Source organism: Podarcis muralis, chromosome 4 (genome assembly GCF_964188315.1).
Source record: "Podarcis muralis chromosome 4, rPodMur119.hap1.1, whole genome shotgun sequence".
NCBI lineage: Eukaryota > Metazoa > Chordata > Lepidosauria > Squamata > Lacertidae > Podarcis > Podarcis muralis.
Genome location: NC_135658.1, coordinates 42,069,425 through 42,213,603, shown reverse-complemented (window position 1 = coordinate 42,213,603; position 144,179 = coordinate 42,069,425). Strand labels below are relative to the sequence as shown.

General features: G+C 43.0%; 2 protein-coding genes across 3 annotated transcripts; both read right to left on the bottom strand.

The window, feature by feature from the left end:
* Window positions 1-28,075: 28,075 nt before the first annotated feature.
* CD101 (CD101 molecule) lies at window positions 28,076-46,421 on the bottom strand. The gene is made up of 9 exons (XM_077927250.1): window positions 46,278-46,421; window positions 44,255-44,632; window positions 43,076-43,492; window positions 40,008-40,397; window positions 37,112-37,492; window positions 35,876-36,292; window positions 32,660-33,073; window positions 29,950-30,345; window positions 28,076-28,647 (listed from the first exon to the last, which is right to left on the bottom strand). Exons 1-9 carry the CDS (start codon window positions 46,336-46,338, stop codon window positions 28,370-28,372), a joined length of 3,132 nt encoding a protein of 1,043 aa, XP_077783376.1. The 5' UTR covers window positions 46,339-46,421; the 3' UTR covers window positions 28,076-28,369.
* A 17,274-nt stretch (window positions 46,422-63,695) lies between these two features.
* On the bottom strand, window positions 63,696-141,430 carry PTGFRN (prostaglandin F2 receptor inhibitor). 2 transcript variants are annotated; one of them, XM_028726868.2, is made up of 9 exons: window positions 141,068-141,429; window positions 113,784-114,161; window positions 112,752-113,171; window positions 111,054-111,437; window positions 106,420-106,845; window positions 84,903-85,322; window positions 73,710-73,817; window positions 67,510-67,815; window positions 63,696-66,742 (listed from the first exon to the last, which is right to left on the bottom strand). In XM_028726868.2, exons 1-9 carry the CDS (start codon window positions 141,120-141,122, stop codon window positions 66,576-66,578), a joined length of 2,664 nt encoding a protein of 887 aa, XP_028582701.2. In that variant the 5' UTR covers window positions 141,123-141,429; the 3' UTR covers window positions 63,696-66,575. The 2 variants fall into 2 exon arrangements, with proteins under 2 accessions (XP_028582701.2, XP_028582702.2); XM_028726869.2 differs by lacking the exon at window positions 84,903-85,322 and having other exon boundaries at window positions 141,068-141,430.
* Between the last annotated feature and the right edge of the window lie 2,749 nt (window positions 141,431-144,179).

Sequence of the window (144,179 nt, the reverse complement as noted above, 5' to 3'; positions counted from 1 at the left end):
CCCCATTTTATACGGCTTTGTTTTTATGTGTGTTATTATGAGATTGTGATAGTTTTATTGAACTACGCTACTCTGAGTAATGCAAACACACCTTTAACAGTTCTGCAGAGCAGGGAACTTCAACGGCATGTTTTACTGCTGCTTTATTGTTTTAGTGCTGCGACTTTGGGAAATGGTTTATACCGGTTTGTATTCTAATTTACTGTTGGGTTCGGGCTTCGTATACGCATATATATATATATATATATATATATATATGCAGGTTTTGGTGTCCTCGGGTGTCTTCCCGTGTAAAAGTTGGGGTGTCTAGGCGACGTTTCGACGAGGTCTCACTCGTCATCTTCAGGCTGGTGCTTTCGGCTTCTTGTTACTGGAACAGAGCAGGATCTCAGTGTTTGAGTTCCTATAAATACTGTTGAGGAGGTGTGTTGTATAGCCTCCAATGTTCTGGGCAGAGAGGAAGTTCCCAGGCTAGTGTGCCTTTTCTTCTTTTGTTCCTTAATTGCTTGAGGGATATCTTGAGTGATTTCTTGAGTGATATCCTGAGTACCACTTAGGTGGGTCATTAGGTGTGGATTAGTTGCTAAAGCCTTTGTGTCTTGACCTCTTGAACTTTGTGAAGAGTTTTTCTGAGAAGATGGCTGTACTGCATTTAGTTGTGCTCTGGCTTGGCTTCGTGTATAGGGGCGAGCTGTGGTTTTGTGGCCTGTGCCAGCCAGATCTGTGTAGGGATTGCAGGGGGGTGCAGCATCCGGAGGTGCCACCATGGTTTGGCTACTGGATGGTGTCTGTAATTTATCTGTGGAGAGGGTCTGGGTTTGGGTCTGGTGTGGTTGATTGGTGATGGCGTTCTGTGTGCCTCTGGATCTGGTGTCAGTTTTTGTGGGGAGGGCTAATTTCCAGATGTCTGGCAAGCGGGATGTGTCGTCACGCTTGTTCATGTTGTGAGGGTGTTTCTCTATCTCGATGGCTTCCATGATTATTCTCTTGTGGTGATGTTCCATGTTAGAGAGCAATTTGGAATCTGCAAAATTAATTTCGTGTCCTGTTTCTTTCATGTGTTGGAAAAGAGAGGAAGTTTTTTCTTCTTTTTTGACGGCATTCTTGTGTTCTGCGATACGTGCATTTATTCGTCTGTTTGTTTGTCCAATGTACGTGGCTGGGCAGACTTTGCAGGGTATTTCATAGACCCCTTGGTTTTCCAACTGGATTTTATCCTTGGGGTTTCTGAGGATATTGGCTATTTTTTGGTTGGCGCAAAAGGCTGTTTTGATATTGTGTTTATGGAGGATTTTGCTAATTTTATCTGTAGTGCCCTTGATATAAGGAAGGAGGGCCATGCCATTGTTTTCTTCTGTGTCTTGGTTTTTGGGGGGTGTTTCTTTTTGGATTAGCTTCGTAACCCTGTTTTGCTGGTATCCATTGGCAATTAACACATTTGAGAGATTCTGTAACTCAGTTGTCAAGTGGTCTTTGTCAGCCAGGCGTTTGGTTCTGGAGATGAGAGTCTTGGCTACGGAGTTTATTTGTGCAGGGTGGTGGTGTGATTGTGCATGTAAGTAGCGGTTGGTGTGTGTTTTTTTCCGGTAGATAGTGTGTCCTAGGGAGCCATCAGGTTTTTTGTAGATTAGGACGTCAAGGAAGGGAAGTTGGTTGTTGGCTTCTATTTCCATAGTGAATTGTATTTTGGGGTGTAGGCTGTTGAGATGTGTGAGGAAGCTGTCCAGTTTTTCCTTCCCGTGTGGCCAAATTACAAAGGTGTCGTCAACATATCTGAGCCAAAGTTTAGGTTTGTGTTCTGACTTGTCTAAAGCATTGGTTTCAAAGTGTTCCATGTACAGGTTTGCGATGACCGGTGAGAGGAGTGATCCCATAGGTGCTCCTTCTATCTGTTTGTATCTTTGTCCATTGTGGATGAAGTACGTGTTGGTTAGGCAGTGGTTGGTCAGGTCCAAGATGTATTCGGGGGGATTGTATTTGTTTTGAATGGCTGTCAAGGCTTCATTAATGGGCACTTGTGTGAAGAGAGATACAACATCGAAGCTCACAAGTAGGTCATTGGGATGTAGGTTTTGCTTCTTTATTGTTTCTATGAACTGGAAGGAGTTTGGAACGTGTGAAGAGATGGATTCTGCATAGGGCTGAAGTTGTTTGGCGAGAAATTTAGCGAGATTTTGTAGAGGTGAGCCTATGGAGCTGACTATTGGTCTGAGTGGTGTTCCTTCTTTGTGTAGCTTGGGGAGGCCGTAGAGTTTGGGGCATCTGGATGATTTTTCTCTGGGGATGATTCTTAGCTGGATTTCTTCACTGATAGGAGAGGCTTTTATTTTGGATTTGGTGGTTTTTTCCAGATAGGTGGTGGGATCTGTTTTTATAGGTTGGTAGGTAGGGTCTTGGAGTAGATTTGATAGTTTTGCTTGGTAGTCCGATGTGTTCATCACAACAGTGGCATTACCTTTGTCTGCTGGGAGAATGATTATGTTGTTGTCTTTCCTCAGGTTGGTGAGTGCTTTCTGTTCTTCTTTGTGTAAATTGCTTCTGGGTGGTTTGCTGGAGCAGAGGATGTTGGTGACTTCAAGTCTGATTTTATTGGCTTCATCTGGGTTGATTTTGGTTAGGCTAGCTTCGACTCCGCATATGATGTTTTCCGTGGGGATGCGTCTCGGGGCGACTGCAAAGTTGAAACCTTTGGAGAGTACTTTGGTTTTTATAGGAACTCAAACACTGAGATCCTGCTCTGTTCCAGTAACAAGAAGCCGAAAGCACCAGCCTGAAGATGACGAGTGAGACCTCGTCGAAACGTCGCCTAGACACCCCAACTTTTACACGGGAAGACACCCGAGGACACCAAAACCTGCATTCCTGTACCCGTGAAAATCTACGAAAGCAAATATATATATATATATATATATATATGCAGGAAGATGGCTGTAGTTGTGCTCTGGCTTGGCTTCGTGTATAGGGGCGAGCTGTGGTTTTGTGGCCTGTGCCAGCCAGATCTGTGTAGGGATTGCAGGGGGGTGCAGCATCCGGAGGTGCCATCATGGTTTGGCTACTGGATGGTGTCTGTAATTTATCTGTGGAGAGGGTCTGGGTTTGGGTCTGGTGTGGTTGATTGGTGATGGCGTTCTGTGTGCCTCTGGATCTGGTGTCAGTTTTTGTGGGAAGCAATTTACACAAAGAAGAACAGAAAGCACTCACCAACCTGAGGAAAGACAACAACATAATCATTCTCCCAGCAGACAAAGGTAATGCCACTGTTGTGATGAACACATCGGACTACCAAGCAAAACTATCAAATCTACTCCAAGACCCTACCTACCAACCTATAAAAACAGATCCCACCACCTATCTGGAAAAAACCACCAAATCCAAAATAAAAGCCTCTCCTATCAGTGAAGAAATCCAGCTAAGAATCATCCCCAGAGAAAAATCATCCAGATGCCCCAAACTCTACGGCCTCCCCAAAATACACAAAGAGGGAACACCACTCAGACCAATAGTCAGCTCCATAGGCTCACCTCTACAAAATCTCGCTAAATTTCTCGCCAAGCAACTTCAGCCCTATGCAGAATCCATCTCTTCACACGTTCCAAACTCCTTCCAGTTCATAGAAACAATAAAGAAGCAAAACCTACATCCCAATGACCTACTTGTGAGCTTCGATGTTGTATCTCTCTTCACACGTGCCCATTAATGAAGCCTTGACAGCCATTCAAAACAAATACAATCCCCCCGAATACATCTTGGACCTGACCAACCACTGCCTAACCAACACGTACTTCATCCACAATGGACAAAGATACAAACAGATAGAAGGAGCACCTATGGGATCACCCCTCTCACCGGTCATCGCAAACCTGTACATGGAACACTTTGAAACCAATGCTTTAGACAAGTCAGAACACAAACCCAAACTTTGGCTCAGATATGTTGACGACACCTTTGTAATTTGGCCACACGGGAAGGAAAAACTGGACAGCTTCCTCACACATCTCAACAGCCTACACCCCAAAATACAATTCACTATGGAAATAGAAGCCAACAACCAACTTCCCTTCCTTGACGTCCTAATCTACAAAAAACCTGATGGCTCCCTAGGACACACTATCTACCGGAAAAAAACACACACCAACCGCTACTTACATGCACAATCACACCACCACCCTGCACAAATAAACTCCGTAGCCAAGACTCTCATCTCCAGAACCAAACGCCTGGCTGACAAAGACCACTTGACAACTGAGTTACAGAATCTCTCAAATGTGTTAATTGCCAATGGATACCAGCAAAACAGGGTTACGAAGCTAATCCAAAAAGAAACACCCCCCAAAAACCAAGACACAGAAGAAAACAATGGCATGGCCCTCCTTCCTTATATCAAGGGCACTACAGATAAAATTAGCAAAATCCTCCATAAACACAATATCAAAACAGCCTTTTGCGCCAACCAAAAAATAGCCAATATCCTCAGAAACCCCAAGGATAAAATCCAGTTGGAAAACCAAGGGGTCTATGAAATACCCTGCAAAGTCTGCCCAGCCACGTACATTGGACAAACAAACAGACGAATAAATGCACGTATCGCAGAACACAAGAATGCCGTCAAAAAAGAAGAAAAAACTTCCTCTCTTTTCCAACACATGAAAGAAACAGGACACGAAATTAATTTTGCAGATTCCAAATTGCTCTCTAACATGGAACATCACCACAAGAGAATAATCATGGAAGCCATCGAGATAGAGAAACACCCTCACAACATGAACAAGCGTGACGACACATCCCGCTTGCCAGACATCTGGAAATTAGCCCTCCCCACAAAAACTGACACCAGATCCAGAGGCACACAGAACGCCATCACCAATCAACCACACCAGACCCAAACCCAGACCCTCTCCACAGATAAATTACAGACACCATCCAGTAGCCAAACCATGATGGCACCTCCGGATGCTGCACCCCCCTGCAATCCCTACACAGATCTGGCTGGCACAGGCCACAAAACCACAGCTCGCCCCTATACACGAAGCCAAGCCAGAGCACAACTACAGCCATCTTCTCAGAAAAACTCTTCACAAAGTTCAAGAGGTCAAGACACAAAGGCTTTAGCAACTAATCCACACCTAATGACCCACCTAAGTGGTACTCAGGATATCACTCAAGAAATCACTCAAGATATCCCTCAAGCAACTAAGGAACAAAAGAAGAAAAGGCACACTAGCCTGGGAACTTCCTCTCGGCCCAGAACATTGGAGGCTATACACCACACCCCTCAACAGTATTTATAGGAACTCAAACACTGAGATCCTGCTCTGTTCCAGTAACAAGAAGCCGAAAGCACCAGCCTGAAGATGACGAGTGAGACCTCGTCGAAACGTCGCCTAGACACCCCAACTTTTACACGGGAAGACACCCGAGGACACCAAAACCTGCATACCTATACCCGTGAAAATCTACGAAAGCAAATATATATATATATATATAGAAATTTTTATTAGGGTGTGTAGTGTTCTGCTTTCTAGTTCTGCTGCCGTTCACTGAGATGCCATGGCAGATTTGGACCAGAACGGTGGGCTTGCTCCATAAGGGAAGCCCATAGAGCAAATTTCCCAGATGACCTGATAATAGGAGGCGAAATATCCAAAGCAGCAGGGCAAAAGGGAGCATGGGTGGCAGGTGTGTTTACCACTAGGTTTCTGAGATGTATTTTTACATCCGTAACTCTCCCAGCACACAAGACTTTTGCCTCTACCAGGGTTGGAATATCCTCCATTGATTAGTCACAGGCTAGGGAAGTTTTCCCAGTTGCTGGGAGGGGCCTTGTGAAGTCTGACCTACACATCCTTTTCTCTAGTGGGAGATCTAATGAATGCTATCACCCCTGGGATGCCGCCACAAGGACCATAAATTTGCTGCCTTGTAAATATTTAAAACAATTAATCAAAATAATGGCGGGTTTTGCCAGGCACCTCCCATGAAGACAAGCATCATATCCTTAATCATTTTCACCTCCAGCAGCCAAAGCAGCCACCTTTCATTGCACCCTCTCTCCCTCCTCCCTTATTTACCGTCTCCCACAAAATACATTTCAAGAACCTTTGCGATGCTGGAAATGCGGATGCCCTAAATTGAGTCTGTCAATGTAGTCAGCCAAGCGGTCAAATTTCACAAACACACACACACACACACACACACTTGCGCTTAATATGAGACAGGCCACACTTTTTAAAGCACATCTGCGGTAGTTTAACCGAGTCAGCAATGCATGCATTTCCCCAGTAAAACTGCAAGGAAACCTAAGTGCTTTGCTTAATTCGCCCAGGATTTCCCTCTGGCTTCATATAATGTACCAAGAGTTCAGATTCCTAAGTGGTCTTCAGCTAGCAGTCATTTTTGCTCAATATCGCTCTCATTATGGGCCAATTTCAACTTATGAATTAATTTATAAGCCAGTCCATTTGTGCAGGCAGGCAAAGCTGCTGGAGGCACAGCTCTCCATTCTGCCAACCTCCGCCCAATACTAATGAGGAAGACGGGCTGCAGGGTCAGCTGTCTGTTGTTGCCACGAAGAGGTGAGGGAGAAAGCAGCTGGAAGCAGCAGTCACAATGGAGGGGGAGAGCAAAGATCCTAACCAAGGGATGCAGAAGGACTGGCTAATATGGCACCCTTCGGACGCTGTTGGACTACAAATCCCAGCATCCCTGACTAGTTGCCCTGCTGGCTGGCGCAGGTGGGAATTGGAGTTCAGTGACGTTTGGAGGATGTCATGATGGCTACCCTTGGACTATTATTCTGTAACACAGACTCAAGCAAAGCTGTGATTGGATCTCTGGTATTGAAGTGGTTCCCAAATATTTTCAGCTTCCCAGATCTCATCCCCACTGCCTGCTACTTTACCCTATAAAAGCATGATCCAGAACAGCAGTTTCCACAACTCACTCAGGAATATGACAACACCATGAAATTCAAAACAGTATCAATTAATTGCACATTTATTCAAAATCCAATTAAAACCATTTAGCTTGATTGATTGAACGACATGGATGAATTTGATCCAGCGGTATCAACTTTTCAAAGCCTCATAGTCATTTATACTTCCAGTGCCCCCCTGCTGCCCCCTTGCCTCTCAGTGCCCTCCCCCTGCAGGTAATCACAGAATCGTAGAGTTGGAGGGAACCCTGGGGATCATCTAGTCCAACCCCCTGCGATACTGCAATATGCAGCTGTCCCATACGGGGATTGAACCTGCCATCTTGGCGTTATTAGCAGCACACTCTTACCAATTGAGCTACGCTCCCTCTGCCCAGTTTGGGAATCACTGTTGTAGCGCATGCCTTCGCCGTCATGGGAGTGTCAGGTGAAGACATGCCTGCCTCCCGCTCTGCTGTGAGCATCTCTGCGCAAATGTAAGGCAGCAGAAGGACTTCGCCTTGCTGACTTTCAAGTCACTACTGCGAACATGTGCCCTGAGAACTGCAGTAGCATCAGCAAAACACTTCACTATCTCTCTCCAGCCCCACCTTTCAAAATCTTGAATTAATTTTTGTGTGTGTAGATGCTGGCGTGCTCAGTCAAGATGAAAGGATGTGTGTGCCTCCACTACTTAGAACACTTTCCAGACCTATCCAGTTCCTTGCATCCTGTTGTTTCGACGGTAGGGGATCCCTGTCATTTCTGCATGAGTAAAAGCAATCGAACGGCAGGCCGGAGACAACGTGCTGCAAAACATCCACCAGGTGGCGTGGGATTGTCACAGAATCCCCAGTGGTGGCTCAGCAACATGTTTGCAGCCATCAAAATCATGTTTATGCATTACTTCAACACATTTGAAAAACGTATTAAGAACTCCTGGGGTCTCCGCTGCTTCCCTCCCCACCTATCTCCCACGTGGGACCTTTGAAAAAGAGGGCAATTTGTATAAATGTTAGTTCTGTATAAAGCCCCCAGTTGACTTATGGGAGATAATGACAAGAATTTGAAATAATATGATCTGCAGCTTGAATCTCATCCATGCCATATCTCTAAACACTAAACCCTGCCTGCAAAAAATGAAGTAGAGAAAAAAGTACACCTTTAAACTATAATTCAGAGCCCCTTTTGCCTTATTAGCAAAAGCTCTTCTGGCAAGATTAGAGGTGGAAAACACTGCTGAGCTCTCACCTAGGCTGGGAGACGTTGTTCCAAACGTGAAAACAAAAGAGGACAGAGAGGTAAGTACAATGAGGATATAGAATAGATCCAAAATAAAGATTGCCCATGCATTGCCTCGTTTGCAAAGATGCCCTGAAGTAAGGGATAATCCCTTTAAAAATGTCTGGGCTATCTTCATTTTTCATTGGTTTGTTATTATTGTTTATTAAAGTTGCATACCACCCTTCAGCCAAAGATCACAGGGTGGTTCACAACATACATATACAAAATGAGAAGACAATGTACACTGCCATCAGAACAGTAGAGGCTGGTACCCATTGGACTGCTAGGGCGGAAGGCAGGGAGCCCAGAGGCCATGGTAAGTCATTCTGGTTTTGTACCCCTCCTCCTCTCTGCTGAGTTTTACCAGGGCAACACTGGGACTAAGGAAAAGGAAGCTGCCATAGGCAATGCCACCCCCTGGACTGGTTGTAAGTAAGCAGGGAGGCAGATGAGTGTGCCTCCATGACACACAATTGCCTGATTCACACGTTGAGTGTTAAGTGTAACATTTATGGACAAACTTATGCAGATACACCCACCCTGGTTGCTTTACTCCCTGAGCTGAGCTTACCTCATTTAAAGTGCATTTGTACTTTAAGGGACTGGGTGTCCCTGGATAGTCAAAGTGATCCCTGATTTATGAGACAGAAATCAGTTTGGTGACTCCCAGGAAACAAGACAATCAACTTTTCCCAGCCCCTCCATTCCATCATCACACTTCACAGGTCTGGCTCCCTTCTCCCTGTAAGTTGATCCAGATAACCCTGCACCTTAATAGCACCACACAACTTCACAAAAGTCCCAAGTATGGCACAGGAGCACCCTTTCCTATGGGCTACACAACCCTTGCCTGTTGGTTTGACATTTCAGGTTCCAAGTGTCATGTCTGGTGCCAGACTGCATTGCCTTCCCCCAAGCATCCATTCAAGAGCTCCTACCTCCCTGCTCCTCTTGGCTTCCACATTGGATAATGGACGGTGGAGGGGAGGGGGACTTCTTGCTCCCTTTTGGCAACTCTCAGCTGACAAATTGAATCAAGCCCTCGCCCGTCTGGAAGGGGCAGCCTCTCCGTAACGTTGCTTGCAGGCGGCTTGCGCATGCGCACCTGAGCACACTCAATCGACTCACTGGCTTTAATCTGGCAGCAAGCAGACAGTGCTGGCCAGCAGAGACTGGAGAACATGCCAACGGCACCCAGGAGGTGTTAATATCACCTCCCACATGGACTAGACAGGAGACATATGCTGAGATTTGGAGGCATCAGTAAGAGGTCCCAGGACTAACGCCCATATAAAGCTTTCTTCCATAGGAATGCCATCATCATCATCATCATCACCACCGGGCAGAAAAACAAATTCCACTCCAATAAATTCCAGGTTTGAAATTAACTGCTAGAATGTAAAAGCAAGACAAGAGCTAGATACTGTTCTTCTCTCTTTCCTTTCAGAGACACCATTGCTGGGCCTATGAATTATAGCCTTCGCCAGATGGTTTGGACTATATCTCCCACCAGCTGCAGGCAGTTTTGGTAGTTGCAGCCCCAAGACTTCAGGAGGGCCCCAGGTTGGCAGAGGCTATAATAGGGCACCTCATCCATCGAATGCCTTCTGACAACTAGGGACATGTAATGCATTTCTGCAATAAGCAATATATATAGATATAGGCAAATATCTTCCCTGCTATCATGCAATTGATTTTAATGAGCACTGAAACTGCAAAGAAGACTTGAAGCAATTATATTGACCCTACACCTCCTTTCTTATGAGAGTGGCTACTTACAAAGTGTTCTCTTCAGTATCCTCGCCCCTCGTGAGGTTTGGCCCAGTTGTCTCATAATGCTGCCCCAGCTACAAAGGTCAAGAAGGTGCCCTCAGCTGCCTCTCCCCCAAGGTGATAGACTCAGCTCAGCTCTCTCCCAAGGTGCTTCAGCTCAGTGGGACATCATTTCAGCATGATACGATGCAGGTTTTTCTTTCTCACAGCAAGATTTCTGCAGTTCAGCTTCATTTGGGGGACGATGACACCACCAGAGCAAGTAGGAAACCAGCATGAAGAAGACAGCCTCCAGTGAATTGGAAAAGTGGCTCACAAACAAACAGCAGGTTGTCGCAGAAAGTCACATCCTAACTAATTCTGAGATACTCTGGCTTATTAAAAACAACAACAACAGCAACCCCCCACCAGCCAATCTATGGGTCTGAATCTTAGGTTCTCACCATTATGGTGTCCATCCATACTACTTAAAACTGTAAGTGAAAGGACGAGTGTACTACGTGTGTTTTCACAATTGTATCACTTCATGGTCAGGGTGTCAGTGCTCTGTCTCCATGATCAGAGGCTGATCACTGACAGACTTTGAGCTTTCAAATTTCAGTGGCACTCTGTGCAACACCAAAATTTGCCCCCCCTCCCACCTTATGTTCTAAGACATTGTTGTGAGGGCTCCTGCAGCACCCTCTCAGTTCAGTGCCCAGGGTGGGTGAATTGTCTGAACTGTCCTCAGTCCAGCTCTGTCAGAGACAGCAATGCTTCTGAATGCCAGTAGCTGGAAACTGCAAGAAGGGAGTAAGCTCAGTTCTTACTTACAGGCTTCCCACAGGCATCTGACTGGCCACTGTGAGAACAGGACGCTGAACTAGATGGACTATTGGCCTGATCCAGCAGGGCTCATTGTATGTTCTTAATTTCATTCATACCCTATGAATTTCACCTCACCAGGCTTTGAGTTGGTGGAAATGAGAGTTCCCGCACACTGCTGGACTTGCAAATGGGTAAAAAAGTATTGGGAAATGATCCATTATGAACTGAAAAAAATGTTTTAAAGTACTCCCCCCCCAACCCCAACCCCAGAGTCCTTCCTGCTGGGGATCATTCAGACTGAAATTCCCAGGTGTCAAAAAAGGTTATTTATGTATGCCACTACTGCAGCCCATGTTTCATTAGCCCAAATAGGGAAAACGAGCGAGGTCCCAACGAAAGAAAAATGCCAACTGAAGTTGACAGGATATGCACAGCTTGCAGACTTAACATATATAATAAGAGAACAAGAAGAACATACGTTTAGAGAAGATTGGAAAACATTTATTGACTATATGGGAAATAATTGTGTACTGTACAGCTGAAAACGCTGGCAGCATTAAGATAAATTCAACAGTGTAAACAAGTTTTGATGGATGCAATAAGGGAATACTGAATGGTATAGCTTTTTTAAAAAAATATATGCAGGAATTTATGATATGTAAAATCAACCATGAAAGAGAAGAAGGGAAGGATGTAAAAATGAGTACTTTATATTGTACAACAGATACAGAGAGAGAGAGTTCCCACACCCTGCTAATAGCTTTTGTCGGGGCTGGGGGATAATATATATTTTTAACAAGATGGAGAGAGAAGACCTAAACCAGACATGAGGACCACAACTGTAGCCACTCCAGCTCCCATCAACCTTAGTCAGCATCACCCGAGGCAGGATGATGGGAGCTGTAGTCTAGAAGGACCACACATTCCCAAATCCTTGACTTAAGCATGTGGTCCTCTCTGGTAATGATAACACTTGCCGCATCCCACACCCAGTGTAAAGTCCATTTTGTAAAGTCCATTTTGTCAATCGTTTATTTATTTATTTATTTATTTATTTATTTATTTATTTATTTATTTGCATTTTAAAATTTTATTGAATTCCATCATATATACAACAAATCCAAATTTCAACAGTTCTCGTACATTTTGGACTTCCTTCAACGTCGTTGACATTCATTCGTAGTCAGATCTTAAAATCGCATTCCATCTCTTCCTATTGCCCTTCGTACTATTTTTTAAGTTCCTTCGTTTAAACAATACCTGTTAGTTCTTTACAGAGCCTCTTTAAGTCCCACCAGCGTTGTATTAACTGAACATTTATTCTCCAGGTAACCCACAAATTTCCCCCAGTCCTCTATGAATTTTTGATCTTTTAAATATCTTATTTTCCCTGTTAATTTATCCAACTCTGCGTATTCTATCAGTTTTGCTCTCCAGTCCACCACCGTTGGAGTTTCCTCCTGCTTCCACCTCTGAGCTACCACAATTCTGGCTGCCGTAACCGCGTACTGGAAGAGTTTGTGATCCTTTCTCTTAATCTCTTTCCCCACTATACATAGTAAAAAAGCTTCGGGTTTTTTAACGAAGGTATAGCCCAACATCTTTTTCAGTTCGTTATAAATTTCCTCCCAAAAACTTTTAATTTTTTTGCACTCCCACCATAGGTGGTAAAATGTCCCTTCCTTTTGTCTGCACTTCCAGCATTTGTTATCTGTCCCATACATCCTAGCCAGTTTTACAGGGGTCATATACCACCTGTACTGCATCTTCATCACGTTTTCCTTGAGTAATGTACAGGCCGTAAACTTTATATTGACTCTCCAAAGCTTTTCCCAGTCCTCCATCTGGATGTTATACCCGATATCCTTAGCCCATTGTACCATCACTGACTTCACCTCCTCATCCTTCGTGTGCCATTCTAATAATATTTTGTACATTTTAGAGAGGTTTTTATATTCGCTGTCTATTATCTCCTTTTGGAATATTGATTCTTTCCCCTCATAGCCCCTTTCCTTTACCTCTGTTTTGAACATCTCATTGATCTGGAAGTAATGCAGCCAACCCTGTGTATACATTTTGACCTGGTCGTATGGTTTAACTTTCCACTTTCCACCTTCATTGATGACCATTTCCCCGTACTTCCCCCATCTTTCTACCATGTTGACTTTCTTTACACTCATTAACTCCTGCGGAGACAGCCAGTGTGGTGTTTTCGGCTCTAATATGTCTTTATACCTGTCCCAAACCTCTATTAGTGGGCCCCTAAATATATGATTACAGAAGCCCTTATGCACCCTTTTTTTATCCTTCCACAAATACGCATGCCACCCATAGTTATTATTATATCCTTCAAGGTCTAATAGCTCTCTATTTTCCAACTTAACCCATTCTTTTATCCAGCACAGACATGTTGCTTCGTAATATAGTCTCATGTCTGGTAGGGCGAAGCCCCCCCTATCTGTTGCATCTGTTAGTAGCTTGAATTTGATTCTGGGCTTCTTCCCTTCCCAGACATATCTTGAAATTGCTTTCTGCCATTCTTTAAAGTTTTTTGTTCCTTTTAGTATGGGGAGTGTTTGAAACAGATATAGAAACTTGGGTAGCAGCATCATTTTACCATGGAGATCCTTCCCCAGAACGATAGTTTTAATCTGGCCCAGGCCTCCAAATCTTTTTTAATTTTATTCCAAACCGGGACATAGTTGTTTTGGTATAAGTCGATATTTTTGTTGGTAATCCAGATTCCCAAATACTTTATCTTTTTAACCACCTCAATTTCAGTTTGATGTTGCAGTGTAACCACCGCATCCTGATCCATATTTTTAACAATCATTTTTGTCTTACTTTTGTTCATTTTGAAACCGTCAATCGTTTATTTAAAGTAATATGTAGCCTGACCCTGCTGGGAATTTGTTTTCCTTGTTTTTCGGATAAAAACCCTGTTAGTCTTGGGTAATTTCTGGTAATAACCCAAGGATATGAGATTGCTGTTATCACGGGAAGACCATGACAGGTTATAAAATTATGTTAGGAACAGTGGGGATAAAAATCAAGGTTTGAGGTGTGAGAGGGAGCAAGGATTTATTTGGCACTGGGGGCACTGGCCAATTGAAAAGCTTGTTTGCCTTCTCCCAGCTTGAGGGCAAACTGGCTCTGCACATCCACCGCCATACATAGGATAGGATCCAGCTTTTGGCACACCACTGGAAATGCTGTTTGCAACTGGTTGCCAAAACCCACACAAAGCACTGGATGCCTCTTGGGGGCTGCTGTGAGCAGTCTTGTCAGGTGTACCTCCAGGTAAAATATAGTGTGTTTGGGAGCACTTGGAAGTGTCAGTCCCATTCTGCCAGCCAGAGAAGAAGAAGGGTTTGGATTTGATATCCCGCTTTATCACTACCTGAAGGAGTCTCAAAGCGGCTAACATTCTCCTTTCCTTTCCTCCCCCACAGCAAACACTCTGTGAGGTGAGTGGGGCTGAGAGACTTCAAAGAAGTGTGACTAGCCCAGCAGCTGCATGTGGAGGAGCGGGGATGCGAACCCAGTTCCCCAGATTACGAGTCTACCACTCTTAACCACCACACCACACTGGCTCTCAACAGTTTTGATTTAGGAGACAGGAACAGAGAACTGCTGTGCTTTTGACTCGTTCAAGGACTGGTTGCCTCTAGCTGAAGAGAGGTGCAATGAGAGAGAGAGAAAATGGGAGGGAGGGAGAGAGGGAGGAAGAGAGGGAGGAAGAGAGGGAGAGAGATCAAAATCCTGCTTGGAAAGTGTCCATTTTCGGTAATTATTATGTTTATAAATTTCAAAAGCAGACTGCAGAGGAATTTTCAGTGAGCAGCCAAAGCACACAAGATCAATATCCCCAAGTCCCGACTCTCGCATTAACACACTCGATAATCAGCTCGGCTCTCTCTGCTTCTTTGATTATTATTTCAGCATGTAGCAGCTGCCTTACAAGTGTTATGGCCTCTGATGCACTGAGGGACTTGGTTAAATGCAGATTATTGACCTGTGAGAACACAAGACCGTACTTGAATACACTATCATTTTCTCTCACAAATCCATACCAAGGACATTTCTCGTCCCAAGGGAATGCTCCACATTACTTTTGAAGCTTTGAAAGGCCTTCTTTCCTCCCCCCCCCCCCCCGCTCTGTCTGTTTCACCACACACACACTGTTCCATAATGTCCATTTTTAAAATACATTTTATATCAATAAGTCATTCCTGAGTTTTGGATTTTTTATGTTCTGTCACATTTCCCTGGCTATACATAAGATTATGTAAAGGCAAATTCACCATACTTATGCTTCAGCTCTATCTAACATTTATGCTCAGTCCTAATGGGTTTATTACAATTTCAAAAATACATGTAATTTTTTTAAAGCACCCTCTTGCCGTTATTTTGGCTATGGCCCACAGCTTAGATGTTATGTTGCATAAATACGTCCTGCTTTTTAAATGGGACCCAGGACTAAAATATTGGGCTCTTATTCCATTAGCACAATGTTTGTGGAACAGATCTTCCCCCATCTCCCCCACATGCTCCCCACAACCCCTAAATCTGCTCTGAAGGGTTGGGGGAAACCCTAGAACATATTTAGGAGCCACGCAGGGGGAGGACAGGGAAAGTTCTCTTGTACAAGCATAAATACTGGCACTACTGGAATGAGTCACTTAAATCACATCCGCACCAGACATTTAAAGCAGTTTTGTCCCACTTTAATAGCCAAGGCTTCCCCTAGAGAATCCTGGGAACCCTAGTTTACGCCTCACAGAGCTACAATTCCCAGCACCGCGTGTCCATAGAATCATAAAATTGTAGATTTGGAAGGGTTCCTGGTTGCTCTACAGAGCCCTCTGGTGTCACATTTCAAAAAACACATTATGAACATTACAAGCAGAACGTAATGTTTCCCTCTGCATTATGATAACCTTTCCTTAACGTCACAAACCGTGAGTGTAAATCCGCCCTAAGAAATCTCTCTATTTTCATCAGAGGAATGTTGGAGGGTATGCCTGCAGATCTTTATTGGTGGCTTAAGTTTATGTAGATCTCAGAGTGATGAATGGTTTAATGATCAGTTACATGTTGTAAACAAGCCTACCCACTTGTGTGGAATGTCGACAAGTGTTTTAATCTTTTTTTAGCTTATCATTGGTTCTTTAAGTAATTTCGGATGTTATATATGCTTTAAACTGGTTTATTGTTATCCTTATTGTTTTGTTAAACTGAAATAAACAAATAAACTACATGTGGAGGTCAGGAACACAACATCTCTCTCTACCTCCTGCAGTGTTTAGAGAGGGGCAGGTCTCTCTCTCTTCCAAGACAGGAGCTTAAGAATGCAAGTCTATCCTTCCATAACCTCATCAGGAAAAGGTGAATATTCTACATATCATATCCCATATTGCCTATCAGTCAGGAACAGCCTGCCTTCTCCTCCTCCTCTTCTCCTCCTCCTCCTCTCCCTTTTAAATTGCCTGTAAGCAGGACTATCTACCTCCCAGAATTTCATTCCATTTAAGCTGGGATTCCTAGACAATCTGTCCTAGTTCTTCATAGGACAAGCCGTTCTATCTCAGTCAAGTCTGCATTCTTTGCCACACATCTCCTCCCGCCTCCAGCATTTAACAACCCATTTAAATCTTATTCTGTAGTACTTATTTTCTTAGCAACACATTCAGGCAGAAATAGATGTCACACCTCCAGATCATTTGAGGGGGTGGAATATAATTAGAAGGGGGAAATGTCTAAGAAGAAGAAGAGATCAATGAAGTCTGAAGGTGTAAAATCCTCACGCAAATATTGGGTCTTTTGCATCCAGCACAACCAAGGCTTCTTGGTTAACTATGAAATGTCTACGAAATGAAAGATCACTGAAGTGTGTGGGGAGGGTGGGAAATGCACAACCGACTCATCCTTGATTGTTGAAACAAAACCTGATCCCCACCCAAAGGTGAACTGTTGACACAGGGGTCTAGGAAAACTGGCCCTTCCATAGATAGCATTCTTGCATGCATCTCAATCACCAAGTAGTTAGAAAGTCCAGGGAATACCCAGGGTTTGGTTTCCTTGAAATGCAGGTAAATAGAGACTGTGGTGTCCTTAGGATATATGAATACATACACACACACACACACACACACACACACACACACACACACACACACAGAGTGCATGGGATGGAGGTGTTCACAACATTAACACACCCCATTAGGATCCCAGGGAGATGTCCAAGCCGTAGCTTTAGGTCCAGCACAGAGCAAGGTAAACCTCTGTGCCTCCAACTTCCAGCATCAGCCAGAACTCTCTCCCTCTTGCACACAGCTTATTGTTCTCCATCCTGAGATGACTTTGCCTCCAGCCAGTTGAGATAGGAGAAGCCCACCCGTTTGTCTCTACGCCGACAGAGCTCGCTCTTGAAGTGCTAGTGACAGTAATTAGTTGAGTGGATAAAGCCATTGCATTTGCAAAGGATCAGGGGCTTGATAGGTAACTTCTTGTAGATTCTACTGTCACAGATAACCCACGGATATTATCCAGACTGACTCCTTCAAAGCTAGAGAAATATCCATACAGCCTAGCGCAGTGCTGGTTTAAATCAGAGGTAAATCAGACAGAATCCAGAGTCTTCAGGTAAATGTTGCGATAGCTCCTGCTGGACCAGGTCAGTGGTCCATGTAGTCCAGCATCCTGTTCTCACAGTGGCCAACCAGATGCCTGTGGGAAACAGGATCCAAGCACAAGACCACTATCCCCTCCTATGGCTTCCAGCAACTGCTAAACAGAAACCTGCAGTGAAGGCAGAACATCTTCATCAGGATCAGTAGTCATGGTAACACCATGAGGGGTAAACTACAGTAATAATATTAATAATAATAATAATAATAATAATCTAGCTGCCGTGTTCTGGATTAGTTGTAGTTTCCGGGTCACCTTCAAAGGTAGAGCGCATTGCAGTAGTCCAAGCGGGAGATAACCAGAGCATGCACCACTCTGGCGAGACAGTCTGCAGGCAGATAGGGTCTCAGCCTGCGTACCAGATGGAGCTGGTAAACAGCTGCCCTGGACACAGATTTGACCTGTGCCTCCATGGACAGCTGTGAGTCCAAAATGACTCCCAGGCTGCACACCTGGTCCTTCAGGGGCACAGTTACCCCATTCAGGACCAGGGAATCCTCCACACCTGCCCGCCTCCTGTCCCTCAAAAACAGTACTTCTGCCTTGTCAGGATTCAACCTCAATCTGTTAGCCACCATCCATCCTCCAACCACCTTCAGACACTCACAGAGGACCTTCACCACCTTCACTGGTTCTGATTTGAAAGAGAGGTAGAGCTGGGTATCATCCACATATTGATGAACACCCAGCCCAAACCCCCTGATTATCTCTCCCAGCGGCTGCATGTAGATGTTGAAAAGCATGGGGGAGAGGACAGAACCCTGAGGCACCCCACAAGTGAGAGCCTAGGGGTCTGAACACTCATCCCCCCCCCCCCACTTTCTGAACATGGCCCAGGAGGAAGGAGCGGAACCACTGTATGACAGTGCCCCCAGCTCCCAGCCCCTCTAGACGGTCCAGAAGGATGTTATGGTCGATGGTATCAAACGCCACTGAGAGATCCAGCAGAACTAGGAAACAGCTCTCACCTTTGTCCCTAGCTCGCCGGAGATCATCAACCAGTGTGACCAAGGCAGTTTCAGTCCCATGATGAGGCCTGAATCCCAGTTCCCAGCATTCTTTAGGCAAAATCGTTCACTTTAAATGTATAGGAAGAACGTAGCCATTATCTATGGCCTTTGAAAGAAAGAAGGCTTAAAGGCTATCTTGAGGAACGAAGATGATGGGGGAACACAACGCATCATCCTTTCCCTGCCCTCCATTTCCCCCTTCAAGTGGCTCCCCGTCCCCAAGACTGCTTCTAATTATCATTTTTGAAAACCATCAGGCGGAAGCTGCATGCATCAAGGTGCAATGTCAGGTCTGGCTCTCCCTGTTGCTCAGCCAAGAATTTCTCATGTCCTTCCTACTACAGTATGGAAATGAAGTGTGTACTTTCTGACATCAAGACCCAAAGGCAATCCTGCAGGAAGGGATGGATAAATTGATTAAAGAAACCATGCAAAACATTTCTCTCCTCATGAATTTCTTAAGCTTCCTGAAGCTGGCAATCTTGCAGGACCCTTTGGGGGATTAGAAAATAAAAGAGGGGAGGAGGGAGACTCTGGACTTCTGTTGGTGGAGAAGCCATATATATGTGTGTGTGTGTGTGTGTGTGTGTGTGTGTATGCGGCGCATGCACATGCAGGAAGAAGCAGAGAGACATTGTCATGCTGTTGGTAGTAGAAGCCTTCCAAGCTTGAACAAAGGAAAGATGTCTGCACTTAAAGCTTCAAGGACGGTTTTCTTTTGTTGAGCCTAGTACCAGGATGCCTCTCTAGCTACTCAGATTGAGGGTCTCTCCCTCTCTTTGTACCCTGACCAAACTGGATGCAAATGTTTGCTCACCACTTGGATCACAAACACACATATATTTCAAGCATATTTCTAGCTCTTTAATGGCTTCCCAGTTTACTCTTCCCAGAGCTTCAGGACCCTTTAAAAAAGCTAGTTACCAGGAGAATTTGGGGGAAGCAATGCCAACCTAGAGGGATGCGGGTGGCGTTGTGGTCTAAACCACTGAGCCTAGGGCTTGCCGATCAGAAGGTCGGCGGTTCGAATCCCCGCGCCGGGGTGAGCTCCCATTGCTCGGTCCCTGCTCCTGCCAACCTAGCAGTTCGAAAGCACGTCAAGTGCAAGTAGATAAATAGGTACCGCTCCGGCGGGAAGGTAAACACGACCCGGAAGCTGTACACTGGCTCCCTCGGCCAATATAGCGAGATGAGCGCCGCAACCCCAGAATCAGTCACGACTGGACCTAATGGTCAGGGGTCACTTTACCTTTACTTTTTATGTTCTTTAAATATATGGTATGGATGCGACCTTTGTTCTGAACTTTAGGAACTGATTTCCCTTCTTTAAGCTTTCCCATCATACCGCTTTCATAGTTGGTAAGACTGAGGGAAAGGTTCCTTTTTCAGTATTTTTAAAATTGATGTGGGCCTCTTTGGGAGACGTCCTTGTCCGTGAAGCAAATAAGATTGGAGAAGTGCAATTGCCACTTTTGCGATTTTTTTTAGGGTAGGTGTAGCCACTGCATCGTCCTCCACAGGTTATTGGACTCCACCGTCCATCTTCTCTGGCCACTGGCTGGTCTGATGTGAATCATAGTATAAGTGAAACAAGAAGTGATTCCCCATCCTTGGTTTAAAAATGCAAATATAAAATGCAAGGGAGAACAGTAGGGTATCTAGCAGACAATGAAGCTCAGAATAAGGTAGTCGCCATGCCCTCTCAAAACCTCTCTAGAAATCTGACCTGCCAGGATGCAAGCAAACCAAAAAAGGTTTTAACAATGGAAGATGAAAAATATGACCTTATTTATCTCTATGGCCTGGAAGACATCCAGAATGATCAAATGGCAAAGCTCCCAGTGTTTGACAGATGAAAACAGCGGGATGCGCATGTTACACCGAGCGAATGATTCTAGTGCAGCAGTGAGTAAATATGTTCTTTCAGGGGAGTCTAGCAGCATGAGTCAAAATCTTCATTTTAAAGCATGTCACTTCCTCCAGCACACAAGCTGCCTTTTAACACTGAGAGGCCACGAAACATATGATTGCTCAAGGATTTTAGACAGAAGGAGCCCATGCTAGAATTGTGAAGCTCTGCAGTAAGAGATTACAAGCATCGCCCCAGTTTAGAGATCCTGACCTAAAGCCTCATCTGCACTAGACATTTATATCAATTCTATACCACTTTTGATAGTCATGGTTTCCTCGAAGAACCCTGGGATTCTGCAGTTTGTTAAGAGTGCAGTGAATTCTCAGGAGACTCCTATTCCCCCTCACAGAACTACAGTTCCCAGAGTTCTCTGGGAAGAGGGAATGATTGTTAAACCAGCTTAAGTCTGTGGTGTGGATGTGCTCTTAGAGCAGGGGTCAGCAAGGTTTATCTTGCCTGGGCCAGATCAGTCCCACAGAGATCCCTCCATGGGCCGGATCGCATGCGCGCCCACAATTTTCGGCGTCTGCACATGCACAGATGCGATTTTCAGCATCTGCATCTGTGTAGATGCAATTTTCAGCGCTGCAGAAGTGAGTTGCCGCGCTGTGCTGCGCCGGTTTAGTGCAGCATGTAAGCAGGCAGCTCGGTTCGGAGGCAGCTCATGGGCCAGTCAAATGACCTCCGCAGGCCTCTTCTGGCCCATGGGCCTTAGGTTGGTGACTCCTGCCTTAGAGGATCCAAGTACCCAGACTGGGCTATGATTTCGAGAAGAGGAGAAGCCTTGCCTGATGTTTGGCTGTTTTGTAAGCATTACAAAGTACGCACATTTCAGCAGCCAGCATGCCTAGGCAACAGATGCGACACCTGGAACACAGGAGAGATAAAGGAGAAGTTTGGAAGAGGAATAATCTTTAAATAAGATTATGCCGACATGGGGCTTCTTAGGACAACACAATGAATTTGGATAGTTTTCCCACAACCACGTTGCTGACATGGTTATCTCCTATTTATCCTCAGTAAGTTTCAAATTATGATGGCCTAGGGCAGCTTTCTGGGGCGATGGGAGTTCAGGTTCCAAACACCTGGGAAGGCATCAGACTGGCAAAGGCTGGCCTAGAAGGATGGCTGTGGCAGCATGATAAGGAAGGGACAGAGAACCGCTTTTTCCTCAGGGCTGCATGTCAGCTGGTAGCCCTCCTCAATGGGAAAATTTCCCACTTTCCCCCCAAGCTTTTGGGTATCACATGCCAGTGGTGGGCAGAGCCACAGATGGCTAGTAGCCTGAATGGGCAGAGCAACAGGTAAGAATGTTAGGCTGCATACACACCATAAAACACCCCCTTCCCAAGAATTCCAAGTTAATGGTTTGAGTTGTGGTGGGGAGCCACAGGCCCCCATGGGCCAGTTGAAAACTGGAGGGCAAAAGAGCAGCGTGGGACTATTTGAAAGTCCTTTAAGAAATGGCTGGCACTGAATTAGTTGGCACACTGGATGCCAGGCAGAAAAGCCTCATCACATCAATCCTACCTTATCTCCTTTATGTGGGTGTGGAGAGTGGGTCTCTCCTCTCCATTTGTGGTGGGAGTGTAAATATGTTGTCAAATTCTGGTCTAAAGTGTTCTCCACCATGTGGAGTCTTTTCATTCAAGGTTTCCTGAGAGGCACCAGGTTCAAAAAGGAGATCCTGTTTTGCAGGAAGGGGTGGGATCTGGAGTACAGGAATCTCTCATGAAAATTCATCCTAAATCCAATTCGTTAGCAATAATGTGGAGGGTGTGGGGAAAAAATCCCTAGAAATATAGGAGCTCTCTGCCAAGAGTGTGTCTTTCATGTCCAGATCCTGGGTGAATGCATATGATTGCACCAAAGAGCAGCATCTTACTTCAGAAATCCACCCACATGTACAGTTTTTGCTGATGTGATGATTAGAATTTTACCACACACCATTTAGAAAACAGAGCATCTGAGGTCTAGTTCAGGCAAACAGCAGGGGTGAGGTGATAAAACTGTTCCTGGATTGTATCCACTTTTGACTGAAGTGTGTGTGCACACTGTTGAGGATGATCATTGAACACTCTTCCATGTCACATGCTCCTTTTGCTTACCAGGCATCACTGAAAAGAGTTCTAGCATCTCTTACTCCGCAAATGTCAGTTTCACACACACAATGACCCCACTTTCTGGGAATTTTACGCATGTGGCTCCTCCAATGTGGTCTGAAGCGGTATCATTTAGGAACAGTTTTACCACCTTGTCTGCAGTTGCATAAAATTGGACAGTGTGTGCCCTCCATTGCTTGGCCAACATTCAGTTGTATCCATCCAGGGTAGCCACCAAAAGCCATAATAACATCTTCATCCATCATGGATGGCCTGGAGGCCATTGGAGTCTGTCAGGATGCCAGATGTGTTGAATAGGTGCGCTTGCACTTTTCTTCCTAGCACCTTGTGCAGATGCATCCAAGAGTGATCCTTTTGCCTTCTCCCAGCTCTATGATTCTGACATTTTGCTTCATAAGTACAGCTATTTAAAGCAAAATGACTTGACCCTCCAGTCCTGATGCAACAACTCAAAGAGGTAAACAACTCTGGCTCCAACCTAATAATCCATGCAAATATTTCAGCCGAGTAAAAACAGTCCAAGAGAGAATCATAAAAAATAAATAAATCCAACATAAAACAGACATAAGCAGATCTAAGAAAAGCAATTATTTACAGGCGCAGAGACCTAGTAAAAGCAATTAGGAGGCTTGATATTAAGATATTAAGAACTGATTCCATCTTTAAAATGTTGGTGGGCCATAAAGAGATGGAAGCAAGAGGGACCCTTTAGGATGGAACCTTGTCTCCTCTTAACGCTATCAATTCTCCAGTTAATTATCTGATAATCACCACTGCATTCATCTGCAAAATAAATACCCCATGTAAATTTAAATCTGCATGTAAATAGAGTAAGAGTTAATTAACACAACAATAAACTACCCAGCCATCTGAGTATTCCCAGCAACTATACTGGCCATTAATGAGAAGAGTCTATTACCGTTTGGTGCTCTCTGATTGAAATATCCTAGCCTAATGCATTTGTTGCAAAGGAGAAATTACCATCGCCATGATCCAAGGAGCAAGTCGGCCAGTGATCAAGTAATTCAGGCAAATGTAGGTCTTTTTTCTTTTTTAAAAATGAAGTGTGAACCCAAACACTTGGTTAATTTTAAACCTGTGCTTACGTCTGCATTTACTTCAATGAGCTTTATGGACATCATTAAATATGTTGATATGATTTGCTGTGCTAAGGCAAAGAGGGACTCCTCCCCCACCAAAAAAAAATGTTTGACACTCTGTACAGTAGGAAGTTCTAACCTAAGAATTAGAAATTGGAGGCCTCATGGTTGGCCAACCCTGAAAAGCACCAACTGGCCTCCAATTGCCAACCCAAAGACGAAGAAGATCAGTAGACAATCCCCAGCTTCATCAGGTAGAGCTGGGAGAGACTCTTGCCTTCTGCCAATCAGTTTAGACAAGGAATGAGGAACTGAATCTGGTCAGCAGGCTGGATCCTCATCTCTGCCATGGCTCAAGTTGGGAGCTGAGCAGAACCACCTACCTGTCAAGTACCTGAGGTTATAGTCAGCTGGTTTGGGCTTGCAAAACGCCATGCACAGAGCTATGCAACCCCTGACAATCAGCTGATTGTTGGCATTTACATCACTCTGTAGATCACCTGAAAACTGCATAGTGCCACCCAGAGCGCTGAGCAAGCCCCAACAACCAGCTGATTGCACAGCTCTGTATGTCTGTCCTAGATCCCTTAGACTAATGAGCTGCCCTTGTGTGTGATGGCATGTCCTGTCACAGCAGTGGTGAAGTAAGAGTCAGTTGCCAGCCCAGAGCTGTCTTCTTCTTTGCCTCAGGTAGCAAAATGTATTGAACCTGCCCAGCCTGTGCTTTCTAATTCTCACCAGTCAATGTCCTCTAGGGTCCATTTGTACCTCACCTAGGTTTACTTTCAAGTTCTGGAACCCCAGCTTTAAAAAGTCAGAGAATCATTTGCAAGACAGAGCCTCTGTGCCCTGAAAGGGCTGGGGTTCCCACCTCCATTGCAGATTCTCCCCAGTTCCTACTACAAGGTTGGAAATTCCTTCCTGATGCCCATTAGAGCACCCAAGTCGCTTCCTTATCCCAAAAAAGTCTGATATTTGGGGCCGGTGGGTTTGTTTCACAAGAGCTCCAAAGCAGCTTCAATTGCATAGCCTGAATGTGTCAGGATATGATTGAATCCCACCCCCAAATAGTGCCCACTGTCAGGGGCTGAGCATCAGCACATCTACCCCCCCCCGAAGTATCAGTGGGCAGAACTTCTCCTCACCCCAAAAGCATCTCAGGTTGCAGATAAGACTATATACAGTGGTACCTCGGGTTAAGTACTTAATTCGTTCCGGAGGTCCATTCTTAACCTGAAACTGTTCTTAACCTGAAGCACCACTTTAACTAATGGGGCCTCCTCCTGCTGCCGTGCCACCGGAGCATGATTTCTGTTCTCATCCTGAAGCAAAGTTCTTAACCCGAGGTACTATTTCTGTGTTAGTGGAGTCTGTAACCTGAAGCGTATGTAACCCGAGGTACCACTGTACATTGCTCCCCTTCATCTTCACAGGAGATGTTTCTCCCAGTGAACAAGGTGCTTCCAGATGGTTGTAAATTTGGGGTGGGAAATCAGGTTGCCCCAATTCTAGCTGATGGGGTGGGGCGTGTCTTGCACGGCTGCTTCCTCAAAAGATCAGGGTTTTGTTTGTTTGCTTGTTTCTTGTTGTTTGGTAATGAAACTGATGGGGAATTCCCTGGATTATCCAGGCCAGCACTTTCACCCAACCTCACCACAAACAAATTGGGGTGAATGCTCCTTAAACAGTCAATCGTCTTGTCTTCCTGCAATCAAATCAGGGTGACTGTTCAAGAAATAGGTCCTCCGGAAACCACCCTTTCCCTTGCATCCCTGGTCATCACCTTGCAAGCGTGGCCTCCGATAAGAACTACCCTGCCCAGTCCTCGCCTTTGCCTCTGCATCAAAACGCACACCTTATTCCCCAAGTCCTTCCGTAATCCTGCTTCTGAATTCCTGCCTCTCAGAATATTATCTGACTCGAGCGTATGCCCCACTTCATTAAGCCCGTAAGCCACTGGCTGGATGGTATCTTCCTTGTATCCGTTTGCAATTTAAAACAGGCACTCGCTTTAGATCAAAGAAGAGGCAGCAACAGCGGGAAGAGAAATTAGAATCTCGTGGCATTTCCCTTCGATTTCATTGCCACTGTGCCGTCTCACTCATTAGCAAGAGAATGAAATCTGTTACAGTTCAGGCTGTCGCTGCCTTTTATCCTGTGGCCGCCGCATGACACATTATTGCCACATTTAACACCGATTGGTCATGGTCCTTCTCTTCCAAATTGGACAGTGCTCCACACGCTGGTATTAAAGCCCCATCAGAGGGGGAACAAAGCAGCCTCGCTGCGACCCCCACCCCTTTTGGGTGTTTTCCCATCCTTCTCTTGTTATTACCAGTTCGTTTTCATGTGCTATTTTTTTATTAAGTAAAATAAGGGAGTGCTTTCCCCCTGACTGTGAATTTTCATACCGGATTGACAGCCCCAGAGACTAAGGCTCTCTCTGTCTTTCCCTTTCTTCTTTTTATCTGCACAAATGCACAGCAAAGAAACAAAGCAAAACAAAAAACAAAAAACCCAACCCCATACTCCTATCAGTCCCTTTTTGGCTGCTCTGTCTTGCCACTGACCTGGCAGGAATCCCCTTTGATGGGAGGCCATCTGAATCACCCACTCAGTCATCCATTTAGTCCAGGGTTCACCAGAGTCTAGCCAGAGTTTCCCTAGCTTGGGTCTCCAGCTGTTTTTGAAGTACAACTCCCATCATCCCTAGCTAACAGGACTAGTGGTAAGAGATGATGGGAATCGTAGTCCAAAAACAGCTGGAGACCCAAGTTTGGGGAACCCTGGATAGTGCAAAATCTTGGAGGACCCCCTGACAATAGTACTCCTGGTCAGGGTTCCTGCCTGCCACTGATGTTCTCCTCCACGATACAATAACCTGGAAGGAGCATGGCAGGCATCTCTCCCCCCCCCCCTTTCACACACACTCTTTCAGTTTTCTTTTCCATAGCAATGTACAATAAAAATGATTAAAACATCATATAATTACTGAATCATAAAACACAGAACAAATACCAACATAAATCAAATTAATTCTCTAAAAACACTTGTGAAACAAATGGTTTCAGCAGGAGATGAAATATCAGCATTGTAGGTGCATGTAGGATCACTGATCCAAAAGCTTGATGTCACTAGGCTAAAAAGCCTCAGCTCTCATCAAAATCTGCATTCCAAGTACCTTTATATATGCATGTGCGCACATGTGTTTTCTAGGTACTTAATTCCTTGACTGTGTAATGTGCATTGAGGCTTGATCTATAGTTCTTCTGGATTTGCCTGCTCTTGGGGATGCCACTAGGTGTTTAAAAGGGCGCAGGCCTATGACACAGACTTGCATACAATTTGAACGTGGTAATTTATAGAGAGAAGGGAATTTAGGTCTCTGATCAAATTAAGATAATGGGTGCTTGGGGTCTCAGCAACACTGTGCCTTGAAAATGCTCAGCAGTCCTGTAAGCAAAATAAAATAAATATTAAGTTTAAAAAGAAAAGAAAAACAAGGAGAAGGGGCTGGAAACCTGGGGCAACAGATTCTTAGGGTTACCCGGTAACAGTGTCCCCTGCTGTTTTGCAAATTTTTTTGCATGGCATTGATTCGTTGATCACCCTTGGGACTAGTCTCAAGATTGTGTTACCTTCTATATAGTTGGCATTTTTTAAAAAAAAAATATTGCATTTTTATCCCACCTTTTTCTCCAAGGAGCTCAAAGTGGTATACATTGTTCTCCCCCTCCTTCATGTAATTTCCACAACAACCCTGTGAGGTAGGTTAGGCTGAGAAGCAGTCAACTGGCCCAGGTCACCCAGTGAGCTTCATCATGACCAAGTGGGCATCTGAGTCATGGTGTCCCAGGTCCTAGTCCAACTCTCTAACCGCTACAAAATGTTGATAAAGTGTGTATTCTAAATGTTCAGTTCTTCTGGAATATGTCTCAGTGTGTCCATGAAAGAGATTAAGAGGGGATATTTGTGTGTCTGTGCTGTCTTGAGTCTTGTTTAAAAACCCACAGTGAATCACCTTAAATCTGAGCTTCATAAAACTGTGCAGGGTCAGCAGAGAATAGAATTAGAATGGGAGAAAGGCAGCGGGAATTTAAGTGCTAACCGTCTTTAAATTTAATGCTGAAATACATCCATGGCATTATTGCTTTATTATGTCTTTTTATGAAAGGTTAAAAGTGCCTCTCTGCATGGTTAAAAAAGTACCGTGTTGAGTTTGTGCCCCACGAGTAACAATTTCATTTAAAAGAAGCACTGAGCCAGGAATTCATTCCCATGCGCTGCCTGAGAAGGAACAGAGTTCACTTCACACTATCTAGAGCAGTGTTTCCCAACCTTGGGCCTCCAGCTGTTTTTGAACTACAATTCCCATCATCCCTGACCACTGGTCTTGCTAGCTAGGGATGATGGGAGTTGTAGTCCAAAAACAGCTGGAGGCCCAAGGTTGGGAAACACTGATCTAGAGGCAAGTTCTAGATTGTCGAATAAAACTTCCTGCTGCTAAATACTGTACCTGTTTGTGAAGATCTGCAGAGTCAAAAAGTATAGGAAGAAGAAGAAGAAAAGAGGGGAGGGAGCTGTAAGTCAAACCAACAACGAGAATGGAGATAGCCTCCAACATCAGCTGTTGGCATCTGTCTGTCTCGGGAGAACCCAAATTGCCATTTGCTCTGATTGAGTGCTAAAGAGAAGCCTCCCCCAAAGTCATCAGAATTCAATGCAGCACAAAATGCCTCTGTTCACTCTTCAACAAATGGTCAGTCCTCTTCATTACCCTTGAGACGATTGGTTTCTCCCTCCACTATGTCATTGTGGCTTTCGGAACTGAGCTTGGAATGGGATGGTGCCACCATCTCAGCAGCTTCAACAGATGTCTTCTCTTCCCACAGATTCAGTTTGTTCTTCTGAGCACATTTCTTTTTGAAGTGCCAGACGAGGAAGGCAGCCACCAGGATAGCAAACAGGACCAGAGGGTAGAATACGAGGAAACGGAATAGCGGCGGAGAAGAACAGATCTGGGTGGAACTGGTTGACACTGCAGGGAGGGAAACAGGGTGAAAACATAGCTGTTCATTCTTGAATTTCCTGCATCTATGCAGGCTGCAAAAAGGTTGAATACATCTTTTAAAAACCATGCATTTTAATATATGTTGAATACATCTTTAAAAAAATATTTTCAGAATCTTCATTATCACCCATTCTAACAGATATGCAAAAGTGAAACGTCTGTGACTGAGTAGTTATATTTAGATCACGTGCACAATACATGGCATGGATTGTCACCTTTCCATTCTTGGAATGTGTCTGCACTGCCATTTTAGCACTGTTTTAGAATTTGCCCTTAACTGCAGGCAATGTGCTTCTCCCATTTTCATAGGCCAGGTAAAAAACTGCGTGAGATCGCATAAAAGGAGACACAAACCACTAGGATAGCATTTCAGTCTCCTAAGACATTATTGGGCAGAACTTAAAGTTACCATACTGCACTAAAAATCATGAACTGGAATTTATTAGCCAATTTGACACCATGGGACTGTTATAAGAAGACTCAGCAGAGACTGGAAGCGGCTATGGAAAAGTATTGCCTCTCTTTTGGTATTTATTTACACTGTTCATTTTTCTACATCTATTCATTCTCAGTGTATGATAGGGGGAAGTTAGTTGCTCCAACACTCATTGGAGCTTCCACTTATTGATTGCTTGGTCTTTTGGCCCCACTTTATAACAATAGTAGCAAAACAAACCTTCTGTCTCCTTTCTGTGCTCCAAATGTGTAAGCCTTGTCTACCTACTATGTTGATCAATCAAAAGGGGTCACCAAGGGGCACCAGCAGTTACTAAAGTCCCTGCAGAGGCCTTTCCTGACACCCATAGGATCTCTAACCTGCCACTGAAATTCGGCTTAAAAGAAGAGAGTAGTGTTGTGCTCAGATTCTGCTGTCTGGCTTCCCTTAGACACCTGATTGGTCACATTGAGAAAAGGATGCTGGACTAGATGGACCATTGGCCTCATCCAGCAGGTTCTTCTAATGTTCTTACAGAAGAACCCATTACTACTACTCTTCTTCCTATTGCCTTGCCACATCCCAACTCTATAATTAAGCCCTCCTGTTCCTTCTTCATCCCCAGTGTTTGGTGACCCCTTTTTGATTTCACAAGATGGAAAGTGAATGGAATAAATGTGAAGGGGGTGGAGCTAGTGTGCCCAAATGCTTCCTCTTATGTGTTTACTTTCCCCAATCTGAACTGTCTAAAGAGGGTAAGGATCGCCTTTAAACCAGGTATAAGGCTGGAGAGTTCAGCACTGACATGCACCCAGGAGTCAGATCAGCATTACCTGAAGGGAGTACAACTAGCTTGCTGAATCCTGATTCACCCCATTCATGTTTTGCTCCTGCAGCACTGCAGTCGACAGCCTTGAACTCTTCCACCCGGCAGTAGAACAGCCCAGCATCATCCTTCTCCACATTCTGCAGGATCAGAAGAAAATCGCCCACAGAAGGGCAGTGGGGGTGCAGCCTCCTTGCCATTGTGCCATTACCGTAGTCAAGGATGCCATTGCCTTTCATATGCACCAGGGTTTCCGTATTGGACTGTTCTGACACTCTGAACCAACTGATGGAGAAGTGGGAGGTGGGCTGGAATGGCCTCTGCAGGGTACAGTTCAAGGTCACGTCCTCATTTTCGGTGACAGTGATGCTGTGGTTCGTTCTTTCAACGAGTGGCTTATTTTCTGGGGGAGAACCAAAATAAGAAAGAAAAAGAAAATGTTATTTGGCATATTACGTCACACCTCTAATCACTCCGATTGGCACTATGCATTCCCCAATCCTAGGAATTGTCCCGGGACATACCAGAAATAGCTGGTCCAAGCTACACTTTGTGGGCCCCTCCAGACAGCTTTTGGTGTGTGCATACATGATGATTTGCACACATGATGCTCTCGGGGCAGTCTCAGGAGCAGCGGGGCAAAACAAGAAGTGCTATCCTACCCTGCCACTGCCGCCAGACCTGCTGCCACCTGTGCTGCTTCTCTGCCTATGCTGCCGGCTCAGTCGCTGGTGGAGAAGCAGCATCAGCATCAGTGCCAATTATGGGTGAGATATTGTCCAAATTCTACACTGCACAAGTTCTCACATGATTTTGGCCGATACCAACACCACTTCTGCCCAGCTGGCAGGGCAGGCAGGATGCCCGTGGGGCTGGCACCTCAAAAACCTCAGCAACCTCAGTTTGCCCAATTGCTGAGATGGTTCTGGATGGTCTAATGCAATTCCACTTTCAATACTGTTTGCACCTGCAAAGGTTTTGGAGCTTCACTTCCAGTCAGTGGAGATCCTATAGCTTCCTGCTGAAATCCCACAATATTTTTTTTATATTACAAATGTTCTGGTTTGTTTTTATCCTGCTTTTGTTGTGCTATAACCCCTCCAGACAGCAATAATGTGCTAGAATGGGGAAAAACATTGCAGAACAAACCAAAGCAGAATGAATCCACTGCCAATGCACTGGTATTACATCACATAGATGTTGCAGAATACACACACAATCAAACACCAGTCTGGAAGGGGCCCTGTGTGTCTTGCTGGAGTCAGAGATATTGAGGGATAAGTCATCACCTTCTTAAAGGGTTCATAACTCCCCTACAATGTCTAGACAAAGATTTGGATGTACTCATGAGTAAAGGTAAAGGTAAAGGGACCCCTGACCATTAGGTCCAGTCGTGACCAACTCTGGGGTTGTGGTGCTAATCTCGCATTATTGGCTGAGGCGGCCAGTGTACAGCTTCCGGGTCATGTGGCCAGCATGACTAAGCCACTTCTGGCGAACCAGAGCAGCACATGGCAACGCCGTTTACCTTCCCGCCAGAGCGGTACCTATTTATCTACTTGCACTTTGCCGTGCTTTCAAACTGCTAGGTTGGCAGGAGCAGGGACTGAGCAACGGGAGCTCACCCCGTCGCGGGGATTCGAACTGCCGACCTTCTGATCGGCAAGTCCTAGGCTCTGTGGTTTAACCCACAGCGCCATCTGTGCAGTCTGCTCAAATATTGGAGTGGCTGTTTATAACAACAAATTATTAGGCCATATACCTGGGAGATCTATCATTTCAAAAAGCAGGCGGAGACCTACTTGCAAGCAGGCATCTCAGTTTGCTGTTTGTATCTAACAACAACAATGCCTGGGGCATGTAATGTTAATGCAAAAGGTAGAACAAAGGTGAATGCACTAAATTGGGGGAATTAAGAGTATTGACTTTGGGGATCTTTACTGGAGGCAATTGCATACACACAAACACAATTGCATTGGCGATAGTAATGCCCTGCTTATTTGTGGGATTTGAAACAGACCAATGATGAACCAATGTTAGTGTCTCTGCTCCGGAGAGCCAGCATGACTCTTGTGATGGTGATGTTAATTTATAAAAGAATCAAGTTTTAAAGGCAGTAATGTGCCAATATAAGACTCAAAAGCAAGAAAAATGGCTTTGTAGCTCGGGATACCATTACAGAGACAAGCAGAGTTGATTAAATGGTTGAAGCAGGCTTCCTCAACCTCGGCCCTCCAGATGTTTGGAGACTACAATTCCCATCATCCCTGACCACTGGTCCTGCTAGCTAGGGATCATGGGAGTTGTAGGCCCAAAACATCTGGAGGGCCGAGGTTGAGGAAGCCTGGGTTAAAGTAAATATTTAAAGCCAGTTTAAAAATGCATCTGCTGCTTTCATGGGCAGACACTCTCCATTGTGACCTTATTCCCTGTGCCCCCCTCAGAGAGTGGCACTGAGGTCCCCAGCATGCCGCCAAAGAGCTAAGCCAGGAGTAGGCAGAGATAAGCACAGTGATGAGTGGTCTAATCTTCTCAGGCAGCCCAATGTTTTGTGCCAGTCCTCCCATTTCTGCAATGGTGCCCAGCTCAGCTGAACCACCCTGAGGGCGGGGAGAGGGAATGGCAGAATCTCTTGTCATTTCAGTGCCAAAACATCCCAAATGCACCATGTTGGCTACTCTCATCTAAAAGATCCATGAATAAATAAAGTCGGTTACCTGAAAACTTGAAATTTAGTGTGGTTTTTCCAGATTCCATCGTTCCAAGTTTGTACCAGCCCCCATCTGCTAACCAGATCCATTCATCTACTACGCAGTAATATTCGCCATGGGCATCATAACCCCCTGACAGAATAAGCAGCTGGTACAGGTGGCTGGAGACCCTCTTGTTATGAAACCTGGATTTCTGATGCAGAGAACTGAATGCCTCCCCATATTCCAATATGTTAGTGTAATTCGTTCTTACAATCAGCAGTGGAACTGAATTCGTGGGAGAAAATGGGAGAAAATACCAGGCAACTCCTAACCGAGAATTCTCATTGGTCCATGACCTGATTCTGCAATCAATTCTTACATCTTCATTGCTAGTGATTTCCAAAGACTTTATATCCATGTTGAGTCTTAGATTGCTTTCTAGAATAAAAGGCATAGAAATGGTTGTTACTAGCTAATATTGACACCATTATCAAAATGAGGAATAATAACAATATAATAAGTAATCATAGCAACTTTGCTTAATTTTGAATGTAGAATTATGCTGATTTTTTTTGTTCTAAACTACTTAAAATGTATATTGAAATGTGAAACAGTATTTAAATTAACTGAATATATTACAAAAAACAATCTAATCAAATATAAATTTTGTGGAACACAGGCCAAACAATTTTGTTCAAGCTCTTATGAAGACCATGATTCATTCATATCCTTAAAAAAAAAAAAAGAGTGAGTTCCCATCTGGGTTTCAGGATTCCAGCACATTTTAATTTGCTGCACTTCTCTTTACATTTTAGAACCTCTTTTAACACGCATATTTGCTCCATAGAAAGCTTTAGAAATCAGCACTTTATTCAGAGGTACTAGAAAGAAAGTACTGCCCCCCATTCTTAAACCTTTAGCAATGATTATATAATGTGGGCTAGGCTCACCCAAAAAGTCAAATCATAAAAGGAATTATATGCATATCATAAATTGTTGCAAATTCCTGCTGAATGTAACTCTGCCTCCACTTTAGTTTTTGCTCTGTTGAGATTTTAAAACTATCTGTGACATAAATGGGAGAGTTCTGACTGCATAGAAAGGAAGATGTTCAGAGAGATCTGGAAAATAACTGAGCACCATCTTCATTATTATCCATTTTACGATCTTCTCTCATTCAGAGCAGCTGTATGTCCATCTCCTTATTCCTCCTTCCTTACGTGCCCTGCCTTTCATTTTAATCCTAATCTTGCCCGTCACATTCCTGCAAAATGATTTACAGCTGCCTAAGTGAAATGATCAGAGAAGGTATGTTGGGTGCTTCCAAGCCTTATGAGAAGTGCTTGAGGGAGTTGGGTATGTTTAGCCTGGAAAAGAGGAGAGTGAGAGGTGAAATGAGAGCCATCTTCAAATATCTCAAGGGCTTCCACACGGAAGATGATGATTTATTATTTATACCCCGCCCATCTGGCTGGGTTTCCCCAGCCACTCTGGGCGGCTTCCAACAAAAGATTAAAATACAATAATTCATGGAACAAGCTTTCTGCTGCTCCAGAGAGTAGGACCTGAACCAATGGATTCAAACAGCAAGAAACGAGAACCCTATTAAATATTAGGAAGAACTTTTTGACAGTAAGAGCTGATCGATAGTGGAATGGTCTCCCTCAGGAAGTTGTGAACTCTTCTTCCTTGGCTGTTTTTAAGCAGAGATTGAATGGCCATCTGTCATGGATGCTTTAGTTGTGATTCTGGCATTGCAGGGGGTTGGACTAGATGACCCTTGGAGCCCAACTCTACAATTCTATGATTTGGCTTGTTAACCTTTCCAGCAAGTGGAAATAGCATCTTAATGGTTTTCACATTGTGCCTCATCAGCAATGAAGTTGTAGACTATAGCAAAAGGAAAACCCACAAGGGATTGTGGAAAGGACTGCATGGGTTGTTGGCTTCTCTCAAGGAAGTATCACGGATAGCGTCTGAATCGCTTTCAAGAGCACAGAGAAAGGATTCTTGGAAAAGGCTGTAATAAGGGCATCCTATCCTGCTTCCAATATTCTCATTAGATCTCAGAGCTCTGCACTTGATTTTCATCCGAAGATGCCGATTACAAAAACCTGCTACAGTTTTCCCCCCAAAGCAGATCTTGCTAAGGATAGCCAAGCTCTTTCTTTTAAGTTTCTTGTCACCCACAGTGGCCTTGCTAAAGAGAGATGACTTGAAAGGAGAAATCAGAACCCACTTCAATTTAATTAACTGAGCACAATCTCCAAGTTCCTTCTCTTGCTTTGAACCCGGCTGCTGACAGTGCAGTCTCTTCTCTTTGCGGTGGCAAGTGAAGTATGCAAAAGAACCCAGCAGCTGCTTCCCATTATATGAGCAGGCTGTCATCGGGTGCATTTCTGCAAAAAATATTGTCTACCCACTGTGGGTGCAAAACCCCTAGTATGAGTCATTTCAAAACGTCTCCCCTTTCCACAGCATTGGTCAGACGTGTGGTAAGAAGTTATCAGCTTCCTCTAGCATCTTAACTTATTGCCTGTTCTTGCAAACAGAAGAAAGGGGGGGGGGGGTTGCTTTCACAAAAGGGGCTTTATTTTATTTTTGTTTATTTTATTAAATGTATATTCTGTCCTTCTTTCTAAAGGAGCCTATGGCGGCAGAACCATCACTGATACGTGACAATTAAAAATAAATTCAGAACACGTTTAATGCATTTAAAAAGAACTCAAAGTAATCTATAAAAACATTTAAAAACAATAAACACATTTAGCAAATTTGAGAACAGAAGTAACCAAATCACTGAGATGGGAATAGTGGCTTGTATCCAATACTTGTGCTACTCAGAGTGAAAATGAATAAATAAATAAAAATGAAACTTCGGTTCATTAGTTTCAATGGGTCTACACTGAGCTCTTGATACAACCAAGGGTATGTCTTTTATCAGTGCTCCCTTATACATCGTTGGAGGGATTTTAGGGATTATCCATTCATAAAGCTGGTTGGAAATTTAAATAAAATAGAAAAATTTAATACAAATGTCATAAAGTAGGGCAGAGTCTTGGATATGTTTGGGAAAAGACAGTCAACACTATGGGGCAAAATAAAATCTATTGCATTCAACATATTGAACGGTGATCTGAGTCATCCACCAAGACTTATGAGAGACGCTTCCTAGAAGACAGTGGCTAATACTGTTGCAAAAGGAAAAGGTTAGGCTGACAATGGTTTCTAAACACCTACCTGGTTGGGTGACCTTGATCTCCACAGGATTAGAGGATAGCACAGAAGCCGCTATTGCAGACAAATTTCTGGCATCCTGTGAGTTTCTCCAGATTTCAACTTCACACTTATACATCCCTCTCTCTTGCCATGTGACACTGTGGATAAGGAGTTGGGATAAAGAAGAGGATTTTGTAATCTTGGTTTTCTTCTCAAATTGCATAAACGCCAATCCCCATTCGATGGTGCCTCTTGCGGTGGCTTTGACCACTTGCTGATAGCCACTCAGCTTCAAGTGAGGCTGGAATAGCCAGGTGATGGAGACTGGCACATTGTTGGTGATGTCATCATTACCAGCCACCTTGCAGAACAGTACAAGGTCTTCCTGCAGTTTTACATTTGGAACTCTGCTACTCAGTATAGCTTTCAAATTCTGCCCTGTTAAGCCAGAGAAAATTGAGGACATTACATCAACACCAGAGATACCTTGTCAATCTCTCTACCAAATGTCATCAAATTTCTATTTGTAGGAAAGTCTTGCTCACCGGACTATTTTGAACATTACACCTGTAGTAGCCAACATACAGTAGTTGCTATCAGAGTCTCAGTTACTTAAAGAGAGACAATATTTTCCCTAACATCTTGTGCTACAGTGAGTGATCACTACTCACTACTTGTCTAGAAAGTCTCACTGCTGAGGTAAGGACAGATGTCATAAAATATTATATTCTCTATCATATCACACCCATTCTGTTGAATAGATGTTTGCTGACCTGGATTGCTTCCAAGTCAACTGAGTCAAAATCACAAAAGCATTGCCTTGGGCTTAGCAAGAAATAACCCAGCTCAGTTATAGACTGTTCACAGAAGGAGGAATGATGTTCCAGGAGTACTTTATATCTCTGCAACACAGCATTAGGAAGTCAGACCACTGGGTTCATATACCGCCCTTGTCTTGTACTAGGGCTGGGTCAGTTCATCTAATCCAGTCCTGTCCACTCTGAATGGGAGTGGTTCTTTGGGGTCTCGGGCAGAGGCCTGTGATACCACCTGCTACCTGATCCTTTGAAACAGATGCTCTGATTGAACCTGGGACTGTCTGAATTCAAGGCAAGCTTTACCAATGAGCTACGGTCTCTTTCCAAAGACATATATGTGTGCTTAAAGAGCTGTCATGTTGCGTATAACATTTAGCTTGGATAATTAGACAGGATAGCTAGAAGTATGTGAAAGGGAAAGGCTATAGGATGAACTTACCCAGTGGTTCAACTCTTGTTGAGATTTCCTGTGTGTGTTTCCAGCTCCTGCTCCCGAACCACTCTGTCACTTCACAGCGATACAGCCCTGTATCCTTTGTGGCTAAAGTGTTGTAGATGGTCAAGGTAAACGTGGAAGGGTCCCTCTTCTCTAACCTGAGCTCACCATGAGCACTGCGCTCCAAGTAAGAAGCACCTATCTTTAGTCTGCCATTTTGTTCCAGGCTGGCTATGAGCTGTGGAGGATCTCTGTCCCTCTGGATATGCCACCAGTTCACAGACAGTGAATTTGCACCTATACTCACATTACAGCTGAAAACCAAAGTTTCTCCTTCCATTATTTGTTTCTTATTGACCCACACAAACAGCTGCAAGTGGCTTTCTGTGAACAAAACACAACGGGTTATATAGATGGATAAATCTGAATCAAAGGGAAAGAGGGAAGAAGACACAGAATAGGTTTGCATTTTGACACTATCTGTTTCATAGAAGATCATCTTAGTTTTCTACTGAGCATTCTAACTTGTTAATGGGAAAGTTTCATTGACACATGTCCTCTACGTTTCCCGTCTGATACATGTCGTCTTTTCTGTATAGAGATCATCCATATCTTTATCGCCACTGATGGAGACAGTTTTCTTCTAAATGCCAGTTGCTGGGAATCACTAGTGGAGAGTGTGCTGTTGTGCTCAGGTTCTGCTTTAAGGCCTCTCAAAGGTCACTGTGAGAACAGGAGGCTCGACTAGATTGGCCATTGGTGTCAGACAACTCATACTATGTTCTTATATACCATCATGTGTTAAGATCTTCTCACACTGAGCTCATTTCTCCATAGGACGAAATGTAAGGCATGAAGAGACTAAGGGACTCGCCCTCTCTCACTAGGTGGCTTTTTGGTTCCTGACTTGTTGTTTTCCTTAACACCGAGATCACCAAATTCCTTGGTTTTACCAGATCACCATGGCTGAGAACTCTACTGTCTCCTACAATCTATGCCCTTGCTCTTTGGCAGTAATATGGTTACAAAGTGTTGCAGAACTGGTCTTCTCCTCATTTTGAGAAGGAGGTCTGAAACAGATGACTTAAAATGGATGCCAAACATCTCGAGCTCCTCATCCAACATGGCCATAATTCAGCTGTGTCTAAACCTCAAACCTGAGATTCCTTTCAATGAGGACCCAAGAGAAGCTGAACCCTCCAGCACATATCCAGACTGCCAATGATCCTGAGGAATCATCAGCTGGACATTCCTGCTCCCAGTGAGCAACCTGACCACCAAATTCTGCCCCAGCTGAAGTTTCTGCACCGGCTTCAGAGGCAGCCCTATGTATAATGCAATGCACTAATCTAACTTAGGGGTTAAAAGTGCATAGACAACAATAGCTAGACTATCCCTACCCAGGTAGGGGCACAGCTGAAGCTGATGGAGTCGTTGGATTGGTGGAGAGATTAGAGGTCAAATTCCCACTGGGTGACCTTGAGTCATTCTCCACCTAGCTTACTTTACAGGCCTGTTGTGAATAGAAAGGAGGAGGAAATAGAATCATGTATGCTGCCCTGATATTGTTGGAGACATGTGGGATAGCAAAATTAAATAATCAATCAAATAATAGTATTATAGGAACAGTAGGCAGAATTTAATGAGACAAGAATCTAAACATCCCTTGGTATCCATTTTCATTTGTCAAATGCAAATGCTACTCGTCAAAGAAGGAACTTCACAATTTAAAAAATGTTCTTTATCACTGAATTGTAGAGCTATGGAGATGTAGAGTTTTCAGCGATGGGAAGGAAGACTTCATGATCAGACCAGAAGGGTTAGAAAACTAGTATGCTCATGTTGGTTACTCTTTCCCAATTCCTCCATCACAAAACTTTAAAAAAAGGAACAAAAGCATATATGCCCCTGAACACTGAAATAAGCTATCGTATACTACATAAATCTAACTTGAAGGCACGGGTGTTCATGAGATTGAAGGGAATAGGAGCTTTATCCTGAATGAAACTTTCATCTATTCCTGGACCACAGACATTCCTGTATAGTTGCCTCATGCAAATTTTCAACAGCAGTTTGCCAGATTTTTATTTTTTTTCAAGGAGCACACTTGAAGCTGCACAGCTTTGTAAAAAGGCCCACAGAAATAGGACAGGAAATCATGGAACAAAGAGGTACATAGGGAGAAAAATGGGGAAATAGTGAAAGCATTAGAATGGAATCCTTAACTAATGAAGAAAAACTTGAGAGACAGTCTGGAGTGGTGATGATGTCACCAGTCTATTCCCACTTTGCAAACTAAGGCTGGATACAGGCAGCAGTCCCCGCCCCCCCCAAATATGAAATCATTTTTGAAAGTGGGATACTAGTGCACTTGTACATCCAGCTATCCCTGATAAGCAGGAATTTGTAGTGTTTCGAAAAGCTGTCAAATGTGTTTGTCTAAAGGTAATGTCAGGAAATGGCTTACACCACAGAGGAAGAGATACTGCTCTCAAACCACTTCCTATTTTCTATCTGTAGCCCACAATGGAAAGATGGTATATAGAAAAGGACACACTCATTGTTCACCATCTTAAGCCTTAAATTGTTATAGTTGCACAATTCACCTCTCCCATAGGATTTTGGAGACTGGTGTTTGATTGCAAAATTTGGAGTCTCTGGTCAGTTCTGAATGACTTCTTTTAATGTTGGATTGCCCCAGTGCTTTTTTTCTGGGGGTACTCAAGGTTACTGGAGCCTTGTTTTTAGAAGAGAAGCACTGGTCTTCCTTATGCTACAGAATGGTCTAATATACCTGGGAGTTTTGGTTTAGAGTATGCTAGCAAAGGGCATCAGTGAACCCCAGCCCAGGGGCTATTCCCATATTTTGTTTGGAGGAAAAGTGTTTGGCATGACTGACCTCTAGGCTTCACATCTATATCAATGGCCGATGAAGACTTTTGTTGTGCGATAGCAAAGGAGCCAGTGGGAGTCCGCCCAAGTTCAGAAACGAAACAGCTATAGGTGCCTTTGTCCTTCAGTTCCGCCTTGTTGATTCTGAGGATGTACTTATCATTGCTCTGCTTCTTCACTAGGAGGTTTCCCACAGTATACCTTTCCTCATTGTCATTTCGAAAAGACAAGGTGCCATAATGATCGAGACTAGCCATCACCATACCGTGATGGCGCCAAACCACCTGGAACCATCTGTTTTGCGTATTCTGGGCTTTCACAGAGCAGTTGATCTGCAAGGCTTCCCCTTCCAGGAGAGACCTCTTAGCAACAGAGATGTCAACATCAAAATTTTGATCTGTGAAAATATAAAGCAGCAGAGATAGTTAAGTCCAGATTCAATTTTGCCTTTCAGGTGGTATCTTTAGTGCAATAAGCAGGAGTATACCATACTTGATGTGTGACATATTTTCATGGGCATCTTCCTCCAGCAATTAGATTAAGTCTAAATTTATAAAGGATCTGAATGTCTTTATGGGGAATGGTTGAGGGAGTTTGGTATTTTTTGCCTGGCAAAGAAGAGACTGAGAGAAGGGATGATAGCCATCTTCAAATATCTACATAGAGGATGGAGCAAGCTCTTTTCTCCAGCTCCAGAGGGTAGGGCCCAAACCAATGGCTTCAAGTTACGACAAAGGAGATTCTGACTAAACATCAGGAATAACTTTCTGACAGGAAGAGCTGTTTGACTGTAAGAAAGTCTCCCTCGGGAGGTTATGGACTCTCCTTCCTTGAAGGATTTTAAGCAGAGGCTGGATGGCCATCTGTCATGGATGCTTTAGTTGTGGTTCCTGCATTGCAGGGGTCCCTTCCAACTCTACAATTCTATGATTTCCAGCATGAAAGCAAGAGGCTGAAGGGGGCTAAAATGTGATGTGCAAAAATCAGCTTCCCTTGTTTAAGCTACAGCCATGAAACCAGGGCAGTTTTGGCAACTTTCCCACCCTGTACTCTGCCTTCTTCCTAGGAATACTGACATTCAAAGACCATCTTGGCTGCGAGTCCTGGAGGACCTTCTTCCTGAAAATGTGACTCTCCAATGTTCTTGGACTACAACTCCCATTAGCCCCAGTCAGCATGTGTTGGCTGGGGCTGATGAGAATAGTAGTCCAACAACATCTGGGGGCACCAGGTTGGCAAAGGTTGGCGTAGACAATACTGACCAGTGACCTGACTCAGTGCAAGGAAGCTTCTTACATCTCCTGTGCCCCTGTGCTGTGCATTCCCTAATATCAGTGCAGTTTCAGAGCTCTCGCTCCATGCACCCAAAGGCCAAGGCACTGCAGCTAATCATAGCTTGAGCCGCTGGTCTAATTGCTTACTGCGCATAAATTATCCAAGGCATTGAATGCAGGCGCATAAATAATTCAGAGCAGAAATCCCGAACAAACGTTTGCCATTCACAAATATTTACTGAATATCTTATGCCAACAACGTGGCATAACGTGTTTCAGCCTGGAAGTGGGTTAAAAAAGCATCGCTCTTGTTGAGACAGGGTGTGTGCTGCGTGCTCTTCAATTTAGGTTGCAGCTCCCCTGGGGTGAATGAGGATGTGGGAAGGCATCCCATCCCTTTCTCCATGTTCTTGCAGCACTAATCCCACAGCAGAGCTCAACAGATTGTAATTCGACAAATGGGGAGCTGGCAGAGGGGAGGAGGATATAGAATTTCAATAAATGTTACGTGGAAAGAGGCAATTATAGAATCCATTTGCCTAATGCACTGGTGCTAGGTATGTACCAAGGTGCAGGATTTGGTGTTAAATCCTCTGATTAGCACAAGGGGTGAGCAGGTCTCTATTCCAGCACTCGAACTTTGTCCTGTTCCCTGTTACATCAATACTTCCCTCCCCAATCCCTACAATACACAGCCGTGCTGCAGAAGAGACCACAATCTGCCTTGGCAGTGGCTGGACTAGGAAGCGAGCTGGGTCTCCTGCCGCCCTCTTGCTTGAAACGCTACATGATTTTCGTGATCCACAGAAGCTGTTGGTGCTGAGACAAAGAAGAACTAGCCGAAAGTGAAAAGAAGCAGAACAGAATCAGCCAGCTAGCTTTCAATTCCCTAGTGTAGGAGGATCACATTTCAGCAGCAGCACAGCTGTAGCAACTGAAAGAGTGAAAAAAAAAATAAACCTAAACTACCACTTTATCATCATCATCAGTAGTATTTGCGTTAAGCACCATGTATTATTTAGCCAGTCTCATGGTTTATGTCTGCATGATGTATGGTCCTTGATTCCTCCCCACACTCCAGGATGTTAATAGGATGAGCCACACCTGGATCTGACAGAGCAGACAGTCTCTTTTCTCTTTGCATAGATGGAGTGCTTTTCTCTTTCATTCTTCCGTAGCTTTATTACAGTAGCTTAGAACAGCAAAATGTTAACTTTAAAAAACAACAACAGCAATCCAGAATGGCTGATTATATAAAGAAGCACTGACAAACTGGTAAATGAAAAAGCCAGAGTTGTTTATACATAATGCTACTTTTTGATGCTCCAGCTGGCTCCAAGGAGATCATCAGCTGCAAATTAAATTTTATTTTATTGTGCCCTTCCCAGGAAGGTCTTTAGAGTAAAATATACAGCCTTCCTTCTCACAGATAACACCATCTCACATAACTGAATTAGTTACAAAGTTTGCATTCCAAGCAATAAAGATTCCTAAGCAACTTTTACAAATTGGTGAAGGAGTACTGTTCTAAACTTGTTTACATTTTCAATAATAAAAAATGGCCTCTCTTGCATTTTTGAATTTCTTTCCCCTCTTGTTGTATGGAATCAAATATTTGTTTTTGGGATGCGAAGCCTGTCAGAGCTGTATAGAAGGCTTGGAGTAAAATGGCGAATCAAGTTAATTGTGTGCATTTGCTGGAAAAATACATAGACAATTACTCTCCCACGGGCTCTCAAGTAGCTCATAGCCTCTTTCAGGAATGGCAGGATATATGACGGGTAGAAAATACAACTCTTACCCAGGCTTCTGATGGTCAGTGATGTTTTGTCTGTCTGTTTCCGGGCAATATCTTTCCAAGTTTCATCGGGATCTTGAATCCACTCCACTGCCTCACAGTACACTTCCCCCTGGTCTGAGGGTTGTACGCTGACAATGGAGAGCTTATATTCTCTGCCCCCAATTTTGTCTAGCCTGATATCTCCTGAGGAAAACCTCTGATTGTAAGAGGATCCTGGTAGTAAGACAAAATCTCTGGACAGGGAAAGGATCCTCTGGGCTTGTCCATTGCCTCCTTCTGGAAGAAGGTACCAGCCAACTGAGAGGTGGGTGTGTTGGACTGTAGCTGTTGACACTTCGCAAATGAGTTCTAATGAATCCCCTTGATCTCGAGTGAGAGCCTGTGGCCTCATGGTGGCAGCAAGCAGGTCTGGAATTACTAAAATGAAATGAAGAAATACAAGAAAACACAGATGGAAGGATGTTCACAGATGAATACAGAGCCACACACTTCTTTTAGAAGAGGTTGGACTAGAAGCGACTGACCAGCATCCACTGAGCCCCCTGAAGTGATTATTTTTTAGGAGGAACTAATCAGTGGTTCTAAGGAATGTTTATACCTTACCAGTGCTGGACTTGGAGCAGGGAGAGCCCCACCCAAGCATGAAGTGTACTAGGTGATCTTGGATTAGGTCCCTCTCAAGACTAAACTGCCTCAACACACAATTGTTGTGAGTCATTAGGAGTTCATGTATGCCACCCTGGCTCCTTGAAGGAAGAACAAGATTTTATAAATAAAGATTCCCTAACTCTTGGTCACACCTTCCAAGGAGCCTCAGAAGTCATAGGCAGAACAGTTCAGCAAAGCACATGCGCTGTCTCGCCTCTCCATTCCAGTGCCTCTTACTTAGCAGCTGTTGCAGAGTGGAGCTCATTCTCCAGCTGAATTCGAAAACATCCACATTTGCTGTCTAACACAAGCCTGAACAAACTTTCGATCTCCAATTGGAGCTGAGCCAAGCAGCCATGTATGGCAGCCCTTTTGAACAGCTTCTGTTTTTGCTGCCTCCGTGGAATGGCAAAATCCAGCCGTGCAGTTAAACACCTGACAAGCTATAAGAACTGTCTGGTGGGCTGCGCAATCAGTTTTGTGGGCCAAAGATTGTTGAAGGTAACTGCTAAGTAAATAGTCATATCATACCGAAAAGGTTAGTTTTGGCACCATAATTCCCAAGGTAACCAGCATCTGTGCTGGGTGTGTAACACTCATACTCGCCGGTATCCATGTCTTTGAGCTCTGTGATGTGCAGCAGAACAGAATCTCCTCGGATCCTTTCTATGTAGATCTCCCTACTTCTAACGCGCTGAGAGTAGACAGCATAAGGAAAGGAGGCATCATTTGTACTGATAATTTGCAGCTTTCTATTTGGCTCCGATGGACGATGAATGGACCATTCGAAATTCTGCTCCATTGGTCCCTGGTAACCACTGACATTACACCAGATGGTGATGTGGTAGCCTCTTGCTCGATATAGAAGTCCTTTCTGAATGGATACCATCCTTTCTCCTGCACAGAGATCTGCAAGCAAACCATAACATGGCAGCAGAGATTGTTTATCAAAATATAATCAAGTAAAGCTGGCATTCTGAACAAAACACAATAAGACAAAAGTAATGGTGAAATGCAAAATGGCAAAACTCTGATGTTCAGTAGCCTTACATCAGAATTCACAAATACTACAGGCTTGAGCAAAAGTGAAATGAAAAATAATGCAGTGTTTTTATTTCTTCATTTCCCCCTTTTTCTTTTTAAAAAGGTGCTCTACATATATATTCTATATACACACACGCATCTATATTCAAAGTTTCAAATTTTCTTGCCCAACCAATTAAACTGATTCTATAACATTTGATGTTAGCTACAAGCAACCAGCTGTAGGATTACTAAAATATTTTTTTTTCTAAATCTAAAATTAGCTTACTTAAAAATTGCTACTTTTGTTTGTATATAATTATTATGAGAGCTGATAACTTTAGATCAGGGCTGTTAAAGTTTTTGATACATAAAATGGAGAAAGTGAATACAGTGGTACCTCAGGTTAAGAATTTAATTCGTTCTGGAGGTCTGTTCTTAACCTGAAACTGTTCTTAACCTGAGGTACCACTTTAGCTAATGGGGCCTCCCACCGCTGCCAAGCAGTGGCGTAGCGTGGGTTGTCAGCACCCGGGGCAAGGCAAGTAATTTGCGCCCCCTAACCCGTGGATTTGCGCCCCCCTAACCCGTGGATTTGTGCCCCCTAACCTGTGGATTTGCCCTAACCCCAGATGTTGCGCCCGGTGCGGCCGGCCCCCCCTGCACCCCCCACGCTACGCCACTGCTGCCAAGCGATTTCTGTTCTCGTCCTGAAGCAAAGTTCTTAACCCGAGGTACTATTTCTGGGTTAGTGGAGTCTGTAACCTGAAGCGTCTGTAACCCGAGGTACCATTGTAGAGAAAAGTCCCCGTCCCCCCCATAATACTAGAAATTGTGGACATCCACTGAAGCTGAACTTTGGAAGATTCAGGACAGATAAAAGAAAATACTTCATGCAATATATTGTTAAACTATAGAGCTTGCTCCCCCAGGAGGCAGCGATGGCCACCCACTTGGATGGCTTGAAAAGAGGATTATCCAAATTCAAGGAGGACAAGGCTCTTTGTTCCCATGATGGCTATGCTCTGCCCCTACGGTTGGAGACACTAATTATTCTGAACACCAGCTTCTGGAAACCCCAGGAGGGGAACAGTGCTCTTGTGCTCAGGCCCTGCTTATGGGTTTTCTGCAGGCATCTGCAGGCATAGCCATCATGGCAACAAATACAGGCATCTGGTTGGCCACTGTGAAAACACAACGCTAGACTAGATGAGCCACTGGCTTGATCCACCAGGTCCTTCTTCTGTTCCATGAAGGAACATCACATTCATGCCCTACTTTGTAAGCATCCAAAACTTCAGTAGCCAACCAGAACACCACAGGAGGTCAACATAGTTGTAATACAGCAAGGCATTTCTTGTATTCCAATGGTAGGGAGCTTGTGGCATTCCAGATATCGTTGGACTCCAACTCCCAACAGCCCTAGCCAGCATGATCAATGTGCATGGATGATGAGGCTTGGAGTCCAATGCATCCTTTCCCTGTCTCTGTTATATTCCCATGAAGGCTAAACACATTACATGAAACTCACCAGACAGGAGGAGGAGCACAGCTGCCAAGCACCGGATAGGTCCTGTTAGTAGAAAGAACATACTTTCTTCCTCTTCGGGGATTAGAATTCTCTTCTCTAGTTGAGCTCCAGCAACTAACCTTGCCTCAGTAACGGTGGGGAAGTTGTCTGTCACAATGCTGTTGTGGCTTCCTGTCTTTTCACAGAAGACAGACTGAAGACGCAATGTTTCTCAGAAACACAGAGAAGAAGCCACATACGTTAACTTAGAGCAGGGAGGAGGAACTGGTTACCTTGCAGGGACAACAACTCTCACCATTCCTGACCACTAGGCATCCTGTCTGGGGATGGTAAAAGTTATTTTTAAAGAAAATGTGTGATCTATCTGTGTCTACTCAGAAATAAAACCTACTGAGTTCAACAGGACCTGCTCACAGGTAAGTGAGTATAGGATTGCATCATTAGACAACCAAACTCTCTCAACTGTTAGGGAGTGTTTATTCAGGCTATTTTACTGTAACTCCTTCCCCCCATATTTATTTATTGATTGTGGTTTTACTGTGCTCTTCAATAATAATGATGATGAAAACCTCTCAGAATGAGTCACAGGTCAATTAAAAAAAAAGACTTTCAGATTGTGAAAAAGATATGGCACAAAGGAGAAAAGGGATGGGGAGAGGAGAAAACAAGCAAAACGGGCACCGATTCTTAAAACTGCATACTTACATACTAAGGCCTATGGACCAGTGAATTTAATTTGCTCTTTTTGTAATTGGTGACCTTCTTCCTTGTTATTGCTTGCATTTTCAACTTCATATGAAAATAGAAATTCATCCAAAGTTTTGCTTGTATCAGTGGTTAGCTAAATGCCTCTGGAAGCTTCCAAGTTGGGGGTGAATGTGATGTCCATTGCCTATTGTATGTCTCTGGCATCTGATTATTGGGGTACCAGTGAGACTCACCATTGAAAGATTCAGTGCATTCTCAGTCCCCAGGAAAAGTGTTCCTGTCCCAGGCTCCAGCTAGCCTGGGAGTGTCGTGACCTCATTGTCCAGCAACAACTTGGACAATGAGTCTCACCAGTTGAATGGTCCAGGGAACACACCAGACAGGAAGTCGTGGAACACAGGAGACATACCTGCCTTCAGTCCAGTGGGGTGGCATTTTAAGAGATTTCAATTCTCCGAAAGTGGGTGGCATCTCGCAGAGGTAGACTAGATGCAGAGGTTTGAAAGGCCTCAATTCATTTCCAACTTTCCTTTGGAGCAAGTTGCTCACTAGGAGCTCTCCATGGTCCTGCCTTCCCTGGTCAACTGCTCCAGAACAGACAAGGAGACTTACAGGACTGTTTGGAGCTTGTGGGGGAGTGGGGAGTCTCAAGAAAAAAGGGAAAGGGTACCTCTCCACACACACAACTTTCTCTATTATGTTATCCAGTACTTGATGGCTTCCAGTCCCCAACCTAAGCATTTTATAGCTATGGGGCATGCTTGGGTGACTAGCGTGTAACTTCAAGGCATACACCTCCCCTAAACATATTCCCCCCTTTTCAGGATATTCGTTATCCTGCCCCTCCTCTTATTTGGAGGCTGGGTCTGCCTAGCAAAAGTATAAATAAAACAGCCATACAATATTTTAAAAATCACAAATTCATTGTAATAAGAACAGCAGCATTAACACCTAGAAAATAAAACAGCAACAATATTAGTACAATAATAACAACAATAATAAATAAAAACTTCCAACATTCCTGTTCCTATGACAAGGAAGTTCAAGGACTGTGACCAATTTATTTTTGAGTCTAGACATGCTACCACACCACAGCTAATCTGGACACCACCTTAGCAGTTGCAAATAATTCTAAAAGGACTCCAGGTGGGAGAGGCATACTTCTTGCAATGATAATTATATAAATGAATCTAATTTCCCCCAGTGCAGCCCTATGTACTTCGCATTTGAAGACTGCTCTCATTTCAACACAAAAATGCATACAGACCACCTTGGTGTTTACACACTGGTTGAATGCAGAGCCACTTTCATGACATACCACAACCATCTGGTTTTGGTCTTGGCACAGGCTGGCTTCTAGGGGCCAATGAGAGATTTTTAGGAAGCTGCCCATTTTCTTTCTCTGCCTCTTGTATAGAAAACAACCCTTCTTTCCCCCCTATAGATTCCTTTAACACAAGGAGTCTTAATGGAAGGATTGAGAGCCTGCCCTGCAGTATCTATTACCTCATTAGAGTCTGTGCTCCAGAAATAGGATTTTGATTCAATTAACTTTTATGGCTGTGCCTTATAAACTCCTCAACTGGTTTCTCACTTGATAAGCTTTTAGGATTCCTTTGCTGAAGGAACAGGAGCACTGCAGTGTAGAACCAGAAAGCTCCCCGGCACTAGTTCGTACTAACCCATATATATGAAGAAAGCTAGACCCACAGGCAAAATTGAGTTCCAACTCCCCATGTTCACAAGAGGTTTGTAGGCAAGGATGGTAGGTTGTGATGGATATAGCGACAACTGAATTTTTAAGCTGTCGTTGCAGGGTTGGAATGGCAATTATGGATTCCCTGGGAGTCTAACACTACATTCTCATTAGTTTAATAGGCAAATACAGAATACTTCAGTCTCCGCCTCTCTTTCTCAGTTTCCTGTCCCTCTTAATTACTTCTCCTGGTCACACTTCTTAGCTCATACTGAAAGCAATGAATGGCACAGGACAGAATGTTTGGATTTGGGGACTATTACACCTCCCTCTCTAGCCTAACCCACCCACTGATTAAAGTGCACTAGCTTTTGTTTGAATTTATGAAAGAAGCATTGTGTTAGAGTAAGGTGATCGCCCCATGAAAGGCTGGTTTCCTTTGCCTGGATAATTCCACACAGGGTTTCAAAACTACCACTTGAAATCAGTACTTATTTAAATAACTCTCTTGCATCTGTGTCATTTAAGTAACTTGAAACTGGAATACAGATTGTAAACCAATCCACGTTCTCTGGATTTCACTTCAAGTCAAAAAGAAAGAAAAAATGATTCACTTAAAGAAATAAGACAGATACTAGCTACTTTTTAAAAAATGGTAGTTTACCTGAAATCTGAAATGCAGATTGGGTGGAAGAGACTGCTGTTTGCACGTTTGTTGATCTGTGACATTTCTATCCCACCCTTCCTCCATGAGGCTCAGAGTAACATGCTTGGTCCTCTCCTCAGACAGCCTCGGCCCTGTATGCCTGAAGGAGCATCTCCACTCCAATCGCTCAGCCCAGACACTGAGGTCCAGCTCCGAGGGCCTTCTGGTGGTTTTCTCACTGGAAGAAGTGAAGCTACAGGGAACCAGGCAGAGGGCCTGCTTGGCAATGGCACTCTGCCTGTGGAACACCCTCCCATCAAATGTCAAGATCTTTGCATTTGAAGGAGAAAGCCCACAATATTGTACACCAAGCATGAGGAACCTGTAGCCCTCCAGTTGTGACTGGACTTCAATTCCCAATAGCCATTGGCTATGCTGGTGAGGGTTGATGGGACTGTGGGCTGCAAGTTATCCTATCCTGTCCTGTCCAGTACAATGCATGTGCAAACAATACTCTGGTTTCACAGCAAAGTTTTTTTTGGAAAGATATATTTGATTAATATCTTCTTCTTCTTCTTTACCATAAATATCCATGTGTATTCACAAGGAGGCCCATTAACCTAATAAACTCTTACCTGCTCTAGCTAGCCTGTGGTATATATCTCTTGGGTGATTTTCCAACTTCCTTATTCACAGTGGTTTTTTTCTTTAAAAATGTTTAGGGATACTCTCATTTTGACTCAAGAAAATCACCATTTTATAGTTCAAATCGGGGGACATAAATACAGTAAATGGACAAAAGTACAAAGATTCACAAAATGTTTAGGGGTATGAGTACCCCTGTGTCCCCACAGAAAAAGCACTGCTTATGCATAAAAATGGGGTCTACGATATGCAGGTAGTAACAAACATACCATCCACCCCAATTTTATATCCTGGCTGCACTCTGACACTCCTTAGCTACTCCACGACAAAAGCAGAAGCAAATTAGGATGTAACTCTGCCCCACAGCTAAAACATCTTTAGCAGTTAACACTTCCAGCCCTAGTGATGGATTTTTGACCCACTGTCTGTCAGATAATATTAACAAATGGCTTTGCTTTGGATCTTTAACTGTAGGGATGCAGAATGGAATTCTGCATTGGCCGTGGGTGGGGGACCCTAGAACTAATAATCTTGCATGACAGAATCACAAATTTGTTTGGTGCTTTAGGGACATCCACAAATGATGGTTTACTTTGCTGATGATTCTAGAAATCCAGCATCATATTATTTACATCCCCTGGTTTCCTGGAATGCTATTATGAGTTTCACGATGTTCACAGTCATTTTTAAAGCTTCATTGTCAGGCATTCCAAATTTCTGCCATCACTTTATTTTCTGTGCTCTTTTCTGGGACTGCTCTGACCACTGTGAGAACAGTTTGCTGGAATTAGATAGACCATTGGCCTGATCCAGCAGCCTCTTTGTATGCTCTTCTTATCTACTGTGGGGTTAAAAAAATACTTTCCACCTTTGTGCTGAATTCAGTTTTAAGTCCTCCAGATTAATAATAAATTTCAAGCAGGAATGGGACAGAGTTAGGGTTAAGGTTAAGTGCAGCGATAGACTTTCTAAAAAAATCTCTTTGACCATGACACAAATCTTTCCTCCCCCTAATTCTTATATTACTCCTTAATCCTTATGCGTTTGTTTCCTGCTAAAAATACTGCATATTATATACACACTTCAGATTTCCTAAAGTAGCCAGCCCATAAACAGATGCATGCAAATATTCAGCAGCGCTTGCAAGACCAAGCAGCTGAACAGAAGAGAATCTTATTCTTTACAAAACCCTATATTGCATATTTACATCAGTATCCCCAAGATAACAGGACAGGGGAAACTGGGAGATCCGATGAAGAAAAGGACAGGGCACCTGTACCTTTTGGTTACATAAAGGAATCCTGGAAGGTGCTGCTTGTCTTGAAGGAGTAAGAAGAAGCTGCTGAATTTCTCCTTCCAAAACACTATTAAAGCAAACAGGAGCCGTGTTGTTGTGTGTGTGTGTGTGTGTGTGTGTGTGTGTTTGCATCTGGGTACACTAGCAGGAAATAAGAGAACAAATAAGACGTATAGAATAGAAATTAAGCAGTCCTAGAAAGAGTACGGCACAAAATTACATAGGCTCCCAAGGCTATTATTTGATGTGTGCCAATATTGATTATTTGAGCTCTTGTTTCCCAAGTTTCTGCCCCCAGCGTGACTAGCGATAGATTTCAAGCATTACTTTAGCGCCCTCTAGGGGTACAATAGCTAACTGTGTGTTTCTCGAGGGCAGCTCCCATTCATTAGCGTTACATTTTTGAACAAGGAACACTTCGAAGTCTGGTATAGTCTTCTTAATGCAAGACTGTTTATATAAAGAGTTGTTCCCTACAAACTTCCAGTAAAAACAACTGGCTCGTCTGTGTGAAAATTCTGTATGACTGTATGAAAAGATTGCTCAGTCGTGTCCTGGTGGGTTCTCTAAAAGCCGCTTGCACCAGAGGAGCAGGATCCTGCTCCCAGATTTCCTGAGCAGTGCATCAGTTTAAAATTATCTCAGATCATTTACAAGCTCATTTGGGGGCTCTTTACATGGGTCACTCGCAGTTAGTCCTTTAAAACCAATCCCACATTTGTTCAGTGTTAGGCAACGGTGGCCTTTGAGACCAGTAGGGCAGAAAGCTAGGAGCTCAACAGTAGGGGGCGCCAGAGCCAATGACAAGCAGAACCAACTAATTCTTGTTTGTCTCCATCTTCCTCCCTGCCAAGTTTTACAAAGGCAACACTGAGACTGAAGAGGAGGAATTTGACAGGCAGTGCCTGGTGTTGAGCAGGCAGACAGGTGCGGGCAGCTGAGGTTTGTGGGGAACTGCTTCATGCACCTTAATGGATCGGTCCTCACTGGAGTTAGATTTAAGAAAGACTGTGATGTTCTGCCCTTTTATAATATTTCCCACCCCACCTTTTCAAGGCTTAGGGGTGTGTGTGTATGTGGGTGTGTTAGATGGCCCACTTCAGGAAATGGCTTTTTTGCCATGAGGGAGGGAGCGAGCCAATTGTGTGGCAAAGACTCACACACATGGCTCAGCGCATGCAGTTATAGACCTTTAACATGCCTTCTGAGCATCTGACTTAATGGTTATCGTGGTCCAATTACTATCTTTGAACCTCCTCATCCATTGGTCCCAGGGCCCTTCCCATATGATCTGCCCAGAGCTTTTTTCTATAAAAAAATGTTTAGGGGTACTCTCATTTTCCTACTCATATTGAAATACTGCCTCTCAATGAGGTCAAACTTAGATTCACAAAATGTTCAGGGGTATGTGTCCCCCTGCATCCCCGAGAAAAAAAGCACTGGTCCTGCCTTAGAGCATTTGGAAAGCCTCTGCATCTGGTCTGCCCTTAGGGCCAGCCTGAGGGATTTTGGCACCTGAGGTGAATTAGAAAATTGTGCCCCAGAACACACACACGGAAGATTCATGCCAATTTCTTATAGCAAAGGCCACAGCATAAACTGCATGGCTGTTGTATAGGGTGCTTCTCTCATTCAATATAAAGTTCAGGAAGGGGAAAGGAGGTGATGCTGACCACAGTCACCCTCCCAACCTTAGTTTTCTGTGCTTAAGACAGCAGTGGCAGCTTGCACAGAGATGGCTTTCCCCTCCCTGTGCAAAACACCCAAAACTATGGTTTTCTTTGGGGGTGGGGGGACAGCCAGCACCAGCTACTGGCACATGGAGCTGTGAACACTCCACATCTGGGTGAGAAACACATGTTGCACTTGAAGGTAACTCCACCGAAATGCAGGAGGTTTGTTTACAAGTGAAGGGGACTCATGAGCCGGGCAGAAGGAGGAAGCAGAAGACCAATGCAAGGCAGTAAATGAAAATGAAGGTTGCAGTCACACTTCCCTGTATGTAAGTATCATTGTTTAAACCCACAAAGGAATGAAATGGATAAATGCTAATTGCATTTGGGGATTGCAAAACCAGGAAGCAATGCTGGTCAGGAATGTCTCTCTTTCCCTGGGATGGGTTTTTAGCAAAAGGGAGGCATTTGCAAGACTTTGCTCCCTGGTCTCTCTCTCTGTCTGCCTTGGGGGCAGTCGTAAGTGGCGGCAACTGGAAGAGAAGCTGTGGCTGCTGTCACGGGTGCTGGATCTGCTGCCCCCTGTGGATCCTGCTGCTGGAAGTGGTGACTTCACCTCACCTCATGTGTAGGCTGGGTCTGTCTGGCCCTAGAGGTGGGAACAGGGAAAAGATAGAGCAGCTTCTATGCTATGGAACTCCTTCATTAGGGAAGATCCAATCGACTTCCTCCTTGATGGCATTTCAACACTAAGCTAAAATGCTCTTGACTTTATTGCTGACCATTTAGTCTTATTATTGGTTGATTTTTTTAAAAGCAACAACATTGCATACAGTGGTACCTCTGGTTGCGAACAGGATCTGTTCCGGAGCCCCGTTCGCAACATGAGCAGAACGCAACCTGCGTCTGCGCGTGCATGGGTCGCGATTCACCACTTCTGTGCATGTGCGTGGTCATTTTGAGCAACTGCGCATGCGCAAGCGACGAAACCCGGAAGTAACCCTTTCCGGTACTTCCGGGTCATCACGGGACGCAACCTGAAAAGATTTAACCTGAAGCAAATGTAACAAGTGGTATGACTGTACGGTTATTGTAGGTTTGCTTCTCACTTACAAGTTTCCGCAGTATGCTCCTGCATTTCACTTACTCCATGTTTATGCCGCTGCCATGAGATGTGGAGGTGGGATCTGTCTAGTCCCAGCCTTGAAACACTGCTGCTTACTCACGTGTTGTTTCTTTCCATAGCATGAAAATGGCTAAGGCACTGTTTGTTTGTCTGTGTTGATATATAATCTATTCCAAGCACTCAGAAAAACCCTTCAAGGCCTTTTTAAAAAAAATTTACCTCTCTAACATGGGTCTGACCATAGGCTCAGCTCAGCTAAGCTAAGCTGAGGAAGCCTGTGTTCATCTTGCATCAACAACCGAAGCTATAAATCAGTTTGGGACATTTATTAAACAAAGCAATCAATGATGCTGTAGAACGTACCTTTGGTGCTCCTATTTGCTGACCTTCCTTCTGTGAATGGAAGTGAAAATAAAAGTACTTCAGCAGAAATAAAAGTACAAAAAACTCTCTCAGTGTTAACAATACTTTATTGCTGAACAATCCCAAGAAATTTTGCTGCCATAGGTAAAGGACAATGTGGTGCCCCCCCCCCCAAATTCCTCATACAGAAGTTGTCAATTCAGTCTTACTTTGGTGAAGGACTGAAGCTCAGAGATGGCGCATCCACTTTGCATGCACAAGGTCCCAGGTTCAGTCTCAGACATCTCTGGGTAGGATTGGAAGAGACCCCTGCCTGGAATCCTAGATAGCTCCAGCCTGTGGGCCCAACATGGCCTGCCAAGGGTTCAAATTTGGCCTGCAAGGCCACTCCCCCAAAATCATGCCTATATGTGGCATCAGGTGAACTGCAGGCAGAGACACAGCTGCGAGCTCACAATTGGGAGCCTTAAAGTACACTCCCAATCGTGCATTTGAAAGGGAAAGCAGGCCCAGCACCTGTTTGCTGTATTGCAGTGATCCAGCTGTGGTTCTTAAGTGTCTGACAGCCAGGTGGCTATCAAGCGGGAACAGCTATGCAAAGTGCTTTGCCAGCCCTATGCTTGGCACTTCCCAAAGAGCCGGCAAAGCCCCAAGTGCTTGAGAGCTGCTGATAAAGAGATTTGGACAGGTGGGTGGGACAAACCACTCGCCAATCATCTGATGTCATAACTGACAGGTGGGTTGACCCAGCCACCTGCCTACATTGGCCTGTGGAGATAGGGCCAGGTAAAGATCTGGCCGGTGGAGCCAAATTGGTTCTCCATCCCTGTTCTAGAAGTATAAAGTGGTCGTTCTTTATGGGAGGGGTATTTCTAGGACAATGGTGAAACTCCCTTGTTATTTTTGCTATTGAACGTTGCGTGTTGTTTAAGTGTTGTTATATTTATAGAATGTGGTTTTTTTGTATGTTGTTATATTTGCTATTGTTTTGCTATGATATGATGAAGTTGTTCTCGTAGAGTTTGAAAATTATTCCTGTTTCTTTTGTTGTAAGTCGCTTTGAGCATGACTTTTTGTATGGAAAAATGGCATACAAATAAAATGAATGAATGAGTGAATTCTTGAACAAAGCAACTTTCAACAGGGCAGCAGCAACATGAAACAGCAATTCAAGAAGGGATTCCATTCTATCACCTGTGGCTTGAATAGGGATCAAAGGTTCCTTAAAAATAATAATCATACTACAAGCGTTAATTTGCTTACCAATGCCAGGATGCCTAAGTTAACAAAAACTGTTTGATAATTATGGTATTAATAGAAACCATTCATAATTTCTCCTTTCTGTAATTAATTTTCCCCTGACCTCACTATTTAACAATCTCTCCTACTTCTAACCATGTGTATACGTATACCTAACTCAGGATTACACACCTTATGTCTGATGAAGCAGCCTGTGACCCACAACAATTTATTTTGGCATAAGCTTTTAAGGTGCCATAAGACTCTGTTTTTGCTGTAACATATGAACACAACTACCACTCTGGAAATTGATATTCCTGTCATCCTTGAATGGGTCTTGTTGCTAGTAAGAGATAAATAGGTGAGGATAAATACATTATAAGGATAGATGCATAAACTATGTGAGGCACTTGGATACTAAGGGAATGGACAGTTTCAGGTTTAAGTGCCATTACAAAAGTGTGCACAATATACAACTACAAGGACCAACTCTTGTCTTTCTGAAGAGAAACATGTTCCTCTTTCTTGTCCAGTGCCTTTGATGACTGCAGAGAGGAAATTTGTAAGCTGATAGCTTCCCAGAAGGTCTTGCTGTCATCAAGGAAAGTGGCATGGCAGACTTGGTAATGCGGCAGGCCAGGCTCTCAATCTTCATGTTCCTCATCCACAAGAGGTCCAGGTGGTGGCAACATGAGAAAGGGCCTTTTCTGTGGTGGCTCCCTGTTTGTGGAAGGGTTTTTCTTTTATTATGTATTTTTAAGTTCTCAGTTTTGATTTTTTTGTTGCGAGCCACCTTATGATCTTTGGATGAAGAGCGGCATATGAACTTAATAAATAAACAACAACATAAAATCAGTACACTTGTAACATGCAAGGTAACTCTCTCAAGTCTCTGCAAAAGAAAATATGTCTGATGTCATGGACACTTCCCCCTCCCCCTCAAATAATTTTGTTTCCAGTTAAGAACTTATCTTAATCTGTCTTTTACTTTCAGCCAAACATGCATCAGCTCTTCTATGCCTTTAGCGAAAGACCCTCTCCCAACTCGGAACCTCTCCAGACATCCTTGTTATTGCACATTCATGATTACTTGTGAGCATGATGCTATTCGGGGCAGTCACACACGATCCTGCTGTCAGTAATGATTGTGCCCGCAAAAGATTTTGTGGTGGTTACATTGCTTCATTTCCAGTAACTGCTTATCATGTCACTTCCTGCTGAAGTCCATTAGGGTTTTTTCTTAACACCACAAGTGTTCTGGTTTATTTTTGTCCCGTTTTCGTTACGCTTTACCTTCTCCAGCAAGCTGAAGCAGAATAAATCCAGCCCTACTGCACTAATACTGTGCAAAGAACACTTTGCAGAATACACCAGCGATAAAAGACCATTCTGGAAGGGGCTCTTCAGCGACACCCTGTCTACTCCATGCCTGCAACTGGCTGATATTTAGCAAGTGTACGTAAGGGTCTGAAAACCCATGCTTCTCTGGGTCTTGCTTGATTTCAGAGTCATTAGAACACATTTTCTTTCTTGTCGAATATATCACAACTGTAGATGACAAAACTGTGTTGTTTTAAAAGGAAAACGGAGCATCTTCTGGCCACTTAAAAAACAAAGAGTGTCAAAGAGGGATGCACAATATCAGCTGTTGTTGCTGTTAAAAACTTCATTACAAAAGGACTGCTTGTTTTATGGTAGCATTTACCAAAAATAAAAAGATTACTGCCTCACTTTTATCCACTGCTGGACTTGCCTAACTAGGCGTTAGCATGGTATTAGAAAGTATTGCATAACATGTTTAAATCTCGTCTGTATTGGGATTTGCAGCTGCATTAGCATCTTATTAAGAATCATAATCTTTAAAAAGTTCAGCTTCCAGATGGTCAGAGCTGAAGGGGTGTCACAGGTAACTGGCTGCCTTCCTTCTAACCTCATGACATACTATTATGGTCATTTTGCTCTATTTGTCATGGAGGCAGGGGGAATAAGAGTCCTGTTTAACAATAATTCCAGTTTTGCTATAAAAAGTATTAAGTGCTAGGGAAAGAAGCTGGATTTTAATATTAAGCTGCTTATTTAGGTCTCTAAGTTCTGGAGATACTTGCATTTCAAAACTAATTAGATTGACAGAAGCTTGGATTCCATTACAGCATTTCTAGAAGCAGAAGATTTAGAAGGGGGAAATTAAATGACTCTTAAAAAGGCAGGATTTAAAAGTATGCACAGCCACCAATTATTATTCATCTAAAAAAAAACAAACCAGCAGAGAACAACAACTTGATAAGGCAAATTTCAGACAGCGACAGCAGCCCCAAAGCAGCAGAATTTCAGGAAGACAGTGATTTCTAGATTTTGGAGGAGCCCAATGAGGAATTCACGTTAACATTGTGGGGACCAATAAAATAGCTTTTGTTGTTAGACTGGAGTCATTTTGCAATCCAACATATTTATCTTCAGTCAGGACTTGGAATAAAATAATAATAATAATAATAATAATAATAATAATAATAATAATAATAGTGTTAGGATATTTCCATTCCACCTTAAAAGGGAGCAGGCTTTGTGAGTCACAGAGTCCTTCCTGCGTATTTCCTGTTCACAGGAAGTTTATGTTTTCTATTGCTTTCGTTTCTCTCTCGGTGCCTGAACACTGAAGCAGGCGGTCATGTTTTTCTCTGTTCTGACTAACGCAGAATAAACTTATAAATAATGCTCTCCTGCGTGCATCTTTCGCTGTGCATTATCTGCTGATAAGAGCGTGCATCAGCTCTGGAATGTGGCAAGCTATTTCTGGAGCTCGTGTCGCTAATTGCTGATACTGCGTGTCTACGGGAGATCGATGGACGTCCGGAGGCGACGTGGGGCCATGATGGACTTTGTCTCCCTGGCAGTATCCCAACAGATGGTGATGATGATGATGATGATGATGTATTTATTATTTATACCCCGCCCATCTAGCTGGGTTTCCGCAGCCACTCTGGGCAGATTCCAACAAAAGATTAAAAATACATTAAAACACCAGTCATTAAAAACTTGCCTAAACAGGGCTGCCTTCAGAGCAGAATCTGTTGGAGGGAAAAGATTGCTGCATATATAGCAATTACCAGTGCTTTTTTTTCTTTTAAAAAATATGTTTAGGGGTATTCTCATTTTGACTCAAGAAAATCACCATTTTTTAGTTCAAATCGGGAGAAAATAAATGCAGTAAATGGACAAAAGTGCAAAGATTCACAAAATGTTTAGGGGTATGCGCACCCTTGCGTTCTCCCAGAAAAAAAGGACTGGCAATGGCTTGTTCACATGATCTTAAGAGAGTGAACATCACCTGTGTTCATGGATACAGGCAATCAAGTGATGAATATGCATATACAAAGCAGTCCTATTGCTAGCCTGATTTCAGCAGCTTATCTTCATTCCCATCAGCATTAAGTGATTCTTTTGTTTCAGATTGTTAATAGAGCGCCCCCCCCCCCACAATATAAACTGGATTCTCTTCCTGCTGCTGCTGCTCTGAAAATTTAACTTGCTTAGAAGGGACTACCCACAGGCGTCTGCCTCTATTTCTCAAGGTCCATTAGATTTTGAACAGCTTTGTCTGGAAGCCTGGAGTTCTTTTTTCCTCCCTTTCTAAAAACGCCTCTGATCAGGTCTGAGCTTTTTTATATTCATTCATGTTTGTGCTTTCTGAAAGGGAAGTAGATGGATCAACCAACAGTAAAAAGAAAAGAGAAACCCGAAGCTTTCCGCTGCATAAACTGACCTGTATATAAACACAGAGATTTAAAACAACTCTGGAACAAAGAAACGTAACAGCTACGGGGCAGATTGCGCATCGTAGTTCAGTGCATCTCATTCACTTCACACGAAGGCTAAGCTTCGTTCAGGAAGAACGATTCAGACCCTCTCAAACGCTACAAGTGCCTTAAAGAGTCGAACGTTTATTAGAACAAAACTTCATTTGTTCTCTCCTTCCTTGCAAACATTTGACATAGAATTAGACTTGGTCATGTTTTCAAGGTTTCCCCTCAATGCTTTATATTCAGTAGACAAGCAGCTTCAATCAACACCATGCTGAAAGTGTCTAATAACATATAGTGGCAGTGAGGAGACATGAGGGTCAGCCTCAAATAGCAAACACCTAACTCAGCCCCGTGTTCCTATGGAGAAGCAGATGAAACAAGCACTTGTATGCCCATCTGTAGGATCTAGCGGATACCGTGAGTCAAGGACAGAGTCCCTCAGAGGTTATTTGTTAAATATAGGGATTTTTATGGGCCTGTGACAGAATCCAGATTCCACTATTGGGACTCAAAAGTCATTCCAAATTTTGAATGGCTTAGTCCCTCGGATTATGCTATTCACCATCAAAGATATCTTGATTGCAGTCTTTGTGGCCACACAATTTTAGAATTAGGCATATAAATCATTTCACTGGTGCCAAAACTAATTTCCAAGACTCTGGAACATGGAAGAATTCCCTCCCTGGCCATGAATTCTCCCCAGAAAGGGCTGTAGGAATGTGCTTACAATTCCCACAAATTCTTTGGCGATCACGGCTTTGGTAGCCGGGTCTTCCATAAACATGGTTTGAACAGTGAGTCCGTAAGTGACTGTGGAGGCCAATTCTGGATACACACCCTTCCACAGTGGGGACATTGGTTTCCGGACGGGAGTTGATCACGGTGTGGATTTGCGAAACGTGCCTTCCTCCTAGCACATTTCTCCTTTGCGTCCTGAGTTCGAATGTCTTCAAAGCCCATGACACCTTTGGTAAAGGCTGTTCTCCAACTGGAGAACTCTCAGGCCAGTGTTTCCCAGTTGTCAGTGTTTATACTACATTTTTAAAGACACTTTTGTACAGTAGTTCAGAGCACTGTAGCATCATCAATGTGATTAAACAGAGGATGTGGGATGTCAATTCAATTTCAGCACAAGAACCAAGCACCACACAGGATGAGCACTTCTCTGTGGCAAGCCCTTCCCTCTTCTTAATCTATTGTTACGCACCCGCTATAAACCTTGCACACAATCCTCGCTTTTCTAAAGCTGCCTGCTCAAGTGTGAACCCTAGGAAATATGAATCTCAAAGTAACAACCACCTTTTCCTTTGTGTGGAAATAGCTAGTTTGAGGTGCTCATCAAATGCAGCTAATCATCCCTTGCCAAAACGTCTGCCCATCCCTTAAGATAATGGCACACGTGAATCTTTTTTTGGGTGGGGGGTGAAACCTGCTAGTCTATGAAGGAGATACAGTGAAAAAGTATTTTTTAACAGATTACGTTAGCTTCAAAGGAAGGACTGTCAATGCTCACCTGATCAATGTCTTAACATTAATTGACCCTAAATTGCCCTCAAATCAACTCATCTCACAGTATGCCTCTGAGCACCAAGTTGGAACGGACACTTAAGCCACTTGTAAGAACTCCACAGCAGAGCACTCTCCAGATACAGCGGTGGTGGAAAAGTATTGCTTCTTCACAGCCATGGAGCTATGAGTTGTGTGATCAGATTCACAACTTGCTGCCTACCACTTACGTTCTCCACATCTTCCCTACCTTTCATTTCCCCTCGCTTTCTAGTAAACCAGGGAGGTGAGCGGGCTCGACAGGACAGCGCCCAATTGTGCCCATTCAAAAGTGGTCTTCAGTCCCCTAGAACAGAGGGGAGGACGCGCAGGCCTCCAAGCCTCTTAAGTTGCCCTCAGGACTCTCCAAAGACCACTCCTCCTTCTAGGCCACACACTTCACTGCTCCTGCTTCACTCCCTCCTTGAATGCTTTTGCCCAGCTGGAACTCACCCTTGCATGCCTAGATGGAGGACAGAGAAGGGTGTTCAAATGTAAAATGCACATTAGCTCCTCTAGCCACTTTTGCTTCTCCTCCCTGCCACCAGCATTGGCATTTGGCTGCTGCAGGGTTGCCCAGAAGTCAAGGTGCCCTATGGTTGGGGGGGGGGGATTTCCCATTCCTGCCCCAGAGCAATTAGGACTTCAGCAAGAGCTACAGCCCATGACAAATGCAAGCTCTCCAAAAGCAGACAGGAAGGCTTCAGATTCCTTAGGCCTCTGGGGGAAGACCATTCCAGTAGGTCCACTGCCCCTAAGGAAGAAAATTGCTGAAGCAAGTCTACATCTCTACAGGAAGTGCGTTGACCAGGCATAGGCAAACTCTGGCCCTCCAGATGTTTAGGACCACAATTCCCATCATCCCTAGCTAACAGGACCAATGGTCAGGGATGATGGGAATTGTAGTCCCAAACACCTGGAGGGCTGGAGTTTGCCTATGCCTGGGTTTGACTATGATGAGGGATTCCACAAAAACCCTCCCAGATCCAGATCATCCCACTGTAAGAGAGGCAATTTTGTCAGCAGGACTTTGCCGCTCAGGGATGAGAAGAGCTTTATGTGCCCAAGTTTCCTCTTCTACATAATCATCAATAAAACAGCAGCTCTGCCATCCTCTGCATCCAGCCATTCCACTTAATTCATCTGTCAGAGAAAGAAGCAAAGTGAAGCAAAGAAGAACAAAAGCAAGTAAGTGGTACGGAAATTAGGGCTTGAGAGGAGTATTTCTGCAAGGCCTCTTGGCAGATTTTGATACGCAGCTTGAACTGTCAAGATATATAGAGATGCCTTCGCTTGTCTTCATCTTGAGGAGAAAATTGCAAGCAGTTCTGGATAAGAAGGGAAACAGGTCATGACCAGAGTCCCAAAACATGTGCCCACTTAACTGTGGCTTAGCTAATGAGCTTCATTGCCACACAGGCACAGATCTAACTCAATTTCGCCCGTTACCAGCTCATTCAACACATCACTCATTCGTTTTATTTGTATGCCACTTTTCTGCAAAAAAAATAAGATAAAAATCATATTCCAAGCAGCTTACAACAAAGAAAGCAGGAAGACATTTTAAACAATTTCATAATAATGTAGCAAAACAACAGTGAATATAGTAACATACAAAAAAAACCCCACATAACTTAAGCAACAAGCAGCATCCATTAGCAAAGGAGAGTTGCAGTTTCATCTTAGTCCCAGAAACACCTCTCCCATTATATTGCTCAGTGTCCATTTCCTGTAGCCGCTTGCAAAGGCAAGGTGTGGAGTAGCTGGAAACAACCCTCCCATAAAGTTCATCTGATCCGTTTCAAAACTGCAGTCTACATATGGCAGAAAGATCCTGCTGAAGCTCACTGCCCCAGACTCAAAATATACTGAGTACCATTCCCTGAACAAAACTACTACAGTGGCACCTCGGGTTACATACGCTTCAGGTTACATATGCTTCAGGTTACAGACTCCACTAACCCAGAAATATTACCTCGGGTTAAGAACTTTGCTTCAGGGTGAGAACAGAAATCGTGCTCTGGCGGCATGGCAGCAGCGGGAGGCCCCAGTAGCTAAAGTGGTGCTTCAGGTTAAGAACAGTTTCAGGTTAAGTACGGACCTCTGGAACGAAATAAGTACTTAACCCGAGGTACCACTGTACCAAAAAAGTCAATGAACCTAGCAAATCAACCTAACTATCCTAACTATTCAACTTCGGACTCAGTAGAATTTGAATGTGTATAGTAAAAGAACAAGCATATTAACAAACTTCTGGGACAATTTGTTATTGTTGGCAAATTCAATAATGATAATGGTACAATTGTGGTAATGTGCTAATTATGTAAAGCAAGAGATTGTAAACAAAACAAAAAAACCCTTTCAGAGAAAAACATTACAGGGGCATCTCAAGTCAATATAGAGCGGACCGTAAAGCATCAACTAATGGTGATTTTGAGATATTGAGTGCATCATTTTAGAGCAGGATGCAGCAATATTGACATTCCAAAAAAGGGGACTGGTCAGGAATGAAGATCAGGGCTGCTTTTGACAGCATAGACAAGCAACAACATTATTTCATTTTCCTTTGACTAAAATGGGATAATACACCACTCCATGCAGTGGAAACCATAAAGTACACTGAGCACCACATATAAAGGGAGAGGAACATGTAATTTAACACAATGACCACAGAACACGATTTTATAAAAAGACAATTTATTTTCAATGTAAAAAACACATTACACAGCATCGTTTAACTGTTCAACTCATATCTTCCAAAGCCATGCTGAACACATTTCTTTAAAAGCTTCCAGAGCTGTGCCTAAAACCTTTCTTCAAAATTAACCAAAAAGATTTCCTGTCCTTTAAGAAAGATGCTTTTGAAATGTTACCCAATTCGTGTTCCAAATGTCCTGAATTCCCAACTGTGAGCTAGAAGCATGGGAAGAGACAAATCAGGATTGACAGGAGCCCTTAGAATGTTTGACTGTTGATTCCATGACTGCAACTCTGACAAATACTGTTGAACACCTAACTGAATCCCATGCAACTTCTTCTCCACAGAGATACCAGAGAGAGTTAACACAAAACAGAAGCAACAAATATTTTCTGGAGAGACAGAAGAGCTACTTTTTAAAAAGAGGAACAATATAAAATTGGCACAATTGGAAGGAGACTCTGGAGTGGTACTACTTCAAGGTATACTTAAGTACAAGGGAGAAAGCATAATCCCAAATCAAAAGGAGCAGTTGAACCTATCAGCCAGATCTGTTTAGAAGAAAAATAGCTCCCCACCCTCTGGTCTAAGAAGCGTGGGCAACAACTTGAGAGAACCTTGCTATGAAAGGCAGGGAATCCCTGAACCAAAATAACCCTGAGTTTCTTTCCATGGAGAGGCAAAGTGTGCAATAAGTGTTCAAAGAAAATTAAACTTTCCTGGGCTAAGCCATTTCATAATTATTGCATTTAAATGTTTTTGTTTATCCCTCAAAATGTGAGAACAGAAAGACTCAAGACACAATATGCATGGAAGGATAATTTGTGCTTTAGACAACTGCTTCTGCTCCACTTTAAAAAAGAAAGAAAGAAGTCTTACAACGCGGAGAATGCAACTAAAACGTTAGCTTGCCATATGAAAGGTTAAGACATAGGATTTGTCTAGATGGGTGGGATGTCGGATTAAATATAAGCCACCTGGGGCAATGTTCTAAATGTCAAGTGCAAAAACGGTTTGCCACAGAGAAGGCCCCAAAGGGGCAGATTACCATGGTTAGCCAACCAGAACTCTCATATTTACTAAGCCTTCTGGAGGACTCTAGCCATGTTCACTCCATACAACTTTAAAGTTTGCAGATTTCCAGTGGGTTCCTGCAGCTCTCAAGGAACCTTTCAGGTATCTGAGTTTGGACACCCCAGAATTAAAGCTTGCAAACCTAGCAATATGCACAATCTTACACTGGAGTCAATGCAAGCTGAAACTGGTGATTTGTGAACACCATCTGTGTCTTCATATGAATGTGCTAAGTTGATGTTCACACACGTAACATCCTGCATGCCTCCTTGTGTATGTGCACAATCTCCATTCAACTTGTATTAACCAGTTTACTCTGCAGGTCAACTTCACCTCCAAGCACAATAGAGTAGAATGACCATTTGCTCTTTGCATGAACGTTCAGTCTTAGGCTTGACTCAAGTCACACATGTTTAATGCCTAAAGTTTTCTGGAAAATGCCTCTGTTCTGAATTCTTATTGCTTAGATATGCTGGCTGTGCTGGAAGATTTAGATGCCTTAAGTCACAGGGGCAGCTCCTTGGATAAGGGATAAAGGTATGTGGAAGACAAGATCTAGGTCCCTCTACTTTAGCACCAGAGATCCCTATCATGATCATTTATCCTAGTGTGTCAGCAAAGGATATGCTGCATTATGTGGCATGCACAAGGGAATCCAGAAAAGGAGCACTATCCCCCACGTATATCCACTGTATTTCTCCCTCCCTCTTTACCCCTACCCTGAGTTACAACTGCAGACACTGATCAATGCCAAAGTCTACTTGGTGGCTGCAAAACCAATTGTGTAAGTTCCCCAATAACAAGCTGCAGATCTAGACTCTTGTTCACTGATCTGCACGGGTCTTTGTCATGGTGCACCTTAATCTGTCATGGCACACTGCTCTCTGTGACTTTTTTCTACTTGCCCCGAGTCAGGAATGTTTGTACAATGAGGATTCTGCCTCAATTTTAGACCTTCTGGTCCTTGAGTTAGGTAGACCTGTGATCCACCTAAGAACATCTAGCAGTCTCCATCCAGTTTCTAGAGGTGACATGTCCGTTATGAAAAAAATTCACCAGCACAGTGAGCAGAAGTGGGAAAAGTGGTGGCACTTCATGTTGAGGCTCTTAGGAATATGCAGGGCACAGAAGCTCAAGCCCCTCTTATCAGTATGATAATAGTGGGCACAATATGAAGCACAGTGGGAGGCAGGGCACTGTAAGAAAAGGTTTGTATTGCTGCCTACTTCCTTTGCAGGGCTGCTAAACCAGCACTATAAAAAAAAAAAAAAGACTTCAGAAACTACAATCCAAGTTTTAGTTTTGGATGAATTCCAATCCCACCAACAGCAGACAAGAGGATTTCCTCGCCAGATTCTGTCCGGAGTAAGGGAACCTGTTCTCTCTTCTCTAGGGATCAGCTAGTTATAAAGGAAGACATTTATTGCCTCTGAGCTCTTCCAATTCCATCTTCCTACTAAACAACAAGGGGAAACGTTTTAAACACAAGCCTTGATAGTGAGTCTTAGCTAAAGGTCTGCAAGAAGCACACTGTGGAACAGTTTGCCTGGGGGGGGGGGAGAACTATCCCTCAAAAAGTGCCACTTGAAGAAGAGCTCAATGCTGACAAACACTACTTGTGCTCTAAATGTGAAACACTGGTAAAAGGAGAAGTTCTATGTCCAGGAGAGAAGGTCAGACAATTGTTGTCAGGGCATTTTGGCTTGACACACTCAAGTCTGAGTAGCCTCAGGCCTTCCAAAATCCCCTCCCTCCCAAAATCGTGTGCATCCACCTCAACTTTGAAGCTCAGTCCATTTCCATAGACATAAGTCGGCGTCTCTCTCGTCGGGTTTCTTGAACTTCCTTCTTGCAACACCAACGGGAACTGCAGTAGCCAATCAGACAAGATAAGAGTCCAATGATTGTGGACAGGCCAATGCCAATCAACAGTGGGAATTTGAAAGCATTCAGCACTGAGGGTGAGGGAGAAAGAAGAAGAAGAAATGTTATGCACAATCCAGAGAGAGTAAATGTTTCTTGCAAGTTAGAAAACATATTCCTTTGCCATTTGTTACTTGCACCTGACCTGGACAGAGAAAGTAACAGAGATTCATAAGGATGTCAATGCAGTTCCAGGTCAATTTATAAAGATTAAAAATGTTAAGAGTACTGAAAGAAATATTTGTCAGCTACTGTTATCTATGATTACCTAAACATCCCACCTTCCATTCTAAATTTTAAGAAAAAGAATCAAACACTGAGACTTTCCACCAGCAAATGTCCAGTTCAATCTATATTTAAAAGGCAACCAATTACCATGAAGGCCAGTAATCGAAACAACACTGTAAGCCAGCATAACATGGTGGCTTGGAATGAACATCTGCCTGTAGAGTAAAATGTATGTTGCTTCAAACAACTGACATTCAACAGAAAAACAGCAGATTTCTGCAGACTAATTATACAAACTAGTTAAATAAAACAAATAGAAAACAGAGCAACTACTACTACAAGAAATCGAATTGCAAGCTATCATATTAGTGCGTTCTAGCAGTTTTGTCTGATTTTCCCTGGATCATCACTTAGTGATGCAAGAACGGGGAAACCCTCATGGGCAGTCATAAAAACCAATAGTGGTAGAAAGCATATGTTGTTTGCCACTATGCTGAAAGACAAAGTATGTTGATTACTTCTCAATGACAACTGATAATGCTATATATAAACAAGTTGGAGGCACTCTTACCATCCATTTTCACAGTTACAAGGATTGGCTTGGATTTGACCTCCATCTCCTGTTGCCAGATCCCTGCAGTTGACCGTACCCAGGGGGTTACTAAGCAGTAGTGGTTGCCAAAGTCCTGGTCTTCACAGCCATGAATCCTAAGACGGAATTCCATGGGGCTGATTCTTTCCAAGCTGACATCACTGCTTCCATTTCTTTTGGCCTGGGTGACTATCCCTTTCCGATCTAATGAAGCGAGGAAAACGGGGTCTCTGTCCATTGCGATCGAGTGCATGGCAAACCAAGAGACATCGAAGGACATGTCATCTGAATTGGGAAACACCAATGTAAAGGGTAGGTATCACGAAACACAACAGTCCCAGGTAGGTACAGAGCTTCCTCTTGCCCTTCCCAGAGTCAAGTTTGCTAAACTGAAAAGCCTTAATTGCATCCAACAATGAATGGTGTCCAATTTGTGGGTCCTTCTGAGCAATAGCCTCAACTCTAAGCTTGTCAGGAGCAGAAGGAAGGGCTAATGCAGGGGTCAGCAACCTTTTCCAGCTGTGGGCAGGTCTACCGCGCCTCAGACCATGGGGGGGGCGGCGGACTATTTGTTTTTTGGGGGGAGAACGAATTCCTATGCCCCCAAATAACCCAGAGATGCATTTTAAATAAAAGCACACATTCTACTCATGTAAAAACACCAGGCAGGCCCCACAAATAACCTAGAGATGCATTTTAAATAAAAGGACACATTCTACTCATGTAAAAACATGCTGATTCCCCGACCGCCCACTTGAGAAGGTGATTGGGCCACATCCAGCCCCCGGACCTTAGGTTGCCTACCCCTGGGCTAATGTGATTATTAGCAAAAGAATCTCCAAAAGAAGCTCCATTTGCAGCAGTACATTTGGGGCAATACTACAGTTATTCTGCTTCAGATTGATATTCTGCTTCAGACTGATGGGGAAGCAAGAACTCACAGGGGCTGCATGAGACAGCCCTTCAACCTTTGTTAATCTCCAGCTACACTGCATTTAACTCCGCTATATTCACTGCAATATCACATAGATATGATCTAAAACTGGTTTTGATGGCATCACCACAGTCCTCTTTTTCCAGTCTCTGTTCTCTAGCTTGAATTACTGCAAAGTTCTTTTGACCCACCATCTGGGTAAACTGCATAGTTCAAAAACTGAACCTGATATTCCTGTTATAAAAGGGCTGTTTTAAAGCATAATCCCCAATTCATATGTGATGACAAGATAGATTGCTGTGTATGCTCCTATCTGAGATTTCTGGTTTTGCTTATTACAGGCCAGTATGTCTTCATTCTTGCATCATTTACCGTAGTTTTAAGGTATGCTAGAACTGTTCTTTATGAGGACTTGGGAAGAGAAGAGGAAAATGTAGCATGGCTTTAGGAAAGTATAGTAATGCTCATAGGAATATCCAACCTATTTAAGGTGGAAGGGCAAGCTATTGCAACCTTCAAAACAAGACATCAAATCATGGGTTATGAAACGATATCAGACAGCAATATTCCCCTAAAACTGAGGTAATGCGAGTATAAGCAGGTTGCCTTACAGACAGTAGAAACAAGTTTCTGTGACACTGCAAGGTTTGTTCCCTGTATGCATTGCCCCAATTCGGATCACCTACCTACCTATCTACTTTGCGTGGTGTGCCATTAGGAACAAAGGCCTCCAATTTCACTAACAGACTAATCTCTCTCAAGTGTCTTTGCACTGACTTCCACCTCTAACACTGGATGACAGGTAGTCAGAGTCCATCAGTATATCCTGCATTCTTCCCTCCAATGTGCAAGATTATACTAAATCCATTAGCAGATCTGCACTTTTAACCTCATTAGACTGGTAGCTGAGGATGCAGTTTAATCGTTGCAACTGTCTTCTAGTCCTAGTCTTCGGAGAGCTGGAAAGCAAGTGTAAGAACCATCACATACTACAAAGAATAGATTTACCGTAACTATGCCTGCTACAATATTGCTTGGGCTGTACCCTCAAAGCCAAAGTTCATTATGACAATCTTTGCATGAAGTGGATGTCAACTGATTACGTTCATGATAACAGAAGGCAGTTGCCTCATCTGAAAAGAAGCATGATGCTTATCCATTTTTACTAGACTTGTGAAAGATGCTTTACACACGAGGCTTAAGTACGTGTACATTTTTATATCTTTGTTAAATTTATATCCCATGTTCCTCTGTGCAATACTCAAGGTGGCTAGCAATAAAATAAATCATCTTAAAATTACACTCACACCACAATCTAAGAAGAGAAGTTGAAAATCGTCTATCAGCATCCAGTTACAATAATATCAACATGGAAGATGTACAAGGCTCTAGAAGAGTGTAATGAAAATGTTCCCAAAATTACAAAACCAAAATCAACAAGGTTTCATTGGAGGAAGGGTGCAATTATGCACATCCTGGGTTTATTTGACTGCAAAACTACGCCTTTGTCTACAGGGAACAGTAGGGAATGCAAATCAAAGCTTCATCAAAAGCATAAAGATTACAGAGGCATTAAGACATAGACTGGGAGCCAGAAGGAGGCTCCCAGTCTATATCTTGTAACTCATGAAAGTTACCCTGCCCATGTGAAATACAAAATGCAGCCTAGAGAACTCTAGAAGTCTCTAGCTTGGTTTTTGCTGCATTAAGATATTTTTTGCTGTTATTAGGTACTGCCATTTGTCATAAGCTGTTTATTGATTGCCCTTGTGGAAATTATGTTATCCTGCCTTCTGTTGCAGATAAAAAGGTACCAGAAACAAGCATTATTCGCAAGCTGTGCACCCTAATAGGATCATTTCTATTGGATAACCTGCATCATCTGTGCAGTCCATTCATCCGCTGTAGCTGAAGGGAAGCCAATTAAAAAAACCTTGCATATTTGTAGTTTGTCATGTGGACAGCCAATCCGAGAAACTGCCCAAGACCCAACATTAAGATGTCCAACAGATGGGAACAATCTATCTTCATCCAGATGGGTTATCAGAATCTCTGACCAGAGGGATGCGAATGTCCCAGATACCTTACTTACAATCCCTAAAGCCATTCATTACCCACATATCTATCCATCTCATTCCTGGACTTCACATTTCTGACTAACTTGATCCAATTACACTAGAACACGCCAAGAGACTTAACTCCTAGGAAGAGGAGCATGTCTTAAGCTACTACCTATCTTTTCCACAATTTCATTTTGCTTTCATCTCTCACGGCCCTGACATTAACCTTTGTAACTTTATAATACATGTGGACAATATTTCAGTAAATCTGGTGAATATTTTGTGAGTTGGGACGATACTGGGGATTGCAGAAGCAGCAATAAAAGCAGAAACAGTGGCAGAAGCAGGAATAAAAATATCAGTCAGAAGCAAGATGCAGTGGAATCTAACAGAAGTCCTGGTCGGATTTAATTTTTATACTAATGGACTTTAACGAGAGATGGCTGTAGGCAGTTACTATTCTAAGATGTGAATAATATTTGTCACACTTTGGAGAAGCTCTTGTGGCATTTTTGGGGATAGAGAAAGATAGCATTTGGAACTGTGACAAATTAAGCCTTAAAACTGTGCACATGGGGCAAATTACAGTGGTAGGACACTTCCTTCCTGGAAGGAACTTTGAAGTGGATCAGCATGTAAAGCACACAGTTATATGCACGTTTTGATTTGGCATGCAAATCTAAACTCTCTGACCTTTAGTCAATTCCCTTGGTCAACCAGCCTTCAAGATTCCGAGTCCCATTCCCAGCCTATCTGCTTGGCACTGTGTACATTGGCTTGACAGAATAGAGCTCCTTAAGCCTTGCCAAATCTCAGTGTTGAGACCATTTGTATTTAACAAAAGAAAGCAAGGACATAGAGACTTTTCCTTGATTTTGTAATTCCCACGGTAGTGCTTACAAGTTGTAGTTGCAGCATATTAAAGTCTTCTATTCAAATGCTTCTCCATAAAATATGAACTCTGCACACGGACCTATGGAAAAGCTAACCTAAAAACCTGTGGCCCTCCAGCTGTTGTTTGACTACAACTTCCATCCCCCCGATCATGGGCTATGCCGGCTGAGGGTGAGGAGAGCTGGAGTCCAACAACATCACAACGGCCACAGGTGACTCATTCTTGCTTTCAGGGTGTATCTTCTCTACCAAGGACTTTAAGTCTACTACTGCAAAAATGAAAATAGGAATGATTCTGTTTATCAGAAACCAAGTGCTAATGAAATATCTGTAGAGTTATGGCTCTAGTAATCCAACTTTTGTTGTGAAGTAACAGCAGGAAGTATATACTGCTGAATGGTGGAAAATACAGGTGAGACTCCATGCAGCACAGCCAAACTATCCATACCTGTTAACTCTCTATACTCCGATGTAACTGAATGGGGTTGGTGATCACACAGACTAGTGACAGAACCAATCCCGAGGGAGTGTGGGGATGGGACATGAGAGACACAAGGACAAGGAAAGGAACCACTTTCCTCTGGCCTGGATAGAAACAGCTGCAAACATGGCAGCTGTACTCCTGGTTCCTTCCGGGAACCTTAAACCAGAAGGCTGAAGAAGACTTATAACAGTAGACACGTTTGGTAGGAATACTTGAAGAATTTGACGTTTGTGAATTCTGATACAAACTGACTGGATCTGTAGTTCTCAGGTCATAAAAATTTCAAAGTATGTTTTGAGAGAAGGCATTTAGAAATATGTATACAAACACAATTCTTCATTATTAACGAGGAAGAAGGATGTGCTGGGCTTATGGGTGAACACATGCAAAAGTGATATGGACCAGAAATAGTCCAATTCACCCTTCCTTATTGTGAGAGTGATTAGCAATAAGGGTATAAAGTTGCCTATCAGATTGTAGGTTTTTGCCTTTTATTGTCTGGACCAGTAGTTAAATGGAGTATTTTTGGCAGTACCATTCACTGGACATTAAGTAACTTATGATATTGTGTTAACAAATTAAAGGTCCAATTTGTTACGGAACAAATTGATTTAAAAAAAAAGTTTTAAGGAAAGGAGCAGGCTGACAGACAAAAGGGCATTTGGCTTCTCAGCTCAGCAAGGTTTTTGAAATACTTCCTGTAAGCACTTTGAACACATCAACACAAATACTAAGGATTAAGGAAAAATGAATTGTTTGCCCTAGATGTGTCCTCAACATACTGCATAAAAAGTATAAACACCCATCAGAATTACATTTGTATAGGTGAGCTGCAAAGCTTAACTGAAAATAGCTAAGCCCAGATTTGTGTGCCGAACACCCACAACGACCAGGCTGCTCAGTCAAATAAGCATATTCTGAAATGTGCTGGATGTAGTGTGCTTTCAAGAGGTATACAGTGATGGTTAAACATGCAACTCTTCCACAGGAGAAAAAAACAAATAACACCACAGCAGGATTTTGAGTACAAAAGTAAAATTTTATATTATCTCACGAAGGACTAGGATTCCTTACTATGTGGACACTTTCAGGTGCACGGTTTTGCTGAGATTAGTTATTGAAGACCTGCAATTCATCACAGGGTTCCATTCTCAACTGAGACACAGTACTCAGGTAATGAAAGAAAGTCTTAGTTCATTGCTAAACTATTAATTAATAAGCAACCATGTTCAAAATTAGATGGGCAGGCACTACAAATTGGCCTGAAAGATAGCTCCAAAAATCATCTGTCCTCTGGGAACCATCTCCAGTTGTGCACGATAAAACTTCTGCCCACAGTTTTTATTCTGTCTTGACAGCTGGGCAAACAGCTGGCATCTCATAGCATACAGAAAGGGTTTGAGTTAACAGTGGATAATGAAGTGTAGGATTGTGGCAGGTGTGGATCTCTTTCCTCACTTCCACGAGGTCTAGGGCTGCATCAACTCCATCTATGCTTTCATGGAAAATTCAGACCCAGAACTCCCTGGTATGACTAAGGTAGTGGGACTCACCCAAGCACAGCTGCAGCTTACAGAAGCACCTGATAATTAGAATCCAACTCAGATTATAAGAAGTTTGATAAAGGGTGAAGCTAGCAAGTTATGTAAGTTAAAAGAGTTTTCAAGATTTTCCATGGTATTGTGGAAATGGATCATTTAATTCCAACTTCTACTTGCAAGCATAACACATCCTAAATTGTGAGCATGTTCAAAAATAAACAGGGGAAAAGGAAAAGCCATTATCATTCAAGAGGTTCAAATCATACCTGGACTGATTACTGTCCCTGCAATGGAGATGATGCAATCTAATTTCACCAGCTCTCCTCGATAAACTGTTGTTTTATGCGATTCCACAGAGACATTGAAAACAGGACCTATGAAGAAAAACACATATTTCTCATGTGTGACCTCATATATTACACACAAACAGAAAACCTTACCTAGTATAAACACATATTCATAAGCTGCATCTGGCCAAAGGTTCATGCCTCTAAAATGTACTTAGGAAAACGGAAGCAAAACAAGAAGTGTTCAGGCCCTGAGAACATTTTATGTGCTCAACACCATCAGAATTAGCTTTTGTACCAGTCGGTAGAGTATCAGACTTAATCTCAGGGTAGTGGGTTTGAGCCCCACGTTGGGTGAAAGATCCCTGCATTGCAGAGGGTTGGACTAGATGATCCTCATGTTCCCTTCCAATTCTATGATTCTATGAAAATTCAACAGTACTTCACACATTCTGTTGTCAGTGCTGACATTTATGAGAGCACAAGGAGAGCTCTTAAGGCTACCTGTTAGCTGTACAGTGGTACCTCAGGCTACATACGCTTCAGGTTACATACGCTTCAGGTTACAGACTCTGCTAACCCATAAATAGTACCTCGGGTTAAAAACTTTGCTTCAGGATGAGAACAGAAATCGTGCGGCGGAGGCGCAGCAGCAGCAGGAGGCCTCATTAGCTAAAGTGGTGCTTCAGGTTAAGAACAGTTTCAGGTTAAGAACAGACCTCCAGAACGAATTAAGTTCTTAACCCGAATTAAGTTCTTAACCCGAGGTACCACTATACTTGCTTTCGAGCTTGGCACCACTAAAACTAGGATTTCAAAAAGCACTATAAATCCAATGATATTCCGTGCATATTTTGATGGTACCAGGGACATAATTTTTGCTACATTACTATGATTATTTGATGTATTTATATTCTGCCTTTCTCCCAAATTGGGATTAACATTATAAAATACAAAGTAACAAAAGCAAACTAGTTAATAACAGTAATTAAAATGCAGCGGAACATATTTTAAACCAGCCATTAAAATACAGTTCTTCCTGACAGCATTCCAGTGCAGCATCGCCTGCACTTTAATCTTCAAAGGCCTGTCTGAATATGAAGCTCTTAGCCTGCCGGTGGAAGGTTAACAAAGAGGAAGCCAATCTAACCTCTCTTCAGAGGGAATGCCAGAATATGGGAGCAGTCAAAGAACAGGCTCTCTCTCTCGTGTTACCACCAACTATGCTTCGGGTGTTGATGGGACCAAGCGAATGTGCTCACGCTCATCCGAAGACCTTAGTACCCAGGCAGATTCATTATCTTTCAGGTTGCCTGTACTCAAGCCACAGAAAGTTTTACACGTGTTAAGTCCACCCCAATTTTGCTGCCTAAAACAAAGGGCAAGAACACCCTTCCTCTTTATACATACAGGACTGGCAATAGGACGGCATACTCCACTGCAGGGGCCAGGCTGTGAAAGACACACACACAGTTCTGCGCTCAAAATACCTTGCTGCAGCTCACTCCCTGCTCTGCAGCACTTGCTCTCTCCCCACTGAAACTGGTGGTGCCAGTGTGCATCATGTGGGTAGAACGATGCACATGTTGGGAATTCCATTCCACTCTTGCTGCAGATATGAGGGATTGTTACATGTCACATGTCTGTTTACATTCTGGCACAGATTGCTGGAGTCCTGTGAGCGGAACATCCGTTCTGTATTGCTTTTGTTTTCTCTCTCTCCGAAAAGAACGTCAAGGAGAGAGGCCATGTTCTTCTTTGTCCTGATTTATGTGTAATAAATGCGTAGTTTAGTATAGTACCCACGCCTCGAGCCTGATCTGTTGTGTGTTTACTCTGCTGAGTAATGTGTGCTCTTGAATGCACAGCAGCTTGAGTCGCAGACGCACGTTGGAGGATGACAACTGATGGATCTCCGCAGCAGCAAGGCTGAGAAGGGAGATGCTCCGGCTGGGGCCAGGCCAGCTGGCTTTCCATCCCACGGTTCCGACAGCACATACAAGTCTGATGCTTACTAAAATGCGTGGCCTCGTCTGCCGGCCACTCTGCTTACTTGCCCAATGGCACTGTTTGTAATGTGCCGCGGGAAGCTGACCTGATGAAACAGCATGCCAGCCCAGGCAGCTACAACCAAAGACTATTGCCCAGAATATGGGACTTACTAGGGGAGCTCAAGAGGAATGTCCATGGAGGGATGCCACCCAGCATCCACACCTAAGCTGCCTTCTTATTCTCCATCTTGGACCTTATACCTATTAAAGCCTACCCTTAACTTCCACGAGCAGAAAGCAGTTATGAGAGAGGGAGAAGAGAGATGCTGAGCAAAAAAAAAAAGTTAACATCTCTGTTTATTTAAAGCATTTTTACTCCAATCTTTGGCCAAAAAGGCTCCAACAGAATCTTATGAAGATCAACAAAAAGATTAAGAAATATCCCGCTCCCATGGTGTTGAAGATCACAGCCTCCAGGGTTGCTCCTGGCTGGCTAAAAAAGAAAGATGGAGAAAAGATATATGTTCCTGCAACATGGCCTTAGTCTTTGTCGAGATTTCTGCTCTTTCAAAGTGAACCAGTACTCCAATATTTGCTGTTTCTCTTACAGTCAGGCTAGGCCAGTATTCTCAAGGGACACATTCAACAGCAAAGCAAGTTTCTGTTAAGGATGTTAGCAGCTTGCAAACCATGTTATTTTTTTCTTGGTCTATGCTGAATCAGCCATAGAAGTCAAACCTCTGTATTGCAAAGAGAATTTATTTCTATTAAGATAACTTTTTTTAAAAGGAAAACCTGATATATAACCACTCTCACAGACACATTTTACTGTGACCAAATTCAACTGTTAGAAGCAGTTCAGTGATTACTTCAAAATTAACATGGTACCAAATTTCTCTTCTAAATTACATTTTTGTATCGTACAGCATGAGACTGAATTTATCTCTTGCCCTAATTACTTAGATAAGAAGGATGCCCAACAATAGCAAAAATATTTTTAAAATAAATAAATATTTACATACGAATACTACAATAACACAGAGGATGTAGTGAACCCACATAATCAAGACCATTCCAATGATTCACAAATATAAATATAAGATGGGCACATTTTCTTCCTTGCTGCTGAATTTTTGTACCGATAAAGCAATTCCTACATAAGAAGAGTGCCATAAAAAAAAATCTGTTCTACATGCTTTCCACTTCAGACAAAAATAGTTGCATTAAATTAATCCTGTATCAAGTTAAGAGGGAATTACTGCATTTTCTAGTGCCTTATCAGCCTATAAGAGGAAAACCAAATTTATGTCCCTGATGACAGCTCTTCCCTAGAAATTACTGCCAATCGTTAAAAAATGATGGAAGGCATTCCATATATTCAGTGTCACTTAGAATGGTCTATGCATAAGCAGGCACAATTTTGTGAAGACTGCAGAAAGCAGAAGGAACATGGCTAGAGCAATCCCACCTCACTCAGTAGGGGAAATTCGTAGGAGAGCCACTGCCATATCCAGAACCCTGCTGGCTTGCTACAGAAAGGACAGAGTTGCCATTTTCAGAGGTGGCATATTTCTGTCTGGCAACCCTGGAATGCCAGTTCCTGGTCTCAGGTTGTTCCCAGTACCAGCAGCACATTAGTGATAGCAGCAGAGCTTGCCATGATCACACTGGCAACCATAACCTAAGAACTACCATACAACCCAATTGGTTTAACAGGCGTTAGTTGCTGACCTCTGCTCCTCATCCAAGTTCCCAAAAGAGAACCCTAACAATTGGGTATCATACAAATCAACAGGGCCATGAGCCACAATCCCTATGCAAGACTTAAGATATTGTGCAGATTCTACCTTAAGGAATACACCATCATGTAAAACAGGAGATAATATTGATAATTAGTAACCTCCAAAGAAGATCTTTTAGTTTTCACTCATGTTATCATCACTGGGGAAGCTGCATTATTTTATTAGGATGAAAACAAACTGCTGTGATGAAGTATTCTAGAGAACTATATTCTTATTAGAACTGTGTGTGTGTGTGTGTGTGTGTGTGTGTGTGTGTGTGTGTTCTGTTGTGAACCACTTTGGGATCTTCAGATGAAGGATGGTATGCAAATTCAATAAATACTAATAAAAATATTTTGTGACATTTTAACTTGTTGTAGTGTAGGTATTACCCAGGTGTAGCATTAAAAGGCTTCTCTGTGCTACTTATTATCAAAAAGTGCTCATAATCAGGATGTATGTATGTTTGCAGACACACATTTGATAAATGCACTTTAATTCTCTGTTGCTTGTCATTTTATTAAGTATTATGATTCAATGATAAGTGTGTTTTACTTTTAAATGGCACTGAATTTACAAAGGAGGGTTTTTTTAAAAAAAAAATGAACAGTGTAGTAATATGAAAATGGGAACAATTTTTCAATCAGAACTGTTGACAACTCTAAAAAGATTCCTATGGAGACGTTCTCAGCTCTTGCACTGGGTTTAGGAAATATGATTTGTCCCAAAGGTGAGGGGCAGAGTTCTGCTGAAACAATTGTTAGACTATCTAGTCTGTCATGCACCATTATTTGAGGTAGGATATGTCATGCACCATTATTTGAGGTAGGATAAAAAGGTAAGAAAAGGTAAAGGACCCTTGGACGGTTAAAAGATGACTATGGGGTTACGGCGCTCATCTCGCTTTTCAGGCCAAGGGAGCCAGCGTTTGTCCACAGACAGTTTTCCAGGTCATGTGGCCAGCATGACTAAACTGCTTCTGGCACAACAGAACACTGTGACGAGTGCCAGAAACGCCGTTTACCTTCCTGCCACAGTGGTACCTATTTATCTACTTGCACTGATATGCTTTCAAACTGCTAGGTTGGCAGAAGCTGGGATGAGCATCAGGAGCTCACCACATCGCATGGATTCGAACTGCCGACCTTCCAATCAGCAAGCCCATGAGGCTCAGTGGTTTAGACCACAGCACCACCCACACCCCTACTGAGGTGAAGTATGACGTATCAGTGAGAAACCTGATTTAAATCGGATACCCCCTCCCTTTTAAAATTGCCTAGATTCACATCAATCCACCCTGAAAAAGGGGGTGGGGTGGGGAGAAGAAGGCAGGAATATACACATAATTGCTGCATTGATCACATCCTAACACAACTAAATATGCATTAAGCATCCCAGTGAAACAACTGTGACCTTCACAGAAATACAGTGCCAAAGAAGCAAATTATATTAAAATATATCCTCCACTGGGACAGAAAGAGACACAGAAAACTCGATCCAACAGACAGTAGCAGCAAGCAGTTGCTGTCTGGCCATCCTAGGTTCATAAGAATGTGACTTTCAATGCTACATTGAACGCAGAGCATATAACAGCATGCCCATAGTATGAGATATAGGAAAAACTGATGTCATCCACAAGCCCTTCCTATTCCAAAATATTACTCACATCTACCCTGGCCTCAGACCTTGCAATATTATTGTGAAGCTGCTATCAACTTGTCATTTAATAGGCCCTTCTCTCACATAATTCTAGTCATAACTGTTTTTTCTGTGTACATTCTTCGACTAGCACTAACCACACAGCAGAAGATATTACAAAAACAAAACGTTGTGTGTTTTAGCTGCGGCTTGTATTTCCAGCCACCAATTGACAAGAAGCCGTACCAGAATTATTAAAGCACTATCCTGGGCCTGTGCGGGGGGGGGGGGGGGAGCCGACAGTGTCTCCTTTTGCTTTGCCTCAAAAAGAAGGAAAAGGCTAAGTAGGATTGTGTTGTGTGAACATAAAAATAGCCCTGCTGGATCAGACCAAAAAGTTCCATTAATCCAAAGTCCTGCCAGTGGTCAACCAGATGCCAGTGCAAAGTCAGCTAGCAGGAGATGAAGGCAAGAGCCCCTCCTTCTTCACAGGAACTGGGACTCAAGAAGTCCACTGCTTTGAGCACAGAGTTACATAGCAGCCACTCGCAGCATTCTCCTTCATGAGATTATCCAGTTCCCTTCTAAAGCCATATAAGCCAGCGGCCATCACAACTTACAGCAGCAAACTCCTTGAGTTCACTAAGCACTTTGTGAAGTTGTCCTTAATTTTAGCTGCCTTCAAGCCAGTCAGCTTCTTTGGATGAACCCAAGTTCTAGGGAGTAGGAGAAGAATAACAATACTTCTCTCTAACTACTTTCCCCGTGCCATTCATAATTTTGCAAACCTCCACCCCCTTTCTCCACAAACTTTTCTAAATCTACATCAAGTTTCCCCTTAGCTGCCTTACTATGATTATTTAAGTGAAAAGTGCCGATTATTATAGTCTTCTCTCACAGAAAAGGTGAAAGAGGGGAGGGCGCTTTAACAAACACAGTTCCAAAAGGAATTGTTGTGAAAATAAGAATTAATAAATGGGATGGGGTTTATTTGGTGTTTTGGGTGTGTGTGTTTTTTGGGGTGTGCCAGCCTTCTTGTTCCTGATAAATTGAGAGGGATTTGGCTGAGAAGTACAGTATACTGTCTCTCTGGAAGAAACTGCATTACTGAACAGTGAGGGACGCAGCTGCCCTTTCTTACAATACAGTGGGCGCAAGGAAGGCCATAAACAGGCTCTCCCCTTCCACTGCAAGCCCCACAGACTGCAGTGACTCGTACCGACTATAAGGGAAAAGGCGGCCTCAAATTCATGACTGGCTCATGGTGGCTTCATTTAGCCAGAGCTGCCTCGAGAATTCTGTAGTGGAACTGGAAGGTGGGATATACATGTTTAAATAAATATTTTGATGGTCTCTTTTTGCATGCTGTACAAGCAAGTCCCAGGTACATGCCCCAGAGAGTAAACACCGACAGTGCAATCACACACAGTTCTAATTGGCCACATGCTGAATATTAGTGCTGGGCTGTAGGCAGGCAAGTATAGAGACTGCTGAACACACGGGTCCTGGTTGGGATGAAGCACAAATTTGCAGAAGGGTCTAGGCACAATTTAGGAAGCTGTGCAGGGCTCCATAAGCAAAGCACAAGGAAGCTGGATTGCTCACTGCCCAGGATGATATTAAGCAGGAGTAAGCTAAAAATAGTTAACAGCTAGCGTATGGAATAGCACCACCAAGCACGGAAACTGGGCATCCAGGTCCCGTACAACATTTCAGGATAGGACCCTAGCAACCCTAGTATTGAACAGGTTGTTCTTCTCTTGCTAGGGGACATAATAAATGTGATATCACACTACCTAGAGCCCTGAAAGAGCACATACTACTTTGTTACTGAAAAGCCAACCTCTTTTATTAAAAGATATAAAGCAAGTTAGACATGATGCGTCTGAGGTTTTGCCCTCACGTATTTTCGTTATGCCTCTGGTGCTGAAGTGTTGCCTTGTGCTATCTCTTGCCGTCAGGGAACTCAAGAGTTCACTGGCCAGGTTATGCAGCCATGCCTGCAAAAGGTTTCCTTTCGCAGTTTGCAACCATACAGCTCTCATACATCTAAAGCCCAGAAAAGTAGTGCTGAGCAGCTGAACGGCTTAGGACATGTGCTTCAGGAGATGGGAGCCTCTCAAAAGCAAAAAAACCCCAAACCAACCCTACCTCTTAGATAATTGGCAGCCTTGTTGACAAGAGCCCAAGAATGCCCTGGAATGTCCTAAGACCAACATGATGTTCCAGAAACAACAATGGATCCATTATAATAAATGAGAGATCTTGCTACCAACCTGAAAGTAATTCCTCGTTCTGCTTAGCAGAAGGATATGCTGAAAGGGAAAAGAAAAGTACAAATGTGCCCAAAACCACCACACTGGCTCACATCATTACGAGCTCCAGGAATTGCAGCACCAAATGTTAAAGAAGGATCAGATATACTATTAACAGTTAAATTTGTATTCTGACCTTCCTCCAAGCTCAGACCTGCTTACCTGTGGTTTCCAAGATCTTGCAGACAAATTGGGGTGTCTGCATCATGCCAAGCCTTGAACAGATTTTGGTGCCTCTTGCCTTTAACACAATTTGAGGTGGGGTGTATATATAATTAGCTGAATGGGAAGCAGAATAGGGTTATGACTACAGCTCATGATTAGCGAGGAAAGAGCTGAACCATGAGCCCATGTGTTTGGAGAACACACTAATCCAAACCTTGGTTTAGAGTGGTGAGAGAATAAAAACGACTAGGGAAGAACAAAGCAGCCGCAACGCCACACAGTCCCGTTAAGGTACTGTTTGACTTACCAAGTTGCGTGAGTCACGATTGTAAGTATGAGGTAGAAAAGGAAACTCAAGAGTACCTAAAAGACTACGTCAATTGGGTGAATAGAAAATGGAAAATTTTCGGCTGGTGAAAATAAAGGATCATTTGCTAGCAATGAGAACTCTTAGACTGTGAAATAGCTTTGAGCAAATTAGTGATAGTTCCTGTTTTAAGAGTCTTAATACAGTAAATTGAACAGAGGTTTTTGTTGCACAGTTGGGAACAACCTTCTATTGATACCGAATGAACGAGAATATAGATTAGAGCTCTTGTGTGTCCTGATTTATGAGCTCCAGGTTAGAAGATGTCCTTGCTTCAGACAAGTGTTTTAAAAAGATGTGCATTCATTGCACCACAGCAAAACAATGATCAGTGAGTGAGAGTCGTAGGGAAACTTTCCGTCTCAAGCTGGCAATTCTACTACCCCCAGGATAAACAAGGAAGCTTTCTGGCAACTAGAAGTCTAACAAATGGACTAGGGCATAACCTTTCAGGGACTAAAATCCACTTCATCAGATCCAACCAATATCAATCTGTTTGGCTTTTAAGATCCTCAAGACTCCCTTGGTTTTTCTGCAACTAACATTGCTTCTCCACTGGAAAGAATCTGATACACATTCTTCTATGAGAGTTCATGGAAACCTTTCTAAAGCACATCTGCGTGTCAGGGCTCCTAGGGTAAAAATAAATAAATAACTTGGGTTGGAGTGCAGACACCAATTTACACAGGGGAAAAGAGACAGAGAGACCTCCTACAGTTCAGCTAAATTGCACATTCACATCCTGAAGAGCTTTTCTTGAAACATGAAACCATTCAGACAAAAGTGATGCTCCAAACAGCTCTGGCAGTAAGCCAAACCAGTGGTTGAAAAGTCTTTCGATCCAAATAAGTCCTCCCAGCTTCACGCAAAAAATCAATAAGAACACAGACATCTATTGCAACAACCACTAAAAGCTTTTATGTGGAAATCTTTGAGATTTCCTTTAACCGTAGTCCCTATACCCTTTATTAGCTTCTAAGGTTACACAGGGTATTGCCTGAGTTGGGCATGGTTCAGATTGAAGGTCTTGTTTTAAAATAAAACAAGGGCAACATATTAGAGCCACTTCACACGTTTTGTTTTCACCAAACACTGTCATACTATTGAAGCTGTGTGTCGCGTGAAGGGAAATGACTGAGCATCTTCAAACACTGAAGAGCTACCGTTGGGTATGGCTCCTTTGGCTCATACTTCTTGCTCACACTTTTGGTGTCTACTGCAGCAAACTCTGGTGCACTGTTGAGTGCCACCCCACCGTGTGGCCACCCATGTGCTTTCACGCTTCGGAAAGGAGCTAGCACACCAGCCACAGTAGCAAAGGAAGGAATAAGCTGTAACACAACATTCATTTCTGCAATTCTGATTTAAGCCACAGCTACCGACAATTGTTGGTGGTTCTTGGGGTGGTGGCAGCAGTATCACCTTTCCACTGGTGCTGGGCGGATGCACCACTACTGGTACCTAACAGTTCCAGATCCGCAGGCTGCTTTCTAGAAGTCTGCTGCAAGGAAGTTATAGGTATGTTTGACATTTTGCTATTGCTTGGGAAGCTGTAGCCTTTTCTCCTTTCCCAGTACCTTATGAAACATAACCCTCCCAGCAGAAACAGTTCATTGAAGGTATGATGAACAAATCTCTTCACACACACAGCTTGATCTCAACGCTGCATAATGGTTGTTTTCCTCCCCAGAAAAAATTGTCAATATTATCCCCTTTTCACACAACACTGACACTCTAGCTGGCAAGTGAGGCACTACAAAGAAAAGGCATGTGTCCTGACTAGCAATGCTCTGACTCTCTCAGCTGGACAGAGGGCACTATGTAGGTGTACATGTGCCAACCAGTAGGCAATGGGCCCCAAAGCAGATTTATTTTCTTCCCGTTTTTGTTATTTATTTAATCATTTGACAATTATTCAGTAATCAACAGAACTCTGCTCCAAAAATATTACTTAATATCACAATACTCTGCAAGTAAACACAAATTAACGCAAAATTACAAGATTTATTCTATAAAAAATTCAAACCTGCTTGAATTTGCATTTGTGGGAGGTAATTATTTCCTTGTCAATACTGTACTGGGCAATCAGTTTTCCCCAAATTTATTTCTATATTCACCTACAATTCTCGCTCTTAGGTGTTATTTTTTCTGTTACAGCCAAACTTTGTTAAGCCTTTCTTTGCAGGTAGGGAATACTGTAACTTTATGATTTGTTTATTGCTCCAGTAGTTATGGAAGCAGTCAGATGCCATAACTTTAGAACAATTTCCACTTACATTGGTGTTCAAAGGTGTTAAATGAATGATCAATTCCAGAGTTTGGGACAAACCAAGTTAAGAAGCAGGGGTGCCAGAAGAAGTATAATGGCAAGTACTGGAAGTCCATAGCTACTTGCTTCTGAATGACCTTATAAAATAGTTGAATGCGCAGCTACTTATGTTCCCTCCTGAAGGGTACCAAGCTAGAGAAGGCTGTCTGATATCTACTATGACTACCCCAAAGAGGATTCTCCATTCAAGCACATCTGACTTCAGAGAAATTTAAGACTTCAAGTGACCATCTTTAAAGGCTCAATGGGCAACTGGCAGACATACAGATCAATACTCGGATGCCCCAGTAACTTTTATCAAATTCATATGGAGAGAAGTAAAAGATGTGTTCCTAAGCATGGCATTTCCATCCCAATTTCCTGGATTTCAACCAGCTATAAAGACTACAGAAATATTATTTGACAATACCATGACTGTAGGATTTCTTTGTGGAACAGAACTTCATGAATTTCTTAAATGCATTTAACACAGAAATATAAAGGGGACATTCTGATCCACGGACCACAGCTTTTCTGAATGAATCTCTGGGACAAGGCACTATTGTCATGTTCTCTCACTGATTAACATTTTGAGCTTTGCACTGACCTGAGGTCTGGAAGTCTATCTGGATCGGGTTGGATAAACCATTGACTGCCTCTCGCCACATGCCTCCACCCCCTGGTGACCATGCAGTCACCACACAGCGATACAGCCCAGCATCAGAAATCTGTGTCTGGTACATCCTGTAGCGGAACTCGTTCTCCTGAACCTTTTCCAAGACCACACCATCCACCCGTTCCTGGTCTGTCCAATCTTCCCGTCTGACCACTGAATCTTGATTGAGAGAAATTATGCGAGTGGTCCCATTAGGAGTTGACCGATCATTCAGGTGCTTCTCGGCTGTAATGAGGACTGAGTAACGAGGAGTCTTGATGTTCTGGGAAGACACCTTGCATGTCATTTCAAAGGTGTGCCCTGCCATGAAGAATGGCTTCAGTTTCACAGCCTCTACGGTCAGCATATAATCTGAGAAGAGCAAAGGAGGCACAGACATAAGCTACAAGCAAAGGATGGACAAACATATACAGCAAGCAAGGGATTAGTGCTGCAATCTAACATTCAGCAGTGCATTTCATGTTAAAAAAAACCTGAGGAGTGGGCATCATAGTCTGTTAGAGGCAAACACACAAAGAATCTGAGGACAATATGCAAACCTAATAGCATAATTCCCACTGTGTTCAATGGGGCTACTCTCAGGCAAGTACTGTATGCACAAGACCACAGCCCAAGTGGCACAGCCCTTAGTGGCTACTTAGCAGAATGTTGTGACAATACATGAGGAACAGAAGCAGCAAGGAAAGGTAGGCATGCAGAATAATTATATACTGAGAATTTAATCTTCATGCTTGGGTGAAGTCCTAATTGAGCCTTAATAAGAAGTTAGAGTTTCAATTTAACACTATGCAGTGGTTGCCTAAATGGGCATGGGTGAACTTAAGAGTCTGAAAAAATAGCTTTACCAAATTTTGTTTATTTATTGTATTTATTAATTATCTATACTGCCCTCATCCGAAGAGTAGTTTACAATATTTTTTAAAAAACCACAAAAATAAATAACATAGTAGCAAACAAAAACAATATCCCCCACCACAGTTCAAAAACCATACACTGGCTAATTAAACAAAGGTCTGGGAGAAGAATAAAGTTTTTGCCTATTGCCTAAAGATATGTAATGAAGATGCCAGACGAGCCTCCCTGGGGAGAGCATTCCACAAATGGGGAGACGCCACAGAAAAGGCCTGTTCTCCTGGCAGCGCACGAAGAAGGGCCTCAAATGATGGTCAGTTCATATGGGGAGAGGTGGTCCTTGACATATTGCATACCTCTGTCATTTAAGATTTTTACAGGTCAAAGCCAGCACTTTGAATTGGGCCTGGAAACTAATTGGCAACCAGTGCAGTCAGGCCAGGATCAATGTAATATGCTCAAACCGTCTTGCCCCAGTGACTAACCTGTCCACTGAATTCTGCACCCATTGAAATTTACTAACCATCTTCAGAAGCAGCCCCAAATATATTGTGTTGCAGGAATATAACCTAGAGGTTAACAGCGCATAGGCGACAGAAGTCATGCTATCCTTGTCCAGATAGGGGCACAGCTGGGCCACCACCCAAAGCTGATGGATGGCATTCCATGCCACTGAGGCCACCTGAGCCTTGAGCAACAGCAATGGATGCTGAAGTACCTCCAAGCTGCGTACCTGCTCTCTCAGAGAGAATATACCCCCCCCCCATCAAAAGAAAGCCATCTCCCATCGATCTTGTCTAAGGAACTGCCCACTAACGGTACCTCGGTCTTATTGGATTGAGTTTCGGTTTATTGGCTTTCATCCAGTCTATTACCGAGGCAAGACATCAGTCCAGCACATCCAGTGCGACACCTGCAAGTAGAGCTGTGTGTCATCAGCATATTGCTGACAGCATAGTCCAAAGCTCCAGATGACTCCCCCAGCATGTTAAACAGCATGGGGGATAAAAATGGAAGCCTGAGGAACCCCACACTGAAGGCTCCATAGGGTCGAAGAACACTCTCTAAGCATCCTCATCTGGAATCGACCATCCATGAAGGACCAGAACCACTGCAAAGCAGTGCTACCCACTCACTAACTCGGACAGCCGATCCAGGAGGATACTATGGCTGATGGTATCTAAAACCATTGAGAGGTTAAGGAGAGTTAACAGGGATGCATTTCTCTCCTGACAGGTGTCATTATACAGGGTAACTGAAGCAGTTTCTGTGTCAAAGCTGCGCCTAAACCCTGTCTGTAATGGATCTAGAAAATCAGCTTCCTCCAAGATCACCTGATGCACCCACAGTACCTCCTGTTGCAGATGATTTAGGTGACATTTGAGTGAAACAAAGCTTAATTCAGGATACAGCATTCATTTGGTTTTTGGATTAATCTCACAATAATTGACAATACTTCAAAAAATCTGTAAACTTTTATCATTTCTGCTATTATTATTATTTTTAAATAACCCAAGTCTTCTATTTGATCTTTGACTTCTTTGCAAGAATATCAGATATGCATCCACGTTTAGGTAGGTTATGTTCCATTATCTCAGAAGTACTTTATCTCAAAAGTTACCTACTTGCAACCATTCAGCATAGTGTCAAGTTCTGGAAAGACACCTATTCACTGTCTGTGTACTGCCTCACCTCAGTTTTTAAGACTAAGGTCTTAAAAAGGTAAAGGACCCCGGACGGTTAAGTCCAGTCAAAGGCAACTATGGCTATGGCGCTCATCTCACTTTCAGGCTGAGGGAGCCAGCGTTTGTCCACAGACAGCTTTCCGGGTCATGTGGCCAGCTTGACTAAACCGCTACTGGTGCACGGAGGATTGTGACAAGTTCCAGAGCGCACATAAACACCGTTTACCTTCCCGCCACAGCAGTACCTATTTATCTATGTGCACTGGTGTGCTTTCGAACTGCTAGGTTGGCAGAAGCTGGGTCAGAGCAACAGGAGCTCATCCCGTTGCACTGATTCAAACTGCCAACCTTCCGATTGGCAAGCCCAAGAGGCTCAGTGGTTTAGACTACAGCACCACCCACGTCCCTCTTTTAAGACTACTGGACTTCTTAAGTCAGAATTGGGATATATCATGTGCGCAGTCTGAGATGGTGGTGGCAATGAAGTCTCATAGGCCATATGAATACAGGATTGTTGACATTTACATCATATGTATAATGAACAGACAGAGAGAAATATTAAGGGACATATCTGTTTGGGAGGATTGAACATTACATTTTTTTGAAGATATATATATTTGAAAAACAGGTTAGTATCCTTGAGCACATAAGTAATGTGATGTCTCATTTTGTCCCAAAGATGTATAATTTTTTTCTTACAGAGCTTGCTATTGCTGCATTAAAAATAGTTACACACAAACACACATATAGAATCAGTAAGAATTCCAACAGCAGTGAAGGAATTGCTCTATGCATCTGAGGGGGAAAACACTATTAAATTAGAAAAATATGTAAGATTTTTAGTGAATGCAAAGTAAAAGTTCCATGAACTACCACAAGAAATTATTAGCAGACCTGCATTTGAATATTTAAGAAGAAATTTGGGAAGGGCTAGGAGAAAAAAAATAGGTAAAACATTAATTACAGCCAACCTTAAGGGGAAGAAAATATAAAACCATGCATCAATGGCATCTGACATCATATAAACTGAACCTGATTTATAAATCTCTCTGAGGATAACTGCTGGGAAAACCTCATGCAGATTATATGCCACATATTTTGGACACGAAATAAAATTAAAAGTTTTTGACAGTTAGTGCTGTTTTATAATCAATCACAATATACAATATTCCAAATAAGATGGTTTAGCCTCTAAACCATTTTGAAGGCTGCATTGAATGCCAAAAAAAACCAATAAATCTGTCAACGGCAGCTAAAATATCAATTGCCATGTATTGAAAAAAGAAAGAAGTTCCAGCTCTACTTGATTGATACTGTAGGATTCAGGTTAGACCATTAATGCAGAAATTATAAATATAATATAGCCTAATATAAATTATTATATTTAGGCCCATGAAAATAATCAAAGATCAACATTTATCAGTGATAAAGTTGGTGATGATGTATGGCTGTTTATGCTGTTTACTTTGTTCTAATGAATCATCTTGCTTTTGCTTTATGCTACTTATTACCAAACTTGAAAGGACTTTATTTATATTTGTAGGTATTAATGCTCGTTTGTTTTGTGTGTTAATGTAAGTATTAAAACTTCTCATGGTAACCTGAGAGTTTAAATAAACAAAACGATTTGAATCAATAATACTGTTTCTATACTACTAAGACACATCCTGCACTGGAAACAGTGCCAAAATAAACATTTTTCACTAAACAGAAGTGAATATCATGCAGAACTGAGCCACATTCTGCACAAACGTAAATAAGATGAACTGTAAAAACCGTATAGCTTACTGCTCATTTCCTACCATACAACCTGAGAAGAAGTTTACCAGTAGTTATCATGGAGTGCTGCGATAAAAAGGTATTAAATGCAAACATGTTCGAAAGTATTGTTACACACTTCTCATCTACCAATCTGGGCAGGATAAAAAAAAGCCTAATATATTATGAAGAATGAAGTCAGTATCCAGATTTATAAAATGGATTCATTGGAGGGATTTTTTTTGCCTGATCCTGCAAAAGTTTTGTTACAAAGTAGGGCAGCTTAGTTCAGATAAAGGCACTTTGCCAAAACTGGTCATATGTAAAAGCAGTAACAAACATTACAGTACATCTAGGCTTTGTGATCAGTTCACCACAAATCATCAGGACTACAGCTCGCAGGGCCCTTCATAAGAATATCAAATCTACTGCTTCCATCACTATCCTATTTTAGCAGGCAGAAGCTGACAATTCATGAAATATAGCATTTTAGTCATATTTTTGTGACTAGTCGATCAATCTAAAAAAAAAAAGTATAGCCTGTTGCTGCTATCTGAAAAGGGCTTGGAATTACAGTAGGAAATGCAATTTGGTGGTGCCAAACACTGGTTTCCCCTCAACCTGCTCCCTCATTTGGCCTCTACATGTTTCTACAGGTACATCACATACATTTTAGCTGTTCGGTATGAAAGAGGCAGGTCACGTACCATGAAAGCAGGGCTTTTATTTATAGATTTGAACTAGCTTGGCATTTAGACTGTTTGAACAACAATCCATTTTCTTCCAATAAAAAAGCTGGCTGAATATTAAACACAAGGTGAATCTTTTACAAGGCAACAGGGAAATAAGATATACCAAGCTCGCAACACACTTCACAAAATTAAAACTACATACAATAATACTTTTGTCCTCCCCCAAGAGATCCGCAAGGTACTTGTTTGTGATTACATTTTGCAGTGCTTTTGCCTTCAAGCAGCAGTTTTCACAATGAGTAAACACTGGCTAGAAGATGAGAAAACTGGGTATGACAATCAGCCCTGTACAAAGGAGATCACAGTACAATGCTATCTAAAGGAAACAGCAAAAGGTGGGGGAAGCTCAGTGCGCAAACTGCTAAGCACCAAACTGCTCAATTGCTCACATTAAAAATAGTTTGATGCTGCAGACTCAATTCCTCAAAGGTGAAGATCATTTTCTTGAATGGAAAGCTCTCAACTTCCTACCCCCAAGAAAGCATGCAAGAGTGTCTCCCGTCCCAACAATAATTAGCACAGATACATAGTGTTATGCCTGGAAAAGGGGTGGTTTACTTGGGCAAGGAATGTGGCAATGTAGAACATACTTTTAAAGTCTCTATGCTGCCCTGCTGAGTGGCGTCGTTGTCCTCAAGCTATGAAACCTGGAACAGCTGAAAAGGGGCAGAAAACTAGAAAAGGGCACAAAGAAAGAACAGTGATGTGTTTTGGGTATGGAATGAATAAATAATAGAATCCTGGAATTGTAGATTTGGAAGGGACCGTGAGGGTCATGTAGAGCAACCCATGCAACACAGGAATCATAAATAAAGCATCCCTGATATATAGCCATCCAATCTCTGCTTAAAAACCTCCAATGAAGGAGAGTCCACCAACTCCCGAGGAAGTCTGTTCCACTGTTGAACAGCTCTTACTGTCAGAAAGTTCTTCCTAATGTTTGGCATGAATTCCCTTTCTTGTCGTTTGAATCAATTGGTTTGGGTCCTATCCTCCAGAGCAGGAGAAAACTAGCTTGCTCCATCTTCCACGTGGAAGCCCTTTAGATATTTAAAGATGACTATCACATCTGCTCTCAGTCTCCTCTTTTCCAGGATAAACAACCCAACTCCCTCAACCATTCCTCATAAGGCTTGGTTTCCAGACCCTTTATCATCTTGGTCACCCTCCTCTGCACACATCCTAATTTGTCAAAACTCCAAATGTGGCCTGACCAAGCTAGAATAGAGCAGTACTATTACTTCTAGAAGTATAGTCTCCAGATCAAGATAATAGCATTAGCTTTTCTTTTTTCTTTTCTTTTTCTGCTGCTGTATCACCCTTTTCTGCCTCCAGTTAAGCCTGTGGTCCACTAAGAACCCTAGATCTTTTTCACATGCACTGCTGGCAATCCCACGTGGCATCGTAATTTAAAGTTGTCGGCCTACTCTTTCACATTTTCTCCTCAACTTCCATGTTTAATATATTAATAAGATGCCAATCACTTTTGTAGAAGACAATTAAGCTACTGTACTCAGGGATACAGAGAGATAAAAACCAGGTCCCTTACCCAGACACTTTTGCCAGTAGTGTCACAAGCGAGGGCAAGTTTGACCCCTGCGTCACTGATATCATGGACTGTAGCCATTTGCAAGAAGGTAAAGACAGGCACAACACTTCTACATCAGTGGTTCACAGCCTGACTAAAGAAGCTATTTGGGGGGCGTGGGGGATGGGACAGGATGACAGCTTTGCTGATCATTTATTAACAAAACAGAGAGAGCAGTCAACTGATTCCCCTCCTAAGGCCTTATAGGTAAGCACCTGCATGCTAATCTAAGCCAATGAACTGTCCTCATAGCACTTGGGAATGAAAACAGGCAATCATTGGCCATTGGTATTCCCTTAAATGCTGCATCTAGCCAATAAATGTCTAATACTAATAAATGTCTGGGAATGATCACCATCACTGCCACAAACTCTTTCAACTTGTGAATTCTCAACTGAAGGGATTTGCACTTGATCCCTTGGAGAGTCATCTCTGAGGCTCAGTGGAGATCTATAAGGAAAGCTGCAAAGAAAGGGGGGGGGGAATTTCCATTCCTCATTCTGTCCAGACCCTTCCCTTACTGGCACTATTCCATGTCTACATTTGTTGAATAAAGTAAAGAAGAAAATACTGCCTTCAGGCTTTCTAATGACACCTTGTTGCCACAAATCACTGAGTAGTTTTATAAACTTCCTAAGAACAGTTCATTGGCCACATGAATGACAACAAATGCTGGTTACAAACAGGAAATTTTAAGCCAAACATATTATAGTATGCATAGTATAGTATTATAAGCATGCATGCAGAATGTTCTTTTAGTTAAAAGTATCATCTTCATTTACAAGAGGATTATCCAGTGGCTATTATATAGATTGCCTTAAATGCTTAGTAGTAGTAATGTTGGTCATCAGTTACAAGCTCAATTACTACTGCATTATTTGCATTAAATAGAACAGTTACATTTCTTATTACAAGAGAGGGTCTCATACACAGTTTTAACACAGGCATTTCAGAACAGTTATGTATGCAAGGCAGTCCAATGAACACCATGTAATATTTGCTGCACCAGAGGACTTGTGACTGTGCAGTACACTGCTCAAACAAATGCCTCAAAATATTCACCCTAATTCCAGGCACAAAATGCATCACACACTGGATAAGCAACGTTCTGGCCAGATGCCTGCCAGAGAGGCAATAAATGATTATGCCTTTATTCGTTTCAGCAAGAGTTTACCACTGACTTCAGGAGGCAGCCTCAAAGGCAATGTGAGTACTGCATTAAATGCCTAAATTTGCAAGATTCTTCTTAAGGGGTAACATCCAATCTCTGCAACGGACAGCTCAAACATTAATGGTCTTAGCTGTCCTTTGAAGACAGAGTCAATTCTCTCCAAAGATGTCTCATATGACTCAAAAGAGATTGGGCCCAAACATGCTGTTCTTGGTGCCTTCAGAGATCTCCTCTCTCTCTGGTTCCTGTGCCTGTGTCTTCCCAAATTCTCTTCTACTAATTTCTTAAGAACTACAAATCAACTGCAATGTGCAGCAACAAACTCTCCAACAAGTACATTTCTTTGTGACAATATTTTGACTAATCACTTAAGTAAGAATACATTCTCCTAATGTGCTTTCCCTATGAACTGCCCTTGACTATTTTCATTTTATAATAAAAACAGACTTTAAAAAAAAACTGGAGGCAGTTCAGGCTATTAAACTCTCCAGAAGCTCCAAGCTGTTTACACAGCTTTTACTTGCTCAGTGTTGATTTTATATTTCCAATTACGCACAAGCAAGGCAAAAAGCCGAAACATTCCATAAACCAACGTTAAGATGTGCTAGTAGTTAAATGAAGAGTATTTGATTGTACTTAGCGCTAATAGTGTGGATTTACAATGATGTATAATAATGAGAAAACTATTAAGAGTAGTTCCTGAAAATCATTACCATTATAATTAAATTCTGTAAGGAAGCAACAGTAGGCAAGTTGATTGTGAAGGTTTTAAATGAAGTTGCCTTGATTTTACATCTCAAATCTATGCACAACAAAACATATTAGGAAAGAATATGACCACTCCAGAGCCTCCTTCCTCTAGGCTTCATTGAGATGAACAGCAGTAAACTCACTGCCACATCTTGCAATATTCTGCATGCTTTACTACCATCAAAATCATTTCTTTTTTTTTTTACCCACCCTTCACTCTAAGATCCCAGGGCAGGTTACAATTTTAAATACAGCATGAAAAACCATTTAAAACAGCTTACGAACACAAAAACAGAGTGGGTCCTAAAAAATATGCCCCTAAAGTGTCAAAGGCCAGGTTTGTCTCCAGCATTTGCTGAAAGCTATATAGTGAAGCTGTCAGGTGCACCTCTGTGGGTAGAGAGTTTCACTACTTAGAGGCTGCAGCACAGGATGTCTCCAACCTTAAAGCAAGGTTAAAGAAGATTCCTCTCCTCTACTCTGAACTTCATTTTGTGGCATTTCGGAATCCAACATGGCCTTTGGTTCCTAGAGCACCTGAGTCCCAGGAAGCAGCTTACCATCACACCAAAGAACGAAGACTATGCTAAGCATCAATACAATACAATCTATGTGGGTCTGTCCTTGTGCTTGGTCTGTAATCTGCAGTCAGTGCAGAATTATGCAGAGCAATTGTTGACAGGAGTGAGACCCTGTCACACTATTACAACTCTGTTCAGAGATCCACACTGGCTGCCTGTTTGTTTCCAGACCAAATGCAAGGGGCAACAGTTGGTCTTGTTGTGAATTTGCACGAAGGGGAAGGGGGCAGGCTCCTCATCAGAGGCACCAACTTCTCAAGATGATTGAGGGGGCCCAACACAATGTCCTGATGTCACACACACAACGTCACCAGGGGGTGGAACCGAATGCCCTTTGAACATTGAGGTATGGTGGCTGCAAAGGGGAGATCACCTTTTCAGCTGTGTCATCTTCTCCTTGGGATTTCCCTCCCCTTATATATTAACAAAACACCCTCATGGATGGTGCTCAGAAAACAGACAAAATATGCTTTATTCTCTCACTAGCTTTTAATAGTATTTTATTTTAATGCAGTTGCTGATGAGCTGTTTTAACCCCCTTAAGGTTCTTTTACATTTTACCATGGTTTTTATTAGGTGATTGTTATTAGCCATCTTGGCAGAGGTGGGACATAAATATTTTAACAAGGAATAACTAGGCAAACACTTCGTCAACTTACTATTATGCAATTGCTATACAGAAAAGTAGAACAGTACTTCAAGACCAATTCTGTCTTTATAAAAAGCATTTCAAGTGTGGTATTTCACATTCCATGCCTATGTTATCAAGTTGAAGCTGGTGTTAAGTGCTGCAATTATGATCCTGAGACTAGGAAGTAAATGTCTAAGATTGACTTGGTGTTTTCCCCCCCTTAATGCCCACATTCCTGAATAATAATGTACACTGAAAATAAATTGTTTGTGTTTCCATGTTTTATCACCTCAACTAAGCTATTGTGTAGAATAACTGCAGCACATTTTTGCTGGTGCACTTAGGCCACTGAATATTGACTCAGGAGGTGGGACTAATTGCAAGTATCAGATTGCAGTGCTCTGGGTTTTGGATAAAGCTTCAAGGCCCTCCCCCCACCCCAGAAATCCCCCACTTATTTCACTAGAACTGCTGCATAGTACAAAGTTTAAGGGTAGCAGCCTCTGTAGCATAATTGCTTTCTTTTCATATAAATTGCTTCCATGATCTCCAAAACGAGTGCACTGTTAGCATCTTTTCATAGTCCTTTTCTGTACTGCATTTCAGAAATACAAAGGCAAGGGATCATTTAATTTCAGACTGAAGACAAGGAGACAGAACAAGTTACATTATCACCACCTCTCTCTCATTTTCCTTGTCTTAATCTAGTGCTCAAAACCAATGATTGCAAGAACACTGAGGCTGTATACTTCTTTGCAAATAGTTTAACAGATGCCCCTAATATACCACTGCTTTCCTCTCCCGGAGAGGAAAAAAAAATGGGCATGTTTTGCAGAATTCATGAGGCAGCAGCGTTCTCTGTATCCAGACTCTCTAGGAGGAAGTAAATAATCGTGGGACAGAAAACAGGGTTCTCATTACAAGGTTTCCACCCAAGTAACTTTCAAAATGTACTTAAATACCCCAGGGATACTAAATGGTGTTTGGGAGAGCAAGTATACTGGCACCTGCAAGCTAAAACAGATTAAAAGGAAACCCCCATGTTCACACATTTGTCTTCCAGATGCTTCTCTGCAGACTGGAGAGTAAGGCACACGGTAAGTGGATCCAAGGCCAGAGATAGTGATTTACAAAAGGGCTATTGCTATATATAGCATTTTGTCTTAAGCTTATCTGCAGTCACAGGGTGTATGGGGTGTTAGGGGAGGGGTAGTACCTCTGGTGAGGGACACACTGTGCTCCTTCTGGGGTAGTCTGTTCATCTTTGGTCCCCACTCTGAACTCATCTCTCACCTGTGGCTCATGGGAACTGTCAGCATGTGACAGTGGCCACACCTTGGGAACGGCTTCGACTGGCTGATTAAACCAGGGGAGGGTAGCCAAAGGGTCTCAAACCCTCAGTGTACGAAAGATCTGCGTTGTGTGTGAGAGGGTAGGGAACCCAAGATGCATTGTTACAAGTCTGTACCAAAGCCTCCAACTTGGAAAGCCCAACAACCTAGTTTTAAACACATCCATTTGCTCACTTATCCCCTGGGTAAATTTGAATTTGACACCTTTCCAAATCCTGCCCTTCTGTTTTCCCGTGGGCTAATGTTAAGTACTTTAATAATGAGAGAGGTAGCCTGGCCTTCTGCCCTCGACTGCCCAGACAAATGCCTGCCTTCCTGTAATCACAGGGCAACAATCCAACTCCCTATTCACATTTCCTCCCCTCTTCTAGGTAAATTGTTTTTGCTATAATAAGATGCAAGTTTGTTCAGTTAATTCCCTCTCCTCTCCCTCACTCCCCATCCCACCTCGAGTATACTCAAGACAGTCTATACGGAAACCAAGAAACACTTCTCCTACATCTCCTAGTATCTCCCTTGTTCCCTAAAAGACAAGACATGCCAGAAACAATTTCCCCTTTTTAAAAAAGTCTAGGATTTTGGACAGAATTTTTAAACAACTAAGAACCAACGCCTTCTTTCCCAGTAACAGCAGGAGTTTCAAGGATGTTGATTTCACAATTCGGTGGCATGCCTGGCCCATATTAGAAACCCCCCTAGTTACATGGCGTTCCCTTTAAAGTGTTTGTAATTACTCCACAAATATTAGGGTCAGTTGTATACGGTTTCCAACCAGCCCAAACTGGTAGGCGGTAGCACCAAGCTTGAGGTACCAGGAGACTTTTGAGTACTAGGGATGAGACTGTCCCAAAGTAGTTCAGCCCAGCTTTGTACAGTACTGAGTGTATGGCTCAGTTATGATACTTAGGACATCTTAAAGATAGATCTTGAGAAAGCCAATTCTGCTGACCCTTTAGACCTTGCTCACTCCCAAAAATATGTTCTTTTTTGCGGGGGGGGGGGGTTGCTGTCTAGGGAATTTAGATTTGATACACAAGATCTAAGATTGTGAAACTGAATTAATTTGGAATTAGCATCTCTAGCATAGATAAGATTATCAGTGTTTAGCCGAACTGAACTGGTATTAGGCTTTCTTCAGCAAAGCTATACGCAAGGAATGATGAGTTCTTATGGCTACCTCTATACATCTAATTTTAAGCTGGGAATTGAATTTGGCTGATGAGCCACATACATATTCCCCTGAACTCCTGTGGGTCAGGTTTTGACAGGTGGGTAGCATTGTCAGTCACCTGACATCACAATGATATCAGGTGAGCCACTTTACCAAAACAATCAGTTGACTATCCATACTTACAAAGCACTGTGTACAGGGAATTGCACATGGCTTTGAAGATGCTGTCACTCAGCTGATCAGTGATCCTGGCAAAGCCCCCTTTAGGCCAGATACATCTTTATCTGACCCGCACCTGGCATCATATATGAATAGTTTATTTTTAATGTGATGTGTAAATTGGGCCAATGGCAGGAAGAAGTTTAAATTAGAGATCCGCGGAGCTCCCTGAACATTCCAGATGTCATATATGATGTCAGGCCTAGGGTCGATGGACATGGCTTGGTCAAATAACCTAGTGAGACAAACTGGAATGTCTTGAGGACCAAATTATGTCTGTGGTCTGCAGCTTCTTCACTGCTGTTTTAAATGAACTGATGAAGCAGAAGGGGACTTATAGAAACTGATTGATTTTGGTAAATGTTTGTTTTCAGAAAGCTTGAATCCTGGGTCAGTGTCGGTTTATACTGTCCATTTATGACTATGCGATTTTAAAAGTGAAGTGGGCAGGGGATGTATGTTGATTTTGCTCACTGATGTTTAACCAATTTAATGCTTCTTTAATTTAATAGTTTATGGTACTGTAAATTTTAGTTTCAGGCACCGATCTCTATAATTTGCTATCTTCCTTTATCTGTTCTAAGCTGAAAATCAAACCAGTTTCCCTACTCCTTTACAGGATAAAATTTCAGCTTCAAAAAGAAAATCAGATTAGCAACAAGGGAAGTAGTTTATAGTAGCTTGACTGGTATATTGAACTCCTTCCGAACCCAGCCGTAATTTCTATTCCTCCTCCTCTGCCTCTAAAAACTTGCCTTTGATGATCAAGAGATATTAAATATGAATAAGAGATAGGAGAAGCTTGTCAGTAAAAAGCTACTGATTCTTGTCTCTGAAAGGCAGGCCTGTTCTTAAGAAGTACTCCTTGATTTGCCACTTAGCTCTCAGTTTCCGTTTGTGATCGATCTTACAAGGACTAAGTATCTATCTTAGACTTGTCAGTGGGGCACAGTATTTTGCATTTAATGCAATCCACAGTACTCTAGATACAGTAGAGTTAACCTTCAAAAACACCAAGTGCCTACACTCTTATCAAGTGTATAGTGGCGAAATGAAAAGAGGAAAAATTTTAAAGGCTGAGAGAGCCTTACTAGTTTTGTGGCATGGCCACATACGGTACATGCTTACACTGTGTGTGTGTGTGTGTGTGTGTGTGTGGTATTGTTGTTTTTTAAGTACCATAGGTCAGTCCCAAATATGATGCTCACTTAGGATAGCTATTATGTCCTGCTTTGCTTTACTTTGAAGTCATCCTCTGGTTTAAGGGCTGTTCAGTCCAAGTCCAGTTTCAAATGAAAGAACTATAAGGAGGAAGAGCAGAGGCTGCCCATCAGCAGTAAGCTCCTGGATGGCAGATTGAATAGGCACACAGGTCAACTGGGCCAGCCTTGCCCTTGACAGTGAGAGATGCATTGCACTTCTATTTCTATTACAGTCATTGGGTCAGATTCACCTTACAAACCCTGTCAGCAGAAGGCTTCACAATAGGACTCTGCTCCCCTCCCCTGTGCCTTCCTAAATTGGTTTGGGGTGGGTGGGTTGGGAGAACAGTAGCGAAAGGAGAGGGGAGCTGATATGCTTGTCCTGATGAAACATTTGTAACAGTGTGACGTCAAATTCCACCCACTATTACTAAGTTTGCATATTATATAAACACATGCAAATTTATGCAAATCTGCGCCCTCTTTTTGGCAATATGTAAGCTTACCCAGCACGCTATTTATTTATTGGAAAACATGTAAGGGACCCTCACCGGCAGGCAATTATTCTCAAGCAATGTTTCAACATCCTACAACTACTGAAAGCATGTTTGAAAGGGGATGGATTTGTTATAATTCTGCTCTGGCAGCATACAATCAGATAAATGCCAGATTTAGTTTTCTATTCTAGATGCAAATCTTCAGATTAAAAGGAAAATGTCTGGTCAAGATTTGCATTTTAACTAGCTGGCTGTTAAGTCTTTTTTAACACTAGGTACATTGTCTCAGTATCTTCAATATCCCCCACAAACATCCCTTGAAAGCGCAGGAAATATTACAGACTCAGATTAAGTTACCTATAATTATTGTTGTATCAGCATGACATATTGAGAGAATGCCATTAAAATAGTCAAGTTTAGAAAATAGTATGTTAAAGGATCCAGGAGTACAACAGACATAAGGTACAATGTAAGGTGGGGGGAGAGAGAGGAGGTCAGTGGATATTGTTAAAAATAAGAGTCTAGTGGAATAGTTATGGATTATTTCAGATTGAATAGCACATTGACCTTTTCTTAAGGTCACTACAGTGGTACCTTGGGTTACAGACGCTTCAGGTTACAGACGCTTCAGGTTACAGACTCCGCTAACCCAGAACTAGTACCTCAGGTTAAGAACTTTGCTTCAAGATGAGAACAGAAATCGTGTGGCGGCGGCATGGCGGCAGCAGGAGGCCCCATTAGCTAAAGTGGTGCTTCAGGTTAAGAACAGTTTCAGGTTAAGAACGGACCTCCAGAACGAATTAAGTTCTTAACTCGAGGTACCACTGTAATGCCACTGCCCAATCTTCCTCCCCAGATATTCAGGTTTGCAGACATAGTGAAGGGAGTCCTATAGCTTCCTTAATATTTCCAAAAACTGGAATGTTCAGAGTGAACTCTACAGATCTCTAGTTCAAGTATTTCTGCTTCTTCAAGCCATTGGGCCAATTCACATTGCCTGGGAAAGTTTTGCCTATAGTCACAACTCGTGGTTAAAAACAATAGGCAAAAAGTTCCTAGGTCTCAATGCTTCTCATAAAACAAAATTTAAAATAAGTAATAAAAATAGATATCCTACAAACAAGAGCTGTGTGTAATCCACAGAGACTTAAATCCAACACAGAGAACCTCCAGCCTATGAACAGCAGTGGGCCTGAGGCACTTAATCTTAACAAAATTCAGATTGCCACAAACTCTAGAATGCAATGCTGAAGGCTAAATCATGAGATAGTGTTACAGAGATGGTGGCAGACAACGGTGAGGAAGTTGTGAACACAGGACCTCAAATACTACATGACCTACCTGGGTCAACAGGAGGTCAGGACTATCGCAAATTTGGAGCTAAGCCACATATTCTGACTGGTTTTATGTCCAAATCATCTGCCTGAGGCTAGGACCACCAATGTTCAGTCCCTGCAGAGAGCCATTCCACTGCAGATCATAATCAACAACCCTCAGGTCAAGTGCTTAAAGGAGCTGCAAAGTCTAGTAAAAACATATGCACAGACCTATGTAATTCAGTTAACATAGTTTAGTTTTAATGTTATTTGGTTTACACAGAGCAACTCAAAATTAAGTTAAGCACATGAGACCCAAACTCATCACTTGGTAAGAAGAAAAGGGATTTGAAAAGCAAAGGGGGGGGAGGGGGGAGAAACCAGCATCAGAAACAAAGATGAACTGTCAAAATACTGTTTTGCACATCTGGCAAGAAATGGAACTTGCTAAAATATCAAGGAAAACTGTGTTTACTTTAAAATAAATAAAAAAGCAGGGGGAAAGAATGCCACACATGCAGCCACCACATTTCAGATCACTCAAAGCACATCCAAAAGAGTATAAACAGATTTCCACAGTCTAACAAAAATGGGATAAACCTGTCTTTCACAAACAAGGCTACATTTTAAAGTCTGAGCAGCTATTATACTGTTTATGCTACATTTCTCTCAAGAGACACAGCAGCTAAAAAGCCTCGTATGAGTGACAAGCAATTTGGATACTTTACTTTACAAAGAAAAGCTTCCATTTCAGTCCAGGAGGAGGAAAACATTCTTAGCCCAAGTATGTCACACAAATTTTAAAATGTCACATTTTTATCAGCCACCAGAGGAACCCATACATTTGGTGCATGTATATAAACCAATCTGCAGACTTGTTTCACACAAACTAACTTCAGGTCACATCTGAAAACCATGTGCAGTACCGCACAGCAGGCCCACATGCTCCCCCCCCCCCAATCCCACACTGCCTGTTCTATATTTTGCTTTAGATGTTAGTCAGATCAGGGCTTGAGTTAACTAAGATTGCCCTGAAACCATGGTTTGCAGTCTACCAAAACTACTTTTTAAATTTTACTTTACAAAACATAGGAATTGCAGAGTTCTGTTTTTAAAATCAGATTTGGGTATTTCGTATGGATGTGGTATACACTTAGCTCCCCTCAATGAACTGAAGACATAGAGAGGCTTTTGCCTTTGCTGAAGCCATCTCTTATTTTCCCGCAGGATTCTGGGTCCCAAATATGCTAAGAATAAATTGTACTAAGGAAGGAAAACTATTATCTGAGCCACTGCAGGTATATTAGGTCAAAGTCGCCTCCCAAATGCACCCGTGATAAACCAGAGGCCCTGCTCCATGCTCTTCTGCCAACAGGAACATAGCAGGGGCCTATAAAAGACAGGGCCTTCTCTGCTGTGGTGCCTAACGCCTGAGAAACAGCTGATCAGCTTCCAGCAGGCAGCAGAAACTGCCCTGCTTCACAATGTTTTTCTGGATGCTGCTTTAAAGCAAGATCCTATCTGATACTGTGATGCTTTTTGTTACTTTAATATTAATTTATTGATGCGTATGGGTTGTTGTGTATTTCTATTGACCAATGTAAGCTATCTTGATTATTATAGGAAGGCAGGGCACAAATGCTGGAAATAGATAATGCCACTGAGCAAATGGGAACAGGTCACTCATCATAATAAAAGAGGAAGGAGGAATAGATCACAACCAGAAGGACTAGATCACAGATATTGTTGGCAATTTGCCGCCCAAGTCATAATCTAGAAAAGGTCAGAGTTTTAAAAAAGGTCAAGCTCTCTTGGAACAGCAATATATATGATAAAGACTGCACTGCTTCAAATGTATGAGAAAAGGCATTTTGTTTTTCAAAGGTCTTATTTTTCATGCAACACTTTTGAATTTGGACACATATTCAAGGCACTGATCTCTCAGTCTTGCTCTGCTTGCCTGCACATTTGCTGCTGCCTCCCTTCTGATCCCCTTCCTCCTGTACTGCAGCAGCCACACAACCATCCCCGCCTCGTAAACCATTTGGAGACAATTATAGCTTTGCAGTATATAAATTGCTTAAATAATAAAAAGAAATCAACAAACAAACAATATTTTAAGGTTGGAGAACACACCACAAATGCATCTACAAGACTACAATCCATTAGATAAATTTCGGACTCTAGACCTAATGGTATGGAAAGTGGAGGTGGGGTTCTTTAGATGGTAATGGACATTATTCCAGACAATCTTACAGGAACCCTTCTTTAATTCTTGCTTTGAAATGTGGCAAGCCAATCCTGCTGCATCTAGGGGAACCCCCTGTCCAGAGGGGCCCAGGACTTCTGCCCCAATTCTATCCCTGACGGCAGCAACAGTGATGGCCCAGTGCTTAACATGACACCTGTAGGCATGACTCTCCTCTCCTTTTTAGCCACAAAGGGCTACTAGCTCCATGTATGCAGCGGATGCTGCAGTGGACCAGCACTGCTCACCTAGCTCTCTGGTGAGCAGCAGCAAGTATGTGGAGAGCACAGGGTGAATGTGTTGTTTGCCACTCAAGGGCTTTCCCATGGGCAATACCTGCTTGGCCCAATGGAGCAAAAAATTGCAGAGCAGCTTGGCGGTCATCAGGCAGCCAATAAGCTGCTTTTAAAACACAACAAAACTTAATTCTATGACCCAGAAGGATATCCCAAGAGAATGAGTTTTAGTGTTTGCGATGGAAGTCTGGGCTGCTAATTTAAGCATTCCTGCCTGACGATAGCGAGTTGTGCAATGCATACGTGTAGTTAGTTCTTCATCCTTTGAAAGGTATTACTGTATTAGATAGAAGCCCATGGCCAAGGAACATTCTCCTAGTCCCGTCCCACAGCTGAAGTGCACACTTGCTCTCAAAAAGTTTGCCAGTGTGGTGTAAGTGCCAGAAACTTCAGCTCCAAGCTTGGATGTTTCAGTAAGCATCTAGTTACTAAAATAATCACTGCATGCCCATAAATTAAGTGAGCCACAGATCTTTCCTCCTGATCCACTAATTTATTCCTTTTGCACTGAACCTTTTGCACTGAGCTGCAAGCTGTCCCTTCACTATGTGACACTCTTAGACACAAAGCCAGGATTTCCCTGCTGACTTGGTCCCTTCTTTATCAGTTAGTTAACTTTTCCTTACCAAGCAAGAGGAAGAAGGAAGATACCTATCTTGAAAAGCATGCCTCAACCAATGAACGGCACAGCAGAAACTAGTTCAGATTTTCTGGTGCCAGATTAAGTTTCCCCCCCAGGCCTTTTAAGGTTGCTGCAGCCTTTTAAATCTGTTTTAGATTTTCGGTTTCATTCTTTGCTCTTTTAGCTTTTGTTTTAAAGTCTTGATTTTTACCTCCTCCCATACTTTTATAATACTCATTGTATGACTAATTTAAGCACAAAGCTTAAGTTTTCATTTATTTTATTTTAATTCTGTAAATGCCAAGAATGTTTATTATAGAGTGGCTTGTAAATGCCGTAAAAAAACCAACCTCCTGGTTGGCAGTGGGGCTTCAGTGCTCTGCATACCTCTTTGCACCACATCATTAAAAGAAACCAAAATAAAATTATGTAAACTAATGAAATTTGCAGAATAAGGGAAATTGTACAAAAAATGTGCTTTTTTTGCACTGTTAATAGAAAACACAGGGGTATTTTTTATTTTTTTTGCCTTTCTTGTAATGCAGGGCTTTGACAATGAGCCTGTCTGCCATGACACTGGGATCATGACATCCTTCTCCAGGGGATGAGACCAGGAACTCAGGGTGGAAGATGGTCAGCCTCAAATTTACACTTGGGAAAAAAGAAGCCCATTGTGTCAGTACCTCTCCAGCTGCTGGATGCTGCACAGCCTTCCTCTGAGAACTTCAGCTCAGAAGCCTTAGAAGAACCACAGCCTTGCCTGCTCTGCCAGAGTCAGTGAATAATAAAGCAAGCAGAGTCCGTTTAAATGAACTGCTCCCACGAAAGACAGAGCTAGCAACTCTGATAAACTGCAGCTCTGAGACCTAGTCTGGGGATGACTGCTGCTGAATACAGCCTCCAGCCTGGGCCACACACAGAACTGTCCAAAGTACCACCGAAGCCTTGCCTTTGTATTGCTGAGACTATCACTCAAGAAGGAGTAATAGCATGAATTGTTTCAATCGAACACTTCAAGCCCAGATTCAGTGCTTTAATTGGATACCTGGTGCAGCATACTGCACACTATCTAGCCTCATGGCAAAACTGCTTCTCGACTGGTTCAGTAAACACATACTCAAAGCAAGTTGACAGAAAAAGAACACAGCAACTCTTACAAACACCTTGTGGCAGATCCCCGCATGTAAAAATGGAGACAGAAAAACTCTGGTTCAGAAGTAGCAACTTGTCCCGGGCATTCAACAAGAATTGAAGCCATTGATCACATGAACTTTCAAGTCAGCCCTTAGTGCAGAGTATGACACAGTATTGTAGCTGCCGCCGACAAATAATTACATTCTGAAAAATCTTCATGAAGGTGACTGTTGACAGCTCTGAAGCATGTGGATTTGGAAATGCTGTTTCTGTTTCTTCCACCCTTTACAGCCCAGACTTCGAGGCTACTTTGGTCTGTTCTTGAATATCACAGGGCCAGATCACAGGGCTTTCGGGAACTAATGCAAGTTTCTGCTTGTGCTTTCTACAGGCAATGAACACAAGGTGTTCCAAGGAAAAGGGCAGTTTGCCTTTTTAAAGCATGTTTCCCACACTCAAGTTAAGTTATGTGCAGGAGTGCCCAATCAGGACTGTTGGCTGCTGTCTAGACACAACTTTCCATCAGATAAAAGCTCTAACCAAAAACAGCTGTTAGTTTACTGTATTAAAAGAACAGGAATCTGATAATGATCCAAGTCAATTACTTGATTTCCTTCACTCTAATCATGATGCCGAGGGGGCTGGATATCAAAGGCCACCGTGACAACCAGCATTGTGGTCCATCTTCCATGTCCCCACCTCCCACATCTACTTAAGAGTGGAGAGTTGTGATTAAATGGTCTGTAAATCGTTCTAAACAAAACAAACGTAATATCATTTTTTAAATTTTTCTCTTGTCGCCTAGGTGTGAAAAAATATCCTGACTGTGTAGTCTGCATCTGATGAACTCTAAGAATTCCAGATAAACCTTCAATCTCTTGCACAACTCCTTGCACCAGTTCCCTGCAGCTGCTATTTCCTCAGGACTCCACCTTCACATACATTTCAAGCTGCTTCCTGGTACATTGCCGGAAGGAGTTTGGACAAGAGTTTGTGATGGTGTGGGTGATATTCAACTAAGCTTTACTAAAAGCAGACTTGCTGAAATTAATTGACCTAACCTAGCCATGTTCATTCATTTCAGTGGGACCACTCTGAGGAAATTTTAGTTGAATAACACCCTGTGGGAGGAATTCAACATTGCCAGAGTGCTTGCTGGATGGAATGATTTCCCCTCTTTTCCCTCCACACATTGCTTTGGGTGTTCTCCTGATGCTGCCAAGTCAATGGGGGGGGGGAGTGGAGGGAGCTGGGGGACAGGAAAGCGGGGAAGCCCCAATGCATTAGTGGAAGTCCTTATGTAGACTCCTCCAAGTGAAACACATTAGTTAAATCCAGCCCTGTGTACGCTGCCCTAAAATATTTCTAGCACAGGGCGCTTAGCAACCTTAGCCTGGAATTATTGTTGATCGTGCTGAACATTCCTAAATGGTACTGTGCTCTTTGATCTCATCATTGGCCACTTTCATCCACTTTCCCATCCAAAGATGGCAATGGCAGATGTATATACATCTATCAAAACCCTTTAGAAATTTTCCATCTCGGAGTCTCTAAAGGCAAGCCACTGAGTCACCAACAATTTGCATCACAAGTTTTTAAAGTCAGGCTGTACAAGATTCCTACCTTGTGTAGACCATAAAATGCTTACAGGCACAGAAGCCACATCCTTGATCTTTATCCAGCTGTTATTTCGTTGCCTGCTCCATGAAGAAATTACACAATAATAATCTCCTCTGTCTGCTTCAGAGGTCCACTGGATTCGTAAGCGGAAGGTGTCCACAGTTGGTTTAGAGAAAATAATTTCCCCATTCTGGGCCCGTTGTTTGCTTCTGTCCCCAACTACCAGCGTCCAGTCTGCATCCATGGTGGCAAGAAGTTCATCTTTCACTACTTCATCACTGCGCATAGGTAATCGGTAGTACCATGAGACAGTGAAACGCACATTTGTTTCAGTGTTCTGTGCCTCTGTGATCCTACATTCCAATTCTGTGGGATCTTCTGCATACTTAGGTGTTTTAGTCGCATTCAGAAACACATGGTAAGTTGGCTCTGCAGAGCATTTTGAAAAGCAGGGAGACAGACAAGGAAACAAAAGTATGAAATAAAGACCAATTCAGAATACAGGCTACATTTTCACATTTATCATTTCAGAACGGCAACATTCTTTTGGCATCTTGCAAGTCATGGCATAGGATGGGGCATTTACTACTTAGCTGGTGACAGTGGACCATGTAATTCCCAGAAATGGAGTATCTTCATGGCATGCAGCCCCAAGTCAAACAAAAGGCAGATTCTAAAGCCAATATTTAGTAAGTCACACTATACTGTAGGAATTTCATAATACAACATTCTGGTTACAGAACACTGCATTGCAATTGCAAAGTCTGCCTCTCAGGGAAATGTTTCATTTTAATGAACATGCTCCCCATTTTGGAAGGGTATGCCAAGAGCGTGTCAGGTTTCTGTACACTGCTTTACCATTCATTTTATTGCCCACTTCAGCGACCTTGGCAGAGGAAAGCTGGCACTAGAGCAAGCCAATATTGGAGAGCATCCCACATTTACTTGTTCCTGGTGTTGAATGCCAGTGCTAGAAACTGAATATACCCTTCAAGTTAACTTTACTGTTTTTTTAAAATACAATTTCTGACAGTTTCATAATCACAAGTCTGAAAGAACTCTGAAGGGCCTACTCTCTGCTCTTAGCAACCATATTTAGGATCCCAGAAAAGAAGGAATACAATGCACTACCAATATTTATAAAGGTCGTGGAGGGAAAGGTAGTTAATGAGCCAAAAAAAGGGTTGGGTTGGCCAATCATACCTCACCTTAATAAGTCAAGATCTGAATGAGCCTTATGGATGCACACACAGTGCCCTTGCTCCCCGCTTTGCTACAGTTTACTATTTTGTCCAAACAAGGAAACTATGGTTAGCAGTTTCTGAACAAGCCAGGATATGAAAACTTAGTTTGAAGTTGGATTGATACCCTTACTTGTTCCACAACAATTAATTTCCTGGTTTGGCTGATACAGGAAGAAATAGTTAATCAACGTCTCCCTGGTTTGTTAGCGGGAAGGGAGGAGCAAAAGAGCTGCTCATGTGTGGCCAAAAGGCTTGTTCTTGGCTCAGCATAATGGTATATGATAATCTGAACCAGCTCACATAATTCACTGGAGCAGCTTGCTTCCAAACAGAAGCACCAACAACATTTTTATGTCCTCATTAGGAAATAGAAGAAAGTTGAAGGTAAATGGGATGTCAGCTAATCATATCCAGCATTTGGAAGACCTATAGGGAATAGGATGGCTGGGGCAAGTTTTGGCTTTGACAGGAGTGCTCCAGCTAGTCTCTTCACACTGACTCTCAGACAGAGGATTTAGCAGGAAGGAATAAAAGGCTTGCTGGATAAGCCTCATTCCTGCACTCTTGTCAGCTGTCAAAGAACAGCCTTGCTGACAGTTCAACGACTTAATACCCTGCCAAGCTCTCAAACTTCAATCAAGTAGGAGGGGGCTGCTGTTGAATTTTGGATGCAGTTTATGTACTACAGATGAGAATTCCTCTCCTGCTTTTCCCACCCGCAGGCAATGTAAGATCATTTGAAAAACATTTTGCTCCTCCCCCTTAACTGGGATCAAAATAATTACTAATCTGGGATGCAAAGGCAAAGAAATTCCCACTGACCAACAGAATACTTTCAATGCAGAAAAGAGGCACCCTATTCAAGGCAGCTTTTAAAGCTATGGATGCTTTCCAGATAATATTGGTAACAGAAGTACACTGAGTGTACAGAATCAGTGGCACCTCTCTGTTTAGTTGCATTCGATGGGATGTCTGATGGATGAGAAGAATGAGAGACAAGCTCACTCTCATAATTAGGCCTACAGCAAGCAGGATGGAAATCATTAGGCCATCTTGAGATTTCCTTTCCTTTCCTTTAAAAACTTGCACAGCTTATTCTCATTCCTCTAAGGCTATAATTCTAAACTACAGTGGTACCTCAAGTTACATACGCTTCAGGTTACATACGCTTCAGGTTACAGACTCAGCCAACCCAGAAATAGTGCTTCAGGTTAAGAACTTTGCTTCAGGATAAGAACAGAAATCGTGCTCCAGCGGCGCAGCGGCAGCAGGAGGCTAAAGTGGTGCTTCAGGTTAAGAACAGTTTCAGGTTAAGAACGGACCTCCGGAACGAATTAAGTACTTAACCCAAGGTACCACTGTAACCTATTAGCCTATTGAACTCAATGGCTGTATTTTCACATAGCGCTAAATACTAACTGAAGTTTCATAAACCATGCTAGGTAGTGCACAAGGGCTGTTTCACTATTCTAGTCCTTAAGAGCAGAGAAACAAATAATAAAAAGGCAGCTGGCTTAGTTTCATCCAAATCCAAGGCTGTGGTTTGCATTGCCTAAACAAACCAACATCACTAGCCAGGCTTACACTATTATCTCTTATCAGCTTATACTCCTGGGCTTGCTATTAAACGGTAACGCAGCCAAAGAGATTTACTTGCAGATAAACATGTTTAAAATTGGATTGTACAAATACTGCAGAAGTGGATTTTCAGCTGTCTTGGCTCTCTGAAGTACAAGAGATGCTGTGGCTGTCAGGACTGGGTTACCATCAACCAGATCTCCGATTGTGCTACGATAGCATTCAGAAGTGTATATGCACAATGCTTGAATTTCAGCAGAGTATAAGTAGAAATGCTTGCTCCCACTGCTTGAAAGGCTGTCAAGAATCATCTGGCTCCTAATTGCAAAGTCAAAAGCCAGAAACTTGATTTTTTTAATTATCCTCTAAGAGATGCTGACACGTCAAGGCAAACTCTACAGAACAACATGGTTCTTTAGAAATTTGTGCTAGGGTTTCAGTTTTCCATATCTCTCCTGCCTGGATGCTCATTTCCTAGAACATCTGCATAAAAAGCAGATCTCAGTAGCTTAAGAGTTCAGCCAGGAAAACAGAGTTACTGAAAACACAGTTCTCCATAAAGTCAAAGCAGAATATTGGGGTAAGGAAAAGTGAAAAACAATGTTTTTGTCTAGACAAACTTCTGGTTCACCTCCTAATCTTTCCATATGATATAATGTCCATTAAATAACAGAAAGTGATCTATATTATTCTTAGGATTTCCCCAAGGAAATCTGGCAGATCTGACAATGGGTCTGAAAGAACCATTATAGTAGTGACTGTGGGATTAGTCCAGTCGTCCAAGCCACACTCAAGAACTACAAATCAAAGCACAAGAAGGTGTCTAGATGAGTCGCTGGACTACCTGAGACCAGATTCTACTATGCAGCTTTGCCAGACTACAGATGTGGCCTTCAGAACAAGTGTGCATTTGACTATATTTTTTATTTATCAGTTGTTTCCCTTCCTGTCTCTTGTCTTTGGAGCGAACACGTTTTATTTTGTTTTGTTTTTAAAGAAGAACTTAAACAGTGTGGATCATTCCCAGCTAAAAAAACTGAAGAATTTTGAATTTTCTCTTTGGATGACTAATGGGAAAAATTACATTGCTACAGAGGATGGCAGCCCATGTATTTTCAGACAGGCTGCTAAAGAAGACCGAAACTTAACAACAACCAGCACTGCATAAGTCTGTTTTATGTCACGGCAGGTCCTGTGGGGATCTCCAGCTTATATATCCCACCAACACCACCTTTGGGCTTGTTGAAAGCTTTTGAATGTCCCCTCTCTCTTCCAAGACAGGGATCACTTTAAATATTAAGACTATTCCATCTTTGTGTTCTTTTAAGTCAAGTTAAAGAGCCACATTTGATCAGAACAAACGTTTCATTTTAAAATGTTTTCTCAGGACTGACACATTAGACACAAAAAGGCACCCATGACTAGTCATGAAAAAAGCTCAGGATGGCTGGTATAGTTAAGAGGCCATGTTGGACACACCACCAATGAGCATGAACTGGTAAGCCTTAAAGGGTTTAGCATTTTTAAGAACTACATAATTTTCTTCCAACACGGAGTCCAGGGCAGGAGGGATCACTCCTATTGAATGCCACTTTCTGTTCACTTCCCTATTGTGGTATAAACCCAGGATAGAAAACTTGTGGACCTCCAGAAGTTGTTGGGACTACAACTGCCATTATCACTTTGCCACTGGGTCATACTGGCAGGGACTGACACAAGTTCAAAGCACACCACCTCTAGAGGGCCACAGGTTCCCTATCATTACACAAGAAAAATTATCCATCAACTTTATAGCATCACCACCCAGCTACTCACCTAATGCCAACACCTCCACAGTGACAGGCACAGATGTCCTCTCTGCTACCTTGTGCCAGCTACCATTGTGCTGTGGCACCCAGAGAGTTGCTTGGCAGTAGTAGTAACCGGAATCTTCAGTGCTCACATCACGTACCAATAGGTGGTAAGAACTCCGATCCACATGGCTGAGGCTGATGAGGGTAGAATCACTAACAACAGAATCACGGTCTGCACTTAGCAAAACCTGAGCTTCTGCCATGGTGCTATCAGGTGATTCACTGAAGTACCACCTGACCTCTGCTTGGAAAATACCACTTCTGTCTGTTGTGAAGTTGCAGGTAAGGTCAAGGGAGTCCCCCTCTGTCACAGATACATTGCTTCTGGTGATAAACACACCTAAAGCTTTTGGCAGGAGGGAAGCAAGACAAAAAAGTGTTATTTTCAACTCTTTAATACAGCAGGTAGCCTAACTGTTGGCTTCTACTGCCTGCTTTTTTTAATTAGTGGCCTACATATTTACAGGCAAAGCTCACATATATTATTGTTGAACTATAGAAAAACAGGCAGTGAACTTTCCCCCCCAAGTTTCACTACTTATTTAATTCTATGTTCTGAAGCAAATCATTGTGCAATTTCAGTTTTCTTAGAATAAAAAACCAGCTAGCTTTGCCTTGTACATGGATATTGCAAGGACACAACAAATTTTTCTAATCAAATTCACTGTCAATCCAGCTTCACACAATTTACGTCTAGCTATGACATCGTTCCAACAGAAGGTGTTCCAAATGGCTCTACATTTTGCTACGTACAATTAATCCTCCCAGGGGGGGGAAAAACACCTCACATGCCTACCTACTCCAACATAACAAGCATTATATCTTCAAGCACAGGGAAGATCAAGGGGGTCTCTCACCATCACAGAGATGTTGTTTCTCATAATGAATACACCTAAAGCCAAGACACACTCCCAAAGGAATACAAATCAGATTTTACAAGCTAACTACTATGAAGAACTGAACCACATCTGAATGATTGTTGTGGCATTTTCAAATTCTCTGTGTGGTGATTAAAGGATTGCAAGTCCAGTATGAGCATACTTGCAAAACCATATAATTTCATTTTGCTGCCAAGAGTCCAACTTGCTTATTCTTCCTACTCCAAAATTACCATCATACACATTTTGCAGCCTGGCATGATCCTTCAAAGCACATGCATTGCACACAGGTATATTTAAACAAAGGAAGGGGAACAGTCATTTAAAGACTACTGTCTAGTAGCTAAGCTATTGGGGGGAAAGTTGCAAACTTAAAACAACTGTAAATTTAAATTCGCCTTTAGCCCTAGGCAATCCCTAAAGCCAGGTAACAAGACCTTTTACACAAATATCCTATACAAACTACTGAAAAAGAAGAGAGTCCTCTGTTATGAAGCCTAGGTTTTAAATAGATTCCAAACACAACTATGCAGTAGGTATTCAAAGAAAATACAAATATCTAAGTTTTTATTTGCAGTGCCTTCACAACGTATCTAACACATGTACTGAGGAAAGTACACACTGCTACTATATTATATACTGTGCTGAGATACTTAAGGGAGCAGCCACTATGGCTTTACACCAAATGTTGGTGGCCTGCCCATTCTGTCCCACAGCCACAATGGTGTTACAGCATAGATGCTGATACAGGCAACATCATTTCATGAATACCGCATGCTCACCTGTTGGCTGCACCACAACATTTGCTATATCCACAGCCTTCTCTTGTATCTTCTGCCATGAAGCATCTGCACCTTTAACCCATTCACTCACTCGACACCTATAGGCACCTTCATCTGTTGGAAGAGCTTGGGACACAGACAAGCGGTAAATGTCATTGGCCATGGCATCTAAACGCACATCTCCACTGATATAGCGCTCGTTATACTCTGAACCAGGCTGGAACTTGCCCTCATGCGTCAAGGAGAGAATTTCTTGCCAGGCAAACCCGTTTCTGAATTCCCAAGACACATGCAGATGTGTGTGTTCTGAAGAATTGGTGGACGCTGAGCAGAGCAACTGAAATGCATCTCCTTCCGATAAGTTCCAGGTAGATGTGGAGCGGGCTGTTGACCTACCAACGGTTAAGCCATCCGCAATCACTATTCGGAGAAAAGAAAGTTATCAAGCGTGTGGGTTATAATAAATGGCTTTACATAAAGCAGCGATGAAACAGAGTCAAGCTGTGGTAGATTGTCATGAAAGAGATGACTAATTATGCAGCATAATGAGTACGCTGAGCCAAAACAAATCACTCACATTGGAAAACATGAGCAAAAAAGTGTTTCCACACACCACACTTTCTCCCTTAACTCAATCAATTATTCAGCTTCAGAAAGACCTCCACCCACAATTACCTCTTCAAGTAAATCTATTAGCAGAGAAACTTCCCCTTCCAGTATGCTTTGTTTATAAACAAATGTCAGCGAAGAAGGGTGGGGGAGACTGGAATATAACAGGAGCTATTCTGAGCATTTTGCTTTGTTTTATAAATTCAAGTGATCCTGTTGAGATAGTCACCAACCCACTGCTTCAGTTAAGCAAACACAGGACAGTGCTATGGCACCAATGGGACATGGGGCACTGTCTACCTTCAGGTTATACAAAAGTGTATTTGGCTAGATTGCATCTACTCCAGCCATTTCACGTATCGCTTGCAAAATTACACTAAGACCCAATACCAATTGTAAATACCCCTCACCCTTTAGAAGTACCTTTGACTTCGACTACAGCATTGTAATTTCCCTGAACGACAGAATCTGTGCTGGGGGTTGTGCATCGGTACATCCCTTGGTCAGTGGGGCGGATGTTTCCAATCACGAGTTCCACAGAGTTGTTGCTGTTTCGCCTCAATGTGATCTCTTTACCGTCAACCCGATCTTTATACTCCTGAGACGTGAACCAAGGGTCCCAAGTACTCACTACTTGTACAAATCTAGAGTCTGGAGCAGAGATTCTAGAGAACTCCCAGTCAAAGTTCTGCTCGCTGGGTCCTTCATATTGACTAACGTTGCATGGAATCACCACCTCTGTGCTCTCAACTCGCACTAGAGGACCTGCAGGCACCTTCACAATACGCCCGTGGCAGGAAGCTAGGGGGGGAAACAAAGGATTGTAAGTTAAAATTGCAAGTGTGTAGATATACACACACACACACACACACACAGAGAGAGAGAGAGAGAGAGAGAGAGAGAGAGAGAGAGAGAGAGATGTGGGGAGGCAGGAAAGTAAAAAGGACACTATTGTTTGCCGCCTAATTGATGGTATATTGGAATGTTTTAGGTAAAAATGTTTGTCAGTGGATTAGGACAGCACGCAGTGGGTTGAAATGGTGGAAGGCAAGATCAAATCCTTGCTTAGTTGTGAAATGCAATGGGTGGCCTTTGGGACATTGCTCCTCTTCACTACATCCATATTCGACTTGTCATTGGGTGCCATCTGGGATTGTGAATACTGTCAGCCACAATTTAAGAATTCTTGTTCTTTCCACAAACATGATTTCCTTGATCCTCCCTTTCATCTGCACTATGTACAGCTCCACTTTAGAAGAGTTAACAAAACTGAGTCAAGAATTTAAAAGAGTCCAATTACCACCTCATCTAGTTTGCAGATGAAATGGTGTGTCTTGGTTTCAGAAACAGAAGTAATTTGAAATGAGCTGCCTGGCCATGACTGAAAAGAGAGTCACCAATTCTGGTGATATTCTGGTGTCTAGATATTCTGAAGGTTTTAATCATTTTGGTTAAAGAGACACGCCACCAAGGGTTTGTTTGCTTTGCAGCATTTTAATGTTTTAGACATCTCTCATCAGTTAATGCTATTAACATTTTCATTGCTGTGATAAGTTGGGGACTTAAGTGATTACTTAATGTTAACAGAAGAAGTTCAAAACTTCAACTCTGAATCAAATTACGAACTATGCCTTGTGCTTTTCTTCTATAAATAGCAATCAAAGAATTTCTCCTGCTTCTCTTTTATTCATAGTAAACAAAACATCCTGGAATCCTTTAGACACAAAAGTATCATCTATCAAATTTCAGCAGTGTTGCAATTTGAATGATTTCACAATCCTTGTGTTTTTGATGCATGGTCATGTAAATATATATGAAAGACAACAGCATGGAGTGGGAGAGATCTCTGCCCCTACAGCCCTTGAGCTTTCATCGTAAGAATGACATCCACATTTTGGGGGTTCAAATATTCCAAATGGAAGACACAAAAGAAATGCAACCCTTATTTCCCATCTCAGTGTTCACTGGTCTCAAGCATCTAGAGCTGCTGCTGGAGAGACAGGGAGCAAGACGACATACAGGGCACTAAGCATACTCTACATAATCCATTGTCTGCAGCCATGCCCCATGGCAGAACTGCGTCTGTTTCTGATTGACAAAGACTCACAAGTCAGGGATTTACATCAGGACAAGAAGACCTGACTGATAACTCAGGAAGAACCTACAGTGGTACCTCAAGTTACAAATGCCTCGGGTTACAAACGCTTCAGGTTACAAACTCCGCTAACCTGGAAGAGTTACCTCGAGTTGAGAACTTTGCCCCAGGATGAGAATGGAAATCGTGTGCTGGCGGCGCAGTGGCAGCAAGAGGCCCCATTAGTGAAAGCACGCCTCTAGTTAAGAACAGTTTCAGGTTAAGAACAGACCTCCAGAACAAATTAAGTTCGTAACTAGAGGCACCACTGTATTACAGGACAGCCCTAGAAGAGAAAGTGACAGAGCCATTTGTTGTCCATCTAAATCACCCCAATGTATCAATGATCAACAGCTTATCCTGGGTATTTATATCTTCTTCACCCAGGCCTTTGGTGGTAGGGAAGCATTTTCTTAGAGACAGCCCCCACCCCACCCTAAAACAGCTGCTTACCAACTACAATAGACACAAATATAGGGATCAGACCCTGGAGCAAGCACAGATATGTCCACATATCTACTCAGGCAACACTATTACTGGACCTAATAATGTCAGCCATGTCATGATCTTTCACATACAAGATGTGTACAGTGTGAAAAATGCTAAGGTGCTGTTCTAAGAATGAAACAGTGTAAATAATTCTCTAGTTGTAAATTAACACTGTATAGTGACCAGTTCTGGAGCCCAGTTTAGGAAATATATGAAGGAGCATCAACAGGAAATTCAATTTAAAATCAATGATAATTAGCCTTATATCTTGCTGATTTAAATCACTTTGGTCTGAATCAATTCACCCTGCATAGAAGAACACTGAGCCTCATTAAATACGTCAGCTGCTCCTCACAAGTCCTAAGTGTTTCAGTCAGCCATGTGGAAAGCCAAAACCTCTTCTGCCTTGCAGTGGGCTTGTTTTGAAGCCCAAAAATCTCCAAGAGCTACAAATGGGCTTTGGTAGGATCTCTCATTTCCTAAGAATGCTAAGCAAGCACTGCTTTTATTTGCAGCTCAAGACTTTCCATAAAAGGAATAACCATTTCAGCTGCAGAGATGCTTCAATTTCAGCCTCCAAACAAAATCACTTTAAGGATGTCTAATCCCACGCTGTCATGTGCGTGCTTGGTTTCTTGCAGGACTGTCACAGTAGCACCCCAAAATGCTGCAACAGCTCAACAGCAATTCTCAATTCCACAACAGCCTTAAACATAGACACACTTTCCCTAGACAATTAGGGCTGGAGAAAGCCATAGGATAAAGGTGTGGAAGCCAGTATTACATCAGCTTTCTTCACTCAGGAAGCTGGCAGCCGAGGAGGAAGCGTTTCAGCAGCCTTCAAGGAAGGCAGGGTGGGTCTGGGAAGGCCCATGGCAGCACATGAATGGACAAGATAGCAACTACTGTCACCACCTGGAGGGGACCGAATTAACTTTACTCTCCCTGATTACTTCACAATATTGTGGTGAGCACATGAGTCCTTTATTCCCTGTCTCCTGTTTCCTTTTCTTTCCCTTTTGCCCCCCCCCCCCCTTCTCCTTGAGTGTGTGGTTTCCGTGTCTGTGCTTTCTTTGAGCGTGTGGCTCCTTTGGCTGTTTTATTGGTGGCAGTCAGCTGAGAGGCAGCAGCCTAAACCGGCTCCTGACTCCTTGGCACTTCCATTGAGCAGCCGTGGTTCTGGCCCACTCCCTGGTACTTCCAAAAGTAGATCTGACTATGCAGTTACCTATCCCTGCCCTGCCAGCTCAGTCTCACAGCAAGCTCAGCAGCAGACAGTGATCTTTCGTTTGCCCCCAACATGCTGCCATGCCAAGCGGCAGCTGTCAACAACTCTAGCCATCTTGTAGCCTTGTCACCGACCAGCAGGCCTTTCCAGCACCCTCTCTTTCTCTCGCCTTGTCCTACCCACCCCTCCCTCTCAACTGCAGCAGGCCATTTTGGGCCAGACCTTAGGAGCTGCCACCACTGCTACTGCCCCGCTTCCCTCCCTCTCACTCCTTTCCCCTTATTCCCAAGATGGGCCAGGTTGGGCAGGGAGAGATGAAAGAATCGGGGAGAGAACGAGGTCCCCACGGGAGGTCACCCCCACCCTGTTCAGTCCCACTTCCTGTATTCTTAAGAAAACAACCTACAATTCCCAGGAGTCTGCCATTTCCTTATTTGCCTCAGGTGGGAAAATGTATTTGGCTGGCCCTGACTCTAAGACAGGCACCCCCAACCTGCGGCCCTTCAGATGTTTTGGCCTACAACTCCCATGATCTCTAGCTAACAAGACCAGTGGTCAAGGATGATGGGAATTCTAGTCCAAAACATCTGGAGGGCCGAAGGTTGGGGATGCCTGCTCTAAGAGAACTTCCTAAGCCAGAAATGGGTGGCCCTCCAGATGTCTATGGACCACATCCCTGGCCATTGGTCATGGAGTTTAAGAACAACTGAGAACAGCAGGTTCCCTAGCCATGAGTTACCGGTAAGCCCTGCTCAATCACCAAGGTCTTCCTAAGCTCTGGCATGTTTCTATATATTTTCATTGTTCCCTATGGCCCTGATTTGCTCTTCAGCCCAGACTCCTGTTTCCTTCCCATGACTGCTGGTTCCCAGTGCCCAGCTCACATCAGACTGCTGCACCCTGGCCCTGAACCAAGGTTCTTTCTTTTACCCGGTATCCTCATAGTTTGAAATGCAAGAGACTGAACTTGGAAGCTTCTACATAGAAAGGGTCTCTATATAAAATTACGAATATTGTGCGGCCATCCAGTGAAACTGAATGGTGGGAGATTCAGGACAGACCAAACAAATACTTCACAAGTACACAGTTAGAATTATGGGATTTGCTTCTACAAGATATAGCAATGGTGATCAACATGGATGGCTTTAAAAGGGGAGGAGACAGATTCATGGGCAACAAGACTATCAATGGACTGTAGTTATGATGGTTGTATATCATCTCCAGTATCAGAGGCAGCATGCTCCTGAAAGCCAGCTGCTATGAGAAATGTGTGGTAGGGGTCTATTGTATTCATGTGCTGCTTGTGGGTTTCCCTTAAGCATCTGGTTGGCCAATGTGAGAACATACTGCTGAACTAGATAGGACTTTTGTCTGGTCCAGCAGAGTTCATCTCGTGTTATTATTAAAGCATATGTTTTTACCAGTGAGCTATGGCCCCTTGCTGCCAATAATTATTTGACAGTGACAATAATTATTTCTCTCCATTCTATGAAGCATATGCTGCACAATCCATTCCTGTCGATAATGGCCTCTGTTTCACTGAACTGATTATTCCAGTGTTACCTCTGACAACTACGATTCAAGTCACATATGATCAGGATCCCATTCTGCAGGCCATCAGGAACATTAGCCAATATTAAAAGCAGGCACGCAACCCATGAGAGTTTTCTGTAACAGCCCAGCCAACCAATAAAACAGATTATTACATCACCTTCACCACAGCATTTCTTGTAATGCACTTTCCTCAGGGCATATCTAGCCAGACACAGAAATACATTTTGCAAGGACATTTATTTCTACTGTACATCTGCATAATGCAGCAGGGTTAATGCTGTGGGAACCAGAGATAACTTCACAGTTCATATGCCATAACATTTTTAACCTTGGTGATGTAATAATCCCAAGTACTTTGCATGTGCTTAAATAGAAATCTAATGATACAAACTGCTAAAAGGGGAACATTTTAACTTTGAAAAAAGTAGAAGGGGTACAAATAAGGCAGGGGAGATACAGGCTTTTGGAGGATTTGCCGAGTACCACACATCAGTAATTTTAGTCTCCAATTTGAGCCACATAAGCATCTCAAACAATTATAGCATTAAACTATAGCATTAAAACTATAGGGAAGCTGACAGGAAAGTCCACATTTTACCTATCAGCCATCCTTTAGCTGACACTGTCCTCATAAAACCCATTCGGTCAAGTGTGTTCTCACTAGTAAAGAATCTAGCTGCTTGCCAACAGCTTCCACCAAATCAACATTTAGTGCAGAGATGTTCAATGTTGAGGCTAAGGAGAAAGATTCACACACACACACCCTACCACCACCAGATAACCAGGCACAATCCAAATATTCTGGGGTTGACAATAGTTGGTTTTTTTTTAAATCAAGTTATTACAGAAAAACATAGTGTTCCGTGCTTCTCACAGAAGATGCTCACATTTCTAACAAACAGGAAGTTGCATTTTTCTTTGGGCTGCAGATTGTAGTTGCTCATCCCCAAAAACAGCAACATTCCAAAATGGAGACATCAAAGGAATTATTTCTAACAAGGCCTGCATATTTATACAAGGATTAGCGGGTTCTGTTCAACCTACCATCCTTGCAAAGGTCAGGAAGGCTCTCTTCTATGTCAACTAAAGCACTGAATCTTGAAGCACTTGGTGACGAGGGGGGAAGCAAAAGGTTATTCTGCCTTCAAAAGGAACAGAGGAGGAAAAGAACACTGCTTATAAGAATTTTCTGAAGGGTTTTAAGAAAATTGAATCTGGCATAAGAAAAGGAATTAGCTGCTGTCTATAAATGATTCAAACATTCAGGGTTCTGTCTGATTTAACTCAGATTTATCCACAGTACTAACAAAACAACTTCAGGTATATTACACAGCCAATATACTATGTTGCAGAGTCTGACTAAGTCAAAGACAACATCCCCGCCCCTGCTTCCTTTCCCCTCCTGTCACCTATGCCCCCCCCCTTTAAAAACAAAAAACAAAATGTGAACCATTATGGAACAAAAACCATTATGGAACCATTATGGAACCAAAATGGAACCAAAATGTGAACCATTATTGCAAAATTTGTTGAACCTGAATACCAATGCCCCAATACGTAAAGCACACACATTAATTATAAAAGCTACTTCTTCAGAATAAGGGTTCAATTAAAGTGATAGTGGTACATACACTGGCACAAACACAATTTTATAAATAAGCATCCAGTATGTTTTAAAAGCATATTATACTATAACATGAAAAATAAAATACAAAGTGATCCCCCCCCCCCTGCCATGACCTACTTAATAAGCCTGAGGGCCACACATACTGCCTTCCCCTGCATTAGTGATTTTTATCCTTCCCAAGTCTGGATATGTTAAAGCAGCAGCACATTCTAAGGTTTGCATTAAAATCTCCATACAGGTTATGGGGTGTTCATTTTTCTGTTGCTGAGTGAGCTCTGTTCCCCTCAATTGTATTCCCTCAAAATCACACACACACTGCCTTCAGATTAAAAACTATCCTTTCTACCTCCCCCGTTACCGAGCCAAGTGGACTATCCTCTTTTGTGGTTTCCCCCCAAATGCATTGTAGGTTCATCTGCTCAAGCGTTCGTTCAGCAGGGCTTTGGGGGTTTTTTAAGCCCCCTTTTGACCTTTTTTTAAACCCAGGGCCTATAAAGGGGAGAGATGTTTTCTGCCGCTTGTGTGAGATGGGAGGCAAATTCTGTATTGGGGGGGGGGGCGAGGTTGACTATAATGATACAAGGTGATGTGCAGGAGCTCCTCAAGTTCACCCTCCTTTTATGAAAAGCAGAAAATGCAATCAACAGCTGCATTCTACCCACAAGAATGTCTGATTAGGAACAATGCTATATCAAAGGGGCATTGTTGGGGGGAAATGATGGTTGTCCCCATGGGCTAACTACCTCCCAATAATGCCAGTATTCAACAGTGGCATTCAGACACTCTCTCTCTCTCTCTCTCACTCACTCTCTCTCTCTCTCTCTTTCTGAAAGAGTCTAGGCCAAATACTCAGCACAACTCTTATTAAAAACTGCTTTGAGGCATCTCCATGACTGATGCCAAGGGTTGGCTAATCAGTGCTTTGCAAATCCTGCTCCTGCTGAAAACAAGAACAGTCTGCAACGTGGGGGGGGGGGAAGGGTGCATATATGAGCAAGATGCATCAAGTATCGTTCCAAAGCAGGCTCACTGCTAAAGTTATATACATCTGTATACACCTTAAAATGCATGCACTCACCCGGCCACCCACCGCTTCCAAGATACAACGATGGCTACTAACCAAGAATCTGAACACGATGCATTTTGTATTTAAATTACAACCCTCCATTTCATTTTGTTATAGCATGTTTTCGTAATAGCCTCCTCTGTACCAATTATCTAGAGTACATTGCTTTCTTGTGCTCACAATTTTTTAGCCATGCTATCTATCCTTTAGGTCATTTGCAAATATGATAAAAGCCAATGTCTTATGCTCTTCCATCATGGTGAAAATAAATTAGGAAAAAACTTTCTGACAGTAAGAGCTGTTTGGCAGTGGAACAGACTTCCACGAGAGGTGGTAGACTCTCCTTCCTTGGAGGTTTTTAAACAGAGGTTGGATGGCCATCTGCCATGGGTGCTTTAGCTGAGATTCCTGCATTGAAGGTTGGACTAGGTAACCCTTGGATCCTTTCCAACTCTGAGATTCCATGATTCTATATGAAAGGCACCAAGGCTACAACTGGCTTCTTTGGGGCCAAATGAAAAATACCTCCAGTAGGATCCTATATATGTTTATTCAGATGCAAGTTTCATTTGACCCTACTCCCACATAAGTATAGGATAGCAGTCTTAAATTACTTTTCTCAATAATTTTCAACTTCACCCCACTAACCATTCCCAGCACTTCATTTAGATACTCCCCAGAAATTTGCTTTCCATGTCCTTCTGATATGTCACAATGCAGTTTTCTGTATACTTCTGTGCATGGTACCATATTCATTGATGATTATTTGGACTACTTGTTTTGTTATCTGTCACAATGCATTTCTTAACCACACCAGAGCAGGTGGCCCCTTCTTCAGTAAGTTGCGATCAAAAATTGCACTGCCACGAATATCCAAAAACACACAATTTAGATGTGCACTTGTACGCATAGTGCTAACTTGTGCACACGGAGGAAACAGTGGACCCCGGTGTGTCAAAAGCACATGCAAAGCGATGTGATAAACTCAAATGTAATTCATCAGCTCTTCTGTGGCATTGCAATCCTGTTTCTAAACTTGTTAAGAACTGACCTCAGCAATTATTTCCCACCAACCTTCCCCACAAACGAAAGAAGAAGAAAAAGCTTATGAACACTACTATTTAGAGTTATAAAACTGCTGAATATAGTGGGGTTATCCCTACGGTACCATTTATGAAGAGAATCTATCCAATAACAACCTTTACTATATACTGTGCTTGCAGTCGGACAAAAGCATGTAGAATGGTTGGAAGTCAGAACAGAATTTCAGAGAGTCAAAATTCTACTAGCCATTTGAAATACAATTGCATAAACCTACTTTAAGGAAGTATGCCTTTGCCTAAACCCACAGATTCCTCCCACTTTAGATTTTTAATCCCTTCTTTTCGGCAGACCATTACAGCATGTGGCACAGTGTCTATCCTTAAAAAAGGTCATACTCTTTCCTTGCAATGGCGTTCAGTTTGCCTTGTCCAGCACAGAAATCTGCCATCTTACTAGGCGCTGTGCAGCAAAAGCAGTACAAGCTCCGTTAGAAGAGCCCAAACTGGAATCTTTATGGCTAAGCTATAATCAGCCTAGAAGTGGTTAAATGCCATGCTCCAAACGTCACTTGCATACAATACAGTTTTGCTGCAGTCTTCAAGCAGGATTTTATGTCCCAGAGGATCTAAAGAATTACTATCCCATGGTATTTGGGAAAGGTGAACAAGAGAAGCCATCTGAGATACGCATGCATTGCTCGTCCCTTGTCGACTGACTTTTCTTTTAATGGATAATGCAAAGTGCTTATCAAAGGAATTAGCCTGGGTATAATTGCTTAAAACCTATTATCTCCATCAGGCTGAAATAAAGCATATTGCATCTTAAGCAAAGCCTCAGAAATGTGATCAGATGCTAATAGTGCTAGATTCTGCTAATCCAAGTACAACTTCAATTAAGAAAAAACAGATTCCCCACTCTACCCATCCCTAATCATGTTCCACCACCAGGATAAGTTTTGGTTATTCAAACATGTTCAAAGCCCTTGCGAAGAGTGTGCTTTTCTCAGCATCCATCCTTGCAATGTTGTTGTTTAGTCGTTTAGTCGTGTCCGACTCTTCGTGACCCCATGGACCAGAGCACGCCAGGCACCTCTGTCCTCCACTACCTCCCGCATATCCTTGCAATATGGAGATAATTACCAGGGGACTTTACTAGACTGTTGCATGGCTTGAATACATAATAGGTGATGTTTGATTGTGGCATCCCACTTGCACAAATGCGACTTTCCCCTCATATCCCCCTAGTAAACGTAAAGGAACCCCTGACCATTAGGTCTAATCGTGGCCAACTCTGGGGTTGCGGTGCTCATCTCACTTTACTGGCCGAGGGAGCCGGTGTACAGCTTCCGGGCCATGTGGCCAGCATGACTAAGACGCTTCTGGCAAACCAGAGCAGCGCACGGAAACGCCGTTTACCTTCCCGCCGGAGCGGTATCTATTTATCTACTTGCACTTTGATGTGCTTTCAAACTGCTAGGTTGGCAGGAGCAGGGACCGAGCAACGGGAGCTCATCCCGTCGTGGGGATTCGAACCACAGGCCTTCTGATCGGCAAGCCCTAGGCTCTGTGGTTTAGACCACAGTGCCACCCGTGTCCCCATGCCCCCCTACATACCCCTAAAACAGGGGTCTGCAACCCGCGGCTCCGGAGCCGCATGTGGCTCTTTTACACCTTTGCCGCGGCTCCGGGGTGGATACTAGCGAGGGGAGGAGGCGCATTGTGCGCCCCGACACTCCCCACTGTGGCGGGCGCTGTACTGGCTGTGACGTTGCATGGGGGCGGTGCGTGCGTTAGTCACGCACCGTCCCGACGTCACCTTCCCGGTTTTGCGGCTCCCTGGTTTTTTTTCCCTTCGGAAACGGGTCCAAGTGGCTCTTTTTGTCTTAAAGGTTGCAGACCCCTGCCCTAAAATATACTATGGTGAGTTGATGGGACTGCAGATGCTATATCACTGGCTAATATGCATGAACATTTTCCAGAATATCTAGAATTAGTGTGCTCTTCCAATAACTTGTAACTATGTTTAGCTCCTCCTTTGGTTTCCAAAACTGATCATGCAAAACTAGTAAGAGAAAGAAGAGCTCTTCTCTAATCATGCCACGTGTATGATTCTTCCTTGCCAAGGGTAACAAGCTTGCTCTCAACATCTAGAGATAAATGTGCTTTAAAAGTGCCACTTGGTGACGAAGGACCTGAAACAGACTCCCTGTGACCTAATAGCAAATTGGCTCATTGCAGGGCCAGCAAAAAGTTACTTGGGTGGGGGGGAATCCACTGTGTAGAATCAGTAGTTGTTTGCCTCCCTAGTTCCCTTCTAGAAAAGTGTGCTTTCCCAATAACTATTGTTAACTATGTTTAGCTCCTTCTTTGGTTTGCAAAACCGAACATGCAAAATAGTAAGAGACGAGCCCTTCTCTAATCATGCCATGTGTATGATTCTTCCTTGCCAAGGACAGCAAGCTTGCTCTCAACGTCTAGAGATAAATGTGCTGTAAAAGTGCCACTTGGTGCTGAAGGACCTGAAACAGACTCCCCGAAATGGCTCTTTGCTAGGCACTTCATAAAAAGCCAGCAAAAAGTTACTCTGGGAAAAACAATCCACTGAGTAGAAGAAGAAGCCGTTTGCCTCCCTAGTTTGCTTAGATGTCATGGAAAGAGAGTGTTCAATAAGAGCTGTCATAAAAGCAAAAGAAATACCATGAAGTCAGAATCCAGTGCTTCTTCCAACTACTGTGCCCAGGTGCCCAGCACAAAGTATACACCTTATGAAGTTTGTGCCTTGTGTTCTTCAATCACATCTGTAAGCCAGCAACAGGTCTCTTCACCCAACCATCTCCCCATCTTTTTGCTTGCTGGATATTTGCTGCTAATTCTGCAAGCATTTATTCTGCATTTGATATATCTCCTTGTTAAAGGTAGCAATATTCTAGTTCAGGGGCAGTCATCACAGGACTCTCTTAACATTACTGGATTCCAGCTCCCACCAGCCCCAGCCTACATGGTCAATGGTCAGGGATGATGTCAGTCAGAGCTCTCCATGGGTTTTCTAATCTCCAAGGCTGATTTATGGCAAGAACCTTCCTTCATTCTCTTATGCAGAGTCTTGAACTTGTGCTTGCACAAATTTAAAGACCTTGTTTCAGGGTCTAAGGGCCTATATTTTAAGCTCTGAAGCTACATATATTGATAGCATTGTTCATTTTTAAAATTTATGTCCTATAAATTTTTTGTCAAAGGGAACTCAAGGCAGATAACAAATAAACCTTAAAACATGGTCACATCAATGATAATTAACTCCAACTTTGGCGGGGGGGGGGGCAGAATCAGCACTCAATCAGGCCTGAATGCATTCCAGAACAAAAACTGGATGAATATGGTTAAGAAAGATGGAATGCACATAAGCACTGAGTTCGTGTAGTGGTGATCTTCCCAGTAAGATACTGATCTTGTGGAACTTTCCAATATTACAAAACTAATCAGGTTTAGCTTTACAGTATGCTCAAGTTGTGAAAGCACCGAGAAAGAATTTTTAATTCTTATGAATAAAGAATTTAAAAGGTCATCCTTGCCACAAGACCTATCAAATATTTAAGCTAGAATTTATAAGCTACTCACAACAGGCTATAGTCAGAATTTCTGGGATAGTTATCTAGACATAATGTCACATGCAGACTACAACAAATCTGTTTGCAGTGATGAGTGTGATGACATCGTCTGATGAGGATGACAAGGTACCAGCTTCCCTTCATCAGGACAAGCAATTATTAGTATCTCCTTTCTATCTCTTTCTCATTGCCCTAATCTTGCTGTCTCTGAAACCTCATGCCAGCCCAAACTGCAGTCATTTGTATTCAATATTTTTCTTCCTGGCGCACTTAGGTATCTTCCGCTGCAATCTGCTTGGCTCTCTAGTGCTTATCTCATTTCATATAAGACAATATCCCCACCTCTCTCAGTCTCTGTGATAGAAACCATTCAAGCTTATGGGCAAGGCTAAATGGGTTTGGGTTGCCTGTGCAATTTGTAGCAATGGACCATCTTGCTATTTTCTCCCCCTGAACTGACACTTCAAGCCACAAAGCCATTTTATTAACCGTCCACCATTTTGGGTAAATATATATTCTATATATGTTTGTATTGGCATTTGTTGGCATTTACTAATTCCCACCAAGCCAGCAAAACAACGTTAGTATTTTAAAAGTAATTGAGTCCTTTTCTATTACTGTATGCGGTACATAATCACCTCCAAGTAACATCCAGGCAGAGGGCCTTCTCTCTAGTTGCACCACTCTGTGGAACATCTTCCCATCAGATGTCAAGGAAATAAACAACTATCTGACTTTTAGAAGACATCTGAAGACAACCCTGTATAGGGAAGTTTTTAATGTTTGATGTTTTATCGTGTTTTTAATATTCTCTTGGGAGATGCCCAGAGTGGCTGGGAAACCCAGCCAGATGGGCAGGGTATAAATACATTATTATCCCCCAAAGTAATACAGTGCTTCCGTGAACACGCACGTAAAAGATGGGTTCAGGCATACACGTGTAAACATGCTAGGAGATCCATTCATTATATTCACCTGTGAATAAGCCCCATTCAACTCAGTGAGGCCAACCTCTGAGTAGACATTTGTAAGATTGTGTTACAATCCATTTAAATAAAGCAGCCTATTCAAATAAGTCTTCGACAAAATGGAACAGAGGGATGAGATCAAATTAAACTTCTTTTACTTAAGAGACTCTACTAAGCAAACTATAGTAACACATGCCAACCCTAAATTATAGTTCTCAGAAAATCGCTACTCTTCCATTTATGCTAATAAATGTCCCCAAAACTAATAAATAAGACCATTATCACAATACAAGCAAAGCAATATTTCAAACACTTTGTGAACAGGGACTACTTTCTTCTGACTCAGTCCTCAAGTGCCTGATCTCTGAAACTTTACGCAAGTTTTATTTCACAGAGAACAGATGGCCTGCACTTCTCAACAGCCGGGTCCATTTACAGCTCATCTCTCAAGTTGAGCCCACCATGCTACTTTCCACTAAGAAAATCTTAGTGCATTTACATGTCTAGGTGGAACAACAGAACTCAAATCAAGAGATTAGCACTAAACTGCAGGCTTAATTCATTTTCCCATCTCTTCCAGGAGGTGCTACAGTGCTCGTTAAACTGCATCAAAAGTGAACAAAATGAACAAAGAATAAAGCAGAAGAGCAAAACAAGAACATTAAAATGCTAATAGAAATCAGCAGATTTATTTACACAGGGGGTGCATAATTCCTCCCCCCCCTCCATTTGGCAGTTATACAGTGTGAACACACCTAGTCATCTTGAGCTAAACAGCAGTGCTTCTAAGCTAAGAGCAAGAAAGCAGCTGTAGGCCTGACCCTGCAAACAAAAGCCTCTGTACTACACCCCATATAGCCTGTGCTTCCATATAGAGTTGCCAGGTGTGTATCATTCTCATTATGCAGCTGCAGGGAGATCTGCTGTGTTGTCGTAAGGAAGGGCCATCCTTTGTTGGAATAAGGTGCAACATTTTGAATGCAAACTTCATCCGTGTGAGAAATAAAGACACTGAATTTATACAGGATCATGCCAACAGAAGCTACCTTAGTACCAATGATTAATTGCCAACCCCCACTCCAACAGTAACAGAATTTCCAATCAAAAATGCAAAATCACTGTTTTCCAAATGATTTGGGGAAACATGTTATGAGCAAATATGCACAGCAAAGCCCTGGTACTTGCTTTTCTTTCTGTGCTTTTCTTAAAGAAAAGCAAATTGGGGAAGGGGTGAATTGAGCATCCTGTTTTCTCTGGGACCAATGGGCTAAAGTAAACATTAAGGGCAAACGTTATAAAAAAGAAAGGCAACCTTGAAGATCGGGATTTTGAGTGGCAATGGAGATCCTTAACCCTTTCCTTTTACCTGCTCCAAGTCCACCCCCATAATGCCACACATAGTTTTAACCCCACGTTTCAAAGGTGATTTTGAATTCCATGGAGTTAAAGCTGTATGAAAGAGATCGATTTGGAGCAGACCAACAATGGGACGTGGGTGGCGCTGTGGGTAAAAGCCTCAGCGCCTAGGGCTTGCCGATCGAAAGGTCGGCGGTTTGAATCCCCGCGGCGGGGTGCGCTCCCGTTGCTCGGTCCCAGCGCCTGCCAACCTAGGAGTTCGAAAGCACCCCCCCGGGTGCAAGTAGATAAATAGGGACCGCTTACTAGCGGGAAGGTAAACGGCGTTTCCGTGTGCGGCTCTGGCTTGCCAGAGCAGCGATGTCACGCTGGCCACGTGACCCGGAAGTGTCTCCGGACAGTGCTGGCCCCCGGCCTCTTGAGTGAGATGGGCGCACAACCCTAGAGTCTGTCAAGACTGGCCCGTACGGGCAGGGGTACCTTTACCTTTACCTTTAACAATGGATAGGGTGTTCACCTCCTCTGCCTCACCTCTTCTCTACTCAAGATCCCCACACTTAACACTGCTTACACTTCAACTGAAGGAAGAAAATATGACACAGACCAGGAGTCATCTAAGTGTTCCTAATCACTCGAACCCAATTGCATTAGAAAATGTGTGTTATGGGAAGCCAGCACACAATTTAAAATTAGCATCACACCTTTGCTGCTTCTGTCAGTTGCGATTCCCTGGAACCCACTCCCCCTTTTAAAACTCAGAACGAACTGATAAAAGCCACTTGTTTCACAGTTCTGCCAAGACTATCTAGGGAAGCGCTCCAGTTAATAATGGCAGACAGAGTTCAAACTGCAAGTCAAACTACAAGTCAAATCATAGTCAGGAAATGCAATTGTTTACCATGAGCTCCAACTGAAAGCCATGACAGACTTCTTTCTTTCTGAAGCTTAAAAAACTAGAGTCCTTTCTAAGAGTACTATATATAGACACAGAGGAGCTGTATGCCTGCAGTAAGCCACCCTTTATTTACTCAACCATATATTTAATTCACATAACCGTTTTCTGAAGCAAAACTGCACCATCAGCCAAATGAAACAAAAGATCCCATATAACGCAACACCGGAGTTGGCGTTCTGTAATTCCCTCCGATCACCCGCATGGTTCTTTGGAGTCGTGGCCTAACCACAACCTCTGCAACCACCTGATGATGCATGGCAAATTGCTTTTAAAACTGAGAGGAGGTTCAAAAGCAGCTTGCAGTTAGAATTGAGGTCAGCTGTTTCAAGCCAAAAATCCCATTAAACTAGCCCAAACTCCTTGCCAGAGCTGAAGTAGCTGTTTTGACTCAAGCCATAGTTGTTACTGCTGGTATGCCGAGCAAAGTTAACCATCGCAATGAAGGATGGTTAATAGTAGAGATGGGGAATCTGCCATTATGTGTCCTTCCCAGAAGCCCTTGGTGAAACCTGCACAGCACCTAAAGAGCCTCATTTGAATGTCTGCTACCTCCTCCCTTGTAAGACGTTTACAAGACTCGGATAGCTTGGACACCAGCCAATTTTTCTCTTCCCCTTGGACCATTAACCATCTGGCCTTATGCAGAGTTCTGGAGAACGCAAAAGCTTGTGCCCCATTTTGTGATGTTGGTTAGCTGAATAAATGTATTGGCATAATACACAGAGAGAGGAAGGTTGCCTTTCCAGGACCTGGGGTAGCAAGAAGGTACACACACCCATCTGTGCACTTGGTTATTACCAAGGTGCAACCTTTCCTGCCTTTCTTGATGTCTTCCACTGCCCAAGAAAAAAAAAAGAACTTAGCTGAGAGCTACCAATTTTCTTCCTTTCCCCTTCCTATTCCCTCCCACTCAAGTGGAGGAGGAGAAAATAGTGTTATTTACTTAATTAGCAACTGACGTTAACTGGGGAATGGTACTACATCTGCCACCTGGGCTTGTCTTGGGGTAAAAAGGTGTGTAGTAATCCTGCCCCTCTTAGCTCTTTGAATATTCTAATGGTGTTGGAGGAAATATGGGGGAGACAATGGATAAGGTAAAGAAGAGATCTTTGTAAACACCCCTTCTTCCATAATACAGTGGTACCTTGGTTCTTGAACTTAATCCGTTCCGGGAGTCTGTTCAACTCCTAAAACCGTTCAAAAACCAAGGCACAGCTTCCGATTGGCTGCAAGAACTTCCTGCACTCAAGTGGAAGCAGTGTCGGAAGTTCAGCTTCTGAAAAACGTTCACAAACCGGAACACTTACTTCCGGGTTTGCCATTCGATAACCAAGGTGTTTCTTGGCTGAACTGCTTTAGAACCATGTACCAAAAGTGCAATGTCCTTGACACACACACAACAGCAGTAGTATCCCACTGATGCTCTCTCCCCATTTTGCCCTTAGAGTGCTATCAGAAGCTGCTCTGCCAGCTCACACCTCACTGAGCTTAATGGGCCTTATGCCAGCCAAATGCTTAAGCATCCACTGTGCATAATACTTTGCTGTATCCAAGTGAGATATGCCTGCACTTGCCCCGTCCTGTCCCTGCCATTACAGAAGTTTACAAAGCAAGCTATCATGAGCAAAACTGAAGTGAGAGCACACAACATTTGTCAACACTTGCTGCAATCTACCATTAAGTCAGATTACTGGAATACCAGCTTTCCTCTAACTGTTACATGGATACAAACCGTAATATCGCCTTTCAAGTTGCAAATTTTTTTTGAGGAAAAATTTGTTTTAGGTACTCTATACAGATTCAAGTCTTGAAATTTGAATGCAATTCAGATTTTGAAACAGAGGTTGTAAATTCAAAATAAGACTCCAGAAACTCAGCACCATCTACTTGTTGACACTCTTAATAGTTTAAATGTTTTTTTAAAAAAAACAGTTCTTTTCTTTCTCCATTAGCTTTCCCTACCCCCTTTTTCGTGTTTCCATTTAGACTGTAAGCTTGCAGGTATAGGTTTGTGGTTAATTCTGTGTTTTGCACCATTTTGGGGTTCTTGTCTTCCTCTTCACCACATAGACCCTCTTCTGCTTTGCATTCTCCACCCAGAACATTAGTTACAGCAGCAGGGCCACCTCCCTCACTCTCCCAGGACTCTAGCAAGAGTAAGGTAAAGGTAAAAGGACACCTGACCATTAGGTCCAGTCGTGACCAACTCTGGGGTTGTGGTGCTCATCTCACTTTACTGACCGAGGGAGCCAGCATTTGTCTGCAGACAGCTTCCGGGTCATGTGGCCAGCATGACGAAGCCGCTTCTGGCGAACCAGAGCAGCACACAGAAACGCCGTTTACCTTCCCGCCAGAGCAGTACCTATTTATCTACTTGCACTTTTTGGCGTGCTTTGGAACTGCTGGGTTGGCATGAGCAGGGACCGAGCAACGGGAGCTCACCCCATTGCGGGGATTCAAACCACCGACCTTCTGATCAGCAAGTCCTAGGCTCTGTGGTTTAACCCACAGCGCCACCCGCGTCCCCAGATATAAGAGTAGGAATGATACATTCCAGAAAGGGGGCAGATAAAAGAGAAGAGAAGAGATTGGCTTGACCACTACTGGCTTTTGCCACACCCATGTCTGGCATGCACACCCTGACATATTGCAGCCCTTGACAGTGACAACAAAAGGTTTTGCACTTCTGTTATAAATAGAGTACCAAGACCAATTTTAAATATGCAAGTTAGTGCCTCATATGATGGCAATTCAGACAGAATGTTCACTCCTTTGGGACCAGTTCATATGACAGTTTTGTTCTACGCAAGCAGTCTCAACCATCCGCAGCAAATATTCATGTGAAGAGTGTTCATCTGGGTCCTTATGGATACGCAGTTAACAGCAATTCCACCTACTGAGATAACAGGAATTGTTCCACCTGGATCTGTCAACTCTCACGCTACGTTTATGCTTACATAAAGGGTCAGAAGTTGGGACTGCTGACATATATAAAAAGGGCGTTTAATTGAGATGGTCCTCTTAAGCACAGCTCTCAAAGAACATACACTACTGGACTGGACTGCAGCAGCAAAAGTTTCTAAAGGTGGCCTAAGCAGAGAATAACAGAAGAGGTGCAGGTGAAGGAGGATGGAAAGAATGTCACATAGCAATAAATCCTTCAATGGCACAGAATTGTCATTCCCAGTTATGAGCATACTTCAGTATTAAGATCTAGTCAAAAACTCAAGTTTGACAGGCAGGCAAATAATACTTCTCTACCATTTATCTGCTTCTTCCTCCTCAAACTGTTCACCTCCCATTGTCTCAAAGAGAAAAGAAGTGAGGAGGCTAGCCTATTTCCCCAAACCTGACCATGCTACCTGCTCCCCCCAAATCCTTCAGGAAGTAAAAGGGGTTAAGTGGCATTTTAGACATTCGTATATCCATCAGTTACTCCTTCTCTTGAACCTGTCTCCTAAAGGAGGCTTAGAAGACAGAGGCAGCAGCAGAATCCTATTGCACACACACATATTACCCCAGAACTGCTTCAGGAAAGATAGCAGAGGCATTGTTCTTCCTGTTCAGGAAGGCTAAGTCACTAATGCCAAAGACTCTGGTGGCATCTTCCCCCCACCTCCCATGTAAAGCTGACTTGCATCCATTGCTCCCCAAGCACCTTGCAAGGGCACTCCTCTACCCAGTAATAACAATCCCAGTTACACGTTTAACTCCTTTGTTTTGGTTTGTGTTGTATCATAACCAGTATCTGGCAAATTGCCACCTGGTAGAGCAGGACCAAGATTGCAATAGGATGAGTTTCTCCTACCACACCATTTGAGCATCCCCACAAATACTCAGCTTCAACAAGAGCTTATTCCTTGAGCACCAACTAAGTAGTAGTCAGACATGTTTAGAGTCACATGCCTGTCAAGTGTGTCAATAGTGGCTGAATAACCTGGCTTGTCATCTTTCAAACTCTACCCTACATTGCAGCCCATTTACTTTGCCTCAGAGAAGTCTACCTTTAGAGTACGTTTACTTTTAAAATGTGATAAACCACCACAAAATATTAATTTTCTGTTCGTGGAAACTCAGCACTGTGTTGTGATCACAGAGTCCTACTACAAAGCTGACTGTGCAAACCCCAAAATTAGAACCGTCAGCCCATCCTGGCCATTTACTGCATTTCAGCGCAGATTCACACCTCCAAGATAGCATTCCCTGTTCAAACAAGCAGCTCTCAATTATTTCCTCATTCTCAGCTCTAAAGAACTATGCAATCTCTTTAGACTCACTCGCAATACCATTTTCATTTTATAAAAGTGTCTAACATTGCAGTAAACTGTAAATCAAACCTGAGCTTCAATGATTCACAGAACCTGAAGTTCATTTGTATTGGGAAATCTATCCTTTATCTGCTGCCAAAACATAAGAACAGCTATATTCATGCAATAACTTACGCCAAAAAGCCCACCCAAGATTTAGTGGACTCCACCTTACGCCATCCCAGAAACATGAGCAGTTTTACTCTTGCCTTCCTGTATAGTATTCCTCATTTTTTCTCCAAATTACGAAGATTCTTCCATGGAGAAACACATTATTAAAACCTCCCACTTTACTGAAACAGTACAGGGCCAGTTAATGTTGCAGATTGTGCAAATGAGCAACAAGCACAAGAAAAGAAACCCAATACACAGATCAGGTGGACAACGCACAGGTTAATTTCCTTTTGCACCACAAGTCCACAATGAATATTAAAACATGCATCAAGAAGAGTAAAAGTGAGAGTACATGGTCAGACTAGTTCAAGTCCCAGATCACAACATTGATGGCAATGCACAGAGTGGCATTTCTCCCCCCAGACACAAGGGTGCTAAATTTCATGCAGCAAGCCAAGTATTATCAGAGAAATGTGATCCTCTTTAGATTTTCAGATGTTTTCAGCATAGGCACTGTGAGAAGGTCAAAGACAAAATTCAGTTTCAACTTAGTATTGAGTGAACCAATAGTGTAAGTAAATCCATTGATTATAATTAAACCTAGTACATTCTCCATCAAATATCTTCCCCTCTCACACACTTTCCTTCTGCTTTCCTTGATTATTAGCACTTTGCATCCTATATCCGCAACACATTTTTGATCAGTTCTTCACTTGCCAGATGTGCATAAAAGTTGTTTAATATCTTTGGTTTTCATATTTCATGAATTTTGGGAAATTAAATAATATTTTGTTAGCTTTAGACTTGTCTATGTTTTGCATGAGTCTTTGTTCCAATACATAGTTTTAGAAGAGATATGCTCTCCACATCTATATCCATCATTTCTCATTCATTAGCATTTTCCCAACTTCTTATTTAACAAACTGCCTCAGCTGCTTTCACTATAGCAATATGAAACTATTAAGGGCACTGTGTCCTTGGAGATACTAGCATGGAGTCACACTGGCATTTTATTTAATTTAAATCAATAATCAACTGAACCCACAAGGGCTCAGCAAAGATAGTGTTTAAGACAAACGATGATATCAACAAGGATATAGAAAATACAGAAAATTATATACTGCTAAATTAAGAATTTTTCCCCCTCTGTGGGAGTTCCAAGTACTTTTTGCAAACCACTTTGATGTGGTGGTGGTTGATTTTTACAATCAAGCAGTGGATACATTTTATGAATGAATGAATGAATGAATGAATGAATGAATGAATACTTTTCCATAAGAAGCTGTCTTACTAGATGAGACCAAAATTCCTTTGAGACCAAAATTCCACTACCTCCAATACTGGTGAGCTATATATCTCCAGAAACTCACAGACAGGGAATGGAGATAATTGTCTTCTCTTGCTTGCACCAGCATCTAATACTCAAAGAAGCACACACCCTCTCAAGGCTAACATGCATTAAGAGGCCAATCCTTCATAAATGTGTTTAATTTTCTAAAGCCATGTAAGCTAGTAGCCATTGCTGCATCTCATGGGAGAAAACGTATTTTGTTAAATACTCGTAGAAGTACTTTTGGCAAGTGTTTCAATTCAACTTCAACTGGCAACCCCAAGGTTACAGAATAGAGAAAGAACACTATCCATCATCTTGCCAACACAATTTTGTAAACCTCCATCATGTCCAACCATCTACAACACAGTCCAGAAAAAGGAGTCTAAAACACGTTAATCACTCTACAAATTTGTAGGCATTCTTTTCTTGAATGCTTCAGAATAGTAAACAGTATCCAAAAGTGGCACCATAGACAGCAGTCAGCCACCAACAATTCTCTCTACGTTCTTAGTATTCAAGCTCATCTTGTGAACTGTACAGTCAAAAGTGTATTTGTTGCTCAAATGAGATAGGACTATTTTATCTGCTTCATGTGCATAAATAAATTCTATAATTTGCAGCCTCGATTTATATATATTTTAAATATCAAAACAGAAATCCCGTGTGTATTCTGCTCAGACAGTTGTTACAAGTAGCAAGAAGGGACTACATCAATTTATCTGAAGTATGGATTTCACCTGTGTTTGGGAAGTTAGGGGAGGGGTAGTACTTCTGGTGGGGGACATGTCATGCTCCTTCTGAAGTAGTCTGTTCACTTTGGGTCCCCACACTGTGCTCAGCTCTCAGATGGGGCTCCTAGAAGCTGTCAGCATGCAACAGTGGCCACACCCCAGGAAATGGTTTCAGCTGGCTAACTGATGGGCAGCTGATAGGTTTCAAACCCTCTGCGAGTTAGAAACTTCCCCTGCATGTGAAGACAAGCTCCAGCAGACTGAGCAGACAAAAGCAATAATGGGTGCAATGGCCAAGGGGGCAGTTTCTGCATGTGCTATAGAGGGAAGTGAGGGGCTGATGGGGTTCATCAACCTGGGAAGACAGCCTATCTAGGAGAAGGAAAACTCTTATCCTAAACCTCTGCTGGCTTGCGAGATATTTCAGGAGAAGAAAAGGCTACACAAATCCCGAGCTGAGTCCCTAAAGTGGTTGGACAGCACCTTGTACATCTCCTTCTGGCAACCCCTGCAGCCAAGCTGGTGCCAAACATGTTGCTCTGCTCTCCGCACATCAGAGTGGCCAAGAAAGAGGGTATTGTTGTCTGGGTAGCCCAGGACCTCCATACACCCTGCCTAGGCTTGCACCCCAGGGAGATCACATCGGTGCTGCTAACACAGTGGTTTGACTCTACCCCTGGAGGCATACTCCATTCCCTCTTGAGACAGATGGAGGCCCACAACAGCAATGGTCAATAATGGGAAATAATTAGTGTGAAAAATATCTGCACCATCCACCTGGATGCAATCACTTTGCAGAGCCTTAAATTCTTCTGAAATTTAGGAACAGAGGAGAAGAGCAAGAGCATACAAAAAGTGGTTGATCTCAGTGAAGCAAAGCTACACTGGAACTCTCTCTTTTCATACCAAGTTGGGCAAACCCTACTCTTAAAAGTGCTGGATGACAGAGCAGAATTGTTTTTATTCTTTACCACAGAGGAATGAGGAAAATGTAATATCAGGTTGCTGGCAGTTGGAAAAGAACAGGTAACTCAGCACATATTAATTTCACCCTTTAATCCTTTCAAGCATCAGGACTTCCCCATATCTTTCCTCTGCATACTCATTTCTAGTATTGATCAGTGAAATAGCATATCTAATGGGCAAAGCCCTTTACACTCTCTCTTGCTTTGACTTTTTACCATAATTGCATTGCAAAGAACACTGTTTCATGAGGTTCATGATTACAAGCAGACAAGCAACTAATTACTGGAAGCCTTTAACTGCAGGGTTTTGAATTAAACCTTGATTCAAATTACTAACTGTTGTAGCATCAAAGAAATCAAACAGCTGGAAATGCAAGCCATTGCAAACAATGGACATGAAATGAAGCTCTCTGAAAGATCCCTAATGCTAGCCAGGAACTGGAGATTAGACAGAAAAAGCAATGCAAGAACTTCTGAGGCATGGAAGACAAATATTGATTACCTGGGGATTTTGAATGTTGATTGGGAATGTTCTTGCTGTGGTACAACATGAGTCACCTGCTTTCCCTCAAGCCCTTTCCCACCAAAAGAAAGAAGCAGTTTTTTAATTAAATGGAACAGTTATCTTAATTAGGACTGGAAAGGCTGACATTTGCTCAGGTTACAGATCAAATACACACAACTTGCATAAGAACTTGCAAGGTGGCTTTCCACGTGGTTTGGCAAAACAGACCTACTTGTGGGTATTTAATCTTTTTCTTGCAGTTCTCATGCTGTTAAAAGGTAAACTAAAGACTGAAGCGCTCATGCTCAGAATGCAATGCCACATGCCATCAGCAGGTTCAGCCACCTTCCCAAGACATGTACCTCAGCTGTTTCCCTATGAAACCATAGTTAGAAGACACGCTCTGTTGAAGGCAGAAATAGCAACGCGTTTCCTTGTACACTTACTTGGTTTGGTAAATATATAACTACGGTAGGTAATTACCCTGATAGCAGGAAAGACCTTTGGTCATGTCCCCTATACATGCCATACCAAACCTCTCCAAATATATCAGCAAATTATTTCCCTAAACTTCAACCTTCATAGACACAAGGCCTAACTAAATATGCTTGACATTTTCTGATACAGGCAACCTCCCATTTACACGTGTTCCGAGGCACTGCATGCATCAGTGAAATTGTGTATTTTTGAAACACCACAAGAAAAACCTACAAACACCCTGTTCCGCCCCTGCCCTACCCCTTTTTGTGACATTTTGGTGACTTTCACTTTCAGGTTCGGCACAATGCATGCATGCACGGTCACGCACATAATTGAATGTGCATAAATGGCAGGTTGCCTGTACACTATTCACTCATATGAGGGAGACAGCATCAAACTCCCAACAAACTTGCCTTTCATTACCACTGTAGAATCATGCAAAAATGAGAGAAAGAATTTTAAAAATCCTTCTCTACAGCCTTCTCTCTGTAGCCAACTTTAACACAAGGGCACTTTAAAACAATCGATCTTCCATCAGCATTGTGGGCAGTGAAAAGGTAAAAAAAAAAAGAGAGCAAAGGACCCTTGGACGGTTAAGTCCAGTCAAAGGTGACTATGGGGTTGCGGTGCTCATCTCACTTTCAGGCCGAGGGAGCAGGCATTTGTCCACAGACAGCTTTCCGGGTTATGTGGCCAGCATGACTAAACCGCTTCTGGCACAAAGGAACACTGTGATGGAAACCAGAGCGCACGGAAATGCTGTTTACCTTCCTGCCACAGTGATACCTATTTATCTACTTGCACTGGTGTGCTTTCAAACTGCTAGGTTGGCAGAAGCTGGGAGCTCACCCCGTCGCGTGGATTTGAACCGCTGACCTTCTGATCAGCAGGCCCAAGAGGCTCAGTGGTTTAGACCACAGCGCCACCTACGTCTCTACTGGACAGTACCACATGCACAACTGAATGTTGGAACTAGCATTTTTATTATCACACTATATGTGATGACATCCAGGTCTGTTCACATCAGGACTAGTCTTATCTTTAGATCAAGAGATTAAGCAAGAATGAACCTTCCTATACCTGCAATTTACCTGTCTGTAGTCTCTTCCCTCTACCACCTCTGCCTTGTGAGTCTCACACAGCCCCTCTCACTTCCACTATTGGAGGCCAGCTGGGGGAGTGAAATGGGGAGGGGGAAATAAACTAATAGGAAGTAAGTTTAGCACTCAGATATGCATCCATGTGGCCCCTTTTCTCTAAAAAGGCAACAAACCATTGGGTTCAACACCATTACTTTTTATTTTATTTGGACAAACTTGGGTCAACAAGCAAGTCTGCCACAAAACTAGTACGTGTACACCGCCCTAGGCCATGAAGGGCAGATCTGTCTTTTTTGAACTAAACGGACATGAACTCCAGGTCCACTAAATATTTTAAGTTAAGGAATTATTTAAACCATTCATTTCATCTTAGAGGAGGAGGACGGAGACATGAAACATGGTGTGTCCAAATTATAATAAATCCAATATTTTGCATATGAAAATACCAAGAACTTCAGATTTGATGAAGATCTAAGTACTGAAGAAATGATTTTAGATAATGAATAATCCTTAAGAGAAATGGTTCTTCCATTATGCACCCCAAGGCCTGCATTCCCATTACCCTCTGCTTAAGCCAATAAAATTATTGTAAATCTTGACATGTTAAACACTGAAGCTTTTCTATAAAACTTTACTGCGTTGTATAACCAATATCTTATAGGTTAATTACAGAAGCTCTGAAATATCTTTTCTTTAAGCTGTGATGCACTAGCAGTCTCATTTAAAAATCCCTCTACATTCTATATTTTCTAGGTTTTTTCACTCTCACACACATGGTTCTTATTTTAAAATGTGTTGTTCTGAAGTGCTCCAAACACTAGAGCCCAAAAGCCAAGTATGGAACACTCCTAGTCTAGCACCGGAAAACACACCAGGGCAGCTGTTCCAGAGTGTCTACAAACTTTTAGCAATTATAGATGTGCCATGCATTAATTAGTATGGTATATTCAGAACTCAAATTAACAACACTAAAATTAGCGCCAGAGCACTTCTGAACACCAGAACACCTCTGAATACCAGAGCACACACACACACACACCCAATGCATGCAAAACTCTTTAATGCTAGTTCTTTAATGCTGCAAAGCTATGTGGGCAAATTTCAGCAGAAGCATGTTTCCATTAAACTAGGTGTCATAGAAAGAACTAGGAAGTGAAATCAACTGCTGGACGCACTGGCATGGCAACTTCCAAAGTGAAAGAAGTGAATAAAATATACTGACGGAAACTGTGAAAGGTTTAATCTAAGCACCGTATATGAACAATGTAAGAAGACGCCTTTCCCCCAAAGGTACTTAAAAGTACCAAATCTTTAGACAGAGAAGTTCACAATGATTTAATGAACTCACACCTTAAAGGGCAGCCGCTAAAGCCAGCCATCCTATCCCCCCAAAGGTGACCATTCTCTATTCATGAGAAGACTAGACAGAAAGCTAGACCTCCCGCTACATTAAGGAAGGAATTAGACACAGAGTTTAGTTACCTCTGCTATGACAGAGAGATGAAGAAGAATACAAGAGTGGATCTGTTTCCAGTCTTTTAACACCCGCTTATAAAGTGGAGATTAAAGCTGCATTAATGTTTTTTGAGGACATAAGAGGAATATGGCACTGGGGGTGGGTCTCATTTTCGGTCACGGAGTAGGGCTGCCTCCTCCAGTCAGAGAAATCACTTGGGACTCTAAAAGTGTGCCGGGTCGCTTCACTGGAGAGCTGGGTCCTGCACAGGCGGGGGGGGGGGGGGAGAGAAAGACCTCCAAGCATGGGCAGAGTGCCTTCTTCCACTAACAACTTGCGCGGGTATATTTTTCCAGGCTACAAAGGGTCACAACATGGCTCTCGAGCAAACAACCCTACAGTTCAACCCTTGATTATTTGATTTTTAAAAAGACAAAGAGAACCACCCCCCCCCAAAAAAAAACCAGGAACTGCTCATATCCCGCAACAGAGCTACATGCGAATAAGGAACGCCGCGTATCCAAAAGCCAAGCCAGGTCAGGTCAGGATCCCCACCACCCGAGTCGCGCTAACATCGCCCTTACGTCGACTAGTGTCTCCCTCCCTTGCTCTCGCCCCCCACCCCCACTCGCACATCCCACCCCTCTTTTTCCCACCCACCCCGCTCTCTCCCCAGGTTCCAAGGACTCACCGAATAGCGACAGGAGAAGCAGCAGCAGGGGCGCGTCCTCCCCTCGGTGCCCCATGCCTCTGCGTCCAGAATTGGGGGCGGGCAAGAAGCGCGCCGAGAGCCAGCCAGCCGGAGCCCCCCAAGTCGGTCAGCGAGCCAGCAGCCCCTCAGCTAAAGCGGAGCCTCCAACAGGGGTTGGGGCCACAAAGCAATAATAACCCGAGCGCGAGGCAGAGCAGCGAGCAGCCCTCGCCCGCCTCTTCCCCGCTGGCTGGCTGGCTGGCTGGCTTGCCCTGGGAGCCGGCAGGAGCGAGGGAGCCGCCCGCCTCAGTCTCCGCCGTCGCCGCCGTCCCCCTCCTCAGCCCGGCCGCGCAGCCAACCACAGGGACAAACTTTCCCTGCCCCCGCCCCGCTCCCCCTCCCACAGGTGCCGAGGGAAGGCCGGCCCGGCCCCCACCCCCTTAAAGGGGAGGAGGAGGAGGAGGAGGAGGTGAAGCGGCTGCGCTCCCCGCCAGCCGGCAGCAGCGGCTTGTCCTCCGACGGCGCTGCCGAGGGATTCCCCGCGCCGCCTCAGCCCGGCCGAGGGAAGCCATCCACTAGTTCCATTGCATTGAACAAGCAAGCAACCTCCGCACCTCGCTCGGCACGCCCCGCACCCGGCGCGCGCTCTCGGCCGGTGCGCGGCGCTCGCCGCCAAATCCCGCCCCTTCCACTCTCCGTCTCGGCGCTGGGATCCCGAAAGGGGGAACAAAGTGCCGGCAACTAGAAAGCGAAGCCCTTCAAACCAGGCGGGAAGAAGAAAGAAGGCGGGGAGGAAGGAAGGAAGTTGGCCGCTCAGGCGGATAAAGCACGCAAAGAGGCTCAAAATCGAGTAGCCCGAAATAGTCCCACACGTTGGAAGTGAGAGAGGCGAAGGGTCCTGTCTCGGCTGTCAGCGTCGCGCGGAGGGCTTTATGGCTCGCAGCGCAATCCTAAAGTATTCTGACTCCGGAGTCAGACTGACTGCTCCCAAGAAACGTGGGTTAGGTGGGTGGCTCCGTACGCACGCTCGTTTGCAAAGTAAATTCAGTTGAAATGTAGGGGAAAGGAAGTCCGATGGGAGATGGGGGACGTCTTTGGGCGCACGAGTGCCCCCCCCCCCCCGCTTCTCCGCTTCAGGGGCCGTGTTTGGGCAATATGGGATTATAGGACACGCTGGGGATTACTGGTCAGAGAGGCAGACTCCACGGGAAGCACTTCCCACTTGAGAAAGGGAGGTTTCTCGGCGCCACCTGCTTCCCAGTCGCAGCAAGAACGGCGAAAGGTCCTCCGCACCTTTCGCTCTAACGGCTTTAAATCCCTTCCCTTGGCGATGGAAGACGGAAAACAATAAAACTGATTTCTTCACAGCAAGACATTCACCTATCAGGGAAAAGGGGGGGGGGGACCTTGATCACATAGGTGTTGGCATCCTTCAGTCCCGAGAGACAATGGAGTGCGCCTCCGGGGGTGAAGTCAAACCGCTGCGTTAGTAGCACCAAAGTGGCCTCCCGGGATGCAAGAAACATCTTCGATTTTTAAATGCAATCCTTTCCTCAAATCACAAACATGCCTCACAATATTTCAGTGGTGCTTTATGATATCCCTTATAGTATTCTTCTGGCAAAACAAAAAAAATTCCTTCCAGTAGCACCTTAAAGACCAACCAAGTTAGTTCTTGGTATGAGCTTTCGTGTGCATGCACACTTCTTCAGATACACAGATACACAGTATTCTTCTGGGTTAGCTTCCTGGGTTATGATCTGGAAAGATGGGACTGGTCGTCTTATTAGGTGGTGCTGGGTTACTGCTATTCTCTCCCATGGTCACCAGCGGCCAGGAATGCTGAGAAGTTCTATCTTGTCCCCATTTCTGTTTAATTCCTACATTGGAATTCAATGCCAACCATTCGTTGCTGGTTAAGTGTGGATAGTGTAATTATACAGTGAAGTCAGTAGGTGGCACTAGACTTTGATATACAGTACAGTGATACCTCTGGATGCAAACGGGATCCGTTCCAGAGTCCCGCTGGCATCCTGAAGCGAATGCAACCCGCACCTGCACGTGCGTGAGTCACGATTTGCCACTTCCGCGCATGCGTGTGAAGTCATTTTGAGCATCTGCGCATGCGCGAGCGGTGAAACCCAGAAGTAACGTGCTCCATTACTTCCCAGTTGCCACGGAGCGCAACCCAAAAACGCTCAACCTGAAGCATATTCAACCCAAGGTATGACTGTATATGGGTGGAATCAGGAGGATCCCAATGTTGTTCTTTGGACAGAGACAATAAAGTTATTGTCTAGTTTCTTTACTAGTGTGGCCTCTAAGCCTTCCATAGAATCATAGAATCATAGAGTTGGAAGAGACCACAAGGGCCATCGAGTCCAACCCCCTGCCAAGCAGGAAACACCATCAGAGCACTCCTGACATATGGTTGTCAAGCCTCTGCTTAAAGACCTCCAAAGAAGGAGACTCCACCACACTCCTTGGCAGCAAATTCCACTGTCGAACAGCTCTTACTGTCAGGAAGTTCTTCCTAATGTTTAGGTGGAATCTTCTTTCTTGTAGTTTGGATCCATTGCTCCGTGTCCGCTTCTCTGGAGCAGCAGAAAACAACCTTTCTCCCTCCTCTATGTGACATCCTTTTATATATTTGAACATGGCTATCATCTCACCCCTTAACCTCCTCTTCTCCAGGCTAAACATGCCCAGCTCCCTTAGCCGTTCCTCATAAGGCATCGTTTCCAGGCCTTTGACCATTTTGGTTGCCCTCCTCTGGACACATTCCAGTTTGTCAGTGTCCTTCTTGAACTGTGGTGCCCAGAACTGGACACAGTACTCCAGGTGAGGTCTGACCAGAGCAGAATACAGTGGCACTATTACTTCCCTTGATCTAGATGCTATACTCCTATTGATGCAGCCCAGAATTGCATTGGCTTTTTTAGCTGCCGCGTCACACTGTTGGCTCATGTCAAGTTTGTGGTCAACCAAGACTCCTAGATCCTTTTCACATGTACTGCTCTCAAGCCAGGTGTCACCCATCTTGTATTTGTGCCTCTCATTTTTTTTGCCCAAGTGCAATACTTTACATTTCTCCCTGTTAAAGTTCATCTTG

Excerpts from the sequence above, each read along its gene's own strand:
- PTGFRN (XM_028726868.2), bottom strand. The coding sequence starts at position 141,122 with ATGGGGCACCGAGGGGAGGACGCGCCCCTGCTGCTGCTTCTCCTGTCG. Across the intron at positions 106,846-111,053 it reads TGTGGAGGTGTTGGCATTAG|AGCCAACTTACCATGTGTTT; the intron begins GTGAGTAGCTGG and ends AATGCTCTGCAG. Across the intron at positions 67,816-73,709 it reads AGGGACAGTAATCAGTCCAG|ATGACATGTCCTTCGATGTC; the intron begins GTATGATTTGAA and ends TTCCCAATTCAG.
- CD101 (XM_077927250.1), bottom strand. The coding sequence starts at position 46,338 with ATGTTCTTTCTACTAACAGGACCTATCCGGTGCTTGGCAGCTGTGCTC. Across the intron at positions 44,633-46,277 it reads TGTGCTCCTCCTCCTGTCTG|ATCTCTGTGCAGGAGAAAGG; the intron begins GTGAGTTTCATG and ends GTTTGCTTGCAG. Across the intron at positions 37,493-40,007 it reads TATAGATGTGAAGCCTAGAG|AAAGCCACTTGCAGCTGTTT; the intron begins GTCAGTCATGCC and ends TTTTGTTCACAG.